At 33.6% G+C, this 144,179-nt stretch overlaps 3 protein-coding genes across 3 annotated transcripts; 2 read left to right on the forward strand and 1 right to left on the reverse strand.

Moving 5' to 3' along the window:
* Window positions 1-18,781: 18,781 nt before the first annotated feature.
* On the forward strand, window positions 18,782-20,185 carry LOC149373219 (chymotrypsin-like elastase family member 1). The gene is made up of 4 exons (XM_089597777.1): window positions 18,782-18,824; window positions 19,344-19,605; window positions 19,676-19,967; window positions 20,036-20,185. The coding sequence occupies exons 1-4, from the start codon at window positions 18,782-18,784 to the stop codon at window positions 20,183-20,185; spliced, it is 747 nt and encodes a 248-aa protein (XP_089453903.1).
* Window positions 20,186-22,199: 2,014 nt separating this feature from the next.
* Window positions 22,200-114,832, forward strand: LOC106646135 (proton channel OtopLc). The gene is made up of 11 exons (XM_089597778.1): window positions 22,200-22,348; window positions 91,795-91,875; window positions 94,101-94,280; window positions 101,138-101,325; window positions 101,459-101,637; window positions 102,155-102,325; window positions 106,483-106,821; window positions 108,911-109,299; window positions 110,769-110,902; window positions 113,755-113,993; window positions 114,465-114,832. The coding sequence occupies exons 1-11, from the start codon at window positions 22,200-22,202 to the stop codon at window positions 114,759-114,761; spliced, it is 2,346 nt and encodes a 781-aa protein (XP_089453904.1). The 3' UTR covers window positions 114,762-114,832.
* A 14,085-nt stretch (window positions 114,833-128,917) lies between these two features.
* LOC106644000 (aminopeptidase N) lies at window positions 128,918-132,121 on the reverse strand. The gene is made up of 9 exons (XM_089597779.1): window positions 131,631-132,121; window positions 131,110-131,556; window positions 130,861-131,017; window positions 130,584-130,740; window positions 130,420-130,501; window positions 130,087-130,340; window positions 129,605-129,882; window positions 129,321-129,511; window positions 128,918-129,251 (listed from the first exon to the last, which is right to left on the reverse strand). Exons 1-9 carry the CDS (start codon window positions 132,119-132,121, stop codon window positions 128,918-128,920), a joined length of 2,391 nt encoding a protein of 796 aa, XP_089453905.1.
* Between the last annotated feature and the right edge of the window lie 12,058 nt (window positions 132,122-144,179).

Consider the following 144,179-nt stretch of genomic DNA (forward strand, 5'->3'; position numbering starts at 1 on the left):
CAGTACATCTCCATGCATGTACGCTCGAGTGCGTGTATCGTCATTTCGCGCACCAGTGCACCAAAGTTTCACTAAGGCTGCATTATCAATATTATATACTTACTCTTCCAGTATCTCCACACTTTCGCGCGGGGTCTTTTAATTTTCAAACGATTCGGGAAGCGCTACTGCACCAACGTGTGGTAATTAAAAATTAAAAATTGGATAAGTACACTGTGACGTACTTACTGACACTGAAAGTCTTTTGTTTGTACACTGTGTGTTGTAGGATGTGCTGGAAAATAGAATTAGAGTCACCCAAAGAAGACTCCTTTCCAAAAGAAGGGACCAATTAAGGGTCACACGTGCCGCTCGTTAGTCTGAATGTACACTCGTTGGTATTAGCTTTCATTTTGTATGCTATAACTTTAAAGAGCTGCTTGTCCGTCTTAACCATCGATTTATATCCAGGTATTTGTTCAATATAGTGGTAGAAAGAATAATTTGTATCTAGTGAGTGAGAAAACTAACTACAAGTATTTTTGTTGAGTGGCTTGGGACAAATAAATGTTTGTCAACGTCGAAGATCCATTAGCCAACAGTTGAACATTTGAGGTCTTGCGGTCGTTGTATTACAACTTGTATAACTATTTTTTTATGAATGTATATTATTTATACCAAATGTTTGAAAAAAACTACTAAATATAATACCAGTATTTCGTTGATCATAAGTATAGGTAAGTATGAAAGAAATAATCGAAATGTAGTTGTGATTAGAAACTCAGATAATGTACTGTCATCACAGTCAAACTCCCATTGTAATAAAATGTACTGTAAATAATTTGAGCTCTATTTTATTGAAAATAAGTTGCTCATCAAAGATAAGAGAGTCAAATAATGATGGAAATTATTTTTCTCAAATAAATGTGTTAATTGATTACGTACAATTTTTTGCACACTTAATACTAAATTACCAAGACCCATGGCAATAAGACTTTCATAATACCTTCCTGCATTCAAATTTGTGTTTGCTTATAGTTTTTTGATCTTTTCTATCTCCTGGAAAATAAACAAACTAACATGTAATCAAGGCAAATCTAATTGAGTCAATGGATGGAATCGAGAATATTAATTAGGTCAAAAGCTAATCAGCAACTTCAATTCACGTACAAGTTTAAAAATTAATGACATTTCATTACTAATAATATATTATTATTAACCAGAATTTTGATTTAATCAGCACCTTTTTCACTATTGCTCAAATTAAAACTTATAAGGTTATTGGTAAATACCTATTAAAATTAAACCCAAATCTGAGTAACACTAAAGAATAAAAACTGTAGATCTACCAGATCGTGTGGCCGTTTTTTTTATGTCCATAGTTTTTTCTCAACATGTTTTGGTCCGATGAAAAGTCTCACGTAACGCAAGACAACAACACAAAAAAAAAAAACTACAATCATCGTTTAATCCTGTGGTAAAAATTTTATACAGAAACGTGCGTATACACATGTATGCAGATATTCGAAATATATAAAACTTGATGCTGGTTATGTCTGCAACAAGTAGTCAAATTACTTCAATCCCAAGTAGCATCCTTAATGTGTATATTTAAATAAAAACTTGCTTCTGAATTATTGCACTTATTATCAAGTAAATAATATCCGATTTATAAATTAATACAAACTTGAAAAAAAATTTTAGCCCTTAGTTACTTGAATGTTTTTGGAACATCTTTGTATATAAGTACTTTTTCGACATCAATTGAAAACGATAACTATACTATCAGAACATAGCCTTACGATGACCAGAATATAAAGTTCACAAAGTTTTGGTTTCTTCCGAATAGTCATTCAGTGAAAATTTTGTCATTTGTGTACGAAAGGAAAACCATAAGCTGATATTTCCTAAGGTTTGCAAATAAAATTTTTTTTTAATTTCACAGTTCAGCCACCTGTGAACGTAAGAATAGAAAAAAGCACATCCAGTTTCACGTATCACTGAATCGCCGTAGGTCCACGTGTACGAAATCAAACGTTTAAAGCGCAGAAATTTTCTTTTTATAAATACTTATAACTGGAACACTTTAAAAGCAAAACAAAAAAAATCTAATGTAGGAAGGCTATGCAATAAAAAAATCGACTGACAGAAACGCAATTCGCAAACGAGCGAGTATTTTTAATTTTTTAACAAAATGCTTTACTTCCTACAACTTTTAAATACCAATGGTGACTAAGACTTAGGAAGCATCGATTGCTGTGTTCTTCAAACGTTTTCCAAGTTCACCGTAATATATTTATGAAAAAATAAGAAAACTTTTTACTTCAAACGTGTATTTATACACTTAAATTTCTATACAACGTACATACCTCAGATTTTCCAACAAAAATCATAGCCCACTCTCGCGTCCATCGGCACACCTCTTCATACTCCCCTGGTCATCCAAAAAATTTCATCGCATCCAATCAATGCCCCTGACATATACTTCCTCCGCTCGTCCGCGCCATAATATACAGGCCTCGCCCCGAAATCCTCTATCACTCGCGCGTACAAGCGACTATCCGTGCGCCCGACCGGACGTCCTTTTTCTCTATTAGCAAAACCCGGATGAAGGCCACTCCTTGCTTGTAAAACCATACGCACGCTGTGTATAACATGTCGGGCGACGAGTGATCTGACAACGCGCCATCAGTGACCGACTGGCCCTTTGAGTGCGTGCCTCGCACCACATTGCCATGCCGCCGCATCGAATTTGTGACGATACTGTTAATTTCACGCGTCCATTGGAACCGCAATGTGACTTTTTTGTTTTTGTTTCGATTCAATGTGTTCGATTGGATTCAATGGCGTTTGATGCCAGGAGGGAAAATTGCGTGGCTTGCAACGCAGTAAGTTTTTAAAATTATTTTTGTTGCCAGGATATACGCCAGGATATACGCCATTCCTTTAATCCTGCACGTAAGGATCCATAATTGTGTTCACGTTTACGTAACGTGTAGGAACAAATGAACCACTTGTCCATGCAAAAAAAAAAAATGACTCTCGAAAGCAGCTGTCACCGATGTGCGTTGCTGCATAGTAATAATACAAGATCTCGGGAATTCGCTTCTTTTTTTTCACCCCAACATCCAGCGACGCGTGCATTCATGCCACGCGCGGTTACAAAATTTTAACCCGGTAGCAGCATGAGGGAGCAAAATCGATGAACGAGCATCTGAGCATGCACGCGAGTTGGTCGGGTAGAAGGTAAAAGTATACACAAAGCCACCTCGAGCCACCCGCACCCTTTCCTGTCCACGCGTTACGTCCACTTCGTTAGGAGACGAGGGAAAAAAAGGTAGAGTCGTGCCTGAGTGAGCATGTACTACAAGCTATGTATGTCTTGGGTCTAGGGTAATACGCATATGCAATAGTTGTCCAACACCAAAAAACTCTCCTACGGATTTCCGATTTTCGTATCTGTATTTATTTCTCTACGAATCATAGCTGTGAGATGCAAGGTGAGGAATTCGTTAGATGTATGTAACTGCTCTTCTTTTGGGTGTTGTTCGGATTGTGATGGAAAACTGTGTAAGAGAAGCCGCGTCTGTGACTAGTTTATAAAAGGGTATTGTTGAGATTAAAAACAAACTAAAATTCGTTTTTGCTGTGCTGGCGAGTTTGAAGTAGTTATAATCACCTTGAGCATTTTTATCAGGACTAAGTGCTCATCTAAAACAAAAATTCCAAAAATGGATCAAGCTCTTTTCTCTTTTCTAAAATTTACTGGAACCCTTTTGCGATTATTTGTAAGATTCATAAATTTTTCATGTAAACAATGTTAAATAAGCATCAATTACACGCTCGATGTTTTACTGGCATCTCCATGATTTATTTATTACTTCTCATATGAAAGTCTCAACAAAATCTTTTCGTGAATTTTTGAGATATTACGAGTTATGTAGCAAGAAAATAATGGTTACAAAACACCCCATTAGCAGTAAAAATTAACAATTGTTAATATATTTATTTTTACGTAAAAAGTGAATGTTAAAGCTAGAAATCTTGCATACAATGATTTATTAATACTAGCCAGTAAATCTTTTTAAGGTAGTTCAATAAACGTTTGTTATTGACGTGCTTGGTTACATTGTAAGTTGTTGATTTTTGTAATAATTATTATTAACTATAGTTGATTAATCTCTTAACATATCGTTAACAAGTTACCATCACAGAACTGAGAAAAATAAAAGATTTAATGTTATCCTTAAAGTTGAAAACAACTTCTTTATTACAAGCACACTAACAGCATAGAACATTATTTTGAAATTAGAATATTTTTTGAACAAAATGCAACTGATTCTCTAATATATGTATATAAAAGACCAATATTTCTTTAATTACGTTAATTTTCTTCAATCAGCCTTAATAAATTTGTATCAATTATTAACATTAAAGTATCTGTATGGATGACAAAAATTACCTGGCGTCCATGGCTTGTTTTGATATCTTTCAAATCTGTAGTTGTCCAAACGGTGTCCTGATATCATCGTAGTATGCAATGACTCTGACGTCACACATGCTAAAACTTAATGACAACTTTCAAAAAAAATACTTTATACAGATATTTACCACGATACAACGATAGGAGCACGTAATATTGAAGGACTGATTTAATTTCTTAACTTGGCACGTAATTGTTCGAAGTAACTTAACAAAATACCAATAGAGCCTGCTTGTACTAATTTTACGTGAACAGAATACAATTAAGTCGGAAAAAAATACATAAAAGAACAATAATATGTGAATGATTTATGATTCGAAAAATATAAAGATACAGTCGTGAATCACTGCACGAAATCAGTGAAAAACAAACAAAACGTAACACATGACGGTAAAGATTTTCTAATAGTTTTATAACCCAGCAATGTTCAACGAAGCTAGTATGTGTGGCAAAAGAAGGGGCGGTAGTGATGGTCCACATCCTCGTCAAAAAATTGTTCAAATAGCAGACACATATGGAACGGAGCACTCGTGACACGTTGGAAAAAAAATGTACAGCAGTAAGCACAGTGGAATATGCAAGCGACGTGAACGCCAACAGAGAGAGAAAAGAAGCACGCAAGATTAATGTGATGGGCGCATGAGCACATTAAGATTAAATAGAAAAGGAGATCACCCACTATCTTTCGCTACTGAGCGGCAAGCAGCAAAGGACAAAGATAATGGTGATGCCCTTTTTTCTATAATTTATACATGATGTAGAAATTTGCATTTGGATGTTTTGTCGGTTCACCTACAAGGCCATCACAGCCCTTGCAACCTAACGAAATAGGGAAAAGTCCGTCTACTTTTCCTGATACATTGAGTATTAAATGTAACAAACACGTTCCCTCACCTTCATTTATAATGTTAACCGCCCTTCTCAATACTTCTTACATATTCAAAGTTAAAAGGACGAGGGGCTGCGCACTCTTAAAGTCATTAAAAAAGACTTCGGAAGTCATTCTACGTCTTTCAAAGATCTCGGAAGTCTCCGAAAGAGTTCAGAGTGTGCAGCCCCTCGTAAAAGGATTTTACATTTTAAAATGGATGATCCTCAAGTCATTAATTGGATATTTATTGCAGTACAAAAAATCAATTTTAAAGTTGGGGTTTTATTTTATTTGTTGCTAACATTAATGATCATGGTAAAATCCATAAATGTTGTGATAATAATAATAAAAATAATAGTAATAATAATATTAATAATAATAATAACAAAAACAGTAGTATTTTTACATCATAATCAATTTGCTGTCTGAAAGTATAACTTGAAAATAATTTAAAGTATGATATATAACGTAGGGATCGAAAACAAAAAATAAGTCGTCATACTAATATATAAAGCAAAGTCGTTAAAACCATTGTAATCGCTGACCGCGAAAACTATTGAACCGATTTCGCTGAAATTTTCCATACCGATTCTTGACACTTTCTAAATACTTTTAGTATAGTTTTTATCTTAAAAAATTTAAGAACAATAGCAATAGATAAGCTCAAACTTTTGAGAAAAATATAAGAGCCTAAAACTTTGGTTCTGCAGGATCTGCTAGGTGGCGTCGACTTAAAATCAAAGCTACCTGCAACATAATTAAATAAGTGTGGTTATAATACGCCGAAACGTCTCGAAAATTTCTGCAGTCGTCTACCAGCAGTTCATCAAGCAGCATCGAAAATGTAGATGATAGCCATGCAGCTGAGTATCCCGGATTCCGACGACACTCTTGTCCAATGGGCAAGTGACCTAGGTCTGCTTCCACCCTGAATCTCCAGGATTGACGAGTGCCACCAATAAATAATTATTCAAACCGATAAAGTCTCCGGCGGAATGCCAGAAGAAACGTCAAGCCAGAGCACAATCTGCTTCAATACTTCAGAGTTACATGACCGTTCCACTATCTGGCCTGGTAACGTCAGAGAATTTTTTACTACAAATATAAACCAGGGAAGACAGCCCTGAGGAGTACAGGCAGCCACAACGGTCAACTTCTTAGTGGTCGTTCTAACGGTAAACCTACAGAGAAAGTGTATATCATCAAGAATAATAATAAGGAATTGCTGGAAGTTTCACCACTGGCCCTTTTCAGGGCCGTTATAAGTATTTACGATCCCTACTTAGCCATCAATCTCATCGGTTCTTGTGAGGGCCACCTAAGTTTAAACTACCTTGCCAAAAAATACACTTTTACTACCATTTCCGGAAAAGTTATTCGTTGACTAAAAGAATATGTTAACTAAAGACGGCCACTATTAAACCAAGTCAGTCATTTACTGGCAGTCGTCACGAGTGGAGTGGTTCTTTGCAAGGCTAGGAAGCCCAGTAACCGATGACCCTACATTACATTACTTTCCATATAAGCATTCAATCAGGAATCACCGATCCTCTTCAAGGTCTGCGCTGGGTAAACCTAACAGCTATGAAGGGAAAAACAAACTTGAGCCAACGGGACAGTCTTCAACGAGTAAGCATCACGATCCAATCTCCCTATCTAAGATCACCAAAACAACTGAGTCTGCAAAAAAAAAGGTGCTTTAGACACTAACATCTTTGACGTTATACCAGGAGACGTTGGGAAACATCTTTACAACTAGCTCCAAAGCTTCGGACTTTGTAATTTTTCTCCCGTTCAGTCTGGGGCTTTGACAGCAGGCCAGAGAAGATCACCCTGAGGTATCTAGGCAGTCACAGTTGCTGTAAACTTCAGTCAAGAAAGAGTTTACTTAAGAAGTTCACCGGTCTTTTTTAGGGTAATCAGACGTCTAACTACCTTGCCAATAAATATAATAGAACTTAACAATGTTGACAGAAAACAGCCTTTAGGGGTCACAATAATCGTAAGCATGCCAACAGTCGCAAGAGGGTGAATTGGAATGAAAACTTCAAATGTATCTAATGAAAACAATTTTAGGCATCAAGATACTGACGCAGAAAATTTATCGAAATTGGAATAGCAGCGTCTAAATTGACAAATAAAAAATCCATTACGTGAGAGATCAGCTTTTCATTGTGCCCTATAAGTAGAAAATAAATGTATTTGTATTTTTGTGGCGATAAGAAATGTAGAGATTCAGCTCCAGGACTTAGTTGCTCTGGTAATTAATTTGAGAGATAAGGTAGAAAAAAATTTTTTCTAACATATATTTTTTGGGAGTTTTATATCTTAACAGCTTAAAAAATAGCCCTTTTTGTCAATTATACTGGAGAAACTGCAAATCAACGGCTCCATATAGCCAACGATTATTTTATGGCATAAGGAACTCACAGTACTTTTCAGCATAATTTTTTTTTTGTCAATCTTTACAGCTTATTATTTGACCAAATAAACTGTATAAATTCCGAACAAATAAGTTTTTAATAAGAAAATTTTTTTCTGAGAAGTGTCAGAAATAGATGTAAAATTTCTAACTGAAAACATTTAACATTACATGTCAACACACTACGGTGTTCCATTTAGTATAAGTCTCGGGCGAAGCCGAGACGGGGAGCCGGTAGTACACTATATGTTCTGAATTGCACATAAAAAATCAAAAAGGTAACCACATTGAAGTTGTATACACAATTTTTGTACGCATACTGTGAATGAGCACTTGCCGCTGTAATAATAGTTTTTAGGCTTGTTCTTCAAATAGCTAATCCATTACTTTATTAAACTTAAGTCATTTTTGAGTCATACTTAGTACAATTACAGTACTTTTTGGAAGGGCTTTTACATTACCGATTATTTGTTAGAAGAGAAACGACAATGAAATTTAAAAAAGTTTGGTGTGTGAAAAGTTGATGGATTTATTTTTTTCATCAAAAATTTAATACTATTATATGATGAGTAATTCAACCATATAAAAAAATTTTATACAGCGACGCTGGTGGTATTGCCTGTGACCTTATCTTTGATCCCATCCACATATATTGACACTTGAACAGCAACAATGTAATTTCTGGTGACAATCCCAATAAGGACATTGTCTTACTCTGTCCATGTTTCTATTTGTCATGTCATTAATACAAAATTGAGACTTATGCAATGAGCTGCACTTTTTTCTTTTCCTCTACTGTTTTTCACAAGACGCTTTGTCTTTCAGTTGAACAGTACGGTATCTCAGTTTGATTGAATTGCCTATAATTTTACATCCATAGCCAACTATCGTCATGTTTTTGTTTGCTCCATTGGATTCAGGTAGGCTTAGAATATTCACAAATCTATTCAATATTACTTTCTGCTTCAATTTTACAATAGCTGGTGTGTATTTGGTGTGTGATAAGATTGTTATTGTCCATCAAGTGTTTCTCACAATACCCTTTGTCCGAGGTATATGCTACTAAATATTTAAATCTCGTTTTTTTATCAGTTTTCGTATAACCAGTCAGCATAAAATTTCTGTTTTGTGCAAATACTTTTGTGCAAAGTTTTTGTGAATCATTACATGAGTGATAGGAATCTTTTGTGACTCTTGTTCATCTAGTAAGATTTCGACTACTATGACCATCCACTTGTCAGTTGGCTTATAATCCAAACAACTGGCAGTCGTGATAGCATATTTCTTTTTAATTAGTGCAGTGTCACAAATAACTGTTGATCCGTTAATTTCACTTTTCATGAGATACACTTGGTATGTAAACCTTTTTCTCGCAGTGTTTCTCACCTCTTCCTCGGCATCTAGTCAGTACAATTGTATCAAGAAACATGTCACTAGCATTAGTAACGATTCGTATGAGACATCAGTGCCAATAAATTAATGCTCTCGCACTTCCCATAAGTGACACGTAAACAATTTTTTAACTCCAGTACCGACTCATGCAAGACCGTCCTGTTCTTTATGAACTGAATAACTGTACAATGGCAAACAATTACTACTCATCTTGAGAGTCCGAAGATGACAGTATACGGTTTTCATTGAAATTTTTATCCAATCGACGTATAATATAACTTGCGTAGCAACATTCTGGTTTCGAATAACAAGTCTAAGAACTACGGACTTAAAGCCTTTTATTTGAACTTAAACTTTGCTCCACCAAATCTACGAATATATTTTGAACAAGATGGTACAAAACAATTGTGGGCCAAACAATTTTCTCGGTCGATTGCAGATTTCGCCCCGTTTGATTTCTTACCTAAGCGAAAAGTACAACTATATTCATAGAAGTTCAAAAAAATTTTTTGGATTAATCAATATGAGCACTCCTACTTTGGTTTTTGTCTATTTGAGTGAATTATTACTGTCCAGACCATAACAATCACATTTGAGATTTAAATATGTATTCTGAAACGTTACACAACAAGATCTAAAATTTTCCGTGACAACACATCAATTTTAAACATAAGGTGTTGCCAATGGAACCAATTTTCTGACCTGCTGAAAAATACATAAAAATATAGAAAGTTTGTATTTTTTTGAGATCTACAACTGTAGTATTCACAACTTTATGTAGTTATGTCAACTTTATACTATACTTGCCAGAAACCACTTTCAAATTATTTTCAAATTTTCATTGCCTTCACTTATACATCAGGATTGCAATTTGAATAAAAGTGAATGATATAAAAATGTTGTACTACAATGAGACTTGCATTTTTTTTGACTATACAGTACCCACACCATTAATAAAAACTAAAAGATATGGCAAAAAAATGATTAAATTAATATTTTTTAATGTTTTTTTAATCTTTGAAACATAAAGATGGTTGTGAAAAAAACCAACTTTAATTTATCAGAATTGTGCAATCCTGGGGCTGGTAACATTTTTCCCTTCGACGAAATTTTTTGGATTAAAAACTGTAGGGTTTTGGTATGATCATGAAGCTACCAACCAAATCTAAGCACAATCTCTTGAGATCGTTCATTTACATGTCTTTATGAGTGGTGGTTACATTTTTAACTCTGGCAAAAATACAGGGCACTTCTATGAATCAGTCGTGCCACAAAACATGAGGTGATTCTTTCAACGTATTAAATGTATGGTTCTAATGCAGTACTAGTCAAAATCATTATTAATAAGTGACTTTTTTATATATGAGTACAAGACAACATAGAACTACGAATGTCATAGTAAGTGTATGTTGCGCCAAAAAAACAAGAGAAAACTTGACCGTTTTTAAATTGTTATCCCGCAACTTCGTGAGGCTGACGATGTATCAAGAAAAATGAAATTTATTGTCACTATTCAATGCAACACGTCTTTGTGTGAGATTTCGAGGGAAAAACCATTCATGATGTACTACTAACATGTGTCGCTACTTTTACAAACAAATTAATATACGTTTTAAACAAAGTTAGATTAGAAAATTTTACAAAAATTCGCATATAATACACCTAAGGTGCAAAAGTTCAAAAAGCATTCGTCAAGGTACGTTTTCCTTAACTGGAGAAAAGTTTTTTCAAAAATTTAACTTCACCAAATCAATCAGGACCATATTTCCTTTATAAAAAAAAAGCTATATACCATTTTTTCATTAACCACCGCTAATGTCACACCTGTGGTGTTCCTCAGTTGGGCCATGCGCGTTTAATAAATACGTACCTAACTGTCAAACGTTAACTTGTATGCTTAAAAATTCGCTTAACATGCGTGAAAGAAAGTATTTAATGCCAAGGAAATTGATTAACATTATCTTAAAGTAAAAATAAAGAAAAAAAAACAAAAGTCGGCAGGAGTTAGGTCCAGGTGTCTACGTATAGACACAAGGACGACTAACTCCTGCACCTTCAAGCTGGTCAAGACGACAGAGAAACAGTTAACCGGTCCTCGAAACGAACACATCACGGGCGATACGAAGAGCCCCGAACGGTCACCCATCCAAGTACTAACCGCAGCAAATGATGCTTAACTCCGGAGACCGGCGGAACTGCATTTCTATAATCGAGCCACCGAGAAGGTATATGTCCACTGATATTTTTGAATATAACAACGCCTTGGCTATGCGTTGACGAAGCCTCTGTTTTTCTCTCTTTCCCCCCCCCCTCCCACATCGTTTCTATCGTTATCTCTTCGGTTGGTCGTCGATAATTAAATGTACATTAGGCTTCGCTTAGTTTGAGCTTTCGGGGCTGTAATTTGAAAAAAAAAAATAATAATTTTAAGTCCACGTGAATTTAACCGTAAGTTTGTACTGGAAAAAAAGCCATTTGTTGCATACAGTGCCATTTCTTTCAATACTTTGTACTTGATATTTAGTAAGGCACAAGTATTCGTGATAAAAACGTATACGTGTAGCGTTGCCATAAAAAGTAGTGTACAAAATTCATTCATGACTAAAAAATGTAACTATATAGTTGTCTACTAAATTGATAGTAACAGAAATTACTGAACCAATTGATCCCAAATTTTGACAGAAAGTTAATTACAAGTTCTTATGTGCCATCAAAAAACTTACTGCAAAACAGCTTAAGACCAGCATTTTGCCTTTCGATCGCTAGATGACGAGCCATCCAAGATTTCCATACTATTTATGTGCTTGTCGATGTTTCTGTAATCGGAAAATTTATCCTTCGATATGAACTGAATGTAAGGGAACAATTATTTTTCTCAGGACAAAACTAAAACACAATATTAGTTCATTAGTTTTAACCCTCAAATTTAAGTGTTAATAAAAATTTTTCATTGGTATAGTGGCACCAAATAAAATTTTTTTTTCTTATTTCTGTGCTACTATGGTTAGACTATTTTCCACGAGTTCCACAATTATTGCATGACAAATGATATTGAAATAGAATTTGGAGAATCTTAAGGTGGCTCCTCACTAAATCAAAACACTGGAGTATTAAATGAGGTTTTAAAGGATGATTCTTGAAGGTGCAAGGAGTCTTTTCCCAAAATTTTAGACCTCGTCACCACCAAAATTGTTGAAAAAAACTAACTGGAAAATAAACTCTGTAACATGGCCACTTATAGAGGGTCGTCAAATTGGTGGCGCAGGTTGTATGATATCTCAGCAAAGATACTAGAGTTCTTAATAGAAAACTATGTAGCAGATAGAAGAAATCAGAATCTTTCCAACGACATTCAGGTACTTGGACATTACCATGGGTTTTATAGGATATTTTGTGAAAATAGTAGATAACTGTGCAAGTCACGGAACAGATGAAAAGTGTGGGGCGTCTGCTACACCGAAGAGCGGTAGCCCGCGTAGTTTGAATTGGTCAGAAAGTTGTACGTTAAATAAATAGGAGTTGTGGGGAATCATAATTTTAATAAAAATAAATGAGACGCTGAACTAAGAAAATAATTTAATGCGGGGCTGACTTATGTACTTTTTTGACTAATAGATAAAATTAATAGAATATGACACGATAAAGTTAGGACACGGTTGTATTTACTCGTCACTAATAAATAACTTGTAGATTTTTTCTAAAGTTTTTTTGTCTTTGGTCACCCGTGGCTTATTATTAGGTACTTATCGTCAGCTTATTATTATTTACATACAAGGGTTATGTTGTCAGATTTGTATACATACGTCTGCTCGGGTCACTGTATTGTACGATATAGGTCAACAGTGTAGATGTGACTAAACTTTTTTTGAAGGGACTATAGGTACCTATCCATTTTTAGTCAAGAACCTCCACAGCCAATGAAAAACTGTGTTGCAGTATGCTTACTCTTCTTGTGGGATTTATAGTGAGGAGCCACCTTAATCTACAAGTATTTATGAAGCTTCAGGATGCACAAGGTCTCCTTGACAACAACAAAATTGCACCATATAGTAGATTTAGTCTAGGTTAATTAGATGCATGGTCAGAGTATCAGATCAAAAATAGTTAAAAAAGAGACGTGTTGGATTCAAGATTCTCAAATACTATATGTCTAAATTATTTGGATACATCATATGACAATACAGAAAAAAACAGAATTTAAAGTGATTGGTGAAAAATGCCCCGTAACCTAGTGTCGAAGTGCAAGCAGATTGCCAGAATTTCTTGTGGCCTAGTAAATTTAGATAAACCTATTTTTGAAATGATAAATTTTTTACAAGTTATGAGTTTAAGTATACCTACTGTTACTCGGTAGAATATAAAATTTTTTGTATGAATCTGGTTGATAAAAAAAGCATGGAACTGTTCTAAAATAAGATTCGTTACTATATAAAAGTGTCACTATAATATACATTTGCTGTTGGGAATTTTGGTTACTGTGTGAAAACGCTCTTTTTTTATACTTTAAGCGTCATTTGTATCGCGATCAAAAATTATTTTTTACTTTTGGTACAGCGTTCATAAGACGTTAATAAACTGGGAAGAACTAGGTTGCGAGACATCGCCAAGTCGTCACTACGCAGAACACCACACATGTGGTACACTGGTCGAATAGTATCAACACACGCTTCCACAACTATTCTCGAGATTTTTTCTGTTACTTGGGTCTAGTGTTTCTGTTAACAGATTGTGATCTTATTGTGTTTTTTGACACTCCCATGGTAATTTGAATTTTTCGATATTTTATAGAAAAATATCTAATTTTCGCACAAACAAAACAAACATCTCAAATATTTATGAATGATAAGTGAGTAAAGTGACGGGAGATACTTTGTTGTGCACTCTGAAATTATTTAAAATGCATTAAAGTATTGCAAAAACGTATCACATTTCAATGCAAACACGAGCAAATAATTTAAATATTTTATAGAGAGTGGGCACAGTCGCTTCGGGGATTGCTAGTTTAAGAAAATATTTTAGCCGGCCAAAAAATGAGTTGTTTTGCTACAACTTATGTTTTACATTTATGTATTTTCCAGGTAAATTGTAGATCTTGTTGTTTCACGCATTAGAATACACAATTATATTTAAAATGTGATTTTTATGATCTAAATAACGATAGCAAACAAAAATAGCTGAAACCAGTGTAATAGTACCAATATAAATTAATCAGAAAAAATTTTCTAAACTTATACGAAGACAGTTTTATCTATTCTACGATTAAAAAGACACGAGTACAAGAGTAGAGAAGAAGTAAAAATTGGTATGAGAATATTGAAAAAAGCTTCTGGAATCAACACTCGTAATCAAACGGTTCTATTTTCATACCTACTTCTCATCGATAAATGCGAGTCCCGAGAAAATGGCACCACTACAGCGTTAAGAGAAAAAGTTCAGCTATTCACGCGCCACGAAACTTTGAAAATCTTCAGCCCTGGATGATAAAAGAGGAGCAGGGAAAAAAAGCCCAAACTACGTGAGTTTGTCAGTACAGAAGAGAAACAACGGGGGAAAGATACTCGAAAGGAAAGGCCTTTGGAATGAAATGGAGTGCGCTGAACGAGAAGTGCAAGCAGGGTAATGGCCTGCCGTTTGTGTTGTTGTTATTGTTCTAATGGTAACGATCAGCAGTGCCTCCTTCGGGGCCAATGAAATTTTGTGTTATCACTGATTTTTATTCCTCTCCTCGGATCTGCTAGTTAATGCAACCAACTGATTTTAATTGTTGCAGCCTACATATCCCACACTTTTTTCATCTCCGTCGGTGGAGATGTAGCCGTTCACGAGTTCGCCGTCGTGATTAAGTCCAAAAAGTACAAAATCCGGATTCAAGCCCAAGAACCAGGCGCCCCACCGTTGTAATCACCCGTAATTTATATTACCCTCCATTGACATGTAAATATCCATATGCGGGGTTGTGCATTTGCATTCCGCCTCCTCTGCGTTTTGTTGCTGCGAGATCGTGTACAGTCCACGTTACGGTTCGGCTTCCGTGCACTGCACGTACACACGCCAACGTCTTTTCATTCGAGTTGGCAGTTGGGGTTGCTCTCCGCTTTTGGCTCTTGCCTTTTATTCGAGGGAAATGAGAAGAAAGAGCGAAATATCCCGAGATGAAATGCATGGCGAAGGAATCGAGGGAGAAATATGTGCAGGATCTTCGAGGATGCGTTTTGTAGAATACCGGAGTGAGCGTGCGTAGGTCACGGGAATCGAATTAATTTGGATCATTTGATAACACAAGTAGAATCTTGTTTTGACAGGTGGGTTTTCTATTTTCATCGAAAAATTCGATTCTCCGGATAGATGTTCTTCGTCGTGGTTTTTTGGGACAGCGATTGTTAAGTCTATTTCGGTTGTTTTATTAAAAAGAGTTCCAAATAAAGATTGTTAAGTTTTTGCGAGCAATCAATTTGTTTTAACAATAGTGAAATTCATTACTCCACACAATTTAGTTATATGGTTAATATAATTCATGCCCCGCAACAACAGCGTAAATTATTTTATTTGAAAATCCATGACTACTTTACATGCTTGCTTTTTTTTCCAGAATTAAGAGCTTTTAAGTGAGAATTAAGTATTAATACCATTTGACACTCATATTATCAGCTTTTTCTGAAATTAAAAAAAATTATTATCTTCCCCAATATTAGTATAACCCACGATTTTAGTCCTATACACTGAAGTAAATTTTTTTGTTGTTGAACAAAAACTAGATTTCATAAGGAACAACTATTTGTGCATGTTCTAACATTTAAGAGGTTTCGTCATCACACTGATAGTACAGAGAAAAATGAGATATTTGCAGTATCAACGATTGAGCAAAAAATATTGAATATAGTACACTATTTCAACTATTATTTTTGCTGCAGATAATGCATTATAATTTTTTTATGCAAAAAATATATCTACATAATCTAGACTTTTTACCGTAAAACTACGTTAAGTTTTTCGCCTATTAGGAAAAAATATGACGTCAAACGTCGATAATAGGTGAATAGTATGGATTCCAAGGGAATTTATAAATAGGGGTTATGAATAAAACACAACAGATATCTTAGCATTGACAGTGTTTTCGTTCGCAAGCGAACATTTGTTTGTTTTTGGGAAAAAAATGTATATGGAAACTCTAATAGATGAGATAATACTAGATTCTCAGATTAATTTTTTGTATTGAAGGTGGAAGGTGTAACTGAAATTCTTTGAAAAAAGCTTTGAAACGTGATTTTATTACATTTCATTTTATTAAATTTAAAAAACTTGACTACAAATAACATGTAACATTGAAATTCACAAAAAATCGTGTCACTTTCATTGTGACAAATATCTCGATTTTCTTTAGGATTTCGCATCCACAACTGAAATTTCCGTTGATTTTTCAAGTTTCATTTTCGCATATTTTCAGGGATGTGCTTATTCACTGACTAAATTAAATGACAATAGGTAAGTTTTGTTATGCTTGATGTTATAGAGGTGTAACTTAAACAAAGTTCCTACAATACTCTGTAGGTCAATTATTTATTGAATTCGTGCTTTTACATTTGCAAAAATATCCTTTTACAGTTTTTTTTTTTTTTTTTTTTTTCTTTTTTTTTAAATAATTTAATCATTGCAACAATGAAAGTCTGAAATCGTAAAAAAAAAATTTCTTTTCATGTAGGCGTTTAAAGTATTTTAATATTGATTTCATGCATATTGCTTCAAATTATTCCACTATTGATAACAAACATTACTAAAAATGTATACATCATTTAGTAAATAACATATGTGTATTATCTTTCAGAAAATAGACTTAATACAGGTTATTAAAAAACGATAATCCTAACAATGAAATCATCCCCAAGTATTTTTTTCATTGCATATTTATCTACACATTGAATAATTAACATGAGCCCGATGTACTCACATCCTCTTATGCATAAAACATGCTTGACATAAACGTATATTATAAAAAAACTTGAGGTTAATCATTGTTGCTTATGTACTTTTGTCTTTTATTTATTTTCATACAAATAACTAGTAAATTTTTTGTTATGGAAATCAAAAGAATTGATAAATAATTTATTCGAATGAGATCAACGTCTCATGCTTTTTTTGGCTGTAGACCTTCTCGTGGTTTAAATAATATAAAAACTACTTGGTAAACGCACACATTTTACAGGCACGCAGGTTTACAAGTGTCTTGTGTTGGTTCTACCCCTGACGTCTCAAATCGATAAAAAAAGTATTCATCTGCGGGCTTTGAACTTCAACTACACATGCTTCTTTAAATATCACAGCATAACGGTTACCAGACGTTATTATAAGAATTATTACAATTGCTTTTTTACTTTTTAAGACTTTTATAGTAGCCACTGGTTAGAAACAAATTCATTATTAGAACATTTGTCATATTATACAGAGGTTTACAGCTATGATGAGTTTCGTAGTTCTCTTTCGGAGTTCTGTCTACAGTTTTCTGCAACCTTTAAGGCGTTTTTTTTTTAATATCCTTAATTTTTCTATTGTTAGTGAACTAATCAGATTATGTAACCGTAAGTTGAGATTGGTTTTATTAGAAGCATATGGTAGATAATTTTGATTTTCATATCTGAACAATCAGAATCAAATAGACGGCGGCTTACTGTAAAAGTTTTTTTGGCTTTTTCCAAATGTATTTACGTGTATTGTTTCAGTTAAAGGTATCATTCGAGTTTATTTCTTGATATTTTTTACGTTTTTGTGAGTACATAAAAATGTCATCAGATTTCAGCTGGAAATTTTCGTAAGATCTTTCAAAGGTTATTACCCAACCAGCTGAGCTACAACCGCTTTTATGTATGAATGTTAATATTTATATTTTATATAATTTAGCGTAAAAATACTTTAAACTTTTTTAAAACTTTCACATCCTGTGTGTTGAATAACAGATAAGGGCTAAACAAGCCATTTTTAGAGGCTTGGCAAAGGTAAAACTTTTTTTCAAATGTTGTGTATGACAACTTTTGGATACATCATACATACATGATGCTCAGGCATACTTGTGTCTTCGTGAAATATGGAGAAAATTAAAAAATTATCATTATATGAACAGACATTCTTATGTAGATTAATAATAAAAAGTTTTATAGACTTGAGTTCTTGAAAGTTGAATGTAAAACTTTTTTACGAAACCCATAGATCAGGAGTGAATCCATACGCAACTTTCTGGTAATCTTCCACGCATATTTTATAGTTTTTCCACAAATTCGTTGGTTGTATGGATACAACCTTTGAATTGCAAGGGCCTTCAGTCAATATTATTGGAGTGCTTTGAATATTTATTTTTCGCAGTAAAGGTTGATTATTATTGATTCAAAACGATATTTATACTTTCTTTTTTTTTAGCAAAGACTTTGTAATCTAATCACAGGGAAAAATATTTTTGTGATACAAAGCAAGACACAATGGCTTTTGTCAAAGTAACGGAATGCGCGAGCAAGTCATTAACTCAAAATGATTTGATTGAAAATATATTAGTTAGCGTATGATAAAATAAATCGTTGTATGTATTGTAAGCTTTAAATTGGGAGAAAATTGTCAGTAGGGAGTAGTAGTGCTACGAGCTTTAGTTAAGATGATCGTTTCTAATATTTTTACGGTGTTTTTGGTGATCCAAGGTAAGTGGTTGTTCCTTTGTTTGTACTTTGTAAATATGTATTTCGTAGCAGAGTTCGGAAAATTTAAATAGACTCTTTTGAATCGTGTTGCATTGAGAGCTTATCATAAATTAGTTTTGACTGAGAGATTGTCATGTGTTCGAAAATATTACAATTTAAAATAATTCATTCATAGATTACCAGGAACAAAGCTATTTGATATGCTGAAAAAAATCAATTCGTTTCATTTGCAATACCGTGTAATTATTACGGTCGATGTTTGAGAAATTAACTCTCACTATAGAGAATTTTTCAGTTTGTTAAGCTTACAAAAACTAGATTTTCCAAGTAATAATTGCATGAAAAGCTACTTCTGATTGTTCTTTTATTGTTGTACTTCCGATGCAATGTTTCATAACCAATTACGAAACAACCAAAGTGGTACGATTCAATGCAAATAAATTCCAAATGTATTGTACCTTCAAAAATGAGTGTATGTTTGCATGAAAAAAAAAAAAAAACAATTACATATTTTATCAGTTGCCAAGACTGAGGTAACGTTCGCCGTAAGAGGACCATTTGCTTACCAAGTTTGCCTGAAAAACGTTCAGGATGACGGATCGACAATTAATTGCGATGGTGCGCTGATCAAAGAAAACTATGCTGTCACGACTGCCAGTTGTTTGGATTATGAACCAACTGACAAGTGGATGGCCATAGTTGGTAAAATTTTACTGGATGGAAGAGAGTCACAGAAGATCTTTATTACACGTTTAATAGTTCACCCGAACTTCACCAATGAGTAACATATTTTTGCCACTACGTAACTTATGATACATGAAAATGTTGACTAAAACAAATAATGTTTTAAGTGATACCAGAAACGATATAGCCCTTGTGAAATTAAAAACTAAAGTAAAGCTCAGCACGTACGTGCGTATGGCAGATTTGCCCGATGATAATGCACGCCTTGACACAAACAAGTATTTGATACTGACTAAATTTGTGAAAATCAGTCAAATGGCATCTAGACTCGTGTTTTCAGTAATTGATGATATTGATGAAGAGTCTTGTAAGAATAGATTGATTAACGAGGAGAAATACAATTTGTTGTATGAGTCACAATTTTTCATCACTTGCCTTGACGATAAAGATACTCATGATGTACGTATAAAAATTACCCATGTGTACTTTTTTATTTTACAATTGTTCAAATTTTAATATTTTTACAGATCACGTGGGGCAACGTTTTAATTCAGATCAAGGACGGCAGGACCGTACTTGTTGGACTCGTCACTAAAAATAATGTTACTGCTACCCAGATTTCATCGCACATTGACTGGATCCAAAGAGCAACAAGCCACGACGTCCCCAAATTTTAAATTTACTGTAAGCTAGATTTTCAACAGTAGTTGTCAATTTCATCTTTCATTGATTGAATAACGCATTTACAATTATAATACTACGTTTAACACTTACTTCAGTTAAGAGGATTAATAATATAATGCGTTGCACAAGCAGAAATTTTGTATACATACAAAAAAAAATGAAAATATTGATTGGTACTTATTTAGCAATACTTATAATAACGCTATGATTTTTCATACTACACATGAAGGCTATAATACTATTAGTTTTTTTGAATTTCAAACAGAAAACTATTAATTATAGTAACCAAAAATTATCTCGCATGACAATCATTGTGAAGTATAAGGTTTTTTCTATTTTTATTAAATGTACGACGAAACAATAAAAATTATTAGTCTAATAAAGCATATGCATTATCATTAGCGATGAAACCAACACCTTATTTTTTCGTTAAAATTTATTGTTTCATTTGTTTCATAATCTTTTAACTTTACACAATAAACCCTGTAACCTAATTATGGCAATAGGAAAAGAATTAATTTTGAGAAGTGAGCTTTTGTTGGTAACTTTACCCTTTTTTTATTGAGTTATAACTTAGAAAGCGAATGATTACCCAAGTATTTCTGAATTAAGTATTTAATTTTATTTAGCACTAGAAAAAAATTTGAATATTGAATTTATGAAATTTCTGCCAAGTAGTGGTAAAGAGGCACATAAGACGACCAACTATATCGTAAAAGATTGCGTTAAAGATTATTTGTTGTTTTTACATACTTATTTGTCTGTGACCACGACGCTATATTTTAATATGCATTAATTTATTTCTACGTCTATTTTCATATATTTAGTTATAAAAAAAACTTTAACTGCTGAACTAATCTACTTAACGAATTCAAAAACTATTGATTTCCTAAAGATTTTTAAAGTACTGTCCTTTAACACGTTTAATATTATATTTCTGATACGATTAGAAAAATAAACTTGTTATCATCAATCTCAGATTACTAATTGAGTAACTAATTAAAAAAATTTATGTATATTACTTCTGCAAGTGTAAATACATCGTGTTTAAACTAGGTAAAGTTATCATTACAATAAAAGTAGTAAACTAAAAAGGATACTTTCCACTACTTATCTTTGTATTACTTTATTGGAGTAACAGTTTTCAAGTTTTCATAAATGTATCATTATTAATATTATTATTTAAAATAATTCTTGTTACAAACACGAGTGGCAAGTGTATGTTCCCACACAAAATTTTATCGTGTGTTTAAATGCTAGTACAGCTCTCAATCTTCACAAGGAATTAAGAAAAAACGACGATGAGTTCTTCTATAAACAACAATAACAATAGCAAACATTAAGGAAAATGTGCAGCTATACTAGTAAATTTTACAAATTCTTTTTTTTTACGATTAATAATGATATTATATTACGTATACTAGTAGTAGTATTTTATACTTTGTCTACATCTCAAGTCACAAGTAAAGCACCATTATAACTTGTAACAGTAGTCCAAAATTGTGCTTGAAACTACAAAAGTATACAACATAACTGTCAACCAATTCATGTGGTATAAGCTTAGAGGGTTTGAAAGACTAACGAAATAACGAAAAAAATAAACAAACCAACAGTTTCGATGTTAGTATATTTATTTTACTACAAAAACAAAAAAAGCTTCAGCCAGAACGGCAAATGCTTCGTAACCCAATTACGTTTGTCCAAAATTGGTAAAATTCGAGGACACGCCGTTTGGGTAACTGGAGGAGTCAGGCACGTGATTTTCGAATCCTGCGTGTCTGTCGAAATCTGTCCAGCAGGCGGCCAAGCCTCTCTGTTATACGAGAGATCGCAATCTCACTCCCTCCCTCTTTTTTTGCACGTCATAATCCCAGCACCGAAAGATTAGGCGTCGTGCGGCGCCTTAATTCCCCTCCTCCCACTCGTGAAATTAATTCCAAATTGGTTTCGCCCCGACGGAGCCCTCATTTCTCCTCTCCTCGCTGGGAGGTGAGCTTAAGTCCCACCATGATTGCGAAAGGCCGGCTCACGCACCCTCTCGTGGAGGGCCCAGCAGTGTTTTCTCAAGAACGTGACCCGAGGGTCGTAATGTTTTGGATTAAAAAGTTTCATTTCCCGAAAATTGACCACGAGAAAATGGCACAGACGCAGAGGATGTGGGTTGTAAGATCTTCCTTGGTGCGAATCGATTGTCGAGAAGAAGAGAGCTCGAGAGCGAATCTCCTTTTTCCTAATCAACAAAGAAGTATTTGGTTCTTTTGATGGTGCTGAAAATTTTAGTACTAGTATTCTCAAAACCAATATGATTCAAGTCTATTTTTAAGTTTAACAGACAGTCGCTTACAATGGTCATTGTTACACTTTACAATGCAAAATACATTTTTAGTTTATTCATCTTAGTAATGTATTGTATTAAGATTCAAACTTATACCCATTGCAGGGTTTTAACGTATCCTATGTCCTTAATCTCTAAATTTTCTTTTTTCTGTCATTACCATCCTATTTCCCCAAGTATGCGAGTCTTCCGTGCGGGTCCCTTTTAAACCACTAGTGGCTTTACCCGATGAGCTAGTCAGGTGTTGGCTTTCCTTTGAGTAGAAAGCCCCTGAAGGTCCAAACATCACCAGAAAATTGACTATTTGTTTTAAAATTCTGATAAGTGGTATTTCAGCATCCTGGGTACTCATCTCATCGGAAAAGATCGAGAAAAAATCTTGATTGTTTTCGATGGGATTCAAAACCCATGACTCCTCGAGTATCTCCGGCTAGGAGGCTAGCACGCTAACCACTAAGCCATCGAATTGTTAATCTAGGTAATTACCTATGTAGCTTACAGAACAAGTTTCTTATCTGCTAGTCATTTCTATTACTTTAAATAAAACAAAAACCCTCTGACAGTAACTGGTGCAAACAGAAATAGAGCTCCTGTTCGACAAACACGGGTGTAGGTTCAAACATTCCAAAGAACGATTTTACTCTAGCCAATCGACACCACTTGACCTATACCAGACAAAAAGAAAAACCACAAAACAAAAATAGAAAAAAGCCCTCACCTAACTGAAACACGTGAATAAATCCTTTTGTTTATTTACTTCGGTATTCCGGTCCGAAAAAGTGTCACTAAACTTCCAACCCCTCTCTCCCACTCCGAGTTCACGAGAGCGCGAATTCAAAGGGCCCCCTCAGTACACGTAAAAATGGCCAATCTCGGGGCTGACCTGCTCCTTCACTAAATATACACGGGAATTTTTTTCAGCTTCCCTCTTCGCAACGAGCCTCCTTCTCCATGTACATACGTATACTACATGGGACGGCTGAATAGTTACTCAACGAGCCAAAAGACCGAGTAATTGGTCATCGATGTATGACGCGCTTGGGCTCTTGTGCCAACACACGCGCGCACATACTTATGTCATGTACTTCGATGGGAAGGGAGAAGAGTGCTCGCACACACACACACACGCACGTGCTCCCCGGGTGGGGGACAGAGGTAGTACCTTCAGGTATGAACTCGCTCGCTTTGACGAGATTTGCTTTGGCGCGCTCGCACGTGCTTGTGTTTCAGCTTACATCAAAAGAGAGAGCCTCTCCGGAGTTCTGCGCAAAACTTAGAGTCGCTCATCCCTCGCACACACACACACAGGCCAATCCACCCGTGCACAATTGGCTTTTTTTAGCTAAAGAATACGTACCTACTGTGGATATGTATGCTAACGAAGTGACGGAAGACCGAAATTTCAGCTCGATGAAATTCAGACGAGGAAGAGGAGGACATTCACTGATTTTCTGTGGACTGTATGACCAAGTGGATGGACTTACCATTGGCAGTGTATACGTGTACGTGCAATTCCCAAATGTTTATTATTTCAAACTGAGTTTGGTTTGAATCATCGTATGCTGATGTATCGCCACAGTAACATAATAATATGGGCATCCAGTATCGGTGGGGTCTAGAGATTTTTGTTTTTGATCTAATTAGGTTTTAGTTTTAGCTGACGTAAAATTTTTCAGACAAAAAATTATGTTTCTTCGCTTCTAACTTATGAAACTTTTTGATATAGTACTTATCATTATGTAAAATCCAACTAAAGAGGTCTTCAATTTTTCAACTGAACAATCATTCATTCTTCTAGGATCTCATTTTCATAAGGTCATTTGCTCTTGACTTTTGATAAGATTTAGGTAGAAGAGCTACAAGCAGAGATAAGATTTTTTTGGTTTATTTCAATTAGCTCCTAAAATTCTGAGGTCTTATGATGTTTATTCTACTTTCACTTGACGAAAAGAAATCCTGAATTTGTATTTAAATTTAAAACCAGACAGTGAAAAGCCAGCTAATAAAAATCTATTTGTATCATAGTTTCTCATCTAAGTATAATATTATGGACTTTGAGTCAAAGTTTAAAAAATAATTAAATTATCTAACTTTAGGAGTTATCAAGATATTTCCGGATATTTCCTTTAATAATATTGAGCAACTCATCGAGTCATTGAGCTCAGTTAGGCCAATTTTATCGTAATGGACATTGAAATTAATCGTGATAAAAACTTAATTCTAAGGCTTGTTTTCATTCGTTGCCAGAACTATCCGTTTAACACATCATAATTAAGCCAATACACCAGTGGAACGACACAAAAATCAAACATTTGCATTGATAAACATTTAATCGTTAAACTTTGAAAATTTATCCAACCACTAAAACTTATTGTAAGTGGTTAAACTTTTTTAGCGGAAATCCCAATTTCACAACAACGGAAACTACAACATCAGCCAAACTCCATCCTCCTCAAACCTAATAAACCAACAAGTGGTTCATTCACGAAAATCCCATTCCATTCCTCTTTCTCTGCCAAACACATTACAGTACATTCTTCCAAAACTCGCGTAACAACACGTAAACGCTTGCACATATCAGACGCACACATGAATTTGGTAAAACACTCCGGAAGCCCAGCGCAACTGAGCCATATGCATGTACATATTGTACACGGAGTAGCCGTATGCGTACGTGGACATGCATGTGCATAATACACAGTGGCGGCGGAAGATACCGGTAGCAGCTCAACGCTAATTCCATTTGAAGTGGATTCGCTCGGAGGCCCAACCTCTAATAAACTTAATTGTATGGCCTTTGATACGAAGTTCATCGCTGGGTCCACATGCCGTACCTGCTGTTACTCCTGCCTCGTTATTAAGGCAAAACCGATGCCGCTCAACTGATATGATCATTATGATTATGTGGACAATGATAATGATGATGATCATGATGTAAGCTCGACTGTATCATGCCTAGGTCGAGCCGATGATTATTCATTATAAAAAAAAATATTTGCACACGCCCAAATCCCAAGTTGACAGTAACCTTTGGCTGGGTTACCTATACCTAGAGGAAAGTCTAAGGAACATGGCAATTGTAAGCCATAAAAGAAAGAGAAACAACATGGAGTGCAGAGTCCAATCGATCAGTTCTATAGTGAACCCCCCGAACAACCAAAAATAACAACCACTGTGTTCCTGGACGCTCGAGAGCTAGCATTTCGACGTGTTTCTAAGTTTATTTGCATTGAGGTCTCCCCGGCCAGCCTACGTAATCTTCCACATTAAACGGATAGCTCCTGCGTGATATTTCTGTACCAGAAAAGTTGGCTTTCAAACGAGCGATGACTATTGCCTTGCTTGTCAGCTGCACGAACCTTTGAGAGAATATTGCAGCTTGGAGATAAATAAGCCACCCACCTTCCATCCTTCCAATTCCATCTTCCTTCGTCTTTCGAACATGCTATTGTCAGTACTGGTCGTATTATCTTCAGTTCCGTTGGACGATTTTCGTAACGATGATCGTTGGGTATTGCAGACTTACGGTAAATATTTTAAATTCTCAAAGGTACGTTTGAACTAATATTTCTAGTACTACAAAAAACTGAAACAGGAACTATCTAATATTTTTATAAACCTGATGAGCTAGGATTGAAACAACATCGAATTTTAATAAGAAGCCTATGATAAGTTGTCCAACAGCAGTTGAGGGTTTAAAGTATAACGTAAAAAATCTATTAAATTTTTCATTACATTTCAGGTTTTCTTAAATACGGATTGCGTTTCAATCCAAGCTTATGCTGATGTCATTTAATAAAAGTATTCTTTATCTCTTTCAGGGCAAATAGACAAATGGCGTGATTTTTCATTATATTTGGCACGTTTTACTGTTTTACTGAAGTTTTCCGTTTGAAACTAACAGTTATGTAATAGATTCGTTATAAGTCTTCACTAAATATTTGCACTTTACTGATCTGAAATAAAAATATCTTTGAAATCATTTTCAGCCATCAGAAGTAACCAACCTGATATACCTAGTTTATGATATATATATGTTATGTCCAATAAGGGTACACATTTACAATGACGATTGTTGATTCAGCGAACATAATTTGTCTTGTCTCTCAGCTATTCTCCACACTATTACAATATCGAAACCATTTTTGACCAAATGTACAGAAAAGCAAAATACCTTCGTACATGTGTTGCTAGAGATAAAACCTTTCGTGAATCTTTTTGCTAGAAATCAGCAATGTAATTTTATTGCACTTGATACATTATGAGTACGATATACTTGTTTTTAAAGCAAGATAATATATAGTATGAATAGTTACGTACTTAGCCATGTGCTGATGACAATGTCGATGCGTCGAATCTATGAAAAGAGGAACAAAGTAAATTTAAGTGTGCTACTAGCACCTTACAATTACAAGACTGGCAATGGATGTTTGATAAACAACTAACTTAATCCATCATCAACCTTAAAATCAGCCATATAGAATCGAACAACTACATGGCCCAAAAAGATTAATGGTGCAAAAGATTTTTAAGCGCTTATCGAAACCGTTGCTGTGGTGTATTTTATGTAAGAAACTATTTAAAATGCACAAAATTTAAACGTATTACTCTAACGTACTTCTTGGACGTACAGTTAATAAACTTTCAATGGCAGGGTCTATCTACTTAACAATAAAAAAAATGTCTGGACACATAAAAATAAATACAAACTGTGGAGGCTTGTGTTACAAATTAAAACATCTGCTTACATCAAAACTGGACACTAAAAAAAAGCTGTCAATGGAACCATTGATCAACACTTTATTTAATAAGAACAAAATGAACGTGGTTGATGTTGCAATAATGATGAAAATAAAGATGTGTGAAAACTGGGTGAACGTAAAGAAAAAGGAAAAAGGTAGAGGAAAATAGAAGAGAAAAAAAATGGAACATGGAAAACAAAGCTAACTCAACCAAAGTGCAAAGCGAACCCAGTGAAGAACGAAGAAGGGAACAAAAGAAAATAGTCGAGCGTCGACAAAAGGAGCAAATGGGAACGGAATAAAAAGAAAAGACGGAGTCAGGGGAGTTCGACGTGGATAAGTATTGCGTGGATCGATAGGGGGGGAAAAAAGATTTATGGAAACTTTCCATTTGCGTTGGATGTGTTTTACGAGGGCGAGCAGGTTGATCTTGGGTGATGAATAATGTAGAATCACCAAATCGTGAGATCAACTGGTTGCTATCGAAAAAAAAAACAGACTTTACACCGTTGCTACTATCTTCATAGAAATTTCAAGGTGGTACCAAAAGTCCGATTTCTATTTGGCATCGAGTCTAAAATACGAAATTTCCACTAAGCCTGTCACGATAATTTTCCAAAAAAAATTAAGTGAATGAACAAACAAACCAAAAAAACGAATGATCCAGAGGATAAAAGAAAAAGAATTTACAAATTTAACCCACTGGATGCATCGAGGGTGACCAGCGAAAGGAGCTAGAGAGCCAAAAGGGGAAGAGAGACTACTATGTACCGGGTGCATCGAGAGGAAGGGTGGACAAAGTCAGAGGGTGGAATAAGAGTAAACGAAGGTGGTGGTGGTGGTGGTGGTCGGGTGGATGCAACAGCCCGCTGGTGCGCGCGCTTAAAAGAGAAAGAAGGGGCTCGTGTAGCATGCAGGCGATCGGTGCGTTGATATGTGCGCGCGAGCCCGGGCTCGTTGCTAGCGGGAGGTGCACAGTCGCGCGTCAGAACTTCGCGTGCGCGGTCCTTCTGATCCCTTCTTCCGTCTGCCATTCTTTTCTCTCTCTCTCTCTCTCTCTCTCTCTCTCTTGCTGGAGTTTTTATGCATCCTAATGTTTTTTTTCGACTTAATATTTTTCCTTTTTAATAATGATACGCTGCCATCGTCAGTCAACTTTCACAAACGTGGCTGACCAATCGTTGACTCGTACTACTGATGCCGACCCCAGCCTTGGATAACGAGCGTATGACGAGAACAGCTGGCTTTCACTCGAGACGTAGTCGCTTGGGGCAAAAAGCGAGGGTGAGTAAGATGCATTGATGGTTTTATATTGTTATTGCGTGAGAAAGTTATGGAATTTTTTTTTTCCTTTTACTTTATTTGTTTCCATCCTTCATGTATAAATTCATGTTTGGAATAGGATTCCAAAGAAAAGTAAGGGGATTTTTTTATCATACCTTACTGAACGTGCTGCATGGTGTGAGCACAGTGAAATAATATACAAAAAAATTAAAACATACGCTGATGCATGATATTGATACAAGAGTATTTTTGTATTTTTTTCTTAAAAAATTCAGATATTTAAATATTTTAGCCAATTTTTTTTCTTGCACGTATTCATTACATTTACTACATATGAGAACTTTTGTTTCGTAGTGGTCTTACAATGTTACTACTAAGATTCACATTCAGTGTGAAACTTGCATGAATATAATCTTGGATGATATTACTTTTCGATGAATACACCGATTTCTCGGTAAAAAAAGTTTCTACAACAATAAAATTTATTGATTCAATGTTTACTGTCAAATTAAATCCCAAAAGACATATACATACAACCCGATAAACTTTCTATAACTTGCCGATCCTCTGCATCCTAGATGTAAGCGTAAAATTGCAAAGCAAGCAAATTCTAATTGAATGAAAAAAAAAAGATCATTCTGAAACGCTTATCCGAAAACATTGCCGAAAGCGCACCTTCCAGTTACTTCATTATTTAAAAGCGAGTTCATAATCTCGACGCGCGAAAGCAGCCGTACCGCAATACCTGTATACCCTCGGCCCAGCTTTATCCCGAAAGAGATAGAGGCTCGATCTTCGGAAAGTTTGCGATCGAATTACCAAGTCACCGAGCGAAGGGGCTGGCTGGCTCGATATTACCCGGCTTTTTCATGCCCAACTCCCCGCTGGCTGGCGGGGGAGGGGGAAAATGTGCTCGTTACGATGCCAAAAGTTTTGATCGAGCTCGCCAGGGGCTTCTTGCCCTTTTAACACCTCGTTCGTGGATTTTTTTTGTTTTTCGTTTTTTTTTTCTTTCCTCAACTTTGAAGCTGGAGCAGCGTCATTATCGGCATCCCTGCATCCCCTCACCCCCTTTTCTTGTTTGGGGATTAAAATTGTTGTTTTCGAGGCGAAAAAGTAGGTGCTTTATGTTTTTTGTCGTTAATAGTGGTGTATTTTACAGGTAGGTAATGTATAACTTTAATATTTTGGACACTAGTCATTGGTAGATGATCGATTTAGATAGGATTTATTCATGTTTTTTTGCAATCTCCGATTTTGATGGTGATCCACGAGTAACAAAAAAAATATTGTGAATACTGTAAGCTTTTGGTAAAAGGTGACATTCATGAACTTCAATCACAAAATGTTTTTTTCTATCATACTGGTGATTTTTCAAAATAACAAGTCCGTTTTAGTTTACAATTCATTCATAAGATTCCTATTCAAATTTAGAGAAAGGACTTCAAAGAATTTTTTTCAACTTTTATACATAATGTACATTATACATAAAAAGTTAAAATCTCACCTCAAAATTATTTCGTGTTGAGAACTAAAACTCAAACTTGTCGATACCAAGTACTGAGAGGATTCCAGTTCTTCCAGCTGTTGAACGCAGTAAAAGCCCTGTGAGATCGAGCGTTTCGAGGTACAAAATATCGAGCACCATAAAAAAGATATCGTCTTGTTCATTGAGAGTAAAATAACAATAATTACTGTGCTAGAATAGTAATCTGGTGTCATTCCACCGTCTATGGACTTTTTGTACTTTTGTCAACCCAATTTGTACCATCCCAGACAGTCATTTCTATTCTACAAAAAATAAAGCCCACTATATTTACCATGAAAAATAACTTTTGTAAACAGTAAAAATTATTGTTCAAGCAGTCAAAAGTCTTTGAACAATTAAACATGCAGTACCAGATAACAATTTAGCACGGTAATTTTTAACATGAAAATCCGCTGATGGTGAAAGAGATTTCAGAAAGCCCATTGAGACTACAAACGGAGCAAAAAATTCCTCCCAAACTACCGAGACTCCCTACGTACCACCCAATTGCAACTAAAGCGCGGTGGTGAACCCAAAACTCGCAAAGAGGTTTCACTACCCCATCCGCAACAAGCAGAATATGGACTCGACCGGAAAAGACGGGGGGGAAATGGTGTTTGCGCATTTTCAAAATTACTCCCTCGTGGGGAAACTTGGAGAGCTCCATTTGAATCCGGCTTTTGTAACTTTGACGGGCCCCTGTTTGACATCGCGGGTACTCGTGGTCCAACAATCTTCGAGCTCCGAGAATACATCGAGTTATCTCCCGGTTCGGGGGAAAGGCCACGGAAGTCACTAAAGTACAGTCATCGAATTTGGATTTTTCCCCGACGCCCCTGTCTTTCTGGACCGTAGCCCCTGACGCAATTACCTTTCCGAACAGAGCGGAAATCGAAGCGCCGATTGAGGAAGAAAAAAAAACCGTTCGCTAGGCGGAAATGATCGTTAATGAAGCGACTGGGCTCCTACGCGGAGTGCAGTTATTGCTCGGAGTCACGGAATGCGATGCGGAGGTGGGATGTACAAGTGTGTGTGTTGGCAAATGAAGTGGATGGAGGATTGCGAGCAAACGGATGAAACGGTGGTTGAAGAGATTAATTGTTGTGGAGAAACTGAGGTAAATGCGTGATTTTCCGGCTTGTGACTTTTGCGTAGACGCTTCGCCGAGTACCTCGAATGACAATTTTTAATCATGTTGGGATATCTTTTTCCTTGTTTCTTATGATTTGGGGTGAAGTAAGATTTTTTTTTAGCAGAAATAAGGGAAAAAAGGGAACAGTTTTGAAATGCTCGAAGAAGGCGTTTAGATGTTTTTGAAAATGTTTTGTAATAAGCTTTCAAGTATTTGAAAAACATAAATAAATTTTTATAAATAAGTATATTAATAAAGAAAAAGTTTCTAGTAAAAAACTAACAATTTAAAAAATAAATAAGGTTAAAAATACTAAATGTTCCCTAAAATAGTTAAAAATTAACTTCATTTTCTAAATATACACAACAACTTTTTTGGTAGTACAAATTTTGTTGACCTTCTAGACAGTGAAAAAAAGATTTTTACTTGTGATACATGTATTTATATGATGGACTAAAAGCGACTGATGACTAACGCGATCAGCTCTGAAAGTTTACCGTATAACAAAAAAAAACTTTTTTTGGATGATTAAAAGTCCCCTAAAATAATGGGGTGTTCAAAATATTCAGGTAAGTTTAGATGAAACGCGGCAAAATATAAATACACGCCGTTACGGGAAGTTCCAAGGCAGGAAACATTTTCCAATGGATTTCGATGAATATTTTGCGATGGTAATGCGAGGAACGAGTTGTTAAAAATTTTAAAACCACAACCCCAACGAAATATTGGACAAACATGGATGGAAAAGCAAAATTTCAAGTTCGTAATGAAAAAAGTACGGAATACATTCGTTCGTTGCGGTGATAAAAAAAACGCTTGATGAAAAATGGAAAGACTGTGCGATAACCATAATTAAAAACACTTACAACCGATGCATATGCAAAAAGAAAAGGGTCACACAAAGTTGCGTTTAATTGATTGTTTCGCTCGCATCGCATGCGTTCAAAAAAAAGTCGACAGGTTGAAACAAAGAAAAAAAAAAGCTTGCTTTTTTTCCTGTGCAATATCGCGTTTGTGGAGAATCTTTCTGATTCTTTGTCGTCGTTTCGTCTATTTGTGAGACATCCCTTTGACTTTGATGATATGTTTTTCTCATTTTTTCAAAGAAGAACCAACATTTTCTTTTAAAAATTGACTGTCAAATGGCTAAAGCGATTTCATTTGTTGTATAATTGATCAAATATGCTCACGTGGTTTATTACTTGGAATTTACAAACAATAATTCGTATCCCATAGCAAAAAAAATTTTGAAATTAGCTTTCACTTAAAAAAAAATTTTATCATAAGATTGAAGTTAATATGAATAAAATTATAATTAAATGTGTGATATTATTTTGTGATTTATTAATATCCTTCTCACACGTCACGTATTTTTGTTTATTAAGTATTTTGTTAAGTTATGATTACCACTTTGCATCATGATGTTTGAATTCAAAGACACCTGAAAAAAAATTTACAGATCGTGTGTAATGTATGTGTTTGTTTTAGATAGCGTGACATGCTGATAAAAAAAAAAAAAAAAAAAAAAACGTTTATAGAAACGATTGTAAAAGTAGTTACGTTGATAATTTACTTGGACAAAGTCTGTCTAGTATAACTAGATGATAAAAAAAAAAACCACTGCTCGGCATGAGGCATCAAATTAGCCAAGCGAATATATATCCCTGAGCCCCCGTTCCTCATCTAAATAAATAAAAATTGAAATTTCTCGAGCCAGCACTTTTCTCTCCAATTTCTAGTCAGCCTCCGAGCGCGTGCTGCTCAATTACCACTCCCTCCTCCTGGAACATCATTTAGCCCTTGTGAAATCTCGCGTTACCCCATCCGTCCCCGAGAAAGAGGGAGGTTTCGCAAACTGAGACGCTTAGGTATACATACGCGGTTGCGCAGGTCAACGAGAACTATTAAAAATCTCGATATTTCACATTGAGAATCGAGGGTCAAAGAGTTAAAAAACAGCAGTTGACAGCTCCCCGAGATTGATGGAATCTCTGGAGCTCTCTCTCTCCACGTCCCCTGTATTCTCCGTACAATTTATCCATTACTCCGTCATTCTCTTTCCTCCTTCACACTCTCATTTTCCCGACTCTCTCGCACCGGAGAGCGCGCAGGGACTGATTGAATTGTAAGCTCAATTTGCGCCCCCCAACCCCCCACCCCACTGGCAGCTTTTTCCGCCCTTCGCTGTTTTCCTTTCCGCGTGGGATTGATAAACTCTAGAGGTGGTCCGGCTGACTCTACGTTGACTCTTACTACTGAGCTCTTGGGGTTTTTGAACCTTTTCGTGATTTTTTTTTTCACCCCCCGTGACGAGAAGCTTTTGGGGTAAAAAGAAGCCCCTCCAGAGTCTCGTTGAGGTAAAAAATAATAAAAAATCCAACCGACTGACTTGTTAAACGTTTTCTCCAAACAGTAGTGGACAAATTGTAGTGGATCGGGTAGTGACATTCTCATAATTTAATTTGCTCCTCTTATGCACGATAGTAGAAAGAAAAATAGTTTATACATCGGGAGATCCATGAATACATCTTTTTTTTTAATTCTACAGATTTTGACTTTCTGAATACAATAGACAAAGGTATTTTTCGTGTACCAATCGATTGTTAAAAACAACTTTTGTTAAGAAACTCAGAAATGGCTGGAATACAATTTGTAATATTCTTTGGCACATTTTGTACAAAAAACTATGAGGGATGTAAATATTTAGGCCCCTTATTTTGGAAGTAATAAATTTGCAGAGATTGAAAAATGTGTTAATCATGAATTTTTAACAGCGTTTCTTTCAGTTGTCACTAGATTCCTTTCAATCTAGCAAAGCCCAAATTTTATTTCACAGGGTATACTTTTGGATACAAAAAAAAAAGATTTTAGCTTATTTTTTACGAATCTACGGTATTGTTGGCCAACGCACAGTCATTTTTATTTACTGTACGAACCGTGGATACATCTATGTACACCATATACAGATAAGTATTGACGTTCATGGTTATAGTAAAGGTATAAAAGTGACCATACGTTGACCAACAATACTATAGATGTCTGGTGGTGAGCGATAATAAATAATTTTTCCGCCCTCGGGTGGTTTTGGGAGGCTGGTACTTCCTCGGGCAAAAAAGCAGTTTTCCGATACTCGTTCGAAAAGTCTCCTTTACGAACCTCGTTACGGACCTCGCCTTCGGCTTGGGCCGCAAACCTCTCGGTTCGCAAACAAAGACTTTTCAAACTCGTAGGAAAACTACTATTTTCATCTAAAAGTATAATTTAAGCCCTAAATTGAAAATAATAGTAGTAACTGAGTAGAATGTAGAACACGCGTTTTTTTTCAACTAATAAAACTATTCATTCCAAAACTCTGAGGCTTAGGTACATACATCCTTCATAGTTTTTTTTTAATGCCAAAAAATGCCATAAATCGTTTTTTAATGGGATCATCGTGAGATTTCATTACAGAATTTCTTCAAAAAATCAGTACACATCTAATTTAGAATAAAAATTTAAAAAAATATTTCAATTTTAGGAGGCCTAGTGTTACATATTTAAACTGTAGCTTATACGAAAAAAAAGATTGAAAATCTTTCAGCTTAGACTTAGGCTTCTATGAAGAAGTTGTCCCAAAGTCGTTGTAACTACCACAATTTAACCTATTGCTCCGGAAATTTTCTACAGATTTTGTTGAAAAAAAGTATGTAAAAGTTAATAAGTTATGATTGAGATCACTGCGCTAAATTGGAACAAGTCTAACGTTATCGTTTTGAAGATATTCTGACTAAAACTTATGCTACTACACTTTTCGCAAAAAATAATGTCAATAAATCTATTGGGAAAAAATTCCTTTTTGAGGTTGACTATATAGTACGATAACCGCGTGAAGCTAGAAAACCGAATTTTCAAATTTTTTAGTACACAATCATTTTCAACAACTGTTTGGCAACGAATTATGAAAAAGACCTTTATCCATTGTAAACCCTTACTATGATAGGAGTAGGTTGACCCTATAAAAACGAACTGCAGTAAGTTTTACCCTGAAATCAAAGTAAATTCATGTCATTTTCATGTCATTCTGTTACATGATTTATTACAAGTTTCTTCTTGTTTAAGAATAATTTTAACTGGAGATTTATTATGAACTTTATCTATCATAATCCCTTCATCTTACAGTAGTTTCGTAGTAATAAGAATTATTACTGAGATTCTTTCTGGACACATACTAATTTTATAAATCTCCTACAATTATTCTATAAAACTTCTCGTACTTTAATCATTAAAATTAAACCATCTTGAGTAATTCTTGCAATTACCATCACGCTCTCTTGATTTTCCCTCTCTCTTCGCTCGGGCAACAACATTTACGCTTGTGAGCTGATCATTTTCTTAACACCCTTTTTCAACCCTTATATTATATCATTTCATCAAACACCTACAATTAGGGGTTTCTTTCATACATTCTATTCTCCCACTTTTAGCCAAGTGAACTAATAGTCAAAAGTCATAACAGTCAATTAGCTGTACATTTTCACTATTTTACGATGGATAAAACCCCAGATGTTGTTTTCAAATTACCCTCGCACTTGATGACACATACCCTTGCTACGACAAACAATGCGTGCTTTGATCCTCGACCAGACAATATTGCCGATTCATCATGGCCTACGTTCAATGAGTCACCACAATAATCAGTAAATGTACTTGCACCTGAAATTCTATACATGCTTCATCGACACGACTAGCTGACACTAGTATTCCTAGGCCGTGAACACGAAATGACATCGGAATGATTGATCAACGCTCGAGTGGCAAACTCTAAAACGATCATTGGAGGTTTTGCACGATTTTCCGATGAATTGCGCGTCTTATTACCGACGCACTTTCCAACAAAAACCAAGAAACACGTACAGTTGGACTATACTCACGCAGCCAGTCGAGGATGGTACGTTAGACGTCAGAAATGTAATCACCGAGAAACTCCTCACCGTGCGCTGGTGTATCGAAAAGGGGGACATCCGTGAAGGAGATAAGAGTCCCATCCGACAGAAGTAAGAAAGAGCCAAAAAAAAGGGAGCCTTTCAAGATGCAAAGGCCGAAGCGTGTAGCTGTGCAACGGAGGTGGAATTAGGACGCCAGGGGGGAAGGTCAGTGGTCGTGGATGAAAGGATGGATCTCTTTTGCACCGAGGAAATGTTTAGCTGCTTCCTCGCCGAGGATTATTATTAGCTCGGCCGAGCGACCGGGATTACCGTCTTTTATCTCGAGCAAGGTGGGCTTTTGGATCGATGTTTAGGGAGCTCAGAGAGCTACGCAGGTGTACGAGGTATTTTGGTCTGAGATTGGGTGCGTGGCGTGGGAAAACCGAGTTGAGTAAGATGGACCGTGTTCATCCCCAACGGGTTATTGATGGGGAAGGATTTAAAAGAAGTATTTAGTGAATGCTAATCTCAACTCGCACTTTTTTAGTTTCCACTCCAGACAATACTGATCGAGGGGATTATGAGTTTTTCAACTTTATATCATATTTCATCAATGATGGTCACGGCAGTTTTTGAATGTGTTTTCCTTTAGTACGAGTCTCGTAAATCAGTACGATCAACTCTCGATTCCAATACACATGAACACCCTGACCAACGTTATTCTTGGAGTTCTTATCGTTGTTTTTTCAACCACTAACTAAAATTTTAAAATTCGTAACGTTAAAGTAGTAATAGTATTGCCATTCATACGCAAAGCCAACAAGTAAATAAAAAGAACTTATTACTTGACCCAGTAACCTTTAAAAAAAAACCGCACTTGGTATCGTTTTTTGAAAATTTGTGTTTGTTTTATACCAAGCAGTTGAATACCAATGTGTAGTATACTACTTTTTTTGCTAAAAAGCCGGTTTTGATGCATGTGATAAAAAATACTCAAAGAAGTATAATTCAAAATAAACCAGCTAACGAGAAGTAATCTAATTTGCAACAGATAACGAGAGGAGACAAAAAGTACTTTTTCTGCATTTTATGTACTTATTTGATGATAAATATCGTTCATATCGCGTTACAATAATCTTCACAGGTTGCTTCAAACTCAATTTGATGTAAGTAAAAGATAAATGCTTCTCTCGATTTCATTATTTGTAGTTAACTAAGTTATATTCCTAGTCCTTATAACTCGATAGTGCATACTCCACACGATGGTCCTACTTCACGTTAGATGGTACGTAAGTAAACATTTTTTTTAGCAACCTATTGAATGAAAATTGATTCTTGAGTTTCAGCTATCAAATAAAAAAATGCCAATACGTAAACATTGTTTCAAGTGAAACTCGAAAGTACCCAAAACGGTGCGATCATTAGGCTCGCCAATTAGCCAAGCAGCTAATACCCCATCATTGGAAAGGGGGGGGGGAGGAACATGCAGTTGATCGGCGTAGCAGCAGTGGTGGGGAAAACATAAGCCATTATCGTTGAGAGGAAGCCACCGCTTATCGATAACTCAGCTGGGCTCAAGACCCGAGCCTCTTTTCCCGCTCGGCAGGCCGGAATGAAAAAAAAAAAAAAAAAAAAAAAAAAAAAAGGGAAGAAGAACCGGCCGGTGTGCGGGGGGGAAAAAGAAATTGAATCGCAGAAACAGCCAGCTGTAAAATTAGAGGCGGAAGGAGCTCTCGGGCCGGAAACGAGCGCGGAGAGAAATAAAATTTTATTCCAACGTTGCCCAGGGAGGCTAGAAGAGGGGGCAATTGAACCTTAAGCGGATAGGATGGGCTGAGCGAAAGAGACGTTCGCACGCGCCGCTTTGGAGACTGTGATTGGACGGTCAGAGTGTGGTGGGAAAAGAGGTTTTTATATTATAGAAGTTGGAAATTAATTGACCGACTATTAGAAGATAGACGTTTGTCAATCACGGGAATTATTACTTTTTTTTTTAGTTTAGCAGGAACGATGATTTTTGGGTAGGATGATGTGCTCGTTTGTTCACAAGTGCCGTAAAAGTCTGAGGTTATATTTCTATTCAACGTTTATACTAAAGCTATAGAAATATTTAGGTGCACTTTGCCCATTATTTAATTATTTAACTGGATACCTTTGCGTAAAAATTGATTGTTCTGTTAGATAACTTTGGTTTATCTGATTGACTCTGATATATTAGTTGTAATTTATTAGTTGTCAAGCTTGAAAATAGTCATTTTCTTTTGTAAAAAGACATAAACACTATTTTTACTTAGAAAAAATCTATTATATACTTACTTTAGTATATTCTAAGCCAAAATTCTTTCAAATCATCCCGTAAAACGTTTGGTTTTTAGGGTAGAAAATTCACAAAGATTAAAAAACTGTGTTTTTCTATACTTTAGTTACCTTCTACTAACAAACTGCTTCTTTTATCTAAATTCAAAACTTCTAAACACGTACGTTTGGTATTCAACTTTATCATTGTATTAACAATCATACCTAGTCATAACGCAATCGAGAAAAGCACATACTTTATAAACATGGGGGGCTTTCTCATTTCATGCCATAGTGGCTCTCATGCGTACATTGTAAAATGTTTGAGAAAATGCTGTTTATTAAAACTCAAGGGCTTCTTGCCCGGAATTTATCAAATTTGATTGTTTATAAATTTTTCGAGTCTTAATTGTTTAATAATATTGTATTGACTATAATCTTCAACAATTACTGTCAGATGGAACAGTAGTAGTTTTTGTACCATGGGCGCAAAGTAAAAAAATCTTGCGCAGAAGACCAAAGTTTTTGTATGTTTTTGCCCCAGGGGCGAAAGACGTTTTTCTTCCCAAGGATTTGAAGATTTTCAATTGAATAATAATCCTTATTAAACCAGCATAATTAATTTTTCCCACCTTGGGGTGTTTTTCTTGACATTTAGACATTTACTGCCCCCTCGGTAGGAATAGTATATTACGTACGAATTTGCAAAGGCTTCGGTTGACAAACCGAGAGGTTTAACGAGGTTCGTAAAGAAGCATTTTCGAACGAGTTTTGTATACTATTATTATACCTAAGAACCCAAAATCAAGCGGCAAAGGTGCTATTTTGAGGTTAGAAGGCGGAAAAAACAGTGTTCGGCACGTAAGCCTTATCCAACCGGGACTACCTTACGGTTCCACGGGCTGCAAAATAGTCACGTTGGCGATGGTTCATCGGTGACGAAAACTAATAAATATATTTTGTTCACGTAAAATATTAATAATTTGTGTAAAACTGGCTGTTTTTGAGATTTACTACTGAAAAATTGTTACTAGCTATAAAAAATACAAATTTTAAATGAGGATTCTATTGATTCGAATAATATAGCACTAAAGACTCCTAATTTTTTTCTAAACACATTGAATGCAAAAAAAATACTTGCGTCTTTACAGCAAATATTTTTGTTGTTGTGCTGATGATATATACATCAACTTTGATCACATTGATACAACTATTTATTCTCTTTTTTTCTCTTGTTACCAAGCTTCCGTAAATCAGAGAAAGGTAAATGAGTAGTATTCCCAAGTCAGCAATTCCCCTATTTAAGGCTACATAACTAAAATAAAATAAAATTAAAAACATTTGATTGCAAACATTTATAACATTTCATAGAAAAATGAATCAATTGAGGGTTATGCTGTTTAGTTTTTATTGTGACTGCTGACAACATTTGGACTACGCACAAGGTAGTCCTTGTCATTAAATAATAGTACGATATTAAAATAAAGCAAATTCATATATAAGTACATACTTTGAATAAAATAGATAAACCAAAAATAAAAATTAAACTGCATAGCCCTTGATTCATTTCTTTATTCTGTTAACCAGATTTTTTGATCTTTTTGTAAGCTTTTTATATTAACAAATAAAAAAATATACTTTACACAACAGGTACTAAAAATTCAATAACACTACTTATTGCAGATAGAAACATAAACCCTAAATAAAGGCAGAATCCTGTAAACGTAGAGTTAACTCTATTTTTTTAAGTATTCACATGATTCTGATGGATATTTTTTTTATTACTTTTTCAGAAAACAATACTCAAAACAAAATACTGTTTGAAGAACACGAAGATACATCGTATAAGATAGCATGCAAAAAAAAATTAGCAATACAACGTTTGATTAGAACCTTAAATAAATGAAAAGTAGCTCATATTATGTACGTTATTCCCTCACCATCAGCGATTTTCTATAAATTTTAGATGACATCTTTACCAGAGCATGAAACAAAAAAGATTGTTCGAGAATAATTTCTTCGTAAACAATCATCTAAAACTATATTCATTTCTACTGTTTCGTGTGGGGGATAGAATTTTTTAAGTGTTTCTAGGTGGTACTTTTACCTTACTTTTTCTCGAAAAAGAGACCAATAAATCCTATACCACCTAGTTGTTGAGAAATAAACAAGTTTTCCCCATTAGTTTTCACGATTATGTACACAGACGAAGTACACACACGCAAGGCTTTTACTTTTTCCGCACAGAGTATACATTACACCGAGAATCTCATCCTCGTTATTTTACGACGAGAGACGCGCCAATAAATTTATCGGCCTGTCACTCAGGAATTTCGCTATTCGCGGACTTTTCGCGCGAAATCCATATAATACGAAATACTTGGGATTCCCGCGAGTCGAGTTTTTATTGAGACGCAAACTTATTTTTTTTTTTTTCTCATCGAGCGAAATTGAGGCCGAAAGAATGAAGCTGAAGCCGATGGTGGGAGATTTATTAAATTAATACCGGTAATGAACAACGCGTGTGGTTATCTGATATTGATGCACAAATCGGTTATTGATAAGTGCACTGGAATAAAAAAAATGTGGTGGACTTCAATCGTGCTTATACTATCTTGGTGTTCTTCAAGATCTTTGTTGGTTTCTAATAAAGTTTAACAAAATGATGAATGAGTGTAGGGAGCGGTCACAGCCTAATTGGTGCAACTTGAAATGTATTTTTTGTAGTCTTCTAGGGGTTATTTTAGCGTTAAAGTGGGGGAAAAGAAGCTAGTGATCGTAGGTTGTCCAAAGAATATGTATGTTATTTATTCTCTGGGTTGGCGTAGTTGAGATTTGGAGCTTAAGGCTTGATTGGGGGTAACAAATAATAAAATAATATGAGGGTCATACGTTGGTAATAGGTAAAACCAACACCATCTATTCATAGTTTGTAGATGGTTAATATAAGTGAAGGCATAAATAAGGTATATTGGGATTATTTTTGAACGTGTACTGGAGAATTGACAGGTTTTTGTATATGTATTATTCTGAGTGGTTCTTTATAGCAAATAATACTACACACTATAATCAACTGAATTCAATTAGGACAAGCTATGAATTTCCATGAAATAGTTATTTGAAACAACACTTGACTAAACGAGGTACCGACAGTATTACCTTGAAACTATCGAAGATATTAAATATGATTCTTGACCATCACCTAGTCAAGTTGAGGATGTCGCCTATTTAGTCTATGTGCGCGTGGTGATCGAGATCCGCGGATTCACCCCTATTTATTCTATGCATTTTGACCCCCTGAACACGATAAGCAAGAGTTGATCATTGAAATTGTTGCCATTAAACTGTTATTGACAAATTAAAAAATTTGGTTATTTGCTTCAAAAAAGAATTAGTAACATTGATTGGCACGTTGCGAACGAAACATCAATCGGGATATATGTACCTGAACCTCATGTATTTAGAGAGTAAAAAATTCCTCAAGCTTGAAAAAATGCGTTTTTTGACCATGTATCACTTAGCTGATGTTTCATTTTTTTTAACTCACGTGAATAACTATGCATTTTATCAGAGCCACTATCAAACACGGCAACACGATCACAAGGTACGGTATGAAGCTAAAATTGAAATACTCACGTAGTTAGTTAATTTCAAAGATTCTACCGTGAGTAATTATAAATTATTGATTATCGGTTATCGACTGTCGATTGTTTCGTCATCAGTTTCATCACCAGAAGAAACTGTTAGACAGCACCACGTCAATTAAACTGCTTTACGTAATAATATGAATAATAATGAGCTGTGCCCACGTAATCAACTTCGTTTGTTTTTCCAATTTACTTTATTTCAATATGATTTTTTCACCTATCAAACTCAATTAACTATGTTTGATAGTTGTGTGGGTGAAAAAAAAAAAAAAAAATTATAATGTGTTACCATAAACAAGTACCGACATGAAAAACACTACACGTTTAAGTGTAAGGCATAACTGACAATTTTATGAAATTAAAAAATGAATAATGGTTTCGTACACTCGAAAAAAAAATTCGTTAATCCAAATAAACGTTTATTTTAAAACAAACGAAAAATATTCACTTAAACAAAATGAATATTTAGTTGAATCTGTTAAATACAACGTTATAAAGAAATCACTTATTTGATTAAAATTAGTATTGTTGAATTTGAAAACAATTTATTTTTTATGAGTTACTTTTTTTTTAATGTTTTCCAATGAACGTTTATTAAGGATGTTCATCACAGTCAGCGTAGAAAAACTGGAGAGCAGTGAGAAGGAAGCGAATATGCGGCAGCACCAGCACCGGCAACTGCTACAAGTATACCTATATACATGCACCTGAACCGGTTGTTTTTTTATTTTATTTTAAAAGTAACTAGTTGGTTCCTCTGATAATTAATAGTAATATTATTTTTATGATATTGCATCATGCCAAAAAATCGGTCGAATTCTACAGAGCATTTTCTCATAAATTCCATTTCAATGTGAGTCCTCCGTAAGGATACGTGTTAAATTGAAGTTTTTCAACATTTAATACCTAAAAAATGGTGCTGTAAAACGGGTTAAATTTCTACACGTTCCTTTCTAACACTGTTACGAACATCCTGTTGAAATTTTAGAAAGATCGTACAAAAAACGATATACGTGATGAAGGCCCTCAAAATTAACGAAATTTTTTGGAGTGATACACTGTTCTATATGAAGCATAAGTTATACAAAACAAGGAAAATATTAAAAATCTTTCGAGTTAGGAGTAATTTCAAGCATTAAAATGTAACAAAAAATGTACAGTCTTATCTGAGCAGTATGCTATTTTATTAACGACACCTAATACAGAATGAGATTTAAATTTCTTACCCGAGAAGACTTTTCGTTGGTTTGTTGGCACCATTACATAATACCGTAGGTTTTTGACTCTGATTAACTTTAGTTTTAGCCAGAGTTACATGCAAACTTAAGATCTTGCACCTCAAATATGCGCTTCCATCCTCCGCCATTGCAAAAAAAGTTCCGAAGATGCAACCAGTGTCCCATTCAAGCACACTAGTAAACACTGATCAATCCAAACGCTCCTCCTCTAAAAACAACGTGGAATACGTCACACCCTGCACCCCCTATTTCTCGCTCGATTTTCAAAAATTAGCCGGCTTAAGCTCTCCCTGCATGCGCTTTCCCAATACACACGCCAAAGGGGGGCGAATCCGAATAAGCCAATAGCCACGCATATCTCCGCGTTAAAACGCCCGAGCCCTCCCGCGTCCGTTTGTTCTCGTTAGCGTAGCGAGCCCCGCTATATTTCAGTTAGCCCAGCTAAATCGACGCTTTACATACTGCACACGGCCGCGCGACCCGTGTCCCCGTGGTAATCCGCTCGCCCTTTTTCCGCGGGCGCTTTATTTTTCCTTGCGCGTATTTTATTGCACCGATAACGGGAAATCGCTTTGCGTTCGATACAACCTGTACCAACCGGTTTTTTTTTGTTTTGCTTTGTTTTTCCCTCCACTGATGCATGTGCACTGGGGCCAAGAATCGGGGGGTGATAAATTTCAGCTGGCAGGTCTTTTTGTTTGCAGCGCGATACTTGACTGCAGGGTAGTGAGTAATATTTGCCTCGACGGGAATTATCGGGTATCCCGTTTTAGCTACCCGTTGCGATTATGTTTGCTCGAGATCCACTAATTTTAAGGTGTACTTTGGGGCATGTGAAATATTATAGTGGATGATGAGGCTTTCAAAAGCTCAGTGGTGGGAAGCTCGAGTTTTATCGGTGTCTATTACCGAGGGATGAAGAGAGATGGGGAAATTATAATGGTGTTGGACAAATCGCTTGGTAACGATGAGATTTCGCATTACTTTGCGATCTTGTCGAACGGTTATTGTTTTCACGAGGGTGTTTATAGTTTATCGAGGGTGTTTAAATGTTTTTTTAAGTCAAATGCAGATTCATAGCTAAGGCGTATGATTTTGCATTGATGAAAATATTCTTACCATTATGAGGATACAAAGTAATTGAGAGTTAGTTTCGATTACGATGACGTTTATGTTACTTTTTACACATATGCTCTGGTCAATGTATTTTTCAATAAAACGAGAAAATTGAGTGCTATAATTCACATTATAGGAAATTTATAAATTTATGGCTTCGTGGAACACGGGGTTTTTACGATCATAAATGAAAATGAGTTTTGATATTTTTTTTGTTCGTGGCATTACTATAGTCATTAATTTTCATGATTATCTACTTGCGGGGATGATTACTTCCGACACCTTTTTTTTTTATACATCACCATGCCGTTATTTGTGTACACCTTTTTTTAAACAGAATATCGCAGCTGGAGAGTAAACAAGTGTCCACAGTTGTGCGATAAACAGTAACAAGATGTACATAAGAAATGGATTTTATGTTAGAATTTAAAACGTATGGAATTATAATACAAAAAAAACTGGGTTGGAAAAATAAGATATTCACGTACACAGGACAATCGCGTGGGCAAATATTTTCTATAAATAGTTATCAAGACAATTCATGGTAAACGTACAATAAATAATAGGCTCTTAAATCTACTTCTGTCTTTTTTGATCAATGCAAAAAAGTACGTACAAGGTGCCACTTAAAAAATTGTTCTTAAACCTTTTCTGAATATGAGCTTAATCCAAAAAGAAACAATTAAGTAATTAATCATAATATTTTTACCTATACATATTCACGATTACTGCGGAATCCTAAAGTACTGTCTATACTGAGTCTCTTCAGAATTAGATGAGTCTTTGACTAAATAATATAAGAAAGTTTAATGCTTTTGAGCAATTACTTGGGAGTGACTCATTAAGAGTTACATGAATGGGTCAACGTTTCGAAAATTTTATACAGTTTTATTTATTTTTATCTGTGTCTACTATGTCATCTGTGTCATCTGTGTCGATGTTTTTTAATACAATTATATAGTATAGCATATAATTACATATATAGTATGGTATAGTGTATTAAGATTCCAACGTATACCCATTGTAGGATTTTTACGTTACTAAAATTATATTTAATATGATTTATATTGAGGGTATCGTTTGGAATTTTTTTCCGACAACAAATTACATTTTTTGTGACTGCATAACATCTGACGCTCACTAGAATAGGTCATCATTAATCTTGTCAGTCTTTAGTTTAATTACCCCAGAAATAATTGACTAAATGAGAGAAAATTTTTCAAATAAACAGCATTTAATTCCATGTAAAGAAATTAATTTTGTAGCAGTCCAAAGATGATGTTATATCTGAATAACTGTATTAATAATTTAAATTGCAATTTGAACAGGAATGTTTGTAAAATATTGAATTATACAATATTCATTGAGTCAATATTCCAAAATGTTGGATACCTTCATACTCAGAAATTTATTGCTAAATACACTATTGACTTGGAATTGCCGAAGTAAATATAACATTTATATTATTCTGGTTAACAAATTTTCAGTATATTTTAGATAAAACTTAATAGTTCATTCTAACATAATAGATCTTTCTAGTTGTACGACTGTAAGAATTAATGTTCCTGTTTACTACGACGTGTATGTACGAATAATAAGAGTTTTTCCTAGAATTCTAAAAGTCAGCCAACTCTTGTTTATTACAACATTTATGAAATCCATAGAAAAATTTTTCTAATTAAAATCCATACTCATACAAGTACACAACAATTTAAGTGTTGTAGATCCGAACGACAATACACATAATGTTTTGAAAATACATGATATGTACAACTTTCGTAATTCAAAAAATTATTTTTCGTAAAGGAAAAAAAAAAAAATTCACTCACTATTGGCTTGAAAGGATTGTCAATAAACAACCAAAACGATGTAGACTTGGAATTAAGAATAAAACTTTTTGACCGTATGCTACAAAATTCAGTAACTTTATTTGAATGCATCTACACTGTTGTTGGAATCACAGCTTAAACCTAACAAAATGATAAAATTTGAAAAATCATTCAGTGATAAAATTGACAAACAAAAGTTCCCTTTTAATTTTTTTGTACCATTAAAAATCTCGTCAACTACCCTTCTCGATGGCATAAGGCAAAAAAACCTCCTTCCTTCGTCTATCACGTCTTATCATGGGACAAGAAGAAAATTTCCTGTTGCTAATCTAAGTTGTCGAAGAATTTAATTACAGGTGCGATGGGCAAGAAAAAGTTGGCACGTAATGAGGGTGGATATTTAATGGGGGATAAAGAGAGATAACCAAGGATGCAACTTTGCTTTTTATCGATTCTCACTGTTCGTGCGTCTGTTGACTTGTAACGATTGAACTGGATTAATTGTGCAAAACATCGATAATCCTCGATGTGGTTGGTCATTGTATCTGGCTTATCAAATTCCATAAGCCCATTTCATCCTGCAGAACAACGGGTAAACTATAGCTTCTATGTTTTTTCCAACAAACTCAATGTAAGCGTAATGTGCCAAGAATGTTAATGCATAAAGAATATCAAAACTATTTAGAAAATATAAACGTATTTGGGATCCTCATTATATTTCATGTTGGTCATCAACGCTGTGATTGTTTCGCCCGATTTCTTTTCTTACATGGACAACACTATTGTAATTTGAAGATCTCATGGATGCAAATTGCAAAAGGATTTAGAATCCATAATATACTATTCATCGGTAAGACATCGGTACTGTCTGAATCTTGATCTAATTCTACCTACAACTCTTTAGTGACATTATCGTATGGATATTTATAATATTGTTTCAGAATCACGACTTTTATCTGATTACAAGGAAGCTAAGTTTGCTAAGTGTGATCACCCTACATAGTTATCGAAACTCTCTATTGGTGATCACAATTATAATGATACATATAACCTGCAAAGTTTTGTCTGACCAACATAGATATAAAGCAAAAGTTGTCATGATCTTTAAAATGTGCAAATATACAGATACAATTATGAGATGTACTCATAAACTTCTAGGTTGAAATACTTGTCAAATTCTCATGTCATTATGATAAAAAAAATGAATGAATCAGAATAGTACTTAAATCTTGTAGTTAGTCGTTTTTGGATTTTCAATGATATGGTCTGATGTTAAAATGAATATTACGCTTTTCAGCTTTACTTTTTGTGTATTGTTTTTCGCTCGAAAGGAATATATAAATGGGTTAAGATAATAGTTTGTCAGACATTCGTAAACATTTGGATGTACATATCGATACATTATCTCAAATTTTCCATTACTTTAAAGTTTGTACTGATATGAACATTGATCTCAAAACCACACCTGCACTTCTCCCTTGGTATGTACGAAAATCTCGGTTATGCAAACTCTTCTCTGTATATTACCCATCAATATGCAAATGCGACGTTCATCGAGCAAAAGTCGTTCTCGGAAGATATATAGAATGGAAACAGAGCGTCTCACCAATGAATCGGGGCTTCGTCCCTATAATATGGAGGCAATTAGTCGAAAAGTCAGAGATTCGTATTCCATTCGCAGAAAGTTGAAAAAGCGATTAAGAGAAGAGCGCATGATCGGCACAGGTAGAGAAATCGAACAGAGGACGTTGGATCCTTGCTATGGACCTACTTATGTAAGGTCCGAAAGCGGTGCTATGTAATTACGCCAACGGGTAATCAGCTGAGCGTGACGAGAATAATATATTCCATCTCAGATCCGAGTTCGCTCGCATAGAAAAAGCCGTAGCTCGTGACTTTTGATTACACCAAAAAAAAAGTGAGTAGAAAATATTTCACATGCACAGCGAGCGGGAGAAAACTACTCCTACGAGAGTTGCGCGGAGGATCGTTGCACGTGACGATACCACTCTGGAGGGCTATTCCTATTTTCAGTTGTGGTGTGGTTGAACGTTGATAATGTTCAGACCTCGAATTCAACTCTACGAGAAAATATTAAATGTGTCGTTGGATCATAATTCAGCGGAGGTCTTTTAGTGGGACTTGTTTATCTTGAAACTGTATCCGATTAGTTTGGCCCTTGGAAAAAACTGTTTGGTGATCGTAAATAGTAAAATACAATTTTGACACTTTACAATGGAATACATCAACCAAATAAACTTTATAAGGGTTGATTCTAACACACCAATGAAAACCATTGCTGTGAAAACCAACAAGTAACATCCATACTTGCAAAAATAAAATACACATCTATTTATAGTCAGCTTCGAAGTCGGTAGACTCTCGAGTTTCCTTTCGAGTTTTGGTGCCGATGTATTGTTTCCTCATTTCCGAACAAAGTCGCTTACTAGATAGGTGAAATAGGAATGTCGAAGTTTCGTTACGCTCGAATCGACAACTTTAATTAAATGAGCGAAAGACAAAGGAAAAAGAAGGGAGAGATGGGGTGGATGCGCTTAAATTACTTTTGTTGCCAATGCTTTTGATGATTGAAAGAAGAGGCCAGAGATTTGTAATTAGGTACTGGACGAGTGTGTGTGTACGCGTAGATAGGGGAGATGTAAATAAAATCGGTACATCACTTTAGGAAATTTTGTTAATCGATTCCTTGAAACTGGTGTGATTTGTATGATTTGTATGATTGTCTGAAGCAAATTATATGAAGCAATTGTGAGGTTTGTATGATTTGTATGATTGTATGTAGCAAATATCGCTTGGATGCCAACATCACATGAGAGCCCATGATGCTTGGGATTTAACTTCACAAGGGATCCAATGATTTTTAGGAGCTAACTACATAAAAAAGCCAACAATGCTTGGGATTTAACTTTACATATGATATAATAATGATTGAGATCAAACAACACATAGAATTCAACGATTTTTAAGTGCCAACTTTATTTAGGAGTTTATGTCAGGAAATTCGTGATCGTAAATACACATTTTTAAGATTAATCATCTAATTGGACTAAAAATTAAAAATATTGGGAATCCAAGTCTTTAAACATGTTATCTGAAGCTTTTTGTTGAAATTCATTTCAATGAAATCTTTCAATCCGGTCTCTCAGTGTAGCTCTCGATGAATAGCCTCACTAAGTATGGTGAGCTGCAATACTATTCTCGTTACAAGAAACAATTTCTTGTTTTTTTACCATTTAATCTTATTAAGGTTTTTACTGGAGTAATAATAATCACTAAAATTTGAAAATTATATAAATGAAGTGTGTCTCATTAATTTGAGATAAAAAATACTAGGATCAACTACTTTATTTTTCAGGAAATTGCTACTGAAAACTCACCAATTTAACACAGTTTTTTAAGATTTATCACTAAAATGACTATAACTCAAAAAGTAAATGACAAACTTGTAAAAATAAAAATTTTATTTGTACTTTTTTTTACAAGAAATCTTTTAGAACTGTAAAAATGATATGAAAACTACTTAGATTTTAAGAAAATTAAGAGAAAAGTGACTTATCGTCCTCTTCGCATGCGCAGATTAAAATGATGAGTTATTTTTTTTTTTTTTTAATCGATATTTTACAACTTTTTAGGGCAACAAAACTCTTGAATTGAAATATGTAATTTAGATATTCAATTATCATGACAATGAACAAAGAATATTTTTAATAATCCAAAGAACTTTAAAGAGCCCCTCGCTGGGTACGGTACCTAATGCCCAAGCCACCTCAAGCCTAAGTCTTGCATGCCCACACGACGTAGATCCTACACAATAATTTTACTACCAAAGTTGTAGGTAATATATCAATTTAATGAATGATAAGCCGGATTTTCTTGAAGATTCTTCGAAATTACCGTGATGCATTTCACAACAGGCTTGCGGTTACAGCAACCTCCCTCATTCCACTCCCCAATCACGCCCTCATAGAAGAGACTCGCATCTGCCCAACAAACGGAGCTAGCTCTAGACCAGAGTAGACAGTGCGAACAATAACTCCCCTTCTCTCACTTTTGGAAAAAAAAATAACATAAAAAATACCAACCAGTCGCAGAACGCACAACAACCAGCGTAGCCCACCTATATGGCACAACACGTCTGTATTACACTGCGGTCGGACGCTATCTTCCTTCCTCCCACGGCGCGGCGTCGAACAATCGTATCTGCGCGCCGAGCCGGTGTGTATATAATACCCGGCGCGGTAAAGAGGAGACTCGCGGATTCATTGTCTCCGAAAGCAGGGAGACGTTTCCTTCGCCTCTCCTGAAGTGACAATGAGGCGCGAGAGAAGTTAATCGACGAGCCTCGCGAGCCGGCTTTCATGCGCGACACACGCCTGCAGCTTGACACGCTCAGCTGATAAACTCTGACGTCGGTCGGTCGCGGGGGTGGTCGAGGGGGTTCCGGTTGCAGGGCCTTCCTGCTCTGATGACTGGGTGCAGGGATCCTATTGTTTTTGTCGAGGACAAGTGAATCCTGATGTTTTTTTTTTTTTTTTTTTTTTTTTTTTTTTTTTTTTTTTCTGAGAGTTTTGAGGACTGTGGGATGCAAAGTATTGACAGTGTACGCTTTTTTACTTGGATTTTCGTCTGATTTCCGATACTCTTTGCTATCGATCGAACAGAAGAGTATCAGTTGAATAGGCATAGTTAACAAACACCGATAAACAATAGCGGCTAATGCCCACCTGAAATGGATAAAGTGTGCACTCGTGTGTGATATCTGGGCTGAATAAATATTAACAAAATTGTAGAATTATGGACAACTGATAGTTTTGAAAGTACAACTATTGCGAATATATAGTCGAATTCAATTGTGTGTGGGTGTGCGTTCATACATAAATATCTAAGAATTAAGGTACTAGTGTAATCTCGTATTAGGAGTGGGCTACCATTTTATTAACACCAAGAGCAATTTGATTTATTATAAAAAAAAAAATTTCTTCTGGTGACCTTAAGTCAAATTTTAGTGATGCAAGTACCTTAAAAACAGGACCTTTCACATTTTTAACTTAAAAAGATGGTGCCTCCAAAAACAAAATTTATTTATAAATTTGAAGTTTATTTAGTAACACCAACGTTGGCTAGCTGATTAACTTTCCTTGTCAATGAGTATCAATCAACTCTATGAAGAATCGACAATACTCGAATGTATAATCATTGAAAAATTTCAAAAATTTTAAGCTTCCTACTACCATATTTAATTACTCACAGTTTTAAAAATTGTAACATGAAGATATAAATTTTAATTAAAAACTTTATGGGACAAAGTCTTAAATATTAAAAAGTTTATTTATACCTGCGATTATTAAACTTCGTCATTGAGAAGTCGAAATTTCAAATAAATTTAGTTGAGAATCGAAGTTATTTAATATGTATTTAGCTTTCCTTGTCTTCTATAAAAGAAGCTTTGTTTTGGTCCAACATAAAGTTTTTTGAAAAACATGTAAAAAGTACTTTTTTATGTTGTAAGCACACGTACAATAGAAATACATCATTTTGGAAAACGTCTGTGAAAGAGAATGTGAGTTATTAGTACTTCAGAAACCCATTAACCAATTCCCTTGGCTTTATTTTTATTTTTTATTTTTATAAGGATTTTATAATAAAATTCAATTATGTGCGTCATTAAAGTTCTTACAAACATTTTTCTATCTTCGAAAAATGGTTCTTTACGACTTTTGTAGTTAAAACTTCACTTAACAATTCTACTATATTATGCCACATGAAAAAAAATTTTTTTTTCGATTTGTAATAGTTGGATTGGTTGCTTTTATTTACTACTGTAAATTTTTTTTTTTTTTATCAAATAATTTAAAGAAGTAAGATGATTTAATTCAAATTCTTACCACTTATGATATTTATAAAACATAGCAATATTCATTCATCGAAAAAGAAGCAAGCGGTTATAAAACAACTCCTTGAGCCAAATAGCCAAAAAATGTTTATTATTTTTGTTTTACCTGTTTCAGGGAACGCTGGATTCACTGGCAAACAATGACGAGAGCACAAGCGTGAGTTACTTACTAATCTCGTAAAAACTGACGGAGGCCCTGCCACTCCCCACTTTGGTGAGACCAAATTTTTTTCCATCCCTAATCTTTTTTTTTCCGCTCCTCGGTTCACCCACGTGCCTAGTTTTAGCTAATCGAGTTTAAGTTGGTGAAACAAGTCTGTGCTTTTTTTGCTTTCTCTAGGCTCACTAGCCTTGGAAAATTCAATTTTCCATTTTCACGCTGACTTTTCCGAGCTCGTGCGTGACGACCGTATGTAAAACATAACGAAATAGTTGCGCGAGGCAACGCAAACAAAGATTCGCAATTTCCCAAGCAAATATCTGGTGCGACGGATCCACTGATTTTTCACTTTTTTCCCTGCAATGTCATCGTATATAAATACGGTGCAAACACTGGGGTTTCTCCGGAAAACAAAGCGAGGGAGAAATTTAATGGACGACGAATCAATTTCTCGGAAAACTTTTACATCGCCGAACCACCGAGCTATCCGAGGGCCCCGAGCGCGTCGAGGGTAATACAATATCGGCTGGACCTAAATTCGATTGTCAAGCTAATTAACTTTACCGAGAGGGGCTGCATCTCCACTTTCGCCGTCCCCCTCGTACCTCTACCCATGCAACAACCAAAGGCACACGTATACACACGCGTGGCGGAGTCGAGGCACAGACCGTGTATTACTGCGGTGTACGCGTATAATGCTTTTACGCGGTTATTGACGTTTTAGGCAGAAATTTCATTAGCCACTGCCGTACCGCACGCGTGTATATCCTTGTATCCCTCTCCCACTCCCTTCTTGTATATTATAACCTTGTCGCTTTTGTTGACTGCGTGGCTGTTATAGCGTATACGCACGTGTGATTGACTGGTGCGCTATTTGTTCTTCGTTGTTTTAATGACATCTGAGTACCATACCAGCCTCCAATATCCAGAATTTTGATGTCGTATATATATGTAATTTGAGGGTCGCTAACATCCCCCTAAGTGAGGTGTTCGAGGCATGGATGGGAATCAGAGGTGCCTATACGGTCTAGCGTTAGCTGAGCATCAAACTCGAACTTTGATTTGATGGTATCGGTGGAGTCTCGGCGTTAGCTGAAATTTTAAGAAAGACTATGTGAGTCTACTCCGTGATTTTTTCATTAAAAATTTTTCAAAAGTCGTACGTGGTCGTTCAAAACGGAAAAATAAAGTGCATGGAAAAGTTTTATTTTTTGCACGTCAAACGAGAGTATTAGCTCAGTTACAAGCTTTCGAATCTTGGTTAATCTAAGAAAACTATGTATGTCAAGATATTTTACTGTCAGCTGGACATAAAATTTGAAAAATAATTAAAATTCAGCCAATATTCGTGATTTTCAGGGTTAAGTCACGTGAATAAGTACATATGAGAAAAATCACAAAAAAAAATCACGTCATGTCCCCAATTTTTAAATAAAACGGTTTTTTTGAGGTACACCTTAAAGTAGGGCTCATTTTTCTTGCAACATCATGTGCCGTAAGGGAAAAATCATGAACACAGTTTTCAGAGGAGGTACTACCCTTTTTCTATGATTTACATGTTGAAATTATATTCATATAGATATGGTACCTCTATTGAAATCCATTTTCATGTTTTTTTTTTTTCACAGTACAAGGCATTGCGAGTAAAGTTAGCCTAATTTTAAAAGGTGTACTTTCAAAAAAATATTCAATTAAAATCGCGGACAAAAACGAGATTTTTTTTATCGATTTCCTCATGTACATCCATTTGTAAAATTACTGCAAATTGTTTGTTTTAATGCAATACATTTATTGAATAACTTATAAAAAATTTACACATTTACCACTGTAAGCGATGTTTAAGTATTGTGTATACCGATGATCGAAATCGAAAATAATTGTTGATTTATTATGATGTGTACACATGAATTTCATGCAAAAAGAGCTTAAAATTTAACAATTTGACCTATTTTTACTCTTTTTTATAATTTACAGAAATACCACAGTTAATTAGTTCTAAATTATTAACTATATCCAATACAGCAGTGTAAATAACGCAAAAACTCTATTTTTTAAGTCCGGAAACAAACTTCGAAAATCAAACAAAATTCATCTAATTTATTTAACTACAAAGATCATAATTAGTAAAATGATGAATATTATTTATATACATTCAAATGGACGGCTAACATACGTTAATTTTTAGGAGATTACACATTTTTTTTCTGTGATAGCCAACTTATTATTCTAGCAGATCGGAGAAATCGTGTGATAGCAACTGCTGTTTACTTAAATCCTAAAATTATTTTTAAAAAAATATTTAATATTTTTGAATCTATGTATAGGAGGATGGGCAAGGCTTTTTCTTGACTTTATTTTAAACGATTTATCTATAGTTTTTTTTCCCCATGAGGTAGATTACGTTTGTATCAAGTGCTGGAAAGAAGAATTTGGGCCAACTAATATTAACTTATTATGATTTATGTTACGTTGGTCTCATGCAAAATGCCACTTGCACCTTGGTAAAAAAATGTATAATTCTGACCCTACACTTAAAAAAAGCTTACACTTACAAAAATCAACGTAACCAAGTGCTAACTAATAAAGACGCACTTCTGGAAGAAGTGCGTTTTTAAAAATACTGTACACTTGAAAATACATCGAGAGACACTTTGTTTCGTGAGTATCATACCTAGCCTAGGGAGTATAAGTCTTAGCAGATCGAGCAATCGTAAAACGGAATCACGAATTCAAAAGTTCGGACCATATAGAACATGTATTTTTTTATGCTTGGAAAGCTTCAATAAGTCTTAAAAGCTCGACTTAAAGTAAGTGTCGAGTCTAAGCTCAGTTGGACAGACAAAACTACGGAATTCCACATACATAAGTAAACAAGAACAATAGTATTCACCCTCGCCTACATGGGCGTTTGACATTGTTGTGTCATCAAATTTGTAAGTACAGTACTATCGTCATTTATTAATTGTCAATGCATTGGTATATGTATACTACAATATGTGTGCGTTTGTGTGTACAACGATAACGTAATAGAAAAGGGCACGTGTACCACTGGGTGTATTCGATCGAGAGCTGCTCGTTAACATCGAAGCCCCCCGATAATGACGATTGCGCAACGAATCTCCTGGTCCACACCGCTACTGTCAACAGATTTCACGTGCACAATAAATATGTACACGATCCGAAAATTTCAACGAAAACCAGCGAAAAAACATTCGTGGAAGGCTTCGACCGAATACTTAGTCAGTATTTTCTCTCGTGCTTTCTCTCTGCTCGCGAACTTTTGCGTTTAAAATGGGGTTGAGCGAACGCAGGACGCGCGCGAAGAAAAGCTCGTTTGCATATTGCCGTCGTTGGAAGGTGGTCCTTTGCGTTGTTTGTTGGAGCTTTTACTGCGACGTCAACCACACTGCGCGGAGAAAGTATAATGAGAAAATAAAAAAAATAAAACTGTGGCAGAGAAACGTTTGTTAATAGCTCCTTCGCGGCGAGCGTCCGCGTTTGAGTGTCGAGCTACCTTATATTGTTTTACGACGTTTCACCGCTCAAAGGGTGGGTGATTATAACCCGGGCTTGGTTTTTTCTTTTTTTTTTTTTTTTTCTCTCTTTCCTGATTAATACTCGATGACAGCTAAGCGAGTATTGAGTGTCTTTTTCGAACTAAGTGACAGGGAATGGATTAGTTGAGAAGAAGAGGAATTGGATGGAAGGTGATATTAAATAGAAACCGTATGAGTATTGAGAATTTGTGATTTAAACATTCGAAAATTGTTGTATTAAGATAACAAAAAAACAACAAGAAACAATTTTTTAATGTGTCTTTTGTTAAAAAATTTATTTCGTTACACATTACACGAAGAAGGGTTTTTTCTAAAAACTTTTTTGATATTCAAAGTCTTAAGGAGTTTTAATTCAGTACCAAAAATGTTAAAAACGTTTATGTATATTTATTCTGGAAAGTTCATTTTTTGTTAAATTTTTAACATTCTGTTTGCTTATTAAGCCGAGGAAACTGAAAAAACTGGAAAACACGTACTGACTAATTACACCTACCAATAGAGGACTACATACCTGAAATTTAGCATAAGAACGTCTTGATAGTATACTACCATTCGGTCCACAAAGTTTAGATCAAAAAATCGCTTGGAGCACTTTTACCTCTTTTACCTGGACACCCACTGTACAAAAATTAAATTTTTGCACCCAAGGCAAGAGTGATTTCTTTTGTACCAGACAACAAAGTCTAAACAGATACTCATAGAGTTTTTTAAATCTTTTTAATTCATTAGTTTTAGCACGATTTTATAAGTTTTTATCTGTTTTTGTCAATAATCGTTGTCCAGACCGTAATGGTTTTATTTAAGATGTAAGGATGTTTTACAATAACGTAGAACCATAAGATTTACAAACTATTCTCGGTCTCACATGCATAAAAAAAGAGATGCAAAAGAACTAATTTTTTCATTCGTTGAAATATTTTATTTTGTTCTCTGTCTTAGAAAATTGACTACCACGTGACTAAAGTCTTTTCATTTGTTGTGTGATCGATTAAGACTGATTATGTCACCTACTTGACAGAATTTAAAAAAATCTAACTGTTTGAACTGTATCAACATATAAAATAAAATAAGTTGACACTGTGGCAATGATCTTAAATGATATGATTTCACTTGTTTGTCCTTTTAAAAAAGATAAGTAGACAAAGTTGTATTTGCCTTAAAATTATAACTATGTGATTATGATTATGATTACAATTATGGAATGGATTAAGATTATGGAAATAAAAAAAAAAAAGTATGTAAGTTCAGCGATTTTGGAGTCAGAAAAATTTTTTCCCTGGACAAAGCTTTTTGGATTTAAAACTGTCAGGTTGTGGAATAAAAATAAAGCTACAAACCTAATTGTTAAGTATTGAAGATAGTCAATGTGCGTGTCTTTATAAGCGGTGGTTACATTTTTTGCTCTGGTGAATATATAAGGCACTTTTACAAAGCAGTCGTCCTTGAAAATGTAAAAACTCATACTTTCAGGGAAATGTGCTTTAATGATCATTTATGAACATATTCAATTTATTCTTCAAACAACAGTTTTTCGACTCATTAATCTACAAATTCGTAAATATGCTGAAATACATGTTAAACATGAGGTGACAAATGTCTTCCCAACGTTTCATTGGAGCCAGAAAGTTCAGATGAAAAAAACCTCGAAAGTACCAACAAACTTCTAGGTCACCAATTAACTTGAATAATGAGAAGCAAAAACAAGTCAGAAAAAACATTTTCACAAGAGTTCTTTTCACGCTTTTTTTAAATGCTCTCACTTTGATCAAGCCTATTGTATTAACAAGCAATGAGATCTGGCTTCAGTATTCCCCCCAATTGTATACTTGTGCAGTGCTGTAAATTCAATCTCTTTTCTCAGTGCTACAAAAGTGACACAAAATACAAATGGGATTCTTTTTGAACTGGACTAACGCGTAAATCCACCAATGTTGAGGTATTGAAAGGGGTGCATTTCTCTTTCTTTCTTTTTTCCTTTTTTTTTCTCTTTAATCGTTGGTGCAAAAAAATCTAGTCGATTCTCTTTTCTGCTTGTGCTGGTAGAGTACAGGGGTGCAAATGTGTTTTTGAAAGCTAAGCCTTTAAAATCGACAAACGTAGGGAATCCGTTGATTTATCACATAGTTACCAGAACAGTAATAACTTCACTGTGTTATCTACTACAAAATGTCGACCATGTGAGGTGTATGTTTTACGTATCAACTTCTAAAAAATATCAGGTACATACATTGAGTAATTCCTACCACGTCACACAACTTGCCCAAAAATTACTGACCAGTGCTATAGTGATTCAGGATTGACGTAAAAAAATTCTTGTTATTTATGGTCTAAACCTAAAGAGATTTTCATTATTTATTGGTAGGAGTGGTCCTAGACGTGGGATCCACCTTAAGTGAAGACAATAAATTGCAATCGTAAATTTTTTTCGAACGCAAAAGTCAGAAGAAGATTTTCAAAAAGGACAACGAGAGTTTTTAAAAGAAGGGTCGTGACAGGGACAAACGGTGCTTTTCTTTTGTTTCAAAGTCAGTTCTTAGTATTTATAGGTGAGTTTTAAAATATACCGAACATAAAAAAAAGTAGTACGAAATAAGATAGTAATAATGAAATAAAGTTGTCAATCTGAAGTACCTCAAACTCTTTTATTTATTAATTTATACAATTTTTTCTACTTTCCAATTTCTAGTTTGACTCAAGCAGTAACAAATTATCTTTTCTCTTTTTTCTGTGCTCGTTTCTCTCATCAACAATAATTGAGTCACTTTTACTCCATTTTAAATTTTTTTCGATTCGCACACTGTATCTCCTTCTCCTTCATCTGATTTGACTAATCTAGGTAATTTTTATGCTTTATTCAACTCAATATTTGATCCACATATCACAAAAATACTTTAAACTCCTGGAATTTTGTCCTTTCAGTGCAACTAATATGGAAAATAGAACTGTATAACGAGCAGACATACTCTCTTGCTATCACCTTATCTTTACAACAAATAAAATATATTAAAAATGACATGAAATCTAGCTCTACTAAAAATGAATGTTCACAAAGAATTATTTTCTTCATGAACAAGTGTCTAAGTATCTCTTAAAATACTGTACGAAATGCGACAAAGCACTTATTCTATTTTCCAAAGAATATGAACATCATCCAATTTGAAGCCTGTAACTACCGAGGCAACTAGCAAATAAGATTATTTTGGTCTATTTTTTTGAAATTATTTAGGGAATCAAGGCTGTGAACAAAGTATTATCATGGCCTTAAGTCTTTAGCTTTAGACACGTCGTATTTAAAAAGCATTGAACGGAGTATCTCACTACCGTGGTACTGCCGTGATCCTTCTTATTTTATGTAACAACAACAACAACAACAACAACAACAACAACAACAACAACAACAGCAACAACAACAACTACAACAATAAAAACAACAACAATAACAACTACAAGTCTAGTGTATCATTCCAGATTCAAAATTGGTGGTAAACTTTAAATATGAGTAAGAAACAATATTAATCAATATTTATTCTTTCATGCTTTAAAGCAATTAATGAATATATTCCCAAGCTAAATAAAAGCTCCTTCAAGTAACAATATCGTTAAAAAAATCTGAAAGTTACACAGAATTAGAGATGGGAGTGCGCTTCCTACTACTAAAGTACCAATTAAATAATGTGATTAAAGGTAAGAGCGCAAGTCAGTTAGGTCATGACTTTGCGTAATTGTCAGTTCATAATGTGCATTTGGAAACAACATTTTAATTAATAGCAACAAACTTTGGGACTTTGTTTTTCAAAAATTACGTGGCAAGCCTATTAAAAGTTTCGACATCTTCGATTACTGTTGTAACAAACTTCTTGATGTAAAAAAACTTTGTTACAATTCTCGTAGTTGTTTCCAAGAGATGCTTCGTGCCTTCATTTTTAAATACCTCATGTTAGGAAATACCTTTATCTAGAAGATCTTATTCTCCACACCCACTATATTTGTATGATCGATAACTTTAATTCGGTTTGACGGCTGAGCTCTTATTCTCCATTCATTTTTACATTCATACTCCCAAAGTTATTGAGAATAAACTTTTGTAGAGATGATTACTCTTCCTTTTGCACTGTATTAATTTCTACGAGTAACCTTTTTCGGTATTTACCCACTTTGTCCGTTTCTATCTAACTTTTCATGTTCCCCCTCCCCCACTATGCAAGTCTTTCCGTGCAGGATTCTAGTGCAAAGTTTTCTTCGGATGACTTGGTCATCCATTCTACTGGGTGCTATTTCCAGGGCGCAGCAATGGTCTCAAGCACACCCTGACTGCAGGGATCTCTTTCATCTCACCGTACCTACCGTTTTTGAAACTGATCGTGACTTTTCCGTTGGGCTGGCTAGGTGTTGGCTTTCTTTGGAACGAAAGTTCTGGAAGGTCTGTAGATACTATCTGGAAAAATCTACCTATGTTCTTCAAGGTGCTCACGTTGCCAGAAATGCACGAGAAATAATTTTGATGTTTTTCGAAGGAATTCAAACTCATAACTCCATGGAGTCTCTCTAGCTTGGATGCTAGCATACCAACCATTAGCAGCTGTTGAAGCTCTGCTAATTAGTTTAGTAATTAGCATTTAAAAGTGGTATTAAGTCGAACATGATTGAACAGTAACAGTAAAGTTAATTGGCAGATGATTTAATACTCGTTTAGCATTACTAAACATGACACACCCATAGACTTGGAAAGAATGGACAATCTTTTTAAATGGACTTAGGCTAATTGATATGATATCATCCAATAAATACATTCCTATCTAATGCAAAAAATTAACCATCTATATTTTATATAGAGCTTGTCAGAGATTGTATGGTTTCCCTTTATTAAATTTGAAGGAGCAGTGTCATCACTTTTTTGATCTTGTACATTATTAATTATAATGTAAATTGTATAACTAATTAAAGTACGACCTCATTGATATTCGGACATTTGGATACCTATCTTGCCTACGTCAATACCATATAACCCGTAGATATATATATCTAAAAATACCCTGACTTACTTAACGAGGTTCTTAAGGGATTCAGAAGTGTCTTTTTGAGGGGAGAAAAGCAAGAGAGTGTCCTAAGTATGTAGAATTTACGAGTAAATAAGTAGTGTCAATTTAAAAAACTAGACTAAATTATTTGCAATTTTTAAACTAATCTATTGCGTAGAATGGCTTTTAAATTTTATTTTAATAAAATAAACATGTACAAAATGATAAATACGTATTATGTATTTATTTTGTGATATTTTTTTTATGTGAGTACTGGCATTGTTGACATACACTGTTGCCGCTATTCTTTAATAGCGGTTTTGAAAAATTAAAAAATGATAGAAGTTCAAATATAGACATTAAGTTACTTTTAAGAATAATCTATAACGTATGGTTTTTAGGGCATCCTATTGTTTTCTAGTATTTGACGAACTATAAGAACTGTCGTTGAAACGAGTCTCTACATTATTCGGTAGTGTATCATATGAAAGAAACTGAATGTATGCCCATTTCTCATAAGAATCTGTGTTAACTATATGATTTTTCACAATAATTCTTAGAAAGATGACTTGTAATAAATATTAAAAAAATTTATAAAGTTATAGCTACTCTGAAGAAGCAAAAAATCTTTATATTATTGCGTTCTCTGCATTTTCTTCTTCCTCCCGAACCACCTTGAGTTAACCGATAAACTGTAATGATGAAAAGAAAATAATGGTCATGGTAATGAAAAATTAAATCTGTTTTCACTAGTGTTGGACAATCATCGATTTTGCGTGCAATAAAATTGTACAGCACAAAAAGGTCGAGGATAACACAAGCCGCTTACCACCAAGAGCAGATAGTAAGGAGCTTCTTTTACCCATCCCGTAACGAAACAAGTAACGAAACGAGAAAGCTATTAAGACATTATTCCGAATTATCTGGGCTTGCGCTTCTTCGCTTCCTTGGCGCTCTCTCTTTCCTCCTCTTCCATCTTCTTCTTCTCTCTTACTCGTTGACGCTGATTTTAATTACGAAGAGAGACGTGCTACCTCGACATGGCCTTAGGCTGTGCCTAACTCCGAGGCAAGTTTCGGAAATTTACTGCTATTAAGTCCTCAAGTGTATACTTGAACGCGTGTATGTTTACGTTTGAAGTGAATTTGGTGTTTTTTTCATGGTATTGAATTGCTGAGAAAATTAGTGATTTTTTTTACATTAACTAACACAGTATTTTTGTTGTATTAATCATATTTATGATAATGCTCTAAAATTCATAAAGAGTGTTTATAGACTTCTAGAAATTATTTCTAATAAAATCTCAGAAGATAAATACCGGCATACCCCAATGAAAGGCTTCAGAATAATTTTGTTGATTCTCATACTTGAGAAACCATACTTTTTAAATAATTCTGATAATAAACCTATGTTATTGTTTGTGCCTACTGCAGATCCACAGTAAAAGTCCATGCCTTAGGTTGGGCTCGAATATCAGTTTAGAATAAGACGTACTTATCGATAAAAACACAAGTTTTGTAAGTTTGTTTACTCCCGTTGAAATTTACAATATTTTGAAATATTAAAGTGATGTAGTACAAGATTTTGTTTAAAATAAGTAACTTTAAATAATATTTATGGAAAGATTGGGTTAGAAAAAATTATGAAGTCACTTGTTATTAGAAGCAACAAAACTTTCTAATCCAAACAATGATCTAAGCATTTCTATATAAACTTTATCACCCAATTATTATCAACTGTTACCTACGATGACATGGTTATGAATCAAAACATGTATTATCTTAAGTAAAAGAGCTCATGATATCGCTTTCAAGGTATATGATTCATTAGTAATATGTAGTCTCTGATGTAGTACAAAATGTAATATACTCAAAGATTGTATCCTAATTCATTTTTTGGAACCTACAAACTTGTCTTTGAACAATTTTAATTCAGGTATCAAGTAGATTCGACAACAACCAGCAGGACTTTTATTCAAGCTTTTGGAATTTTCAGTTAATATATACTTTTATTCTTAAAAGCTTGAGACCTCTGTGGCTAATGCCAGGAATTTTCGTATATTTTGGGTTCCTGAATCTAAATTTTTTTTAGACTTACTGTGATAAATCATGTTTTTTTTTGTTTACATGGCAACCTTTTTACATGGCAAAAAGTAAAAAAAAATAACTACATCATATTGGGCAGAAAATTAAGAAAACTGGTATAAATTACAAGAAAAAAATTTAATCTGACATGTTAATTCTTGAATAAATATTCTGATTAAGCAACCCAGAATAAAACAACAAGTACTATTTTTGTTTTCTAGAACAAAATTATTTACTATTTTAAACATGATTTTCCATACACATAGTATTGATAATATTGATAGATGCAAACAAATATATCAAAATGTGTTACATGATCAACAAAAAGTGACATTCACAATCTTGATAAACTGGATGCAGACGTACGGGTTTCGTGACAGGCGAGCCGTTTATATTATTGGGTTCGTTGTCGACGAAACTTGCACGATTTGTGACTATTTCGACGATTGATTTCAACAATTGCAATGATGCTTAAAGAAAAATACAACAAAGAAGACGAATCATCGACACTTCAACGACTAGTGTAAGTTTTGATCCTATTGGGTAAGAAGTTTCTCAATTTCATATGATTTTTAAAAGAATTATGACCTGTATCCAATGAACAACTTATAATTGTATAATGATTGTTATTAATACTAAAGAATACTATGGCGTTTTAAACAACTCGTTTGGATATCTATCTTTTTTTTAAATGTTCATTGAGATACTTCATTGTTTTAATTATTAAACGCAATATTCCTATCTACTTCAACAATGCACATATCTACCTTAAATTAACTCCAGATTCTGTTTTTAAAAAGTAGGTACGTCAATAACACGAGACAATGCAAGTGCACGCAGTTGAAACGATGATTACAGCATTTAAAATTCTACCAGCCTGTCCTGTCAAAGAAATTTAATCGGCATTAAATATCATCCCGAAATGACATGAAACAGTCAACATAATATGCATCTACACACGGACACAAAACAGAGATATACTGTATGCATGCACAACTATATTGTCTCTTTCTCTTTTAGTTAGTCTTCTCGTGAACGTTAGCTGCTCTTCAATGATTTCTGGTATAATTACTCGGAGAGACACTCACGAGTTTTCGGTGAGCTTTTCCACCCACAGCACTGAGCTTTAACCACTTTGACATGATTTTCGAGGGTCTTTAGACGTGTGCCCCGTTCCTCCAATACTTGATTGTTTGCACTGTATTCTTCATGTGCACACTTATGTGTATCTTGTTTGAATGACTACATCCGGGGTATTTGTGGCTCGGAGCTCACAAACATAAATACACGAGCTTGAACGTGAAAGTGGTCCACATGTGTTTTCGTTAATTAAATTACTTTGCTAATATAGGTTTCAATTTTAACTTAATTAAAGATTATTAAACAAAATAAGTTTTATTCACTAATAAGATGTAAATTCAATCGTGTAGTGCATGGCTATAACCTCTAGTTTAAATGTAACTTTTTATGTAACTATCAAGGAATTTTTCTTTTTTCTCGTTTTAATCTTCACAGTAGTATTTTTTCATGTTATTAACGAATTTTTCATGTTTGCAACTCGTAACATTTAAAATCGATTCTGTAAACTCCTAAGATTAGAGCTTACATTGTGTGAAATCGACCGATAGTACTTCAATAATGTTCAATCAAATTAAATGTTCAAGAAAAAAAGTGAATGAAAGTGACCAAGAGATCGACATCTTTGCTCAACATCGAGATTTTGCGGGCTGGCAGCAACATGCACCGATCAAACCTTCATTAACTAATGAAAATCAATGAGAATTATACGGATAAGACAGGAGAGGAAGAAAAAAACAACACACCGTAAAACTTTGATGATAAGCAAGGAAGCAAGCTCCCAGACTAATCAGCATGCATTAAACGATCGAGCACACGCGACTCGGCGCAGATATCGCGCACAGGAGCGAAAGTACATACTCGTATGAAGGACGCGCGAGAGAGCAATACAAGTTACGTTATAAGCTCGTCGTGGCGGTAAAGTCGGGCGCGGGCTGCGTGTGTAATGTACGCTCTCTCTGCTTAGGGAGCTTGTCTCCCCCCCCCACCCCCCGAGCCGCAACTTGAGATTAACTTGAGGTTAATTCACTTACCACTGCGGCTGTAGTGGCGATGCCGAGGGGGGCGAATCCGTGCCCGCGGGTGCTCCATGGTCGGGAGGGCGCGGTAAGTCACGCCACTGGCTGCAATTAGTATTACATCCAGTATTTAGGATTAGTTTAATCGAGACTGCCACCACCACCCCGCGCGCCACCGTCGTTTTTGACGACGCGTGCTTCCGCTTATTACTCGCTCTCTCTGCTCCTCCTACTTGCTTTCTCGTTTACTCTTTGGCTCCCTGCAGACTTTGGTAACTCGTTCCGTGAAATGTGGAGTCGCGCGAGGTTTTTTATGATAAAGGAAAGCCATCAATCGTATTTCGTTGCTGCTCCCTCTCTGTCGTTCATGCTTTTTTTTAGGAGAAAAACGAAGTGTTCTTATTTGGTGCTTTTCATCCCTTTTTGAAGTTATACTTATATAGGCGCGTTCTGCCCTACCGAGTAAATCAACGACTTCAGATTGGTGACCTTGAGAAAAAGTGTAACGGAAGTGAATTTGGCTTGATTCTCCCCTTCCACCTCACCCCTCTTGACGTACTTCCGGTCCCCCTACACCACCCAACATCCAACATCATCATCGCACCACACTACATAACATCATTGCACCGCACCACACCATATATTTTGAATTTTACTATTTTTTTTCAATGCGTTTGCTTTTTTCACAATTTTTCCTTTGTAATTGAGAACAGTATTCAGAGAGGTGGGAGGAGCTTAAATATATGCTGCAACACCGGAAATTATTTTTCTCATAAGGATGAACTTACATACACGCTTGTACGCATACTTGGCCCCTGTTTTTTGTGTTAATGAAAAAAAAAAAAAAAAATTATAGATCTATTTGAAAATGAAACGGGTTTATCTAATAGTAATCTTTCATACAAACAAAAAAATGAGAGCTTGATTATAGATCTTATTAAATCAAATTCAAAGTAATTTTTTCATAAGGTTACATGTTAAATTAAAAATTCTTCAAATTAAACATGGGAAAAAGGGTACAGTTAAACGATCTGCTTTTTTTTAAGGGAATTTCTTATTTTCGTAGGAAGATTTTTTGAAACTATCGGAAGATTTGATGAAAGTGAACAGTATTGTATTGGCCAGCCTCCATATTATTTATATTATATTGTACCATAATATATTGTTTATAATGTTTCAGTTATTAAATATTAGAATTTTTATTGAAACCACACCTAACTAACGTAGGTATGCTCATTCCAACGATAATTGCACCACCTTTGTACATACATAATATCGTTCCATACGAGGTATATTTATATTTATAATTATACTATTTGCCATATAGTTTTATAGAAGTATAACTTTTTACTTGGGTACCCAAGCACCCACTGTCCACTGGTTTAATTAAACAAAAAAATTGTGTCTGAGAAATATTATTATCTAATAGATTTTTTTTTGAAACCTATATTCTTGTTTTATTCGTGAGCGGCAATAAAAGCTCAGATGAACTTCCGTCTTATACATGGGTACAAGCAGACCGTGCATTGGCCTACCCTGCATGGATATATTAACAGAATGATATTTGACGATACAAAAGAAAGAGGATGGACTTAAACCCTGACCTATTTTTCGTGTTTCGTGTTTATTTACTCTTGCAGAAACATATTTGTTGACAACCTGCGCAGAAATATACGGAAAGACTTGCACAAAAAACTGAGTTATCAACTCTCTTGTAAGATTACGTGTAGATTTTTTTGTAGGTTTCTTTGGCATTTTGTTTGCAGCGTTTTTGATGAGATATGTAAAATTGCTGTGAATATGACATATGATGTATTGATTTAAATGAAGAACAGAAAGCTAAGAGACAAGAAAAATTATACAACCCCTGCTGTGATAAGGTTTAAACTAGTTGCAATCGATAGTTAATGCGAAAATACATCTTAGGCAATGTTTGAGTTATAACTAATTTTTTCTACGTGCTTCTTAAGGTGGCTAATGAGTCTGATATCATATCAAGCGTAGGGGTCTGGTGCCGGATTCAAAGGTGCGACTATCAAGTTGATATTTATAAATGTTGCTTAAATTTCGAGCGACTATTAGTAAAAACTCTTTATTGAGTTAAACGAAGTACTGGTCCAAAATTTTAGATTATGATTTTCCTATATAAATGTTCGTAGGAATGATTGTGTAAAATTTGCGCTTAACCTCAAAATAGCAGTTGATTCTTGCGTACATAATTTCGACATAAGACACGAAAATGTATGCCTGTGTTTATTTTAATATCTTTTGATTAAGTCCGGGAACATTTATGTATTTCGAGATGGCAATTTCGTATTGTATCAGTTAAATTGTGTCAGTTTTTTACTTAATTATGTTCAGTAAATATACAACTAGGCTTTAACTTTCAGTAAAGGAATGCTTAGTTGCCATAAGAACACATGCTTAGAACTTACCTTTTATTTATCATTTCCTTGCGTATAAATTCGTCAGCCTACTCTTAAATTTGGAGAGGTAGGGTATTATCACTTAATAAATAATTCCTCAAGGTTTCATGTTATTCTGTTCATAATCATTTCATGAAGGAACCACCTTCAAATAGTAAAAAAAACTATTATTTCCTCGACTGTTTCGTGTGTCAATAGTATAAGAGATGATTCAGTTAACATTTAGGTGTGTATCCTGCAAGCTTTATTCATACCTTTAAGTATTTTTATGTTGTAATGAGGCACCTTAATGCAGTCAATGTAATTAATGCAAGCCGAGAATAACAAACTAGTAAAACTTCGTAAACGTATTTTCGAGCAGTTTTTATTAAGAATTAGTAAGGACTTGATTTTGGAATATGAAATTTTGAATTAAAAAATTGTTTTTGTGATCTAATCTTGTATTTCTTAAAAAAGAATTCGAATCATACTGCCTCTTTTACTGTCCTCGGCCGATAATGTCTCAATAGGTTAGAAAGGAAATCTTACTTTTCGATGGTTAACCCTCTGTTAGAAATATATTGTTTCTTCAAAATACCATAGAATAAAACTTGGTGTGTTTATCCTGATTTTCTTTAAAAAACTGGTATTCTTTGAAAAAACTTTTCATCAAATACGTGTATCAATTTAAAACAAAAATTACTAGTTGCAACCAGAGATGAGTTGCAACAACTTTCCAACAGATTCGTGAGAAGTTTTTCGGATAATTAACTAATATCATGAAATGATAAATATAAATTGTTACTTTTGAACCACAGATACCTTAATCCAAAACTTTATGTGGGATAACTTTTTGATCCGTATCAAAATGTTTCCAGTACTAAAAGTTTATTGCACTTAGTTAAGTAGTTTGTCCACGTTTCTTGGCGCACATTAATAATTTTTACCATGTCGTTATAAGCTATAGATATTATGCTGAGTTTGACTCTCGCGAACGTTTGAGAAATAAGTATCAGTCTTATATTTTTTTTTTTTTTTTTTTTTTTTTTTTTTTTTTTTTTTTTTTTTTTTTTTTTTGGTACAATTCTAGATGGATTGACATGGATCTACGTAACGTCAAATTTATAAAATAAATGTGCTCTATCTGACTATATTGGCAGCGTCCAAATGTGTTTTTTTTTTTTTTTCATAAAAAATTACTGAAATTCATTAAACTACTTCAAAAATTATGTAACTAGTTTATTGTTATACAGAATTTGTGAATGATAAATCGGTTATCCCTTTGATAAAAAAATATCTGAAAACTACTAAGCTAAAACAATGAACTTGTATCATTCTATTGTGCAGGAACTTATCACTACAAATCCAATGTGCTTAACAGTTTGTACAACAATTTGTAATGTGCTGAACGTTGTCTTTTATCGTAAGTACAGTGATTCTTACAGTTTGCATGTATTGTTACTGTTTTTCATCAATATTTCTGTAAAAAACTTAAAAAACAACGGATCTTTCAACACTCATTCAGCACTCCGTGTAACTTGCCAATAAAATCCCAGCCGTTCTCATCATAATACACGTAGGTTCACGTGGGGCGCTCGAACTCGATTATACGCTCATTTACCCCGCGCTTCTTTCTCCCTTGACGCTCCCGCCTGAGCACGTACAAACGCGGTGGTCGATGTGCGGCTTTTCGCCAAACGTCACGTGGTAATGCTATTTTCGGTCCTCCTCCATGTGTACATCGGTACACACATGTACGGCGCGCGATGCGGGTACATGTACAGTTTACGGACAATCGCGCGTTATCGGCTCCAATAACATTATCTGCACGTGCACATGTGTCGGTGTCATTTTACGATTGTACGTCTGTAAATGTGTATGCGTGCGTGCGTGTTGGTGCATGCGTGCGACGTATGTTAAATTTCACGCTAATGAAAGTACGCATGGGAGATCCGGACAATTAAACGCGAATTTCGATGGTGTGACACTGCTTGACGCGCTTACTGAATATTCCCCTGATTTTCATTATTTATCAGTCGCTCTGTGATTTCGATAAAACATAGCAGCTGAGTATTTCTTTTTTTTTTTTTTTTTTCCATAACAATTGATCGATACTATCTGTATACAGAATCATTTTGAGATCGTTTATAGTGTGATGCAAGGAGATTTTAACGATATTACAACTCTAAAGTCTAGCTTTTCATAAATAAAAATACTTGCCATACTTGGGAAACGAGATTTTATTTAAAATTTAGTTGGTTATTCCAAAGTTTTCCCTCACTGCACGTAAACATTGTCCAGTTCATTAGCCGATTCGAGCTCATGGCGATAGCACAGAGCTTCTAAAGATGCTACGAAACTTGATCGAACCAACAAATCAATTAGATAACGTTTTCATGCGCTGAACCAATGCTTGGTTGAATAAGTAGCGGTGTTAAAAAATGTGTAACTATGAAATCCCATTTCCGAATGGAGTTGCAGTTTACTCGAAAGTTTGAGTCTTCGGACAGATTTTGTGTTTACTTGGGCTCTAATATAGTTTCAAGATATATTTTAAGGGATATCCTTGTGAAACCGTTTTGGGCATACTGAGTTTGTATCAACTTCATATGTGGACAAAGAAACATGTGAATTTTATGAAGGGGTAGTTGGTAACAGCTAGCTAAACAGCAACTCAATGACACGACCTGGAAAAATAAATTACTGCACAAACTCGCATGATATATTTTAAAATTTACGTAAATGAGGTTTTTGTTTCCTCATAGTGCTTTAAAAAAGTAGTTTTTAGTAACTAACCAAATAGTAGGTCATTTTTTTATGGAACCATACTTTTTTCCTGGTCAATCACCCGCACCTTAAGATAATATACACAATCAACGCAGACTAGCCATTTTCAAAAAAAATTGTACGCATTATTTCTAGTTTACCAAAGAGTTTACGATTCAAAGATGTCAAAGTTCCCAATGTGTGCACATCAGTTGAAACAGTCCAAGAAAGTAGTCAGGTTGGGATGGACACGTGATGAAACCATACGCACGTCGAACGGAGAATGCCGCTTCGTCAAAAAAGACCCATCCAACTGTACTCCCCAACATCCAGGTGGGACGGGACACACCCTGCAGCAGTGCTTTCACGCGTGCATTCACTTTCTGTAACGGATACGGAATTGAATTGGAACGCTCGCGATGCACGTGAAACGCTCCAAAGTTGACTGCAATGGCTCTGTGAAACTGCACTCTATTGATCGCCGATGAATGCGCCACATGCCCGTCCATCCGTCCATCCGATCGTCCCCCAGGTGGTTTAGCTTTTCTCTTCGTCGCTCTGTCATTTGTGCACGCGCACGTACTCTTACACGCTCTAATACGATAGTACTACCTGATGGTTTCAGCTTTGCATAGTTTAAGGAAAAACGAAGTACAGTTTCCTCGGTATGGGGGGTGGATGTTAACATTTTTTTTATGCAGTAACATTCAAATATACGACCCTAGACTTCATCATTTTGAAAACAAAAGAGAAAAAGAACATTGTGACTTCAAGACTCCGTTTAAAAGTGATGAGGATTTGAGATAAAAAAATGAAAATGATAACCGAAAGACGTACATGGTCACATGGAAATGCTCATCTAATGATGACTTTGCATCCTTGTAACTATATCAAATAAATACTTGAAATTGTCCAATCTTTTAGTTTCCTAGATCTCACTGCAAGTTCGATCTGCAACTGGTTGGAACACCGTATTATTCTATGCAGATGACCCAGCAAACATTTTGTTTGAAGATTCATTGTAGATATCTTCTAGGCGATGAATATCCACCTGAAAAACGTCTTTTGCACTTTGATATTAAAGACGTCCTTCAGGAGAACATTAGTTGCCTAGGAGACATATATATGAGAAATCTTCAGAAAAAACTTATCTGCTCCGAGTCATACTTCGAAATAGCTGCTAATAACTAACTCTTTCGAAATAGATCTGACACAGATATGTTATTACTCGAGTGGAAATACGTACAAGTAATTTGATATTATATGCTCGTTGGATTTATGTCGATGTACTTTAATTATTTTCCATAAATTTGGAACAAAACAACATTAGAGTAGTTTTTTATGTTTTGACATGATGTAAGCAAATACGTATACATCTCGCAGTTTTGTTTGAATTTACATACTAAACCTGACAAGTACTTTTACTGCATGATCAAAGCCGTAGTCATTAAGTATCAAACGTAGTTTAAATGGCATACATTATGCGTTAAATCGCTTACAATAAGCTTAACTGATAGCTCATCGATCGATGATTAGCTTGGGGTGTACACTTAAAGTGTAAAGTTTTTTTAATGACTCTGATTACACTGGTCAATTACACGACTGTTGTTTGCTTGGATATTCTCTATCGGTATTGAGTAATGGCAGTATTTGATAGAGTTGAAATACTCTGAAACATTTTATTTCAGCTTTAATTCAAGTTATCTAAATACTTAATTACTTCATTTGAATTAAATATCTTTAAATGCTGTATTTATATTGATCTTTAAAACAGTAGTTCAAACTAAATACTTAAAGAAACATTTTATTGGAAATAAAATATTCTAATAACTAAAAATGTTTTTAAAGAATGTTTATTATTTTTATTTGAAATACAGTATTTAAACTATTTTGGTATTTAAGTATGGCAATAGAATAAGACAAAAATAAACTTTGAATTTTGTGGTAACGCAATTCGTTGCGAGCAACTATGTTTACAACTCAAACACGTTGAAGAATTATACTTGTATTTGGATTAGTTAAAAAAAATTAAAAAAAAATTTTTTTTTTAACCGAGTTAATGTGACAGCGTATTGGCCTACTCGCCAGGGCTACCTACTAACCACCTATGTGTGGGGGTGTATTGCCGCACCCATTTCCAAACTCTTAGGTGATATCATACGAATTCATACCAGGGGCACAAGTGTCAGTATCTCTGGTGAGACACCTTGCCAGTTGAGCTTACACTCACTGCACCAATAGTGCATTGGGTCCCTCTTCTGTGTGACCTTTCCCTGGAGAAGAACTCCGTATTTCAGGACGTCCATTCCTCGCCGGTAAAGGTTGGCGCGATCCCTGCCCGTCGTCTGGCATCGCGAACCGCTAATTCCTACCTATAGCCCTAAACACTATTTCTCATTCACCAGGCCTGAAGACCTGTGGGTCAAGGTAAAAACCCTGGAATAACTCTGTAGGAAAATTCCACAAAAAAATCCACCCCAAAACCGCCGGAGTTGCATAGGAACTTTATCCGGTAATGACAGTTTTCGAAAAAATCTGCCCTCACCGGGAACCGAACCTACGACCTCCTGAACGGCGTTGCATCAGTATCAAGCACGCTAACCACTGAGCCAATGCCACTCCCACAGTTAAGTATTTCAATTACTTTATCAAATACAAATGTATTTAGTCAATTATTTAGTTTAAGTATTTGAAATACAACTAACTGATTAAGTATTTTAAAGAAACAATTTGAAATACAATTGTATTTGTAGTGAATTATTTATAATGTTTATGTATTTCATTAAATAAATTAAAATACCTTTATTAAATATATTTGTATTTCAAATATATTATTTGAAATCCATTGACCAAATATAATTGTATTTCAAGTTTTTTGTATTTAAAACATTTTATTTGAAATGTTGTATTTGGAATGAAGTATTTAGGTTTTTTTAATTTTATTTAATGTATTTGAAATATTTTAATTGAAACACCATTAGTATTGATTTTAATGATTTCCAATACTGTAAGTAAAATTTTGTTTATTGAACTTTTTTTTCAAGAAATTATAACTTTGTTTTGAAAAAAATTGTATTTAAGCAATAAAACAGTTATTTTTTTCAAAATAAAGTAGTGTCTTTTTTTTAAATAATAAATTTGGCTTTGCCCAAGTCTGTTAAATATATCTCTTAACAATAAAGTAGTTTAGCCATTAGATGAAATTACAAAAGACAAGAAAATTAATAAGTTTCACAAAAATTATTTAGTTCCGTCTACCGTTGCATTCAGGATAAAAATTGACAGAGTTAAAAGAGCAATATTACTGAAAGAGAGCATTTTTGTTTGACTAATTACAATTTCTATTTTGTACAAAAAACTCCCGAACAGCAAAAATGTATGGAACTAATGTTTACGCTCAAACTTATTTAATATTCATTGTGTGGTAGTTGTTTGCATCTTTATTTACTCGCTCGTAGTTACACTTCTTCTTAATTATTCCTTTTTTTCTTTGTAGATGTTTCATCAATGAGTCTTTTACAAAAGTACCCTACAATATTTAAAATAGATAAATATTTAAACTTATTTATATAGTAATAATATAGTAAACTTCGTATACTATGAACGTAAGCATTATATGAAATCCATTGAAATGTTTATCATATTTGCTATGTGTCTGTACATTGGTTTTAGATGGTACTTGAATAGTAAAAATTTAGAAAGTTTAAGGGCTTTCGAAAAACTAAGAAATACAAATAGTTCCCCTAAATCGTATTTATTCTAAACCACATGGAATTTGCATAATTAAACTAACTATTATTCGTCTATTTTATTGTACGCTTCGATTTGTTTTTTATCAAGGATTTTATGATACTTAAAGGTATCGTGATCGCCATAATCTCTACACCTAGCAAATGAAGGGAATCGAAAAACTCATTGCATAGTCTATAATCCATCGAGACTTTTAATGCCCAGTAAATTCACTTTTTAATGCTAGCCCAGACATAACCTTCATCATTTGAAAATTGCTAAGCCTCAATGATTGATACAATTATCTCTGAATAGTATTACCGACTATGACAGCACAATAATATAATATTTTACTGCTGAGGTAAAATGTTCCATGTCAAACACCTGTTATGAATCCTACCACTTTTCATTTTAAAAGCGACAAGGTTACTTGTATGATCAATAATCATAATTTCTTAAGTAGTTTCTAATCTGTTAAGGTTATGCTTTACTAAAGTGCATCGCACAAATCATAACCTATACTTGGGGAAAGTGAACTATAGTCAACAAGCTTAAGTTCGCTTACCAATGTAAATCGTGTAATAAATATGTTACACAATTTGTTTAAGGTATCTCCCGTGCGAAAATCTACCAAATGAAATATGTTTCATTTAATAGATTTTGATTAACTGAATCCAACGGTGTCCTTGTTTATACCTCAAGTGGAGCAAAATTTTAAGATATTTCAGTTTAAAGTTGTACTTTGATACGAGCTTATATGGCAGAGCATCAAAATATCAGCTTTACAGGAATTTCTCAACTTACAATAAAAAACCAGAGCAGACAAACTATGATGTACTTGTAAAAAAATCTCTGTTCTCCTCAATCTTGTCATGTAAAATGCTGGTAATGGGGCATTTTCCAAAGATATTTGCCAAGAAAGACGTGAAAATCAGCTTCATGGTTATAAATGACAAACTGTAACAGAATACCAACACTGATGTACGTATACACCTACGTATACACACACACAAGTGAATCTCTCCTACTTGACTAGAGCAGTAGACAAGGGAGCTACCTTAAAGAACACTGATCGGGGAGAAGTACTGAGACTATTAGAAGAAATTGGTTTGATACCTGCTTCAGAACTTTTTCTTGATCTCCGTTAAGGACTTACGTAAGTCAAATTTTAAGACTTATAATTAGTTTAAAATTTTTTTTAAAAATTAATTTGAGACTTGTTTTAGAGACTCAGTGAAATGTTTGTTTCAAGACTTATTCACAAACTTATTTCAAGATTCAATTAAGGACTAGTTTTAAAACTTGGTTCAAATTTAGCACGAAGAGACGAATTGAAACGGGTTCTAAGGTTTAGTGAGAGATGTGGACCTAGGAAACTAAGATTAATATTTGTTTGGAGACAATTTAAGACTAATTTTAAGAACCAGCTAAAAAGCTTGTTTTAAGAATGCGAGTGATTGAATTTATCGACATTTTTCTATTTAGTACGAGATTTCCAAGGCAACTCAATTTTTTCAGTTAAAACTACGATTCGTAGAAAAATTGTCATACATAACAGTTTGAAAAAAAGTGCCACATTGACCAGGATTTGAACCTGGAACTCTTCTTACCGGAAAAGCGCGTTACCAATTTCGCCACCAAGGTCTCGGGCGAAACCTCTACTTGTTTTAAGAATTTGTTCAATACAAATTTTCAGAGTTTTTTGACAAGTGTTGTAACACTGTGTTTTACACCTTTGAATCTCAGTTTTAAACTTATTTTAAGACTTACTTTGAAAATTGTTTCAAGATATTGATATTTTCTTTAAGGCTTGACTTAAAACTTACATAAAAAATGGTTCAAAAAATTCTTTTAAGGCCCAATTTAGTATTGTGAGAATGAGACAAAGATTTGTTTGAGATTCGGACTGTGATTTGTTTGAAGAATCGTTTATGTACTTGGTTTGAGACTTGTTTTAAAACTCTACTTAAGGTTTCCTCTGTGATGAAGTTTGTGACTCGATTTGAGCCTCATTTTGAGTCTCCGTTCAAGACTCATTTTGTACTTGTTTTAAGACTCGTTTCTATACTTGTCCTTATACTTAGTTTAGGAAATCTTTAAAACAAGTATTATACGTAGCATTTTCAACGTAATATATTCTACTTAAAATTTATATAAAATTTTAGCAACATCTACAAAATTTACGTAAAATGGAGATAGAATCGACGTAATCATTACCAAAAGAAGGAATTTGAGATCTTAAATTGTTAGTGATAAATTTTTTCGTATGCGAGAAAAAAAGTTCCTTACCCAAGTTGTGCAGATTGCTATTAAAAATCATACCTCTTTTTTCATATCTTTCATTTAATAAAAGCATCGCATAGTGTGATACTGTACGCTGGTAAATTTGTCATACAGCTTTCAATGACTTACTTGTTTATAGTTCAGAAAACCACACAGTTATCATATATACTTCATCTTAATACAACACTTTACTGTTTGCTACATTTATTTGAAATAAATCGAATTTACAACTCTATCAATGTAAGATACAAAATTTTACAAAACCCTTTAGTACACAAAAACACACGTGTCCAGTTGTAACATACGGACTCTAAATGGCCTGCTAAAGAAGAAAAGACTTGCTTCTCTATCGAATTCTCGCTTTGTATCCAGAATTGAATATTTCCCATTATTAAATATCGTTCATCTCATTCACGTCCTCCCATTGACTCTCTGAGTGACGAAAAACGGTGCCAGTATACACAAGCATTGTCCTTACAATTGCAAAGAGCACCTAGCCAAGCGCGAAAGATTACATTTTTTGCTGTGTGCGTGTGTTTTCTCAACTACATTTTTCATACTCGATTCTATACACGTATACATGTATCAGAAAATACAATATCAGAAACGCCTCATGCGCGGGCGCTCATCCATTTCCATTGATTCTTTCTTATTCTCTCGTACCTCTGATACCTCACAACAATACTAAATTTTCTAAACTGAATATACTTCTAGGTACCTCTGCATGAGACTATATTTGCACCAAGCTATTATTTCATTGGCGTAGGAAGATAGTCGGTGGTAAATGCTCTCATTTAATTTTATAGCAGAAGGAGAAAACTATACTCATACCCTCCTACTAGTATTTAAAGTAGTATTCCTTATATTTTCTATTTGATATCACAATTGTGTCGTGGCTCATTGCTCCACTTCTTTTCGATGGTCCACATGTTTTTGATTTTTTTTTTAGATTAACCTCTGACTCTTTTCTCTAGTTTAATATCACATTAGCTTGTTGGATCATTTAATTGATCTTGGGTTAGATTTATGAATTAACCTTCGGAAGTACTCATAACTGCATACGGTATTGCGATGATAAAAAAAGAAAATAAAACACGTTCTTGTTGTTTGGACATGGAGGTACTAGTATACAGTACAACGTCTACATACACATGCGTGTGCTTATGCATACAGTAATGAATATTTTTAACTACCTATTAATTTTTTGACATGGAACGGTTCGCAATGAAGGGTGTGTGGGGTCCAGGGGTAGAAGTTGAATTTCAGGCGTATACAGAGCAAATGCAAATGTTCAACAACAGATAAAAACTTTAACAGTAAAAAAGATACTAAAATTTTAAAATTTTAATACTAATTGGGCAAAAAATATCTAAGAAATCTTTTCACTTTGTACCTCAACTAATTAAATAAGGCAAATAAAATTTCATTACATTGAAAAATTAATTATGCCATACAAATTATTGTTACACTTTATGCAATTATTTTTTAGCCTATGATACTTTAAACTAATTTCTTATACAATTCCTTGTTTACATAATTATTAACTAGGTAAATGCAACATTTTAGGACTTTTTAAATTGCTAATGAATTAAAAAAAAATAGTATTGTAAGAATCAATAAAAAAGCACAAACGAAATCATTAAAAGTAAATGCTATATTGAACATCTGTTATTTACGTGTATGAATTATGATTGGACTTATCTTGATACATAGTTAATCTTTTATCAGAGACATTTGATTACATTTACAAAGATATAAAGATATTTAGATTTTTCAAGGGAAATGGATACAACTCTAAATCAAGTGATCACTGTATAAGAATACAAACTTACAAATAAATTCAAAGATTGAAAAAAATCATTGGACTTCTCAAACTAAAAGATGTGAGGGTGGATATAAAGATACAGAAATATTTAATGAAAATTCTAGAGTAATTTCAGCGAAAATAACCATTTTGCACAGTAAACCGAATGTATGCTAACAAAAAAGGAAAAAATAAAGTGATGTATATACTAATAAAGAAGATATTTAAACTGTCGAAGAGCTATGAAGGAGGGGCTTCTCAAAATAAAGTAGAGGGGCTATGAGGGGTATTTGAGAGGCTGTGAGGGGGCTCTAACAAAATTTAATTGGGTTAAGACAACGGAAAAATTGAATGAATGTTACCTTTTTTTTTGCGGCTGTGGGGGGTATGTGAGAATATTTGGGGTGCGTGAAAGGGTATTATTGTCCATCCCATCCAAATAACTATGAAATAAACGAAGATTTATGTGTAGATACACATATATGTATAAATTCGTGCAGTCACGATAATTTGTGCAAATTTGCCTTAATTACATCACACGTAGATTTTAACTGTGCCGATTTTCAAAAAATACTAAGATTTTTATTAATACTTTAGTTCAAAAAAGTATACTATAGCTGGAAGGTACAGGTGATTTGCGCAGTCCGAGACTCACCTTCTAATAATGTGTCCAAAAGATACAAATATTTTAAAAAAATAAAAATTGATAACAATGATTCTTTTGTCAATCTGTGGTGGCCAAAGAATCGGGCGTACCAACCTGGAGAAGAAAAAAAAACGTAAAATTTCACAATGAATAAAAACCAACTGAGAAATAAGAAAACATATAATAGAATAAAAAAAAAGTTCATTTTGAATTTTGGTAGTGCTATGCACTTGTCGGTTATACTAAATACGTGTTTTTGTAACTATATATAGTGATACAACCATTGTAACTAAACAGAAGATATTTATGGTCTATGTCTTTTTAATTACCTGATCACCCACAGTTATTTTTGCTATTAAATGAACGGAATTGATGGCTTAAAACTTGATATCATACATTTTTATTAAAAAAACAAGTTCGACAAGTTAGAAATCACGTTAAATGAGAATAAAATCATAATCTTCCGGAGAACACGAATATTTTCTAACACGCACCTGCAATAAGCAACCAGATATGCACGACATAGGGTAGGATGCCATTTCGCTTCATCGACGTTTCGAACCCACACACATACGCATCCCATCCATCTCTAGTCCCAGTGTCCCATGCACTCTGTGGTACCCACGTACACAATGAAATAGCCGTATAGTACGCAGTGCGTGAACAGCGCGAAAGCTAGAGAGACAGAGGGAGAGTTGCGTTAACAGGTCGTTGTCTGACAGCTTTTCCGACAGCCACGTGACATCTGTGACCGCACCACGCTAGGCATCTAATTATCACCTTTACCCCCCCCCCCCCACGAGTTGCTTCTCGTCGCCACCCCCACTACCAAATTACTGATACTACCAATAGGACTTTGACTACTAGTACTATAGGTGCACATATATCTAGGTACTGCTGACCCTTTGTTTCCTTCTCTCGTTGGTATGCGCGTCAGCCGCTGGACCTCGTGCATGTGGCGCCAACTGTAGCAACTCTCGTGTGCTACATATGCCGGTAGCGGCTGTTCCTCTTCCTGTTTATTGTACATCGCTATTTTGTACGGATTATATCTGTATTGATATTGTCCTGTACGTAAGGGCTCGACCAACTTACTTTTTCACATCTCTCTCACAGTTAAGATGTTGGTTTAGTGATATTTCAAGCTTAGAACTTGATTTGAAAACAAACTTTTTTTATTCATGAATGATTATTTTGGGAAATTTTATGAACCAAAAACATCGTGCTCAATGTTCTGTTGCAGAATGTATATTCGGGTGGTCTTAATGAAAGAAACGACTCTTAAGAGCATTCGAACGGTTTGTGTTTATACACAATTAATTGTAATAAAAACTACGACTTTAGGAAACTGATAAAATAAAAAAAATTCATAAGAAAATAAATTCTATGTAAATTGTGGGCGAATAAGTATTTTGAGCTTTTTGATAATAAAACTACTGTCTTCTTGCTCCTTTGCCATAATTAAGGAAATTTAAATGAAAAAACTTGGAATCTTGGAGCATGGCTATTTGAGCTTTATTTGAAAAAATTTAATGTCAATATTATTTTAGTATACTAAACAAAATATATACAAGTTCCATTGGCAAATATTGTTTTTTAATTATTTAAAAAATGTGCATCTTTCGAAAGATTTTGCTTCAATTTTTTTCTATAAGAACTATGGAAAAATATAAACAACATTTCAACGAATTCTTTCTGCTCCCCAAATATTTGGGTCATTTTACCAAAACAACAATATTCCATGAAGCCTACGTTTAAAAATGGCGGATTGAATTACTTTGAGTCGGAACTTTTTTTAAGCGGGGTAAACCAATTTTCTCTAAATACGTTTTCAAGATAAAGTCGACAAAATTTTTTGCGTGGCCGTAAAATTGAAAAAACAGGCCAAAATTATATTACCATAACGTGAAGCATTTAAAATCTATTTTCTGCGGTTTCTGGTGCTCGACTTTGATTTTTTAATTTTCAATGTACTATTGGAGAGATTGAACAATCTAGAGTATAAATACAATTCAATATTACATTGTGGGACATGCGCACGCATTTCTAACCTAAAAAAGGCACAAATCTGGACCTCTCCCTCACTCCCCCCTCCAAAGGTAGTCAACCATCTTAATTATGGGAGTTTATTTGTACAGTGGAGGCCGTTTAATTCGTTGAGCGGGAAGTATAAAATTGACCAATGAAAGAGGTTACGTGATCGAATTAGCCAATGGGAATTAAATATTTAAATTTCCCGCTCAACAAATTAAATGGCCTCCACTGTACATAACTTTTTTGTCGCATAAGATCAGCAGTATTGTAACCTGCTTGACTATATACAAAGATATAACGCGAAGTACTAACAATAGTTGTCGAAGGAGAATTATTTTATTCACTAATTTATTGCGCGTTCCATAAGCCATGAGTGAAGATGAGACTATAGCTTCGTAATCACCAAGTTTTTAGCTATTTTAAAAAAAATTTCCAATCATATCTTGACGTCGATTATCCAGATATTGCAGGTTATGATCAGAACAGTACTGATTCTCATAAGACTGTACGTTAAAAGTTCAATAGTAAAATTATCAATTTCTCACTTTATAAGCCATACAGGGACTTGAAATTGGAATCGAAGGTTTTTCATACACTAATTAATCTCTGTTTAAAGCATTATTAATATATTGACGTTAATTCTCGTAACAAGTGAGCTCCCTTAAGATAAACTTTAAAAAAATGACCGTAAAGTTGGACCAAAAAGTTTCTAGTAACCAGTTTGAACTTCACATAACTTAGAAAAAAAAACGAAAAAATTTTAAAGATTAAGTTTAAAAAATCTTAGTTTTTGTAAAATAATGACCCATATGTTATTGTTTTTAAAAATGTTACGTAAAATGACTCCAATATTGCACATAATTTTTTTAATTTTCTAACGGTGTCATATGCTACACTAAAATCGTTTGAAATAAGATCTAACAATTATAAAATATAATTTTTATCACTAATCAATTTTTTCAAGGTTTTAAGCTGGATAAAAATTTTTTTTTAATCATTAAAAGATTTCTAAGCTGTAAAATTAAATAACTTGGATTGATTGAATTCTAAACTCGCATTGTAAAATAATTATTTCATAATGAAGTAAGTCTGAATAAAAAATGTTATTATTTAAACAATTTTAATGATTATTTTTCTCAGTTTTCCTTGATTTAATACAAAATTATTTTTTTCGTCAAGCCCAAATGTAACGGTGAATTTATTTTATTGTTTCGTCCTAAAATAACATTAGTTATTATATTCTCATCCACAGTTTGAATATCAAAAAATTTTTTTAAAAGTTAACATTAAAAATATTAACTACAAGCCAATAAGCTCCAAATTACTGTAAGATTATTACAGATTCTTCATGATTAGAACAATTGACATCCAGCTAAAATCTCAACTCCTATTTGAATGAAAAGGAAAAAAAAACAATAAAAGGCAAATCAATACCAATCTATCCTTCTCCAGGAATAAAACTATTTTATTCCACACTAAAACATATCCCTGTACTTACTATAGAAAACAAAAACTTAGTCGTGCGAAGCTATACATCCTTACACTAACAATTAAAACGTGAGCCCGTACAGTCGATTACGTTTCTTCGTGCGCCGTCGCTCAAGCACAACTTTGCTCGTTTATTTATTTATCTATCTCTGTATTGCTAGTGAATACGTGTGTGCGAGGGTGACGTGCCAACGGTGGCGGCTTATCCGTACCAACCTACGTACTCGCCACCCTCGTCCCTTTGTCCAACTTTAATTGAAAATATTGGAATGAAATATCCGATACTTCGCGGACGCAAGACACCGTGGACGCGTCATCTCTTTGGTTCATCACGTTGCTCTGTGTGTCATAAATAACATCTACTTGCACAGAAATGGAAAAGCAAACTGCCAGTGATGTATTTTGCTACAAAGTGTATAAACAATTTTTTTTAAATAAAAATATTGTTGTCAGCGTCACGTATACAAACTATTTGACCTTTTATCTGTGATTTCGATGTGCGAAAAAAGAACCGCTGCCAATTGATTGATACGAAAACTCCTTAAGTTCTACATTTACACTTTTTTTTAAATACTTTCTTTGTACCTTTGCAATTCTTTCAACATAAACGCTGGAGTTTCAATTTTGTATTTATTGAAAAATCTTTCATTGTTGTCAAATGAATAAAATTCTGTGTTTAGGCACGATTGGTACTCAGTAGTGCGTTATACGTTTGCCAGAGCAAAAGTGTAACTACCTTTAAAACTTATTCAAATAAATTTCGACATTTTAAACGATGGTGAGGTACAGTAGATAAACACTGACTCTCTAGCTTTCAGTTGAGTTATGCTTATTTCTCTTTAAATTTTATAGATCTACTCATCCACACCAACTATTTGTTAAAATTCGAATAAGTGTCTAAGAGTCGGTATGCATCTATACCAAATATCAACTAAATGTCCACATTAACAGAAGAAGAAACAGAACATTAACGACTTCCATGAATAATGAAAAATCGTTTAAAAAGTATGAATTTAGTCCGCAAATACTTATATTTTTATTTTTGAGGGTGAAACAAAAAACAATTCCCTGTACTGGCTCCTGAGGTATAACTTACTTTAACAATCGTTATGTTGTACTATTTTGTGATAGATTCCTTTCTTACCCAATGCTGGATTTTTACGTTTTCATCCCTACCTCTACCACCTGTTTTGAAGAAAACATCTGACGGTCCAGAAGATCATCCTAAAAAATTCACTAATCACCTTCAAAAGTGAATGAATGATTCTTTAGAATCTTAAATACTGCTCTTCTTATCAAAAAATCCCAGAAAAGAATTTCGATATCGTTTCGAGTCAAGTTTCTTCGTTTCGGAGGCAACGCCAGCACACTCATTAGCAAGCTATTAAATTTTTTAAAATAACCATTGTATTTTTATTAACAGGAGAAAAACGAAAAAAACTTTGTAGATAATTTAGAAAAAAAAAGAAATCGATTGTTTTGCTGTAATCTTGAAGGAGTTCGAAAATCAGATTAGAGTTTTTTTTACCAAAAAAATATTTTAAAACAGTTTTGCAAGTTAATTCACATTTACGAAACCTTGCTAAGGTACAAAACTCCATTTTAATCGCAGAGCTACTGAAGGTATAGCGAAATTAATATTTTAGATTCTGAATTGATAAAATTTGTCTACGGAGCTCTACGGTATAACTTTTTTTTGTGGACCATTTCATGAATAAAAAATAAAACTAATTTTTGTTCTTATACCAAAGTAAAACTTATTCTGCCAACCTTTGTTAGAACAACAGTACAATTTTTTTCTTTGCAACGGTGTGCAGAGTATGTAAAAATATGACAAACGCCTGCAATGTGATATTTAATGCAGTTAAGTAGTAACAGACAAGTGAGGTAACACAGTGGAAAGGAGTTAGTCACATAACCTGATCCATATTTAAAATCTAAAATTTTAAATATGCGAGTACTGATTCAGATAATAACCTTATTGTAATGCGTTGACGATGCATCATCATTGATAATGAATATTTCTGTCATTTTGTCTATACCAACACCGACAGACGGAAAGGCAACTTAAGAACAAGCGTAAAAAATTTCTAAGGTAAGGTATGTATACCTCATTACAATGTTGAACGAAAAAAAATTTACAATGATCTTCTGGCATTTGGAGTCACCTAGGTCGTCAGTATTTTTAGTATTTATTTTGAGTATTACTACTTTTGCATCCTCTTTCAAAGCAATAACTTGATTGGATTAACTTTGGTATGAGTAGAAAATCGAGCTACTTTCAAAGTCATGCATTTATATGACATTATTATTGGCTCCTTCGTCGTCCTTTCTTTTTTTTTCCCTACTCCGCTTTGCATGGATTCTCTGAAGTAAAAAATACGGAGAGTGAATTTTTCTCCACTTTTTGAACATCATTTACTGAACGTGAACAAAATTAATTTTTTTAACAACGAAAATTTTACAGTTTCTCATTGGTTGTTACTTATCCCTAAGGGTTAGTTACAAATGACATTTTGAGATTTAAATCATAATCAGTTGAATTTGCAGTTGATAACTGCTTTGTTTTTCAAATAAGCTGAACAAACTTAGTGTATTACCTAACAATCCTACTTGATATTTTTCATGTACTTCTTGGTTTTACTTACAATATACTGTCTTATATTTAAAGAACAGTAACTAAAGTTTACAATTAATTGTTGAAACTTTTTTTTTCCTTGTATGCTTGGTAAAAATCACGTTACACGTATCAAAAGTAACAACTTTAAGACTCGGTATTTGCATGCTTGTACTTGAAAGGTTGCCTAAATTTTGTGACTCGTATGCAAGGTAATGCTTAGTAGATAGTATATAATTTCCATTACGTCAAAAATCAGCCTCACACCTTAAAATTCCCATTGTTTATTTCAATGGATGACATTGCATTGTTTCACCCGAAGGGGACTCAAGTTCCAATGAGTTATTTACAACACGCAAACATTGTCCCACCACGGAGATCAACTGTGTTAGATTAACACAGTTAATTAGAAAATAGAAAATTAGAAAATAGTTAAAAAAAAAAAAAAAAAAAAAAAAAAAATATGATCAAGTTACGTCGTATCCGACGAAACAGAGCAGAGATCGAATGTCACAAAACGAGAAGCTGTAAATAAAAGACCGAGCAGCACGCCAGAGTGTGCGCACGTATTATCCATACGCGTGCATGATTCAATAGCCTTTGGAATAACGAAGACGGGGTATGGACGGGTGTATGAGCCATTTCATCGGAGCGCGAGGAAAATCCGAAACGAACGAACGAAAGAGGGAGAGGAGAGAAACAGACGCAGGGAATATCGCAATAGACGCCTTCTGCGCTCAATTCAGTGGTGAAATTCACTTTATGAACGGGACGAGCCGATGCGGAGCGGGAATGTGTATATATGTGTGCACGTATACAGGTGAGCACATATCTACGGGTATGTTAAAAGGGGCGAGGGAGCAATTGCTGCGCTTCGTCCGATTGCGCCTACTGTCGTGTAAATACGCGGACGAGTATATATGAATATACGTATTGTGTATTCGGCGCGTATGGATATATATTCGCGGGTAGGTCGTTGGGAAAATATTTTTATCGTGATCTATGGGACGGCTTTTGCGTGACTCTTTTTTCAATACAACCAATTTTTTTTTTCTCCATTTAATACACAAGCTATTTTGTAAAGCCTTTTTGAGAGTTCTAGTGGTCATACTTTTTTTTTTGCGCGTTTTACAGCAGTGTATCGTTTTTACTTTTCATCAGTTGGGGTCAGCCATTGTAACTCGATTGGCACCAGTTTCATATATAAGCAGAAACTCTGAGAAACTCTTTTCTTAACTCTTACAAGTTTGATTATTGTTCTTATTTTATTATTTTAATAAGAGAACTATGATGCTTGTAAGCTCTTCATCAAGTTCTGCGACGAGTACGTGCCAAGTTCATTTGGTAAAATTTTAAAATGGAATCAATCCACCCCTAAAGTATGTCATTGGTACACTGTCAACGTTATCCCAAGTAATCACCAAATCTGGAAGCTACCGGTACAAAAGTACTTGGATTGAATTACATGATGAAAGAAACAAAAGGTTGTACACAAATAAAACACAAACTAGATCCATGCACGAGCCATCAAATCCAAATCAGAAGTGTAAAAGGTCGATCGAGTCGGTCATTCGATTTCGTACGTGGCCCTCCTCTCCCTCTGGCGAATCGTCAGAAGCGGAAACTCATATCCGGGCACTTCCGGTCCAGCCGGCCTCCCTCCCTTTGCCCCGTCGACTGCGCGGAAAATCTGCCTTCATTGCGCCGATAAACCATACTAGGGTACGTTTTCGAACCGGTTGCAAGGTGTGGGTATGTGTGTATTTACGAGTACAGGCGTCGCCTCTGGATTGTGGACCAGCAAAGATGAGCCGGTGACTTTGGCTCTCTGCCTCTCTTGTATTGATTTTCGTGCAGGTATACGGAGTCCGCCGCTGCGAGAGATTTGCATTGGAGATTCAGGTGTACCTATACGTAATAGGCGGAATCGAAGAGGGTATTACGCGCACGTGGGCATTTTATGTACGCGACAGCGAGGTGCGGAGACGGAATTTTCTAAAATATAACGGGTGTGCACTCGAGTGATTTTTTTCATAGTTTTACTTCACAGGGTGATGCTGAATGAGCAGTTGAAACTGTTTAGTTTATTGGCTCTTGGGTCGCGAAATGATGTAGGTTCATTTTGATGGCATATTGTTTGTCCTTCGATTCTGCCAAAGTTGGTTTTCATTGATTTAATTTTTAAGGAATACGGTGTGTTTTTTATTACAAACATCATAGTTGATTTTGACTGTTGAGAAGTTAAACAAATTTGATCATCATCTGTTGAATACGTTGGTTATTGTGTAATTTTTTATTACATTCTTTTATTTTAAAAAAGTTTGGAAAATCTTCAAAATCGGATCTTACGTATTATTTTTAAGACGTATTCGATAACAATAATTTTTCTGAAGTACCTGTATGTAGCTGTAAGTGAAAGCTTGGGGTTTTTTGATTATTTTAAAGTTTAAAATAGGTGACTCAAAGGAAATTTTTTTTCTTAGTTTGTCTACTAGTTCAATAAATACCTTTACAAGCTCTAAATACTTTTCACACCTTTTACTCTTGTAACAGCAAGTTCTTTTTTCACCACTATTTTAGCGTGATAAAATCCTTTCATAAAATTTAATTATAATTAAATCCCAAAATATCGAAAAGGCTTTGGAGAAACAGATAATCCATTATATTTGGCGAGAATCATATTAGATTTAGAATACTATGTGTCACCTTATCTATTTTCTTCTTATCATACCTTTCTATTTAATGCCTTTGCTAAAAATGCAAGGAAACAGATAATTCGTCATTTTATGGTGGCTTCCAAAAAGAAAAAAATTTGCCTATATTTTTTCACAATCTGTGAAAGTAACGCTAAGACGTAAGTATTTACACTTTTCTATACACACTTTTATAAACATCTAAAGAAAATTTTTTTCTACCATTACATTAATTTTTAGAAACTTTCATGATCTTTTTGGTTTTGTGATATAAATACCTTTAAAACTGATGAATATAAAAAAAGACTTTCTCTAAAAAATTAGTAGAAAAAGGTGAAAAAAAATTCTTCTTTTATACTAATAAGTCATTGAAAAAGTTCTGTAACATGACTGATTATTCACATTCAAACAGACCTATGCATACAGACAGATATTTTAGTGTGCACGTACCTCAATTCTAAAGTTCAGGAAACTTATGAATAACATGTGATCTCGAAAAGCAGCTTTTCATTTATCACCAAGCTTTTTTATTGAGATAACACAAAAAAAAAAGAAAAAAAAAACAGTAAGGTGTGTCGATATTATACAGCTTGATAAATTTATCAGGAAAAAACATCGCTGGACTTTGATGGAATCGTGTGACCGATGAGTATAGTGGATGCGAAAACAAAGCATCGTTAATAAAAATATCATACACATGCCACGCGTGATTTTCCTCGTCATCGGAAGAGAAACGTGAGAAAAACAAGAAATTGTAAAGGAGAACAGTACATAGACGCACGACCAAACACTCGGAATTGCTGCCACAACAATTAGGGCTCTTAGCGCGCTACTTCTAAGTTTCTACCGAATGGTCTCTTGTGCTTGAGTTTCCTCTTACTATATCAGAGCAATAATCCGAAACTACAACCTATATCTCAAAAGTCATCTATTAAAAGGAATGACTAGTCCATTCTTCTTTATAAGTCTTAAAAAAATTATTTTCGTATACTCCCTTTACGTTATCACACATAAAATATATGCATGGGTACAAAATTTGGCCGAAAGAGTCAGTCGTACTTCCATTTGGTGTTTCTGTGTAGGCGTACATGTGCCGGTGTATATAATACACATGTGGCATGATTATTGATTCACGCTAATGCAACATCGAAAGCCACCGCTCCCTTTATTTTATGTATGTGCGTGTGAAGGTTTGCGTGTTTCTTTAGGGATTATTTGGACTGGAACTAAGTTCTGCATGTACTGCACTTTTTATTGTTGAAATTTGCATTCTCAACGAGGTTGGCATGGAGAGGCTTGGTGAACTGTTGACAAAAACTATTTTCGACTCTTCTTTTTTTATAATATTTTTGATGTCAAATATCTATGTGAGTAATTTTTTCATACGTAAAGAATCATTGAGATTGAAATATTTCAGTGTACTTAAAATAACACACCAAAAATGAGCAGCAAAGGTTTGAGTTCTTTTTTTTTCAATGTTTATACTGGAACGTAAAATTATGTATAGCAAATTAATTACTTGAACTGCGTTTAAAACACAGTGAGTTTTTTACATTTCAACATTTTTTCTTTTACTTTTATAACACAGTTTAGAATAACATAAATATATACAGTTATAAGCAATGTCAATAGTGTTAATGATTTTTGTTTCTATAATTATTTGGACTTCAAATAATTCGGGATCTCATTTACTTTATTAATTTTAATCGTATTGTACGTTTGTTTTTTTTCCTTTTTCTTATCATGAATAATAAACTAATTTGATATTGTCATCGTAAAATTTGTGATCACTTCCTAAAAGTTTTGATCAGATAATAATCATCTCCAGCAAATTGTATTACAGATAAAGAGCTTCATTCAAAAGTATTTTTATTTATGATGAAAGTACCTTACCTATAAACATCATTGACTATGTTTAGACTTAGGTAAGACTGTTTTATATATTATTAAACACTTCTAAATAAAACCTTTTCACGAAAATTTCATGTTTTACTTTTAGTTAACAATATTTTATTTATTACTAGTAGTAATAAAGCATTTAACAACTCTTTTTCAGTAGCTAATAGTACTAAGTATTTTTTGATTACAAAGTTTAAATGAAAATTTACAAACAAATATTTAAATACTTACTTGACCCCTGCTTTATCTGAATCTGTTCTTTTCCTACAAACAATCATTTTTGCTGGATAAAATTATAAGCAGTAATAAATGATAATGATCATCATCATAATGATAATTTTGAAGTACCCAGAATATATCATATTTTTAAGACAACTACATATGACAAATTATCATACATTTATGTTATACTTTTTTGTCGATCAACTCCATTATTGCGAAAAAGACAGTCATTTATGAGCTTGAACAAAAATATAGAGTTTATAGGTCATACCAGGCTAGCAAGAAATATTTTTTTATAAGACTCTGTACAGCATTGATAACGAAAAAATCTACATTTGTTTATATATTTATCTTTTTTTCCTAAAAAAAAGCATACACACCAATATCTTTTTTTTACATACACACACAAATTAATTCTCACTTACAATATTCATTTGACAAGCACGTGAATTCCAAACTGGACAGCCGAGCATCAAAAGATGGTTACAAAATATAAAACAAAACTTTGCCGCAAACATTCGTCACATGTGCGCATCATCGATCTTAATCAAAGAGCAAAAAAACACATATAAAACATAAGCGCGTGCTGGACCGGGAAATACACACTACGCTGTCGAAATTCGAAAAGCAATCACGCCCTGTCGAGGCCACGTTCACGTGTGTGTGCACACATCGTACACACGCTCATTTCCCGGCGTGTCAATCGACAGCGCGTTAATTTTCACGCGGTGCCAATTCCTCCAACTTCATTGGCTCGCCCGTACTACGTGTACCTACATGTTATTATTATTTTTATTCGTCGTCTCCTGAATTTTCTGTGCATGAAAGTCGAAACGGTAAAAAAAACGATAGGCCACGCTTGCCTTCCAGTTTTTATACTCAGTCGACTTTTCGAGTTCCGCGACGGTGATTTGGACAATGATCGTTGGCTCTTGGGTGAATTTTAACCCTGAGCTTGTGTGTGTTTTTTTTTGAGGGAATATTATTTATACTGGAATCCGGATCGTCAGCACTTGATTTATTTTTTATTCTGGGCATGATTTTTTACAGCTAACTTATTTTTTATTGTATCGAAAGATTCATTGCGTACACATAAATGTCCTAGTGTTTTTTTTGGATCGTTGATTTTGTTTTTTATACTTTTAAATACTTCGAAATAAAATTATTTGCTGGAAATTTAATTGTTGTCCGCTGCAGAAATTTTTTTTATACTAATAGGTAGAAAATACTTGATGATAATTTTTTGAGTATAAAATAGTGTGATGCAGCTTAAGAAAAGATAAAATTTCATGTAAAGTATTGTAGTTTAAAATTTATTGGCGATTATTCTTAATTTTTCTTAAAAATTAAAAACACGTTTTTTGCTAAAAAAAAGTGTACATGAAATACGTAATGAAATTTAATAAAATAATTATTTAGCACATATTTAGAAAAAATTTATAACGCAAAGTATTAAAAAACATATTCGATTCTCAAGTCTGGGTACAATGTTTTTCCTTTTTTTCTCAACATTTTATTTGAAATTACTTTTGACGCTGTTACGCATCAATTATTTTGTTATTGTTTTTCAGAACTTTTATCGTAATGAATGCACTACAACAATTTTCGCTTGTTTTTTTCATGATTATTCGTATGAATTTTTTAGAATAGCTCGTCAGCGAGATTTTAATAAATTATTGAAATACGGTGCTCACTCTTGTTTTTCCACGCTTCCATTTGCATGATTTCTACATCGTACGTTCCTGAATCATCAAATAATTTTTGTAGCAATATTTTTAAAACATGTACTTCATTTCTGACACATGAACAAATGTACAATTTTTCGAATTCATATACCCTGAAAATTTACTTTAAATATCGATTTCCGATAAAAACCATAAAAAGTGATTTTGCCATTATTAGTAAAAAATAAAATACTACAAAAAAATATTTTAAAAAAAATTTAAACAGGAGCTATGCTCAAACTACTTTTCTTCTCACATAAAGATATAGTAAACTTCTCATTGATAACTTTTTGTTCATTATCGTTTAAGTACTAAGAGGATTGATAAAGCGGCCAAATTTTAAATAGACAAAGTGGAAATAATTATGAAACAAACGTAATTTGTGACTCAAAAAGTTTGAAAATCTCCTACAGGAGTGAAGAGGACGATTACTTCGCTGTCGACCTTACCACGTTTCTCAAGCAGTTGAAAATGTTAAATGGAACAGTGGTCACGTAAGTTGAGCTCTACGTTTTGAAATAAACTGTTTTGTGGGTTTTTTAGTGAAAAAAGACAAGATAGTATATTGTACCGATCTGAAAAGTTTGTGATTCTTTTTGCAATTTTTAAACATAATTATCGTGTTTACAGGAAATAATTTTTGTATTTAGTTTTTACTTTTTCATTTTATTTTATTTAGTGGTTCACTTTTAATTCAAGTTTTTAAATTATTTTTGTACAAGTATATATATATATATATATATATATATATATATATATATATATATGTATAGTATTTATTTCGTAAGTAACTCGGAGTACTATTTCTAAAAACTAAAAATGTACTAGAAAATTTAATTCAGCATACCAAAACGTAAACTATTAAGCTGAGTGTTAATTTATTTTCTTTAAAAAAATTTTTACGTACAATTCAATCATGTTTTACATGTTTCATGTAACTATGTTATATAAAAAAACTACATTTTTCAAGGGATTGTGTATAAGAAATCATAAAGTTTAACAAAAAAATATTAAATTTGTCAAAAAATATTGTGTTGTTTAGTTTATATTTTGCATTTGTAATGAAATGTGGTGTATTACACAGCTCTACAAAAAAAATCAAAAATCTGTTTACATGGTGCTGACCTTACTATATAAAATCGGTCATACTAAAAGCGAATCCTAATTCCGTTTTACTCTGTCACGTAAGGTTTTTTTCATAACCTCGAAATAAAAGCTAAGAATAAGATTGACTCTATAATACTTCAAAAAATGTTTTTTAAATACTTGAAGAAACCAGACAGTCTCTTGACACGTTTTTTTGATCGCTGAACTCGAATCTGATCACTATTATACCCTTTAGTATAAGGATTACTTAATAACCTCAAAATGAAGGCCAAAGACCACTTGAAACTTTAAATTTTTTAACATGTTATACAGTAAATGTTGTTTCGTAACCTCTATTTTGAAGTTATGAAGAAACAATCCTTATTTTAAAGGGTAAAAAGACATTAGATTCGGACTCAGCGACCAAAAACGTGTAGAAGGGGTTATCTGGTTTCTTGAAACATTTAAAATTATTTTTTAAGTATTTTAGAGTAAATGTTGTTTTTGGCCTTCATTTAAATATCATAAAAAAAACTTTATGTTATGGGTAAAACTGATTTTAAATTTGCATTCAGCACGTCCGAATAAATTAAACTTTTTATTTTGGTTTTGGTGGAGCTATATTGTATACTTTTTCTTATGATTAAATTGATAACTGTAGTGTGTAAATTAATGACGGCAGGGAACAACATCGGATTCAGAGAATCCAATTTTTTTAATAAAAAAAATTTTGAAAATGTTCACTTATTTCTTTTTAAAACAAAACTCAATAGCTTGTCCCCATTGATTATTATATTAAATTCAAGAAAATAGACAAAGCCATACAATTCTAATTTATACTACACAGATTATTTTATGTACGTATCTTTTTTTTATAATAAATTAATTCGAATCATCTTATAGAATTGTTCTATCTGTAAAGCTCTTATACATTTGTTTTATTTTTAAACCTCATTTACAACACTTTTAATAATTCTAAATGAATTAAGAGTCGAATTCATATTCCATGGCAAAACTAGTGAAAGGTTAACGAGAAAAAAATTTTATTGCTTTTATACTCTCTATACTTTGCAATTTTTTAACGTTAAAAAACAACAACACATTTTTAATATTTTTTACATGTAATAAAAATATTTTCTCACCCAACCCCAATGATGTTAACATTTTCTAACGTCATGTTCTCTGATGATACGATAAACAATTATTAATATAGCATTCAAGAATATTTTATCGGATGATTAATTAAAATTAAAATCAAAAATGTGTTGAAGGAACTCTTATTGAATTTTGTACCTTACATTTACCACTAAGATAAATGATAAACATTATGGTTTGTTCATTAGAACGTTTCAGTAATTATAGGTTCTTACATTTTTTTTACTCACAAGGTCTTTCTAGCTATGCGTAAAAAATTAAAATAATTTAGATGGTACAAAAAAAATGTATCTACAACGTTTTCATATGTACGTTCAATACTAATTTAATAAATATTTAATAATCAAAGAAAAAGGTCAATTATTTTTCTTGAGCATACGATTTCACATTATACTTAATTTTTATAAATCTTTCGTTAAAACATAACGACAAACTGAAAAATTTTCTAGCATAATAAAATTGAGCTTTCTAAACTTAGGTCCGATCAAAACACACCTAACGCTTCTACCAGCAGCAATTCAGTAAGCCGAGCTGTTTCTCGGCAGCAGAGTCCATCAGACGATTTACTTGAGGAAAGCAGGTTGCAGCAGCAGCACCAGCCACGGAGACAAAGTATCTCGTTGAATGCCGTTATAAATCATCGGAGGGCTCTGCTCGGGTGAGGGCAGTCAAATTTTTTTTCCCTCCGATGGTATTCGGTTTATTTTCCTAACAACAAAAGAGTCTTTTTTGGCACATATCTGTAAATAATGATTAATTTTTAAGCAGATGATGTATAATCTTCGTGCAATATTTTTTAAGCAGAATTTGCATGCCAGGTCATTAGGATACAAATTTTAATTTTTATCAGATTACTATAAAATATCGAATGAGATTAACGTTTGATAACTTCAAAACGTATTTTCCGGCCAACGACCTCTTTTGATGTGAAACATCTTATAGTGGGCAGTGAACAGCCACGTGAGGAGAAATATACAACGAAAAATCTGGTCCGTTCCTCCGTATCCGTTCATCCCACCACTGGGACCTCGTTCTGTCTCTCTATACATATCGACGCCCCGGGCGAAGACTATGCCCTTTTCGGGAGTTCGGACAAAGACTATGCCCTTTTCTCGAGTCTGGACGAAAACTATGCCCTTTTTTTCTAGTCCGCGTGAAGACTATTACATTTTTTCCGAGTCTGGACGAAGATATTGATTTGTTCGGGAGCCCGGATGTAGTACTATTCATTTAAGCTCACCTTACATATGTGTTTGTAATTAGATATATAGTCAAATATACTTATATAGTGGTCGTTGTTTACATTTACATAAATAATTGTAAATAATAATACAAACTCAGGAATCGTTTTATAAGCATGGTAATTTGCAATTAATGAATGTGAAAGATTCTTTTATGTTATATTTTCAAATTTAATTTCTTTTCTACATTTTTGTTGATTATAATAAGTAACTAATATAATTATTGTAACTTGAAGTTAAAAAATTAATAAAATTTGTACAATTCGTGATATAATAAAATATAATATTCGTAAGAAAATTGAGAAAAAAGTAAACTTTTTTTTATTAATTAATGTTTGCAAGACATGAATATTTAGATTACAAAGTATTTTTTAACACGAGAATACATTAGCAAGTTTAAATTAATTACAGTTATTGTTATGTACAATTCACGAAATCGTTTGAAAAAAGCTCAAAAACTCCTTTTTTCAAACACTTACCAAAACTCCAAATACTGAAGCCGTTAGACCTGCTAAGAATAATGATTACGTGTTGTTTTTTTACAAAGACGTCTGTAGATTCACGTACACATGAATCTCGATGTGAAGATAAAACTTATATCGATATAAATATGTACACAAGTATCGAGAAATCCGAGAATGTTAAATCGTTTTCAGACGCTTCGTATTCGTGAGCTTCTTCCAGCGTACTAGTAGCTAGTATAGGGGTTAGTAAATAATATGAGGGTGTTTTTGAATTAAATTTTCGTCTGGACGCGAGAAAAAGACATTTTAGCCCAGACTTAGAAAAAATGGCATAGTTTTCGTCTGGACTAGAACAAAGGGCATAGTCTTCGTCCAGGCACGAAAAAAACGGGCATAGTCTTCGTTGGGGGCCAAAAAAGGGCATAGTTTTCGTCTGAACTAGAAAAAAGGGCATAAATTTTGTCTGGGCTTAAGAAAAGGGCATAGTTTTCGTCTGAACTAGAAAAAAGGGCATAAATTTCGTCTGGGCTTAAGAAAAGGGCATACTCTTCGCCTGGACTCGAAAAAAATGGGCATAGTCTCCGCCCGGGACGTCGAAAAGGCATAGTTTTCGTTCAGGGCCAATTAGGGCATAGTCTTCGCTCGGGGCGTTAATATACACGTGGTAGAAATTGTATATCTAAATATATGTACATACGAAAGCTTCGATGGCTTCGTGGTTATAGCGTGCTAGCCCCCTAGCCGGAGATACTCGAGGGGTCGTGGGGTTAAATCCCGTCAAAAATTATCGAAATTTTTTCTTGGTCTTTTCCGATGAAATGAGTATCTAGTATGCCGAAACACCACTTATACGAATTTTAAAACAAATAGTGGATTTTTCATGGTGATGTCTGGACCTCCAAGGGCTTTCTTTGCGAAGGAAAGCTAAACACCTAGCCAGCTCATCAGGTAAAGTCACTGCTGGTTATAAAAAGGTCTGTACAGCGAGTTAGATGCTTTATTAGAAAAATATCTTTCCATTAAACTTGATAATACCTGGGGTGTGCTTGAGACAATCGCTGCACTCCATAAATAGTATCCAAAAGGATGGATGACCGAGTCCTCTGAGGAAAACTTTGCAAGGCGCACGCATGAAAGACTCGCATGCGTGAGGTAATAGGATGGTAGTTATGACGGAAAATAACTAGGAAAGATATCGGAACATAAGATACGTATAAACCCTGGAATAGGTATACGTTGGCTGAGCGCGCGGTGGCTCAGTCGGCTAGGTCGTGGATTGACACGCGGGAGACCGTGGTTCGATTCCCGGCCAGTGCGACTTATCGGGCAAGTACCTCTGTGATTTTTCATATGTGCTTTTTCACCACGCAATGCTCCTTGAGGAGGGTTTAGGCGACCTCCTCGCAGCATAATTGCCTAATTTCCCCCTACCTCCCTCCCAGTAATGGCAGGCCTCCCATCCCTCTTCCCTTCCTTCTCCAAAGTGCTAAGTGCCCATAGTAGTGCCCTTATTGAAGGAGCCGGACGTAGAGCACTATAATATAAAAAAAAAAAAAAAAAAAAAGGTATACGTTGGAATCATACTACTACTACCAAACAATTTATGTATATACGGTCACTACCACTGTATTGTCGTGCATATATAGCTTTTTTGTATCATGGATTGGCACGCGGGAGACCGTGGTTCGATTCCCGGCCAGTACGACTTTTCAGGCAAGTACCTCTGTGATTTTTCACATGTGCTTTTTCACCACGCAATGCTCCTCGAGGAGGATTTAGGCGACCTCCTAGCAGCATAATTGCCTAATTTCCGCCTAACCCCCTCCAATCCCGTTTCTTGTCCCTTTCCCAAGTGCCAAGTGCCCATAGTAGTGTCCTCATTACAGGAGGCGGACGTAGAGCACTATAATATAAAATTAAATATCACATATGTATTGTATAAATAGCACATACACATGTACGTATATCTTATCTTATCTTATCTTACTAATATATAAAGCAAAGTCGCTAAAACTGTTGTAATCGCTAATCGCGAAAACTACTGAACCGATTTTGCTGAAATTTTGCATACCGATTCTTGACACTTCCTAGATGGTTTTAGTATGGTCTTTATCTCGAACAATTTAATAACAATAGCAATAAATAAGCTCAGAGTTTTGCAAAAATACGCCAGCTTTTGTTGTCACTTTTTATGTTCACTTTAGTTTAGTAGGATCCGATAGGTAGCGTCGACATAAAATCGAAGCTACCTGCAACAGAATTAAATAAGTGCCGTTATAATAGGCCGGAGCGTCTCAGAAAGTATTTACGTTCACTACTTATCCTTCAATCTCATCGGTTCTTTTAAGGGCCACCTAAGTCTAAACTAACTTGCCAACAAATACATTTTTACTACCATTTTCGAAAACATTATTCGTCGACTAAAAGACTTTACTTTTCAGCATAATTACATTTTTAATTTAATTTTTACAGCTTATTATTTCACCAAATAAACCGTATGGATTGCAAACAAATATGTTTTTGATAGAAAGATTATTGTTGTAAAAAGTGTCAGGAATAAATGTAAAATTTTTAACAGAAAACGTTTCATATTACATGTCAACCACTACGGAGTTCCATTTAGTAAGTCTCGGGCGAAGCCGAGACGGGGGGCCGCTAAGTATAACATATTATATACAATATGTTTTTTTTTAATTTTTAATATACTTTTAATAAACAATATAGAATTTTTCAAATTTTACGGGCTACGCAAAACGCTGATCCGATCTCTGTTCTTATTACTAAATGGTCTAATAATGTTAAAATCGTGTTTTAATGTTCGTTTTGCTTATAATCTCAGAACGGTTTGACGTACAGAAAAAATAAAAGTATCAGCGTGTCGGGCAATTTTCTATAAATGATTAACGTGAATTTCGTTTCAACAAACGCAAAATAATGAGAAAAAAAATGAAAAAGGCATTTTGGCAGTACCTGTATTAAGAGTAAGTGAGATAGAGAGAGCCATTGATCTTCTGCTGTTGCGCTCACTCTTTCTCTCTCTCTCTCTCTCTCTAATGTACTTATACAGGTAGATCTTATTCATTGTTTTACCTAATATTTTGCGATTGTAGAAAATGATAAATTAATATTAGAATTAGTATTATTTTTATACCTTTTTTTTTTAAACTTCTTCTTTGTGAACAGAATTAATTTAAAATATAAATACCAGAACGCAAAGTTTTCCTGGGGTCTTCCAACTGTGTTTATTAAAACTCCATCTTAACCCATTTTTTAGTAAAGAGCTAACAAATTCGCGCACGTGCGCAACCATGCAGTACGGACAGGTATCCAAAAATAGACAGAGAGACAGAGAAAGTAATACACATGAACGTATTGTTAAACATATGTACGTACCAATGTGTAAGTAGGTAGTGCAGATACTCTTTGTAGTGTATTATTGTTCTTTTTAGTTCTTGTTATTTATATGTTAATAAATAAAAAAAAAGTAAACATTATTTAATATTTGCTTTTTCCTCATCTATAATATCCACTGATGAAAATACATCCTAGTAAATAAATTTTCTGTTTAATATAAAATTTTTTTCATAAAACGCTCAAGCATTTTTGAGAGGATAGTTTGCCCTTGGTAGGAGAAACAGAATTTGCCACATAAGCGCCTTTGCTCCGTGGCTATTACGTCCCTTGGCCCGAAAAGTAGCCCCAGAGACGATGGCACTTATCTGACGAAAACTACTATTTTCATCATAGACAACTAAATACTACAGAGTTCAACAAGATATTTTTCCGCCTTTTAACCTCAAAATAGCACCTTCGCCGCTTGATTTTGGGTTCTCAAACAAAAAAATAGTATACGAAACTCGTTCGAAAAGGCTTCTCTACGAACCTCGTTACGGCCCTCGTCTTCAGCTCGTGCCATAAACCTCTTGGTTCGTAAATCGAAGCCTTTGCAAACTCGTACGCAATATACTATTTAATGTTACGTAGCTGTTGGGGGTCCCAAGACCCACATCCGGTTTTTAAGGTATCCCACAGTGTATATACTGTATAACATACAGTGTATTGTAGCTATGATCACTAATAAACAGCTATCATCGTCTGTCATATAGACCTATAAATTACAGCTATAAATTTTTCTCAAATTGAAAAATCCGATGTTTTAAAGATATATTGATTGATTTAGGTGGTATTATATAAAACTAAGAGCCTGAAGTCTTTTTAAACAATCTAGAAACAACTTAAAACTGCTAAATGTTTCATAGTATACATGTGTTCATGTTCCTGATAATAACACCACGCTTGTGATTACTCTGTATTCAAAATCTATTACAAATATTGAATTCATTATAAATATATAATAGTATTAATAATGCCAATAAAAATAATTGTTTTTGAAATCCTATGCTGGCATTACATAAAAACCTGTAGTTTGAAAAAGGTTTCATTTCATTCTTGGATATTTTGTCGTATATTATTTGACTTGAGTAATAATAGATATTTTTTGTCGAAGGACATTTTTTTCTGCTTTTTCCGATGGTATAATTTTTTTTGCGTTTCGAATATTATTGCAGATTTTTGGTCCTCCATTTGCAAGAATAAACTCTAAAAAGTTTTTATGGTTTTCCGTGAACCCTACTAATCCAACGTCTTGCACGTTGCATGGCATGATGCATTTACGAACATACATGTATACATGTAACATAGGTATACATTTTCAATGGTAAAATATAATGAATGATGTTATTCAAACTAATAAAAGGGTTTATTATCGAAATGAAAACAGAAATGAAAAAAATCCTGCTTGAGCAAACAAGTGTTTTAAAAAGATCAAATTTGAACGATCAATACGAGGCAAGTGTTTTAAAATCATTAAAGGCAACTTTCTCAAACTCGGTTGCCAGTGCTCATTTTGATTTGCCACAATATTTAATTATTACAAAAAAATTGTGACAACAAATAAAACAAAAAAATTGTTAAATCGGATGGATTGAAAAAAATGAAAAGTAGATTCAAGTATCAACCAAAGAATTTGCAGGTTTTAATAACTTTTCTTTATAAAAAAGAGTTCGTAAGATTCAAGTAAAGCTTCCTTTTTGGATGTATTATTTGCTCATGCTGAGTCACTGATATTCAGCCGGTAATGGGTATATTAAAAAGTTAATTTTTAGTAGGATAAAGAAATTTGAATTATAAACGAGAAAAAAATAAAATGGGTTCCTCGGTGATAAGCTATGTAAGATAGTTTTGGATTTACAAAACCTATTGATAAAAAGAATGCCAAATGCATTGAAATTCACAAATTAAAGTTTTTTTTTATCAAAGAGTTAGGACCACTTTCCATTGAAAAGACTACTATTTAATTTTTATTGATAACTAGTAAGTCTTAAAAGAAAGGTTGTCGTAGGCATGCAAGTGTAATTTAATTTAGAAAACACGAGAAGATAGTGTAACTTTTGGCTAGTTTATTAAAGAAACTTAACTTTCTAGTAATAGCTTCGATTTTACTATACCTTTTCTGTAATAATTTTACCCTTTAATAGACAGGATCTTGACGACAAAAGAATTGAACATTAACTTTTTAGCCTGGTAGTAAAAAAAAAATAATATTAATGAAAAAAAAAAAAAAAAAAAAAAAAAAGTTAATGCAAGGATATAAATGCTTATTAGCTTCTATTATTCCGTATTATCATGACTTTGCATTGTAACTTCTAAACACTTTTGGCCATTTCTGTCCCCCTTACTAAATAAGTAATAAACACCTCTCAGCCAAGAGAAAAATGTAATTTAACATGTATTCCTTCCTCAACTCCAAGAGCACTTCTTACAAGAGTGGGTAGTAACATATCTCTACCAGCATGTGTTCCACAAGAGCAGGAATCACCGGCGAGTCAGACCTTCATCGAGTCTGCAACGCCGGGCTCTTATCAAAAGCCAATCCTCTTACAACTGACGCCCGTGACCACCACAAGCGAGCCTCTGCCCAGTCCCAGCACACAGAAAGGTAAATGTGCACTTTTAAGTACATTTGACACATGCCAATGACATGACCGTCGGAGATTCTTTATTTCCATATCTCCCTGATGTGCGCATATGACCAAGGAGTGGTTAAACTTAGTTTAATCTTTTTTTTTCAGAAAAATCTCTTGAAGATACCGAAGTCTCAAGCAAAGCTAGCCAGAAAAGCCAAAAACAGCAGCACTCGGAGCTTATGTCGAGCGTTAGCACTCTGTACGCTAATCTGCTCGTTGTGGTCGGTGTGGCGGTGCCCGTGACTGTCAGCGTTAGCCAACAAGTGCCCAAAGCTTTGGATCAGGTGACTCGAAATTTAGCATGATGTACTGCAGTAGATACACGAAGCATGACCGTAGTTTTTATTATTCTTTTTTTTTATTTATTTATTTTTTTACTTAAACTGTTTCACGAGTTAAATGTGGCGGTGATAAGAGATCGACAATTATTAATACTACGCTTATAGTAAATTTTTTAATTTATACTAAATATTAGTAAATTAGTAAGGCAAGTGAAATTCGATCAAAACGAGATCGCCAAATGGATTTTTTTTTAATCTGAGGAAGATCTAAAATGATAAAAATTGTTAATCATAACTCCATAAAAAAGTATAAATTAGAAAAAATACACTAGCTCCAAAGAGAAAGAGAGTATTTTCAATTAAAAAACTGAAAAGGAGACATAAATTCGATATATCCGAATAAAGGCTAGAAAAAAATTGGTTCGAAGAGCTATGCGTAAACAAAAAATCTTATATGTTATTTTCGAACGCCTTACAAGTAAACATTATCTATAACGTAGCGTTATTTTTTTTTTTTCAGGTCTTTTATCTCTACTTGTACATGGTGAGCGTAGCTTTCGTCGTTGCGATGTATGGTACGTTGGCGCGTGATAAGGCTCTCAAAAAAATGATCGTCAAGCATGTGCGGTTACGAGAGAACACCTACACTTTCGCAGAAAACGGAGCTACCCTCGGGAGCGCATCGTCCCAGGTGAGCCGAATAATCGATCGCGTTTTAAAAACAATTATTGAAATTTCACTGTAAATGTAATCGACAGACTTATCTCCATAAGGATGTTTTAGTTTGTCATGTTAGTCTTATAAGTAGTGCCATATTTTGTGCTACTAATATTTTTTGTTCGATGATAAAGAAATTTCAATATTTCCTTAAATCTTGGGAAATCATCAAATTCTTAAACAAATAAATCTTGTTGATTTTCCTTGCTAATAGCAGCTAACAGTAGATAACTTTAAAAACTCATTTTCTTAAATTAAAGGATTCTCACGTCAGTAAACTAAATTAAGGACTATCATAAAGTTCATTCAAAGTTTCTCTTGCCTTCTACCTAATACTCAAGTGTATACTACGTCTAATTGATCTCCATTAGCGAAAAATAATCATGCTTCTCTTAGTTATATTTCCATTATATAGATAATAATAATAGTAAGAGTCAAAATAATAATAATAATAATATAAATGATCAAAATAGTAATTTTGAAAATAATAACAATACTAATAGTTATTCTTGAATGCCTATACTGGCATTACATAAATACCTGTAGTTGGAAAATGGTTCAAATTTATTCTGAAAAATTTTATCGTTTATTATTTTGACTGAAAAGTGACTAACTCATTTGTTGAGAAGGGTAATTTTTTTCACATTTTCAGAAAGTATAATAATTTTTTCGTCCTAAATGGTACTGCTTATTTTGGCCCCTTCACCCCGAAGAATAAACTCTAAATAGTTCCTATGATTTTTTGCGAATTCTATTAACTCAAAATCTTGTAGTAATATAGCAAAGTAAGTTTATTCTATTCTAACAATTCATTTTCTAAAACAAAAAACAAACAAAAACCAAAATTTAAAAGACAGTATGCTGTAAAGCCTATATCATTGCGTGTTAAAAATCTGAAGATCTAGGGTTGATTTTAAGGATATCGTTTTATGAAAAAAGCATCCCACATCAGTGTATATAATATACAGTGTATTTCAGCTACTATTACCTATAAACAGGTATTATTGCATGTTATGAACAGCTATAAATTACAGCTATAAATTTTGCTATAAATTTAAAAGAACAGTTGGTTAAAAATGTGATTTTTGAGGCACCTGAAGTATTTTTGAATAAGTAGCAAAAAAAAACCAAAAATGATTAGTAGTTTTGAGTTTTTTCCAAATTGTTTAAAAATACTTCAGGCTTTCAGTTTTAATGTTATACGCATGATAACACCAGTACTAATCAATATACCAAAAAAAAAAAAAAAAAATTAAATTTTAAAACCAATTTTTATTTAAAATGTAAGGAAAACTTACAGTTTTCATCAATAGCTATATTTGTAGCTATATTTTATAGGTAATTGTAGCTATTGTTTAGGTAATTGTAACTTTTATTCAAAGGTACAATAAGAGCCTTTAATTCTTGACTGAGTACGTAGATATATTGTATAATAGTGTATGCTTTATTTCTTGATTAATAATATGTTGTTTAGAAATAAATTTTCCAGTCTAATTTCTTAATGTTTGAAGGCAGCTTATAAATTAATAATAACTTTAATGTCATATTTCAATGACGAATTATTTTTTTCCATTAAAATAATCATAATAATCCATTTCATCCCGTCAAGCTATCCTAGTTTGTGTACAAAATAATTTTCTAGGTAAAAGGACATTTACTGGCATGAAATACTATCCTATATATTAAAAATGAACCAGTCCTATGAAATGGTTTTTTTTCGTCCTTTTGATATTAATACTTTGTAGTTTAATACTGCTTAAAATGTAGGTGATAACAGCTGCCATTTTTAACTAAACTTACTTATTAATAAAACAAAGTTGCTAAAACCGTTGTAATCGCTAATTCCGAAAACTAATGAACCGATCTTGCTACAATTCGGCATACCGACTCTTGACGGTTCCTAGATAGTTTTAATATAGTTTTTATTTTAAAAAAATGAATAACAATATCAATAAATAAGCTCAAAGTTTTGCAAAAGTATACCAGCCTTTAACGTTAGTTCAGTAGGATCCGCTAGGTGGCGTCGATACGAAATTAAATAAGTGTCGTTATAAAAGGCCCGAGCATCATAAAAATTTGTGAAGGCGATTACCGGAAGTGTGCCAAGCTGCATCGAGGATGTAGATATTGGTCTACTTCCACCCTGAACCTTTAGGATTGACGAGTGCCACCGATAACAAAATTTTCAAATCGATCACTTCTCCAGCGGAAAAGGAGAAGACGTGCCCAGTCACAGCACATCTTGCTCCAACTCTCCAGAGTTATGTTGCCGTTTCACCATCCAGCCTGGTCTGTCAGAGAATTTTTTACTACAAATGAGCCAGGGAAGACAGCCCTGAGGAGTACGGGCAGCCACAACAACGGCTTCCTTCTCAGTGGTCGTCAGAATAGCAAACCCACGTAGAGAAGGTATTTTCTACGCCCACTTTCCTGACTAATGATGAGCAGTTGGTTATCCGGGAAAAGACCCGAAGATAAGATATTCTTTGGTCAGCGGCGTACCTTCCTCCATTACGGTCTTCGTACAAAGAGCCTTTAAGGGTAAGAGCCAAGCTGCTTGCAGCCACCTCTTCATCATCAAAAATAAGAATAAGGAATAGATGGAAGTTTCACCACTGGCCCTTTTCAGGGCCATTACAAGTATTTACGTTCCCTACTTAACCATCAATTTCATCGGTTCTTTTTGGGGGCCACCTAAATGTAAACTACCTTGCCAACAAATACATTTTTATTACCATTTCCGGAAGCGATTCGTCGACTAAAAGACTATGTTAACTAAAGACGGGCACTATTAAACAAAGTCAGTCATTCACTGGCAGACGTCACCTGAGGAGTTGTTCTTCGCAAGGCTGGAAACCCCGGTGACCGACGACCCTATACTACCCTCTCGACTGTAAGCATTCAACCAGGAATCACCGACCCTCTGCTAAGTCTGCGCTGGTTAAACCTAACAGCTATAAAGTAAAAAAAACTTGAGCCAACGGGACAGTCTCCAATGGGCAAGCATCACAAACCAATCTCTCCACCTTAAATTACCAAAACAACTGAGTCTGCAAAAAAACAAGGTGCTTTGGACACTAACGTCTTCGACGTTATATATTCCAGGAGACGTTGGAAAAGATCTCTACAACTAGCTCCAAAGCTTCGGACTTTGTAATTTTTCTCCCGATCAGTCTGGGTCTTCAACAGCAAGCCAGAGAAGATCACCCTGAGGTATCCAGGCAGTCACAATTGCTGTTAACTGCAGTCAAGAAAGAGTTAACTTAAGAAGCTCACCAGGCCTTTTTAGAGCCATCGGACGTCGAACTACCTTGCCAACAAATATATTAGAACTTAACAAGGTTGACAGAAAACAGCCTCTAGGGCTCATAAAAGTCTTAACTATACCAAAAGTCGCAAGGGGGTAAATTGAAAGAAAAACGTTATATGCGTCTAATGAATACAATTTTAGGCGTCAAGAAACTGACGCAGAACATTTATCGAGATTGAAACAGCAGCGTCAAAATTGACAAATAAAGAATCCATTACGTGAGAGATCAGCTTTTCAATAAGTACCCTCACAGTAATTGCTTAAATCTTTCAGATTTTTAAAAAGATAGGATACGTATTTGTAAAAAAATGTAGAGATAAAGCTACAGGACTTTGTTCCTTTGATAATACAGTTGTGAGATAAAAGAAAAAAATTTTTTTTTACTTATACTTTTTGGGAGTTTTAAATCATAACAGCTTTAAAAAATAGCCGTTTTCGTGAGTTACACGGGAGAAACTGTAAATCAACGGCTTCTTATGGCCGCCGATTATTTTATGGCATAAGAAATGCACGATACTTTTTAGCATAATTGTATTTTTTTTACTTTTTACAGTTTTTGACTTGATCAACTAAATTGTATGGATTCCGAAAAAATATGTTTTTAATAAGAAGATTTTTGTTCTTAGATGTATCAGGAATATGTGTAAAATTTTTTACCGAAAACGTTTCACATTACATGTCAATACACTACGGTGTTCCATTTAGTGAGTCGCGGGCGAAGAGGAGAAGGGGGGCCACTAGTTTATACATAAGTTATAATTAGTTTAGTAAGGTATTTGTATAAGAAACATCTGAAATTTTCCATGCATTTCTAGCTACAGCAGAAAAAATCTCACAACTGCACCATAGACTGTAAAAACCACTTGAGACGCCAACAGATGGCACAACAGCGTCAACGGCATTATGGTAGCTTTTGTCTTCGCCTCGGCACTGTCGGCTTCGGAGCCGGCAGCCTCGTCTTTACCGGCTTGCACATCGGCGCCGAACTCGCATCCGAACCTCTCAGGGCCATCGTGCCGGGAACGCGGCTGCTTCTCGTTACGGCGCAGATGCACTTTATTTTCCTCAACAGCAAGGACCTCTCGTTTACAAGGCATGAGGCGCTTGCCAAGCTAGGGCTTATGCACCTCATTGCCACCAACATTTGCGAGTGGCTTAAGGTAAAACGAATGTTAAAATAATTCATGTACCTTTTTCACGCAACAATTGCAGCTTCTGTAGACACAACTATGAAAACGAGATAGGAGGTACACAAAAAAGGCTCGGTATATATTTAAGGCCACATAGAGATTTTGGGGTGTCTTTTAAAACTCACAAGTGGAAAAGAAACTTTTCACTCAAATTGCTTTTATGGTGACTGAGTAAAAGTTTCGAGTGCTAAGATTTTGAATGCTGAAAGATCTCGACTTACTTTACATTGACTGCTTCTATTCTGTGTTCTCAGTCTTTTATGTGAAGGTGTGCAAAGGTTACATTTGTATGGGAAGTTAATAAACGGTCTACTTCTTAGACCTGTGAGTAAAAGCTTGCCAACACATTTTTCTTACATTATTATCTTACAAAATTTTTCGATGACTTGAAATTTTACTTTACTTGTAGTTCCATATTTGTAGGACATTCTGGATTTAAAATAGCGTCATTTAGTTTATGGTTTTTTATGCGTTGAGCTCTTTTACTCCATACTTATGTCAAACCTATGTGAAAGAAGTTCTATATTGATTAAAAATATTTAATAATTTTTTTGTTTTTTTTTAACAAATATGAGTTAAACCTTATAAATATTTTCACGCTAGTACTTATAGTTGACCAATAATACTAATGAGTCAATTATCCTACACGTGTTTTTTTATACAATGAGGTTTGATAGCTAAAGAGATGATTAAGGTATTCTTTCAAAAGAAAGAACTATTAAAAATCTGTTTTTATAAAATACTTGTTTTCTCTAAAAACAGTCATGCCTAAAAAGATTATCTCCTTGTTAAATACAAGTTGATATGTAAAATGTAATTATGAGTGGTAAACATTAAAAAAATTGGGATTTGCGTCAAAATGCTCTTAACACGCAATTACAATTTTGTTATATTTACCATTACGATGAAAAGTAGCGATGTAATTAAATCCATTTCTTAAATTGACAGGACCAAGACAAATAATTTTAAGCCCATAATACATTTTAAAATCTGCAAACAGCGGTAATATTGACTATACCCTTGAAATACCAAAAATTTGGTTAAAATTAGGTAAAAAAATATACGAGAAAAAAATCAGTTTCAATATTATTGATGGGTTAAATTACATTTCTGATCCAAGTAATTTGTAATGAAAATATGAAAGGTATTGTGAAATTTATATCCAAAAATATTAGTTGACAATCTTTAGCAATGAAAATATCGGTTACCAAGCAACAGATATTTAAACAAATAAAGATTCTCACATTCATAAAATCACATCCATATATTCAATGATTTTAGCCGATAGATTGGTAGTACTTTTAACAAAAAAGATTAAAAGGTGGAATAGAAGATTTTCTTCATGGGTTTTTGGTTCATAACACTCAGTCGATGATTCGTGGACTAAAGATAAAAAATTTAAAGGACAGTCTGGTTTTGGCATTTAAATCTTGTCCTCAAATCTTGTTGCTGCAGTTGTTGCGTTAATAAAATCATGGATAGGAAAAAAGTAACTTTTTCTTCTGCACCAAAAAAAAACGTTTTTTAAAATCAAAAAAATATTTACTGAAGTACGTTAGATCCAAGGAAATATTCTCTTGAAACAAAATAATACCTTTTTACAACAAAAACATCTTCTTATTGGAAATGAATACTCTTTCAAAGTAAGAAAATGTAACTTTATTCCAAATGATTGTTGACCTGATACTATTCTCATAAATATATATATTCTTAAATTTAAGAATTTTTTTTTCAGTACATGTATAATAAAATTTATACGCACCTACAACATTCATCATATTCATTAAAAAAGTCTATTATTTTATGAGTTTAGCTTTGTTGCTCCTGAGCAATGACTCTTAGCTCGACAATGCTCCATTTACCAGAAATTCAATAAAACGACTGCCAACGAACTTTAAATTTTTGACCAAAGGATCATAATCAATACTAACTTCCGAATTCTCGATGTATCCTTGAGTGCAATAAAATATCCATGATAAAAGGTGCATATGTATTCATCACACGAAAAAAGTAAAACACTTGGGGGCGCACGAACGCTCCTTTCCCATCAAATTATCAGGCTCTGGTCGAAGAGACGCGCTGCGAGATCGTCCAATTGGAACGGCCGCGCACGAACATCACCACGATCAGCAGCAGCAGCAGCAGCGCCCACCAAGGCAACGGCAGTGGCATCGCGATGATCATCAATACGAGCGGAGGGGGCAACAACAGCATCCATCGGAAGCTGCTGCGTGACGCGAGTCCTTTCCTATTTCCGTGCACGATCGAGTTCAGCCTCATCTGCGCGGTCATCCTTTACGAGATGTGGCGGCGCATAGACGAGCGTAGGTGCAATAAAGAGGCTAAGGGTTACTTGTTGCCCTCGTCACCCACGGTGGTAGCTACGTGCGATTATGTCACTCAGAGGTCTACTCATCAACTCAGCATCGATTGCGGCAGTGCACACAGGTCCTTCTTTTTTAATTTTTTGTCCATCCATTTGTTAAAAATTATGCTATTTACAAAAAACAATGGGTGACCCCTCAGAAGCCAATTTCATTGAAAACTCCAGAAGCAGTAGATTAAACGCTTCCGAGCTACTCGTATACTGTTATCCATGATCCAATTACGTTATAAAAAGTTATAATTTATAAGTATTAATTTGAAAGGTGGTGCTGCTGTAATTATTAAAGATCAACTACACAATCTTAAATATTCTCTCGAATATTATCTTATCAATCTAGTGCTGTCACCTCGATGGATTTCGTCAATAGGAACGCAACAACAATACTGTGATCGCTGGGTATAGTGTCATAAATCTATTTATAAGGAATGTTTAGTACACGAATTACTATATTGTTTTTATGAACAGTAAAATTTATTATGCAAGTATTTCTCCAAATTTATCCTTTTATATTACTGTACTCAATAGTACTATACGTTAATATACCAAGTAATCTTGCCTTACGGTTATTTATAGTGATTAAAATATGACACTACCTTACACGAACCATTTAAAAATTTAATGCTGTAACAATCGACACTAATAATTTTTAGAGAGCATTTAAACATCATTACAAGTCAGAGTTTTTTGAATTCTATGATACAGGTACGGTTGTGCTTCAATCCAAGACGCAAAACAAAACTTTTTGGTTCAACATATAATGTTAAAACGAACCTAGAAACTAAGAAAAGTAAAACATATAGAGGTGTGGAATTTGATTAAAGGCTTTTTAGTAAGCAGTTAGAAGCGTTTTGAAGTATTAAAAAGTTGAAGTAAAGCAAATACACAACTTTTTTCCAGCTAAAATAATAACTATTCATTTTTAAGTTTTACTTTGAAAATAAGAACTACTTATCTGGCAGACTATTAGCAATTTACGCAATATATATTTCAAGTTTCAAGACATAATGTTTTTAATCGCGTACTTACGAAAGCTTTACTTGTAGCTGAGCCAGGTGTTACCCTAAAATGATAGAAAGGATGATAGTAGAAACTTTAACGATGTTACATAAACAAATACCTATAAATAAAATGAGAGAAAATTGATAACGCAATTTGAACCAAAGCAATTTGAAAGCTTTGTGTTCAATATCAATTGGCAGTGATTTTCTATTTTTGAAACATTGGCGTTATTTACTTTTGTACATATTAGCACCTATACTTTTAGTCATGATAATTATATCCATCCTGTTATATATTTGAAAAATTTTTAGCTATCCTGACTTCATCATTTTTGAATTTACTCTTTCTTATTTTATGACCCTCCAAATTCTCATCTAGGCTCCAAGTGATCACTTTTCATACAGTGCTACTAAAATTACAATTTTTTTGGAAGATTTTGAGGGGTAGTTTGAGTCATAAATCATCTCCTCCTAGCCAGTTTGATCACCCACCTGATTATGTTTTTTCAAAAACTGAGAAATTTCATTTACAGAGGGCTATTCGGAGGCGTTTTGGTGGTCGCTGCAACGGTACTGAGCCTCATCATGTTTTTCGTGTTGAAGGAAGCAAAACCACAGATGGCCGTTCAACAAGTAACTCTGCTTGAAGTCGCAATTCAAATATCAGGTAATTATTTTTTGTCTACGCGTGTTCAAAATGGCCCATTTTTGTCCCAACCTTACTATAAACTTCGAACATTTGCAGTTACTTAATAAAAATTTTCTCTCCTACATTTGCAGAAAGTTTGAAACTCATCAAACTAAGAAAGTACGCAGTTACACTTTAAAATACTACACGAGAATGTTTGCCTACAAGCTTTGCCACCTGCAGCGTTGCTGTAAAAGAGCCATCATGGCGTCTCAAACGTATATGGATGTACAAATATACATTTACCACTTTTGCATTGAAAATATACGTGTATATACAGATACAATTGTAATTTAAAGGAACGCAAAGAGGCAGAAAAATTAAATATAAACCAGACAAAAGTATCTTTTTAGTTATTATTCACTTCAGTATGAACCTATCAATGATATCTTTTTTCTTGCCTGTAGGACTAGCATTTCCATTTCTTAATTCTTCTTTTAATTACACAGCTGCCATGTAGCAGTACGTTGAACTTACCTTCGTCTGATTTATTTTAAGTTTCGTGACACTTTTCGTTACTTTACTTACGTAAATTTTTAATACAAGAGTGGTAAATGTGCGTTTCTAAATATACGTTTGAGAGACGCCATGAGGGCTTTCCTGCAGCAACTGGCAGGTGACAAAAAGCTTGCGGGTGAAGATTCTCATTTACTCAATTATCAGTTTAAACCGAGTTTCCTATACTTAATTTTGAAAAGCTCGAGTATTGCAAATACTCAATTAAACGCCATCAATGTACAATGGAAAACAGCGTTTTTGATGTTTATGAACAAGAACCAACTATGTCCGTCAAGTATGCATCTCAAAAAGTGTAATTGTTTGTGTTTAGTAATATATGCACTTTCGTAAATAATTGCCTAAACATCTCAAAATTATCTTTCAAAATTTCAACTCAACGATGCATATTTTCTTATACGCTTTTATTCAACTTTTTTTCTGTTATAAGTGATGGTGTGGATGAAATCGTGCGATTGATATTTAACCATTTTCTTATTTAATATTCATGAACAACAACAGTACTGTGAGACGTAAGTGCATTACATCACATTCACTCATGGTGGATGAACAAGAGGCTTCCCATAGCGTACGTGATAATAAGGAAACAGTTTCGTGACTTCAATTAAAATTTTTTTTTCTATTGTTAAGTTCGATAGTAAGAACGTATTTTTATATTTTAAATATTTTTGTCTTTCTCTTGCGTCAATAAATTCCACTGTTTATATAATAATACTACATTTTTAATTATGATTTTTTATACTTTTACGAAATAACTTTATTTTAAATGAAATTCTAATTTTTTTTGATTTGTTGTTTTCAAAAACTTTACTTTTTTTCGGAATAAGGTGGAATTGGTTGAAAATGTAACACAATATTTGAATTCAGAAAAAAGGTTTTATTAAATTAATCAAGCATTTTTATTAAAATGTATGAAAAACTATTTTAAATTTAAAAAGGTAGCACCAAATCTTATAAATACTAAAATAAAATTTAGTTTTTTTTTAACATAATGAAAAAGATATGCATGAAATTTCATATAAGTACGTCACGCAGATAATACATAATTTAAATTCATTTGACGTAGGTGTCACGGGCATACTCATCGACAATTGTATAAATACTTCTGAAACTGCGTTGTAAAATTTTTTTTTTTTTTTTCATTTCAATAGTTACGTCATTAAGCGAACATGGTTCTTTGTCTCGTTTATGTTCCATATTACATTCTATAACCTTTTTTTGAAAATGATTACTACCTACCTATATGATAAATGATGCAAGGATGAAGCACTTCAAGCACGCTCAATAATCACTTATAATTTCATCATTTATAGCATTATTAATTGTATTAGAGTTTCAGATTTTATTTTTATCATTTTTGTAATAATCACTACTTTTTAAGTAGCTTCTTGCAAACGGTAAATGAAATATGACTCTTAAAAAATTTATAATTATGTAAGATCCAAAAATATGATTTTGAAGACATTACTCTATTATCTGTTCATTCTATTTCAGGAAAAATGTTTTAGATAATTATAATAGTGAATTAAAAATTTAATAAAACTCACTGGAACTTATAAAGTACAGTAAATTAACTGTGATTCTTTCGAAAAATATTGGGGATAATGTGACTACAGCCTTCAATTCGTTGTATGGTTGGTTAAATCCGGTCACGCGGTGGGTTGGGCAAGGGCTTACAAATAAGTAATTCCATTATTTACATTTCTTCAAGCTTAATAACAACGATCCAAACTAAAACTATTTTAAATTTTCTTGTTTTTGAAAGATATAGACCGACAAGAAATTGCATGCATTTAATGAAATGAAATGATAATATACTAAAATTTTTTTAATTAAATCATAGTTGCATTTCGCATTATTGTAATGGTCCTTATACACACACGTTTGAGATGAATAATTTTTTTAAATTATAACTCATTTATTTCTATTATGGCGTTTACCTTCAAAGTTCTCGGACAAAAAATCATGTCATTTGTAGAAATATAAAGATTGCATGATTCACTGAGCCCAGATTTTTTTTGATTTACTCGATTAGGTGATGTGTTTACTCAAGTACAAACACAACTATTTTCCACCTGTGGTAATGCATTTTTCAGGGCTTGCAGTATTTCTATTTAGTAAGGGTGCTGTAGCATCACTGACTTGTCAATCAATAAAATTACTTAAAAATTTTAATCATTACAAATTGAAATTTCATAAAAAAGAAGTCTAATCTTACACGTAGTGCAGACAACCTATAAACTGTTTGAAATTTAAAGTTTTGCAGTGTTCTTATGGGATACAATATTTTTTTAAATCTATAAAATATGTGACAGGTACTTTAGCAACAATAGTCGGTGGACTCAAGCTTCTACGGCAGCTTGACCACGTGGACAGCGCCAGGCCACCTCACCTCGACGCTACCCTACTAGCAGCTGCGCAGGCCGGCGTTTATTTGCACTCGATGTTTGGTGCCGTGGGTAGTGTGCTGACCCAAGGACCTGATTGGCTCATTTGCCTGGCTGCCGATATTTTGGCGCTACTTCAGAGCACCTTGCAAACTATTCTTATCAAGGTGGGATTGGAATCTTTTTTATTTCATATCCATGTTTGTCAATCGGCAAGTATACTGATACGATGCAATGGTTGAGCTTTTTGGTACGATTTTCTCGGGATTAACCAAAATAGAGTAAAAACGCTGCAAACCATGATGAATCCGAAAATAATCTAAAAAAGTGTTGATCGATGAAGGGTTACGTTTAATGATCTCACAATAAATTATGTAAAAAAACGTTTCTTTTTAATACCGTAAGCTTTTCGCGCGCTCATTAGAAGCTAAAATAAATAAATACGTCACTGAGAAAGGTGTTTTTTTCCACTGTATTAAAGCTGTACGGGGACAAAGGACAAAATGCTAAAAAAAAACTCAAACCAACTTTCTATTGTTTCAAAAAGCGTAACAAGAGGTTCATAAAAAAAAATCGTAATTGCATAAAGAGAAGGAAGACAAGGCTTTTTAAAAGTGTCCCATCTCGTCTCTGCACAGATCGCCTGGAGGCATCGTTCCAACTCGAACGAGAAACCGGGTAAGGAGCTCATCACCTTCCTGATTGTCGTTAACATAGCCATGTGGACAGTAAACACCATGGAAAAGTCCCGTGCCGGAGTCAGACCTGATCACCTCGAGTTCTTCGGCACCTGGGCTTGGACCATCATGACCCACGTTTCCATGCCTTTGGCCATTTTTTATAGGTTCCATTCGGCGATTTGTCTGTTTGAGGTTTGGAAGAGTTGCTACAAGTACAGGCCACTTGTTGATTTACACACCCAAGTTCTTCCTTGAATTGTAAAATTAGTTTCCATCAAATTGTGTTTACGATAAAAAAATATGTGTTTTATCCTTGTAAATACAAATGTCAAGCTTATCCTTAATAATGTCATATGGTTACGAATTTTTTGTGTAATTCTCTTATGCAACAATTTATAAGAAATATAATTAAGATTTAATAAAAAGATGCCGTACTTTTTTTTAAATTAAATGTTATCTCGCGTTTTAAATACTTTATATAAATGATAAAATAGGATAATCGTGCATTATCCGCAACAGTACTTTTATGACTTTTACATTTTCTTTATGAGATCCAGGTATAAAATAATTAAATAGTATACTTTTTGTAAATGCTGATTGGGTGAGTGATATCCAAAGTAAAGTCTTGAAAATGCTGTCATTCATGGTTACAAAATGTAATTTTCATTTATTTAGTTAATGTTAAACTACAGAAAAAAGTTTTTATTAATAATGAAAATAATTAAAACAAAGCTTATTCATTTTCAATTTTCATGAAAAATATTTATCTATAGAATTCACACAAAAAATATCTATTTGAAAAAAATCAATAGCTACTAAATATCACGTTACAAGGGAATTGTTATTTTTATTCAAATAGATATCTTTTTTGCTTATGTTTGTTTTAATTGACAAAATTTCTTACTCTGCGTACTAATACAATAACTAAACTAATAAGATACTTTTTAAAATTAAAATTTATTTTTCATCTTTTACTTGATGGAACGACGAGAAATTGTCTCAACTTCCACCTGATTTACACAACGAACATGATCATACTTGTCTTCAAAGAGATCCCCCCTCCAACCCGTCACGTAAAAACTTTCAACGAAAGCTTCTTGGTAAACCCATTTTCTAAACCATCCTCTAAGAGTCAAGTGGACACACCTACAAAGCATCTACGTCCGTCGGGAAAAGCGTCTTCAATACAATTGCCTTGGAGCTCTTTGTTCATTACCGAGCACTCAATCTTTTGGAAGTGGATGTTGGATACGTCTTTTAGCTGGACAACGGGATAAACACTTGCCGTGTAAGGAGGGATGAGAGACCAATTTTACCGAAAGCTGTCCAAAGCGCCACTACATGTATGTAAGGAGATGAATGTACTTTTGTGTGCGAAGCAGTTATTGGCTTCAGCTAAATCGCATAGCAAAATCGGGTAATATTTTACAATTCCTATACTTATAACTGCTTTTTTAACTGTATGAAACTGCTATCCTTTTGATGAGATCAATACTGCATTGTAAATTAAAATACAAAAATTAATTCATTAAAATTTTAGTTGAAACATTAGGGCTGTATTGTTCTGATTTAATGAAAACAGTTTAGCAACTACAACAAAAGTAAGTGTCTTTGCTTCATATACCTTCAAACTGATGCCAGTTTGTACTACTTTAGTACGAAAAAACCAAAATAATAAATTGTCCATCCTACACAAATTTCCTTTACAAAAATAAAAATGCGACGATTTTTCGTAAGAGTCTACACCTTTACTGATGTGACTCCTCAACGTTATCCACATGACTGTGATAATTTGTAACAAAAACATCAACGAAATCAAATAAATTTGACATAGTTTAAAAATTAAATTTTCAATATTCCCTCGATGCTTTTGCAAACATCATCGCATCAGTCGACCGAAAGAGAACTCGTCGTAAAAAGAACAGAGCGTACCCTTTCTTACCCCATTTTGCTTCTCGCGCACACATTAGGGGGGTACACCACACTAAACATCCACAACAGACGCGTGAGACGAGCCAGTGTTGTGCGTCAGCCGACCTATGTATAGCTATGCATCCACGTACAAATAGCATTTCAACGCGTGTATGTGTATACTTCCTGGATACTTAGTGCCCTCTCGGTGCAAGGCCTTTGTTACCATCAGCTCCTCTGATTTACTTAGGGTGAGGTGAGGACCTCTCTTTTCCCATTCCTCAGGCTACACAAGTGCCTCTCAGACGAGTCAGTCAAGGAGCAGGACCTGGTACACTTACTTGCTCCCTCTCTCTACCTTCCTCCCTTGAAATTTCCCCGATGTTTACGAAGGAAGAGCCGAACAAGTGGGTAGCTTGATGCTGTCCCTCTTGCGCGTGTATGGACCGCATATACGTGCTGTGCTAGGCCGTCATTGCCCGATGCTTGCTTTTGAAAGAGCATTTGATGCTGCCCTCTCTCTGTTGCATGGAAGTTGCCAAAAAGTGTATGGAGCACTTGCGTGAATTTTTGTTTTCATTTCAATGAACTCCCTAATCCTAGTTAATTGGTTTTCCTTCCTATCGACCAGCAAAGTAACACTGTTATTTGAAATCGTTGCGAGATGCGAATACCAGTGACAATGTGTGTCGAAAAAACTCTGATGATTTTCATTAAGGTAGAAAATCTGTGGATCCAGTTCATCAAGCAAGTGAAGTGCGTCATTTACGATATTATGACAGTCTTACAGGTAATATGGTTATATGGTTTTGTAATGGAATAAATACACTGAGCGACCCAATTCTTTGAATCAAAGAAAATTTCTTTACCCTCATTCCGTTAAATATTTTCTTTTAATTGAAACAAATTTAGTCAATCCAAAAAAACATTTCGTACAACTAAATGAGAAATTCGTAATTAAAAAAAGAAAATTTTAATTTAATAAAATATGATATTCAATTAACTTATATTTTTTTACTCATAAGAAAATATTTAACGGAATGAGGGTAAAGAAATTTTCTTTGATTCAAAGAATTGGGTCACTCAATGTATTTATCAGTAAACTAATTTTTATTTCATGCCAACATTATAATTTGGAAAAAATAAAATACAAAACAAATTTCTAAGATTTGTAAGGTATTTTTCATAATAATAGTTTGATTTAATACTTACGTCTTTAAAGCTGTTATTACACACCCTTGAAAATAGTTTTTTACAAACCTTAAATGTTAGGTAAGTTTGATGTATTGAGTTCATATTTCGTAAGGAATTTCTGAACCTATATACACACTAGCAGTAAAAAGTATACTTCCTAATGAATCTGTAGCCTTAAGAAGTTCTGAAATCAAGATATAAAAATAGTCAAGTTTTTTTTTTGCGCAGCATACATTTTGTATGACATTCGTAGTATAATACTGTTTAGTACTCAAACTTTAACAAAATCAAACAAAGTAATATTGCCTTTTGCCTTAACATTTTTATATACTTTCTAGATAGCAAGGCATGAACGTATTTGATATGAGGTTTGCATGGAATACCAGTCCTTTCAGAAATTCCTTACAAAGTATGAACTCAGTACATAAAACTTACCTAACATTTAAGGTTTGTAAAAAGCTATTTTTAAGAAGATATCATAACTTTTCAGGAAAATACCGTTTTTAAATATTTAATTTAAAAACTTAATAACATTAAATGTTGCTTATATTAGAAAGTACGGGATAGAAACGAAGTCTGTAAAACATAGCTACGGTGATCTACAACAGTCCCACTAAATTTCTACTAAAATTTGCTCATTTAAAGATGTTTCAAGTATATTTAAATGCAGTTAATTTTTAGAAAAAGTTTCTTGATTCCCCAAATAAAATTAATTGTCTTAAAAAATACAGTTTCACAATTTTTATCTAAGATGCTCTTTTCTTTTTCTTTTTTTTATCAAACTACTTTATCTTATCATTTTTAGCAATTTTTCTTTAAGCTTACTACATAATTTCAATTACTCCTTCCAACAAATTTTTTAGATAAAATACTTAGTAATTATAAACATCAAAAATCCTAAATTTGTCTTTTATTCAACTACCTTTAATCATTTTTTGTTTTTATGTAATGATGAAATCCAAATATTTTAAATTACAGTTATTTAATACCTGAGGTTTTCTCACAGTAAAAAAATATTTATCACGAAAATACGTACGAAAATCGTAAAAGTGGTACTATAGTTACTAGAAGAATTGTTTTTATTAAATCATTTGCTATTTTACTAGTACTTAAGAAATTAATTATTAATGTATGATTATTTACTATCCAAATCGCTAAATCAAATAAGGCTTAGGTTTACAGCTTGTAATTAAGGGCACTCTGAAAAATTATTAGAGTTTCCAATCTAATTGATGAGATTATGTTGATTCTGTTACAGCTGTGTTACACGATTCATTTTAAATTGCCGAAAAAAAGTATACTAAAAAAATAATAAAATTTATTACTTATTATTAATTAATTTCAAATTTCAATTTAGATACTGAAGTTAGTGTGTTGTAGGATATTGAAGTATTCTTGGTGTTGCATTTTTATTCGTTTTCAAAATTTTCCCACGGTAGATGTCCTACCTTTACAACACTTCATCTTATCAGTCGTTGTTTGAATGGTTGGGTACATTTTACATGCTTGTAAGTGCACTCATATACCTTCGACCTCGATTTGCTACATATATCTCATTTTTTGTATTACTGACCTTTTAGGGGATGATTTTACTATGAAAGAGTCATATCCACCACCTTCCTCTTCCGAGGCATCGTGGCATCTTCCTATAAACTGCAAATCTGCATGCCACGGTGAAATGCTATATACCAGAAGCCTAGTGATATGATATCCTAGGGATCAGTTCATATTAAAAATACCACTTAGTTACCTAGGAGGAAGTGACGGAACGGAATCTCGAACCCGAGCCCTCCAGGCGGGAAGCAAGCGCTCTACCATCTCAACCACTGAAAACTCCCGAAACTGCATGCTATTATCTACTGTAAATTTGTGAAATTAGGAAGTACCTATAGCTAATATCACACTGTCGGCAGCTTTGCTTGATTTTAAGAACACGCCTATTCCAACTATATTCACAGAAAAAATTTGGGTTGCAGCTAACTTAACGATAAGACCATTTCTCGAACACTGAGCCTAAAAAAATGTTGTTTTGACCATTTCGAGATACACATGTCTTGTTTTTCATTGTTCTAACTACTTTTTGACCTTTATTTTTCGGTAAAGCTGTGTACTAGGATTAAAGAGACTTAATTAAACCAAAATACATTAGGCATACCAGCAAAAATACTCATTTTTCAGTATTTGAAAATTCGAGTATGCAAATCTAAAGTAAATAGTAGCGCGGTCGCTGAGGCTTCGTCTGCTTTCTCAAACTTACCTCGTCGCGCTCCCACGCAACTTGATCTTAAAAAACATATTTTAAACATAAATATCTAAGAGGCTACGCACTCTTAAAGTTATTAAAAAAGATTTCATGAGTCATTCTAAGTCTGTCAAATACTTTAGAAGTCCCCAAAAGATTCAAGATCTTTTACCAAGACATAAATATATATATATATATAAATATATATAGCTTATAGTCATTAAAAAATACTTTATAAGTCATTTTAAGTCTTTCAAAGACTTCAGGAGTTTCCAAAAGACTTTAGACTTTTTACCGGGATTTTAAGAGTGCATTTGGCTTAAAATTATTAAAAATACTTCATAAGTATGATCAACATTTTTAGAACCATCGCAAATATCAACGATGCGCTCCTTCTTCAATCTAATTTAACTCGATCAGTTTCATGGTGTACCAACATTAGACTCACAGCGAACGACAAGAAGTGCAAAACACCCTATCAATCCATGAAAGCAAAAAACGTATACCGTACTCTTATACAATTTCTGAAACTCTAGTCGACTCTGTAGACCTAATATCAGGCCTTAGTGTTATTCTTGATTCTGTTTGGACTTTTAATCACTTAACTAAGGTGGTTACCTCCAAAGCATTCAAAATGCTCGGCTTTATACACAGAGCTTGTCACGATTTTATCAAATCAGAATCCATAATACACCTTTATAATTCTCTAGTTCTTCCACATCTAACTTATGCATCCGTTATCTGGTCTCTTTACACACTCTCTGATTTTCAGAAGTTAAGAAGTTAGACAAAGTACTAAGTATATCGTGCACTTTGAATTGCTTCATATAAAACCAACTGCCCAATATTAAATCTAGATCACAACTCTATGCTATTAAAACGATCCAACTTACTTACTGTTTAAAAAATTCATACATACTTTGATGGTATATTTCTCTATCAACTCACCCACAATATCATCCACTGTCCCAAACTCTCGCTCTCTTTTTTTTTCGATCTATTTCTCACAATTTAAGGAATACCCACGCAGTTTTCGAAAGTACACATACAAAAAACTATCTATTTTATTCACCCATCACTAGATTAAGAAGACTTATGAGCTCAACTATTCAAAGTTCACCAGAATTCAACAATTTACATTAATTTAAAAGCACTTGAGTGCCGTCTTGCAATAGAAAAAAAAAAAAAATTAATAATATTATTAATTTACTTAATTTGATATCATAAGAGCGCGCGTTGCCCTGCGAGGTATCCACCTACATACTTATCTTTATTTTGTAACCGGGCATTTGGTCGTTTGTTACTAAGTAAATAAATAAATACATGAGTCATTCTAAGTATTTCAAAGATTTCAGAAGTCTCCAAAATACTTCAGAGTGTGCAGCTCCTCGCAAATATCTCAAAAACTGGTACCGATACCTTACCTTTAAAATATTTTTGATAACGTAAAAAAATTTAACGCAAAAAATATTTCAAATTCAAGAAAAGATTGATTTTTTAGTGGCGATAAATTTTCTAATTTAAATGAAAAAAAAAAAAAATAGTCTAGAAACATTTAATAAAAAACAATCGGCTGAGGCAATCCTGCCGTGAGGAGGGAATCGATAATTACCGCGATTTCAAGTTCTGATTAACAATCGGGTCAGGATCGCCGCTTGATCAGTATCAGCGGGATATTAAAATGTCGAACAAACGAAACGGAACTGAAAAAAAAAGAAAAAGACAATACATCAATCTCGAAGGGTGAGAGAACAATGAAAGCAATGTACGATGCTGTGAACTCGCGTTTGAAAGAGAAAGAAAAAAAAATGAGGGGCAGGGATCGTGATAAAAAGTTGGCCAGGATACTTGGCATCATTACAACCCTATTAGGCGAACAAACGCGATTAGGACAACTTTTCGCTTGTTCGTCGTATCGCGTCATACCTGGTCCAGCGTGGCTGGTTTTAATTCAATTTCGCGATTGCGAGTTTTAATTGCGAAGCGCTCGGGGGTCACGCGATACGCACGGACGGGGCGAAGCGATAAGCCGACAAAGGCAAGCGCAAAGGGATTCCGAGTGGGAAAAAACACGGAGCTCGGTTGTACTTTTGCTTGGTGGGAAAGCTCTTTTGCCGGGCTGTTTGTGTTTTTTGTTCTGGTTGCAAAAGGCTTTGGGCTACCTTGCAAGAAAGATATTGCGAGAGGCTTGGAAAGTTCAGCTTGTTGAATTTCAGGCCAGGACAAAAGTGTGACGGGACGATTTAATGTGGGGAAAGAACGACACTGGGGATTTCATTCACTGGGACAGTCCTTGCCTTGATTTCAGATGAAGAGATAATGTCTAGGGAAAAAAAAAACATTTAAGCCTGTTTGGGCGTTTGATTGGCTAATAATTGTGTATATGGTCCGGGCTTTTTTGCGCGAAAGCAAAAAGTTTGAACATAAAGACGGTTTTTTTTATTAAGAGCAGGGATGGGCAAAAAAACAATGAACATTTACAAAATTTGAGGTATAAATGAAATTGTTTCAAGAAATACCGAAAGAGTTTAAATTAAAATATTCTATAAATACATTCTAAACAACTACAAAAATTTAACCTTTTTTTTTAAATACAACAAAAAAAATTGTAGGTACGATTGGATGTAATCTAATCGTTTAAAATATATTTTTATTTCTGTTTTTATTCGATAAAAGTAATTACTATTTTCAACAACTTGGAAAATATATTTTATTTCAATTACTTGGTTCAAATGTAAATATATTTAATCATAATTATTTTAAATAAATTATAATCATAATTTAAACTAAATGAAAAAACTTTAAGGCCCAAGTGATCAAAATCAGAAGAAATAATCCTGAGATGTGACTATTTACATAAAATTACGAAGAAATTCATTTTTTTAATGATATATTTTGTTATATAACCAAATCAAACATGTTTCCAATACGTTCTCAACAAAACTTTTTTTTGACTGATAAAAATTTTCTCTATGAAAAACCCTGCCCTAAGAATCTGAGTAATCTACTTAATATTTGGTAAATCAAAGAAAATAACGATAGTATTTATTGTTAAGTCTAGAAAACTTTTAAGATAGTTTAACGTGTTGTTTAGAAAATAACTAAGAAACCAACTACTTGTAGGCCAAATTCGACTTCTTTTATCAATGCAGTCTTCTTTAAAAGCAATCCAATGACTTTCACTTTTGTGACTTTTTACTTTTTTACAGGAACCTGGTGTGTTCAATCATAATATATCCTCTTCCAATGAAATAAAGTGCTTCTTTATATGTACATGAAGTATTATACATGTAGCATATATCGCTTATCATATGCCAAGTATTTTCTCTTACGCCAGGTTTATTTTGTGCACCTAAAGGTTCCCATGCGAAAATCTGAGAAACAAAATATGTTAAATTAAGTAGATTCAAAAAAATGTGCTGAATCCAATAGTAACTCTGTTTATTCTTCAAACTGAAAAAAATCTCGAGAAATTTCAGCTCAAAGTTAAATCATTTAACACTAGCTTAAACGAAAAAGCATTAAAAATTAGCTGTACAAGTATTTTCCGACTCAAAATCAAAAACCTGAGGAAATGTTTTATGATGTAATTGTAGAAATATTCCGTTCTTTTTAATTCTGCTTTGAAAAATGCTGCTAATTGGTCATCTTTAAAAGATATTTACCAAGAAAGACGTAAAAATCAGCTTCATAGTTATGAATGACAGACGATAGCGGAATATGTACCAATACTGATGTACGTATTTAGTCGCGTGGAAGCGCGACGAGTTAAGTTTGAGAAAGCAGACGAAGCCTCGGCGACCACGCTACTGTTTACTTTAGATTTGCATACTCGAATTTTCAAATACTGAAAAATGAGTATTTTTGCCGGTATGCCTGATGTATTTTGGTTTAAATAAGTCTCTTTAATCCTAGTACACAGCTTTACCAAAAAATGTAGGTCAAAAAGTAGTTAGAACAATAAAAAACAAGACATGTGTATCTCGAAATGGTAAAAACAAGATTTTTTTACACTGTTAAAAAAATATATATTAAATTTAATATTTATGTATTGTAAGAAAGTTTCATAAACCAGTTTTGAGGTTTAAAAACACAATATTAAAATTTAATACATAGTTTATGGGTTTAAAACCAATAGAATATTGTAATTTTAAGAACTATATCTAAAAAATTAATAAAAAAGAGTATTAATTATTTAGGTATCAATATGTAAAAGTAATAATCATTTGTATAGTAGTTAAAAAACATATCTTGTAAAATAAAGATGTAGGTGTTTAAAAAAAATTATTAAAATATTATTAATATTTATGAAAAAAATTTCCTTACGTTTATTATTAATGTTTATTATTAGTGCGATTTTGTTGATAGCTGTAAACGTATGGACACTTAAGTATTTCTTATGTATTTATGTATTATGCATTTAAACAAGTCATGATTGTCGAGAATTTCTTAATTTTTCAAGTATTCATTATGCATTGTACTATATATATATATATATATATATATATATATACGCAACAATTAGTTATAAAATTCGCATGTGATTATTTATAATAATATGAAAGTACCAAATTCATGACTGAAACAGAAAAAAGGGGTGGATTAATATTTGTCGTAGCGGGGTCTTGAACCCCTGATCTCTCGCGCCGTAGTACAGTACCTTAGCAGCTCACCTAAACTTGAACATGAGCGAGAAAGACAAAAACTTGTACATATATAATTTAGTTTCATTACTTTTAAAATAATTAACTGTATTGCAATCATTCCAAAGAGATATTGACAGTTATGTTTTAATAAATTACTACTTAAACACCAATGTTGCCAAAATTTAATATGTTCATCCATAAAAATATAAAAATCCGCTTAATGTTTAAATGTTTTTTTTAATTAATTTTTCTGTGTCTTGATATTTTTAAGTTAGTAAAAAATTAAAATTTATTAAATTTTACGTTCGAAGTATAAATATTTTTTATAAATGTCAATAATCGGTAGCCAAATTTCATTTTCAGTTAAGTTTCATCGATTTTAATACATACTTTCATCAAGTTTCAATAAGTTCCTCTAACAAATGTATAATATCCTGTATTAAATTATTTTAAGTAACTAAATTATAAAACTTGTGTTAGAAGTGTCTCTTAAACATCTTTTAAATTTAAGAACTTTTTTAATAATAAATAAAATTTTTTTATGAATCTTGATAATCGGTAGCCAAATTTTATTTTCAGTTAAGTTTGATTGATTTAAATACATGCTTTTATCAACTTTCATAAGCTTCTCTAAAAGATTTATAATATCCTATTTTTAAATTATTTTCAGTTACATGATTATGAAACTTCAGTTACAAGTGTCTTTTAAATATCTCTTAAATTTAAGAACTTTTTTAATAATAAATACAATTCCTTATGAATGTTAATAATCGGTAACCAAATTTTATTTTCAGTTAAGTTTCATTGATTTTAATACATGCTTTTATTAACTTGCATAAGCTTCTCTAAAAAATTTACACCAAGAATACTTCAATATCCTACAACACACTAACTTCAGTATCTAAATTGAAATTTGAAATTAATTAATAATAAGTAATAAATTTTATTATTTTTTTAGTATACTTTTTTTCGGCAATTTAAAATGAATCGTGTAACACAGCTGTAACAGAATCAACATAATCTCATCGATTAGATTGGAAACTCTAATAATTTTTCAGAGTGCCCTTGATTACAAGCTGTAAACCTAAGCCTTATTTGATTTAGCGATTTGAATAGTAAATAATCATACATTAATAATTAATTTTTTAAGTACTAGTAAAATAGGAAATGATTTAATAAAAACAATTCTTTTAGTAACTATAATACCACTTTTACGATTTTCGTACGTATTTTCGTGATAAATATTTGTTTACTGTGAGAAAACCTCAGGTATTAAATAACTGTAATTTAAAATATTTGGATTTCATCATTACATAAAAACAAAAAATGATTAAAGGTAGTTGAATAAAAGACAAATTTAGGATTTTTGATATTTATAATTACTAAGTATTTTATCTAAAAAATTTGTTGGAAGAAGTAATTGAATTTATGTAGTAAGCTTAAAGAAAAATTGCAAAGAGTAATATGATAAAGTAGTTAAATAAAAAAAAAAAAAAAACGAAAAGAGCATCTTAAATAAAAATTGTGAAACTGTATTTTTTAAGACAATTAATTTTATTTGGGAAATCAAGAAACTTTTTCTAAAAATTAACTGCATTTAAATATACTTGAAACATCTTTGAATAAACAAATTTTAGTAGAAATTTAGTGGGACTGTTGTAGATCATCGTAGGTATGTTTTACAGACTTCGTTTCTATCCAGTACTTTTAAATTTGAGCAACATTCAATATTATAAAGTTTTTTAAATTAAACATTAAAAAATGGTATTCTCCTGAAAAGTTGTGATATCCTCTTAAAAATAGTTTTTTTCCAAACCTTAAATGTTAGGTAAGTTTGATGTATTGAGTTCATACTTTGTAAGGAATTTCCGAACCTTTATACACACTGGCAATGAATAGTATTCTTTCTAATGAATCTGTAGCCTTACCAAGTTCTGAAATCAAGGTATAAAAACAGTCAAGTTTTTTTTTGCGCAGCATACATTTTGTATGACATTCGTAGTATAAAACTGTTTAGTACTCGTACTTTAATAAAATCAAACTAAGTAATATTGACTTTTGACTGGTATTTCTTGCAAACCTCACATCAAACACATTTATGCCTTGCTATGTAGAAAGCATATAAAAATGTTAGGGCAAAAGGCAATATTACTTAGTTTAATTTTGTTAAAGTACGAGTACTAAACAGTATTATACTACGAATGTCATACAAAATGTATGCTGCGCAAAAAAAAGACTTGACCGTTTTTACATCTTGTTTTCAGAACTTGTTAAGGCTACAGATTAATTAGGAGGAATACATTTTACTGCTAGTGTGTATATAGGTTCAGAAATTTCTTACGAAATATGAACTCAATACATCAAACTTATTGAACATTTAAGGTTTGTTAAAAGCTATTTTTAAAGGGATATACATATACATATACAAGTACAACTTTCCTACTTGACTAGAACAGTAGACAAGAGAGCTACCTTAGGGGGGCTTGGGCGATTTTGTATGGCTTGATTAGGACTTTTGAAATTCTGGAATTATGTAAATTAAGTATGCCAAATGTATTTGCGATAAAAAAATACTAGGGTTGACCATTTAATTTGTATGCAAGTTTCTACTGGAAGTCACTAATTTAACATGCAGTGTTATGGGAATTGTCACTAAAACGGCTATAACTCTAAAAGTACTTGATTTACCCCCAAAAATTAAAAATGGTACTTGTGTATTTTTTTACAAAAAATCTATGAAGTTTTTAAAAATATAGGGTCAACCACGTAAATTCAGAGTAAATCGGAAGAAAACTATGAAATATTAATTTGGCTTCTGACTGCGTCTGCGTATGTCGGTGCACATGCTCCATAAGTTTGGCCACAGTGTCTATAGCGCATTCATGCACGAAATTCAAAGGAATTGGAAACAAGTAAATAAATAAATTTTCGTGAACTCATAATATTGATAGCATTCGGAATATGATTGTTATGGCCACGCTTGATGAATTTTCCTTTTTGTTTGCCCACAGTCACATGAAGATTATACATTTTTGCATAACTTTAAAAAAAAGATTTGTTCGAGGTGGATGTATTTTGATGTATAAAACGACAACGCGAGTGGGTATAACTATAGAAGCCGCTGAAATATGCGACGTTGACATGCAGGAACGTACCGTAAATATCAAGTGCCTCGGAACATCTCTCGGTACTTCTGAGGCAATTTTTTTGATCTTGTATTTTTGTTTTATCAAATTAAGTATATTTATTTAAAAAATTACAGTCAAAAAGCGTTGATTTATTACGGGCCCTTATGGCACCCTACCTTAGGTGCGGCACCAACCGCCCAAGCCACCTTAAGTAGTACTGCGCTCTACACGGTACATCTGCTTTAAAATTATTATCTTTTTCTTGTAATGATCTTTTATAACATAAAATCGATCAGTGTTATCCCTATGACGTTGATCACAGTGCAAAAGACAAGAGCATTAAAATACCTCTGATATTTAAAGACACCTACTTTTACTAACCAAACAACATTTTATCTAATAAGTTTACTCACAACTTAGTATTAAGTATAGTTTATACTGATTTTTTCTGTAAGCTAAAGTTTGAACTATGTTGAGATACATTTTGATTTCGCATCAAGTTACGCTATTCATTAAGGGTTTGGTAGGTACATTAAAAGAATACAATGTTATATTATAAATATTATTTATTACTCAATAAATATAAATCTTTTCTTAGTTTAATTTTTAGTAGCAAACACCACTATCAATACACACTACTGCTAATGTTAGATTCGTTAAAAATTTTATAGTTTAATGTCTAAAATTGATAAAAAGTACATGGTTATAAATACATAGCATCTGAGTAAAGTGATGATTTCATGATTGACAATGCACCAAAATATTTTACAACATGTCATTGTGCTGAAACTAAGTAATTTAATATATTATTTTGTTTTAGAGATGTACAATTTTTTTTAATGATTCTGACAAAAATTGTTACTTTATCATAGACCACCTCTTTAAAAAATTATTTTTATACCAAAGAGAATATGAATTTGAGACCAGATTTTCATTGATGAACTGTCTTCTCGTTAGAATCATGTAGAGGTTGCTGCTGTGGTAACTCAGTTATAAAATTGACTACTGATTGTTCATTTCTTTTTAGCCATTCAATTCTCTTGTTGGACTTGTCTAAGCCTCTATTGACGGCATTTTTGTAAGCTCCCCTGTATATTGGTCGTGAGATCTGAAAAATACGATGGATGATAAGAAATTTTTCGTCCATGTGTTTGCTATTACACTTACTTTGGCTCGTTGAGACTGTGATGTCACTTTCCCGGCAGCATTTTCAAAAAGTAGTGGCATGATATTATTTCTGTAATTTTTTATGCATAGTATACTAAATGTGTAATAAGTAGAGAAGCTTAACTATGTAGATTGACTAATATACCTCTCCCAACGTATGATTTTATATAAGTCGTCAATGACTAAATCAAGAGTCGTATCTAATTTTATTGCGTTGTGATCCAGCATCATAGATAGCAAAGTAAAAGTATCAAGAATTGAATCATTTTTAAACTTATTGAACCGTTTTCTCAGAAACGTTTCGTTTCCAGAACAACCTGCAATGCTGTTCAGGCTTTCTACGGTATTTGGATCATAAGAACTGGATTTGTTATCCAAAGACGTAAACAATTCATCTAGGTTTTCATAATTATGCAGACCATAGCATAGTACAGCGTCTTCTAGATTGGAGGCAATCCTGAAACAAATCAAACGTATTATTATCTGGGAAATTTTTTTATTTTAAGCGGGTATAAATCGAAATTACAGGTTGTTGATTGGATCACGCAGCCATGCTTCGAATTTTTCTAGTGCTATTTCGTGACATAATTGGTGGCCCATTTTACAGGCCACGGAAAAAAGTCTTGCTCTGCATGTTTTTGTGAAATCATCATCTTGCTCATTTTCCCTAAACCCAATGGTATCGATTAACTTCTGCATAGTTTTTAAGGCATATTCCTACAAAAACAGAATAAATAAGTTTTACATGTTACGTCTTTAACTTTACAATCTATATGTTTTAGGTTGTGTAAACCACGTTTACACAAGTACCTGAAATTTCGGGTAGCTTTCTGTATAAACTAACTGAATACCAAGCCAGTCTAGAACCAAAAAGCCTGGATACCATGCCAGACAGTTTGTTTCATTTTTCAAGTAGCTGTGTAACCTCAGAAGAATCGTCAAGTCTAACTTGTCTTCATGTGCTAGTAAAAAGGCATCGTTCAGCAATTGATAGCGATTGAATAGATGAATCTTTTTATAGTCAGGTGACATAAGGTAGTCAATGATAAGTTCCCAATTAGTTTTATCGTAATTAACTATGTAAAAACCTAGTAACGCATAATTTTCGTATGTATTAGCAATTCATTAAACAGTTAGTATTTTTACGTGTCAAAATAATTTTTCTTGTTAACCTGTGTATTGTTTATTTACAATTATCCAATCTTTAGGTTTAACGTCGTCATAAACGGTCATAGAACTATTTGTTAACCAATACTCTGTTGAAGTGTTGGCAAAATCTAATTTCTCTTTACTTGCATAGTTAATTGGAATATACCACTTGTGCCTGTTATATAATTTTTCGTCCAGCACTTCCTCTACGGAGAAGCGAGTTTGTTGAAACTCTATTTTATGAGATGAATAATTTCTCTTTACATGTAGGATTGGATAACCTTCGAAATTAAGCCATGAATCCATTACTGATATTAATTGAAAACTCACATTTTCATTATTTATTACTTCTAGTACTGCTTGATTAAAGTCATTTAAATTCCCATATCTGTGATATCTGTAAAAAAAGAAAAAAAATTTATTTATATATTTCCGGTATCCTCAAAAACTAAGTAGGAATGAATAAACTAACTTACGTTTTTTTTAGAAAGTTTCGTAATCCTTTTTTAAATATTGGCTCCGTAAATATGTGCTGCATCATACGAACAATATGCGTACCTGGTAATTCATAAGTTTTCTGGTTTTATACGTATCAATAATGGTAGTAGATAGAATAAAATTATTAAATTTTCGAACATACCTTTTTTATCTATTTCACAATTACTTGATTCTAAATTCCTCTTTAGCATGAGGTTAGACCAATTCCAGTCATAAATAACAATGTCGCTTCCATCATTTTGAGATATTGGTGAGGTCATTGTAATAAGAAAATTCATAGCTCCTACACGAGGCTCTACCTATATATTTACAAGACAGTTATCATTTACAAGATAATTATTATTCACAACACTACTTGTTAATAACCAAAAGTAATTGTAACTAAGCATGAAAATTACGCAGAATAAAATATTTCGTACCTTATCTAGTATATAACAAGCTAGATATTTGCTTATCATGGAACTAAGCCAACGATATTGTGACGACACAACGTCTCCAAACCATTGCTGTACTATTGCTTGCACTAATAGGATTGGACCATTAGCTGTTTCTTCCCGTATAATTAGACTATTCGAACTTTTTAACAATTATTTAATGTTAGATTTACATGTCCATGTTGTAACAACAAAGCCAAATCATTAATGAAACAGTTATTCAAAGTAACTTACCCATCAATTATCAATCCCCAACTTTCAATTGTAAACTCCCATGAAGATGGTAGGCTGATGAGATCCAGCTTTCCAATTTCATAGGGAATATTTGTAAATTCTTCTAGTTCGGTTATTACCTTTTCAGCCAAATTCAATGCAAAATTAGCATACCGACGAAATTGTGGAGTAGTCCATACTGTTATGTTTTTAGCATCATTGCTGATGTTTTGAAAATCAAAAACACATAAGCCTAACTGGTGAATATCCATCGGTGGAGTCTTTTTGAATACCGATGTTGCTGTTGAACCCTCATAAGACACGTTTTTTATTGGCATGTTTGAAAGTGCTACATAATTTTTATCGTGATTTATTGTAACATCAAAGGTGGCCTTGTGGTCAGATTCAAGAAAACAAGGAAAAACTGAAGGTGTGTATTCAGAACTCAGTAATGCCGCTATAAATGATCTGAAATTTAATTTTGGCTCGTTTATGTTATATATTATAATCACCGTACACTTGGTTATAAAGATAAAACTTACACATTTTCTTTTTTCTCATTTATATAGAAATCCATGAAGATTCCAGCTTTTTCTTCCTTGGAAATAGTACCAGTATAATTTATTTTTAACAAGAGTTTTTCTTGTGGAAATTGGTCGTAAGACTTTGTAAAGGATACGAGATTCTCATTTGGTTCAAAATCCACTGAAAAATCGTGGATATCAACTCCATCTGATGTTTGTAACGAACAGTTTTCACGATCGAATAACAACTTGTTAGACAGCAATGTAATGTTGTTAACAGATCTTTCAACTTGTAACTCTATTTCCACAACACTTTCAAACGTTAAATATTTTTTAGAGTTCCTGTCCGTAAAGTAAGGCGTCAGTATTACATTGTAATTAACTGGCCGAACATTTACGGTTTGCTTGTCCTCGGTATTGATAGATATACTGTTGGTTGTTGTTTCATCTGCGTAAGTTTGGATACAGAAGCAACCAATGATAATCAATGCTTTCGCTACCCTTAACATTTTGGCACTATGCTTTGTAGCTGTAATTATACAAAAAAAAATTATGTACTTCATCTCTATTTGTGACAAGAAATTCAATAACGAATTCACAATGAGAGTCATAATGAGATTTGACAATTTTTGTGACCCTTTGTAAACTAATCTTTTTTTGTAAAAAAATAAAATATTATTATCACTCCAAATAGCTTGCAATTTTTCAATTTGTTAAGAAAATTATTAAATAACGTCGAAAAACGACTGTGAGTTAATTTACAATAGTACGGTTGCCAAGCTACAAATCGTTACTTTTTTAAAATCTAAAAGTACACATCTTAAGGTAAAATTTAAGAATTTTAAAGTTGTGCCATAACCAATGAAGAATACGTGGTTCAAAATTGTTAAAACATTTTTTTTTTGGAATTCGAAAATTCTTTAATTCAAAACTAAGAAACTATGGTGTATTCATCCCAATTAATTTTTTTTTCTTAAAAAATACACAAAAAAAAGAATTTTATTAAGTTTTTTTTTAAAGCAAAAAACTGCATTACTGAATTTATTATTGACATTTATTAATAACAATTTAATAGCAACGATTCTAGTCATCCACCCTTGCTTTTCATATTGAGGAGATCAAAGAGCATAGAATAAGAAAAGGTGTATTCGCGAACTTCGAACAGCCACGTGCACACACCACTGGACTTTATATCTGAATTTATTAACTGTAGCAGTATTACTGATTATTTTACGCCAGAAAACATATTTTCTTTAATTTCACACCTTTTACAACGTTGATATAATCGAAAACTATAAAATTGAACTTTTTAATTATTTATCATAAATTTCTTTTGATTGGAAATGATCATGTAATAGAATTGATTCGATAAACTATTATCCTGTAAATAACATTTTAACATTAAACTAGTTAAATCGAGTAGCAGATATTTGTTATCCAAGCTCGTGATGTAGGCGGTATATATATACATATATATGAGATAATCCACAAAAAATATTCCAATTTTGTCCTCCATTTTAATAAAAAGAATTTTTTTGAGGCAAATCCTCGAAACGAAGCTCAAATTACTCGTACTATCATGTACTATGAGGAAAACATTTTTAATATGGATTTCAGTGCAAGTAATACTCTTTTTCTGCGATGTACGTGTTAAAAGTATGTCTTTACATATCATCTGTATAAATATAATTTTAACATGTCAATTGCAAAAAAAGAGTGTTCCTTTCACTGAAATCCGCGTTCAAAATTTTCTCACAGTACACAATATAACGAGTAAAATGAGCCCGGTTTCAAAGGTGTGCTTAAAAAAAAGTTTCGTAATAAAATGGGCGACCGAAACAGGGTATTTTGTGTTAATTTTCTAATATAGCACTAGTGCCTGCTTCGTTATACAGTTCTGACTTTCGATGACAGCAATGCTTCGACTATGATTGGAATATTTTAACGAAGTTAAAGCGCCAACTGCCAAACTATCCCTTTATCCTTATACATTTGAAGTCTCACTACTATACAGTCTCTCTCTCTCTCTCTCTCTCTCTCTCTCTCTCTCTCTCTCTCTCTCTATTTTTCTGTCTCTGATAGCCCAAGTATGATGCCAGTTATATATACCGTACCATATGAATGTACAGCAAAGTAAAATTGTTAATTTTTTCTACAGCAACGATTTTTTATATTACTTGTTTGGTTGGGCCAGGACAAGAGTCAGTTATTCCAGCGGGCCAGGAAAATGGCAATTAGATGCTGTGCGTATTATGGGAAACGGGTTGCTCGAATCATTTCAAAAATTTATTCAGACAAAAGTACACTAAAAAAACGATACGATTTCTGGTCTTAACTGAATTAAAAAAAGAAAATTGAGTGAAGTGATTTGTCAAAGAATCCACACAAATGTGTAATAAACAATGCAGTGAAATGATCAAAATTTTTTTATGTGGTATTGTAATTTTACTACAAACATTCTGTTTGAGTATTATTAAAAAAATACTATGTGGGATTGACGTCTTTACATGAAAATTCAAAAAATTTTGATTTCATCGCTATGATGTGGAAGTTGATGTAATAATAATAGCTTATTGCTTTTATTCTACAAATTTTATTGAGAATGTAAATTTTTGGGGAAACTAAGAGCAACGTTAGTTATCGTTATTTCCAGGTGTACAAGTAATAATACTGCATTGCTTTGTTGTATATTCATTCAAAAGTTTTTAAACCGAATTTAATTGTCTTGATTTTAGGTATGACAAACGAGTATGAATATTATGATGATAAATATTATTTATTAATAAGTACTGCCCCTTGCACGACTTATGAGAGTCATGAATTTCATTACATCAATTTTTCAAAAAAGTTATTAGTAAAACTTGAATCAAGCCTTACCAACAAGAGCAAGCCACTTTCAACCATAAAAGTTAGAGCATTACTTTAAAAAACCAACTTTACTAATTGATTCTTTTGTAAAAATGTATCTTAGAATTTCGTTTGATTTTTACTGAATAACCTAACCAGTTTTGAGGGGCCAATTATTTCTGTGCTACCAATGTTATGATTTTAACGTATATTTAAAATAATGTAGTATAACTTGTGGAAATTCTACAAAAATTATTTAGCTTTCAATTGAGTAAACGGAAAAATTGACTTTCTACTTACTCACTCTGTTGAAACTCATTTAATGTTTGGACAAGTAATGAACATTAATTATAAATTGAACTTTGGTACGATTTCAAATATTGTATAAACTAACTAAATAAAAAAATTAGAAGCAGTTCACTAACTCGTTAAAAACTACAGCTCAGGTGTGAAAAGCACAAGCTTTTATACCTCAACTGAATATTTTTTATAAATAACGTCGACGTATGACATTATTAGGACATTTGAATTTCCATGTAAAAAAGTTGATTGTACTATCATTAAGTTTGATAAGTGCTATTGGATACTTGTATGATATTCAAACAAAAACTTTGTACTTTCACTTTTTTTATTTTAATATGGCTAAACAAACGTTACTTTTTGCTGCTAATGCTTTGCTTTACTCTTGCAGAAAATCCGTACGCCTTTCAGATACAAGATGTTACGATTTTTGTGATTAAATATTTGATGATAATTTATTAAATTCAGCCATTTATGTACTGTAGAAAAAAAAAGTACGATAAATTATTGGGTGTTGGCCAGGTGTAAGTGGTGGGAGGAGATAGACGAGTCGACGAGTGTGTTATGTACTCAACGTTTTGGATAATGATAGTATTAGTAATTATCGTCATCGTCGCTTTTTGTTGCTTGCTTTGTTCTAAATTTAAGTGCTGGCATCAAATTTAAAATTGTCACGTTAAATGCTTTTAATGACATTGAAACTTTATTTTTGTTACTCGTTGAGTAAAAATTAAAAAAAAAATTTCATGTTATGTAACATTAATGATTTTAGTGACTGAATGCTTACGCTTTTTTTTTAACTTAGTACCTAATTATCTTTAATTCTAAATTGACCATGAAATTAAACAAAAAAAGTTGTTTGCTACAGATTTTTATATCTCATGAACATCTGTGAATTTTATTTCAAAAGCTCGTTCGTAGAAAATTTGTGATATTCACATTATAAGGTAAATTTTAACCATTGTTTGAATATCCTCTTGAATAAAGAGTTGAGAAATAAAAAGACTAAACTCAATTACTTTACTTATGTCTGAATTTTCTTAAGTCACTAAACACTTTAATTCTTTCTAAAGTCATCCTGTACAATTTTTCAAATACTCCAAGAAGTAAAGTTCGGAAGGTTGTGAACTAAGCCTTTGTTACAAGAATCCACTTTCTTACAAATAAATAAAATTTTATTTGGTATTTTTAATCAAAGAACAATGAAGGTAGTTCTATCTCTACTACACAAGGACAGATTCTAAATTACATAGTGATGTACTTATCAAAGAAAGAATTTGCATAAGCTGCCGTTCTATACGTTATCAACGTTACGTAATGCAAGGTTATTCCTAGCCACGCAAAAATAATAATTTCAAATGAAAATCCATTTGGAAAAGATAATAGTAGTTTTCGTACTATTGGCACAAAGTAAAAAAATCCCTCCTTTTTCTTTTGAAGGGCCCGCTGATCACTTTCTGCCGTTAAGAGCAGCCCTGGGACGCAAAGTATTTTGGCAAGAAAAAGTAATTTCGTAGTAGTATACTTCGCATCCGGTGATGCATGTCACCAGATGAAGCAACGAACCCAAGGGATTCCTTTTGCTTTCCTTGGTTAGAACTGGTTTCCTACTGAAGGTGTAATAAACGTCCAAATGTTCAAAGAAGCGCCCAAAGTAGAAACATAAATTTTTCTACTTTGGGCATTTATTTCATACTTGGGTGGAAAAAATCGAGACTTTTTACAAGAAGCCTGGTACTTGATTTGGTGATACGCGCCATCAGGTACGAAATTTACCAATCACATCTTCGAAATTCTTAAATTAATACTTAACACATAAAACAGGATAAATAATGTATATCAAACTATGCTGCTGTATTGGAGGTGGAAATGACTATGCCAATGTCTCAAAAATAAGTTGGTCATTTATAATGATTCTCCTTGGTCATTTCTGAAAAAATCTCCTTGTTCGTTACTGAAAATTTACCAAATAAAATTGTAACTGTTAAATATAAAGGCGTATTCATTGTAGACCTTAATGACTTTAAAAATATATTATCTAACAATACCATTCAAATCTGAGAAACGTGTGACATCTTTTCCTTATCTCGCTGACGTAATTAGGTTTCAAATACAACCGACACGTGTGCTATTGTCTCAGGATGGGAAAATCCCAAATGAATTAAAAATGAAATGATTTTTAAAAAGTCATATTTTTTGACTCTTTCAAATGTTAAATAAGTCTTTTAAAAAGCTCTTTTTATCTACAGAATGAGTAGATATTATCACATGTCAATAAACTTGTTCATAAGCAAATATTCGATGAATAGATGTTATTCCTATTTAATAAAGTATGCTGTGAAATAGAAATCACATGCCGTATCATGGTTTTTGGGTTTTCATCCAGGTATTAAAGTTCATAACTTTTTTCTGATCTTAGACATAATAATATATACACTATGTGCAAGGTATTGAGGAGTGTTACAGAAAAATGACTGAAGCGTCTATGATGAGTGATACGTTCGAAGTTTTTAGAATATTTCGGGACTCTAAGCACTATTGGCTATTGTTAAGTGTTACACCTTTTTCATCAATTCCTAAATATATGCATTAACGATAAGTAAATATTAGGAAGCGCGTTATACACAATTAGGCACTAAAATGACGTTGGAAATATGTATACATATAATTATCGTACGTTTGCCTCCACCTGAGACACGAACAAGTTTAATGTCTTTTCAATATTTCAAAGTTATCAATTAGGGCTCAAGGATATCGCTCTCCTCTTCAGTTCCAAGTTGTCCTTCAGTTGCCATGCCTCAGATATATAGTTTTCCTTAAAAAATATCGTTAAAATTATAATTAAATCCACTGGTATTTACTTTATATAATACCAGCGGCCCCCCGTCTCGGCTTCGCCCGAGTATCATTAAATGGAACACTTAGTGTGTTGACATGTAATGTGAAACGTTTTCATGTTAAAAATTTTACATCTATTTCTGACACTTCTCAGAACAAAAATCTACTTATTAAAAACATATTTCTTTGGAATCCATACAATTTAGTTGATCAAGTCAAAAACTGTAAAAAGTAAAAAAATATAATTTTGCTGAAAAGTACCTTGCATTCCTTATGCCATAAAATAATCCTTGGCCACAAAAGGCCGTTGATTTGCAGTTTCTCCCGTATAATCTATGAACAGGGCTATTTTTTAAAGCTGTAAAAATTTATAACTCACAAAAATATATGATGTAAAAAAATTTTCTTCTCTTATCTTACAACTTTATTACCACAGCATCAAAGTCCTGGAGCTTAATCTCAACATTTTTATCACCACAAAATTGTAAATACATATTCTACCTATTTAAAGATCTGGAAGATTCAAGAAATTACTATGAGGGTTGTAGTAAAAAGCTGATCTCTCACTTAATAAATTCCTTATTTATCGATTTTGATGCTGCTTTAATCTCGATAAATATTCAGCGTCATTTTCTTGACGCCTGAAATTGCATTCATTAGATGCATTTGAAGTTTTCCTTCCGATTCAACTTCTTGCGACTTTTGGCATAGTTAAGACTTTTGTAAGCCCTAAAGGATACTTTTTTCAACTTTATTAGGTTGGTGACAGAGCTCTGAAGTGTTGGAGCAGGTTGTGCTCTAGCTCGATCCGTCTCCTGGCATTTCGCAAGAGACGTTGACGTTCCAAACGCCCATTTTTTCATGGCACTTGGTTATCTTGTCCTTCCGGGGTAAGAGCCGATTCATTTTGCTTACCCATAATAAAAGAGTATTATCAAATGCCGGGATGCCCGGCTGTACAACTGACGCCTCTGTGCTTGGTATACTGCCGGTGATCGACTTCGACAATCGACTTTTTTTTCTTTTTTTTTTTATATGTGGTGTAGGAAACCTTACATAGGCACCTTCCAGATAGAAAGGTAATGCCAGATTCTTACTGGCTAAAACCTACCACCACATGGAGGACCAGCTGGGTTGGCTATACGATCCTAAAGAGAGGAGGAAGTAAAAGAAGCGGAGAAAAAGATTAGAAGAAGTGAAATTGGACTGCGGAGAGTTGGGGCCAAAACGGAGTTCATAGAGTAGAACTAGTTTGGCGCTGACGCAGATAGGTGCGACACTCGAACAGGGTGTAACCCAGATGGTAAAAGATGAATTTTCTTACTAGCTAATGGCACTGAGGGGTGTGCCGGTCAAGAACAAGAGCTTAATTCTGTTTAGAAGATTTGTTGTGAATGTTACGTTCGATCCGTGTTAGGTACAGTGGTGTTAGTTTGTCACGAGATCTGAAGAATAGCTGCCGTTAGATTGGCGACGATTTGAGAAACTGCTGACTGGATGACTGCATGTAGTGCGTTATTTGGAGCGGGGCAAAGGAGGGACGTATGGTTGCCTGCTCCTTTGGTAGCTTGGGCGTAGCTCAATCCTTGTTTGCGTTGGTTGAGACTGTCGTTGGCCTGGTTGACTGCTTTGATGGGCGAGGGCTGTTGCGCAGTCCTGTTGATTTTGGCCGATGCTTTTGGGCAACCTCGATAAGAGGACCAGTGGTCCCCGGAACAATTTACACAAGACGGCTTGGCATCCTTGGCAGTTCTCGTGGTGCAGGCAGGGGTGGCGTGATTGCCTGAGCAAAACGTGCAGACCCACTTGGCGTGGCAGTAGTTTGCTGTGTGGTTGAATTTCTGACAGCGCTTACACTGCTGAATGAAGAATGTCTTTTTCTTCGGTTCCACTCGCGGTTAGCGATTACAACAGTTTTAGCGACTTTGCTTTATGCATTAGTAAGATAAGATAAGTTAAGTGTTTGAAGCGTTTACCAGTTTCAGGTACGTCGAAAGATGGTGCATGGCCAGCTGCAACATCTGTACAATTTATGTGATTCAGTGTGGAAACAAGTGTTTGTTCCTTAGCATCTTCACTTACTTGGTCAAGCCCCAGCTGCAAATATTCTTTCCTCCCTTAGACATTAGATATACACTTGGCTGTTATTGTCTAAAGCGATAGTATGGTATTGCCTGGAGCTTTTTTCCACCCATTTCTTTCCACTCAAGGTATCTGAAACCTTGGGGTGAAAAGACTTTTCACAATTTCCAAGGCCTCCAATCAAGACAAAAACTAGAAATTAAAATTAGACCAAAATTTTATTTTGAACATTTTATAGAGTATTAAACCTATCAATCTGACTGTAGTTGTTTTATTTGAACACTTATGAGTCATCTAAACTTGCATATTTAGCAAATAAAGTTGTGGAAACATATTCTTTAGTTTGAGTTGTTTTCGTTTTTTAAAATAAACCACACCCTAAGTAAGAAGGTGGTTTTTGCCTCGACCACTATATCTATCAATTTTTCTCTCTGGTAACCGACCTCATTGATCCTGTTCACCACATCCTAATGTGAACACCATTTTTTTCAAGATATAGTAATACAAAGTGGTCAGCTGAGGCGATCTGGATGAATTTCTTATCAGATAAAATTTGAACATTGCTACTTTCTTTGTTGATTTTCAGTAACCCAAATGAATGTTACATATAAATCCTAGAAAGTCATATAGTTTTATAAAATTATAAGTTATTGCTATACTTGCTATTATTGCCGATGGAATTGATTTATGATTTTTAGTTTATGAGATAAAAAGTTCATTGGAAACCCAAAAAGATACCCAGCAGAAAACTGCCGTCTTCAAGCAAAGCAGTGATATAGGAATCTTCCGTGGTAACCTGAATCTCTTGTCCTGATCAATTAACATAATGAGGAACAGATTCTCCGTTCTCCTTACTATTTCGGCCGAGGGATTTTTTCTCGTTGCAACTAAATGTTATAACTTTGCTTTCATTTGTTAGACAAACACTATGCACACCGTTTCCGGACATAACAACAACAGATGGTGCCCCAAAGCACCAAATTGCCTGACTTTACAGCGAAAAAATCTATTGGAGCAACGTGGTTTCAGAACCAACATTGTTCGAGAAAGCCCGGGAATGATCCACTGTCTTGTGCTTTTACAAATGATACATCGGTGGTGCATATCTTCAGGGAAAGCACCAGACCTGAGTAACCTGCAAAGCAGGATACGAGGGACTCTTTGTGATTGCCCTGGTTGTATGCGCACCAGGTGCAAAACCTATTTTTTACTTCATTCAAACGTTAAAAAAAACTCCCAGAGAAAGAAAAAATGCAAATCAGATATTAATAAGAGAACAATAATAAAGATTAAGAATATGACAGTAGCACATTAAAAAAATTTTTTATCACCCAAAGGTAAGGATTATCATAATACAAGTTAAAGTTTGTGAATTTCACTCATACTCAATTGTGATACTTTAAGAATTTTGAAACGATTTCGGCATTTTTGCCAATGTAGAATAATTAAAGTTCGAAACATATTTCACTTTGATGGGAAAGATTTCCTCAATAATTTTTATTTAAATTCATATTGTTTTTCTATTTTATAAGGAACCAATTTACAAATAAACAAGTTTTAGAAGATCAACAAATAAAGAGTTGATGAAAAAAGAGCCCTTTTTTTTTAAAAAGCTGGACTTTGGAAATCTACGATTATTAAAAGCGCTTAGTGAGTTTATAAATCTGCAGTTAAATTACATTTCAAGTTTCTGACACGATTAAAAAGTTGAATTTGAGTGAAAAAAAGTTTCTCATGAGTTATCACCTTTAATCTAATCATTATCATCTTCCAATAAATTTTAAGTTATAACTATCTATTTCAGACTAAAAATGTATATTAAACAGCTGTCCCAAAACTTCTCAATATAACTAATGTATCGATAATACTAATATTTTTAGGCGCATTCTTATAAAAGGACTCTTTCTATTAATCAATAACCCTAAAAGTCAAAGATAAGCAAGCATAACTTTAAAATTAACTTTCAAATCATCAAGACATAAGTATTTGTCAATATCAAAAAGTCAAAAACCTTTTTTTTTATCGAGCAATTTTTATCCACGATGTGGCTATGCATTTCAATCTAATTGGTATAAGTATTTATAAGCTATTAGTAAAATAATTTACGTTGCAAATTTCTCATTTGTAAATGACACGTAGATTTACTCAATTAATAAAATAAAATTTTTTTTTTAGTACAACTGTATTTAAAAAAGAGTAGGTGACTATAATTTCAAATTGGGTATTTCCAAAATTAAAATTACGCGTGTGACGTCACTACAAGATGGAACAATCCAAATTCTCAAGAAAAGTACAACTATATAATACAGGCAAAATATTTTTCAACTACTTACTCGGCTGTTAAACTAAAACTAATATTTTTGAAACTATGTAGTTGCTGTTATAATTAGATATCCAGGCATTAATTACACTTCAATAATACTTTTAACCTTTCGTAGTAGAAAATTCTTATTCCATTTTATGACTGAATGTCATTAATTTCGTAATCAATTATTCAGTAGATGGCTTTTATGTTATTATGCATCAATGCACAGCTTCAATAGCAGTGTAATTTTAGGGTATAAAAACTCTAACTTTTCTTCCAAGTTGATGGTAAGCTATTTTCAGTACTGCAGTAAGCACTGCAACGATAAACTTACGATGGCGATTGCATTACTAACTTTGTGTGTAGCTGCTGTGATAAGCACTGGTAAGATAAATTTAATTACATAAATATTTGTGAGCTTCGTTGGGAAAATTTTTTTCGAATATTTAAATGTACGAAACTTTTTTTACTGTACACAAGTAGAAATTAAAATATTTAAACCAAAATTTATGTGCTTATTCTTGTTTCGGTCGTCAATTTTTATAAATTAACTTTGGACGTTATTTATTGCATTGGATGAAACAATTTATTAAATTCCTAAGCTTGTAAAGATCGCAACATTTTAACGTTTTCGAGCTTTGTTGCCCAAACAAAATAAAATTTGTTAAGCAACTGTTTAAAGAACTAAAGTTTGATTTAAGGCTTGTTCCAACAAGTGTTTAAGGCATATGACTTAAAATTGAAGCTTAACTTGTGACCTTTATGTTTACTAATGTTTTAACTGCCAATATATTGTTATCATAAATTCTATGTGTTAGCTACTACATGAGCAAGCAATTTTTTATAACATTGTTTTTAAAAGCTTATAAAGTTAAAATTTAATAAATAAGAAAAAGTGTAATGAAACTATTTAAATGTGAATATTGTCAACTAATTGTCCTTACTAAGAATTACTACAGGGCTCATTTTTTTCATGTAAACAGTGAGTCGTTTTCTATTACTACCTGGACATCAACTCCTACAGTAGGGAGCTAATATATGTTTAACAATAGTTTTTTGGCAATGATAAAATATTAATATCTGTATTCATGTTATATCATGAAAAATAGTTTATATTTACACGTAACACATAAGGAGTCTATACTCTCTAACATAAGTACTCTTAAACATAAGTACTCTCATTTACAAAAAAGCGATTATTTCTGTCATTTTAATAATTTTCTTACAATTATAACTTAAATTTTGGTAAATCATAAATTTCAGTAAAAAATTTATCCATCATTTTAAAAAATTTCATGCTATGGAATCGTGATATATTTTAGGATTTTTAAGTATCAAACTGAATTTCTATCAAATCATTAATGAAAAATATTTTTTAGCCACTGGTTTAAACTATGAAAACATCGTGTCTGGTAACGAGGCGACACTAAATCAGTTCCCGTACCAAGTATACATACAAATAGGCTCTAAATCTTGTAGTGGTGCCCTCATTGACCAAAAATTCGTTTTAACGGCAGCTCAATGCGTTAATAACATAAAAAATGACGTTACTGTCACTGTTTATGCGGGGGTGATCAACACAAATGGTGAAATATTAAAACGGGCTCAGCATCAGAACGTAAAAGATATTTATTTACCCCCTGGATTCCAGAGTCATTCTATACCCAGTAAAGGAGGAAAGATCGAGTTGTTCTCAAATGATATCGCTGTTTTGAAGGTGAAAACAGAATGAAAAAACAATGCTTGTATATGAAAATCCCAAACATTATTTACAAAACTTCATTCATGCAATTCCATCCACAGTTAGAGAAAGAGTTGAAGGGTTCAAACATTGGCAAAGTAAAAGTACATGACACGGTCAAGAAGTTCAACAAACCTATTTATGTATCTGGTTTCGGATGGTACATAAATAACGTCATTGAAAGTGCTGGGCAGAAGCCAAAAAATAGTGGCATAACAAATGGATTATTAAAGTGGGCCCAAGTTGCTAGCACTGGTAGAGAACTACCTGTTGAGAATATTTTTGAAGGCCACACCATTAGAACGTCTAAAACATCACAAGACCACAAACCTTGTCTTGTAAGAATCTTTATCGTCTTTGAAAATTAATTGCAAAACTTGCTAAATTAATACTATACTATAATGTGTTTGTAAAATGGTAATCATTACTGTGCAAAATATTTTTTAGGGTGACA

This window comes from Copidosoma floridanum, unplaced genomic scaffold (genome assembly GCF_036245765.1).
Source record: "Copidosoma floridanum isolate Cflo_tuat_1 unplaced genomic scaffold, Cflo_Japanese_pri ptg000035l, whole genome shotgun sequence".
Classification (NCBI taxonomy): Eukaryota; Metazoa; Arthropoda; class Insecta; order Hymenoptera; family Encyrtidae; genus Copidosoma; species Copidosoma floridanum.

Coding starts and splice junctions, on each gene's coding strand:
- LOC149373219 (XM_089597777.1), top strand. CDS start 18,782: ATGATCGTTTCTAATATTTTTACGGTGTTTTTGGTGATCCAAG. Junction 18,825..19,343: donor GGTGTTTTTGGTGATCCAAG/GTAAGTGGTTGT, acceptor ATATTTTATCAG/TTGCCAAGACTGAGGTAACG. Junction 19,968..20,035: donor ACGATAAAGATACTCATGAT/GTACGTATAAAA, acceptor ATATTTTTACAG/ATCACGTGGGGCAACGTTTT.
- LOC106646135 (XM_089597778.1), top strand. CDS start 22,200: ATGATTGCGAAAGGCCGGCTCACGCACCCTCTCGTGGAGGGCCCAGCA. Junction 101,638..102,154: donor TGCCCAAAGCTTTGGATCAG/GTGACTCGAAAT, acceptor TTTTTTTTTCAG/GTCTTTTATCTCTACTTGTA. Junction 113,994..114,464: donor TGCAAACTATTCTTATCAAG/GTGGGATTGGAA, acceptor GTCTCTGCACAG/ATCGCCTGGAGGCATCGTTC.
- LOC106644000 (XM_089597779.1), bottom strand. CDS start 132,121: ATGTTAAGGGTAGCGAAAGCATTGATTATCATTGGTTGCTTCTGTATC. Junction 130,341..130,419: donor CGAAACTTTCTAAAAAAAAC/GTAAGTTAGTTT, acceptor CTTTTTTTACAG/ATATCACAGATATGGGAATT. Junction 129,512..129,604: donor AAAGCTACCCGAAATTTCAG/GTACTTGTGTAA, acceptor CTGTTTTTGTAG/GAATATGCCTTAAAAACTAT.